The sequence below is a fragment of the Zingiber officinale genome, chromosome 4B (genome assembly GCF_018446385.1).
Source record: "Zingiber officinale cultivar Zhangliang chromosome 4B, Zo_v1.1, whole genome shotgun sequence".
Lineage (NCBI taxonomy): Eukaryota > Viridiplantae > Streptophyta > Magnoliopsida > Zingiberales > Zingiberaceae > Zingiber > Zingiber officinale.
Window position 1 is genome coordinate 139793224 of NC_055993.1, and position 142217 is coordinate 139935440.

The 142217-nt window shown below is 37.0% G+C and overlaps 12 protein-coding genes and 3 pseudogenes across 29 annotated transcripts; 7 read left to right on the plus strand and 8 right to left on the minus strand.

Moving 5' to 3' along the window:
- Nucleotides 1–6543: 6543 nt before the first annotated feature.
- LOC121978042 (F-box/LRR-repeat protein 25-like) lies at nucleotides 6544–8194 on the plus strand. The gene is made up of 3 exons (XM_042530436.1): nucleotides 6544–7519; nucleotides 7610–7771; nucleotides 7868–8194. Exons 1-3 carry the CDS (start codon nucleotides 6614–6616, stop codon nucleotides 8057–8059), a joined length of 1260 nt encoding a protein of 419 aa, XP_042386370.1. The 5' UTR covers nucleotides 6544–6613; the 3' UTR covers nucleotides 8060–8194.
- Nucleotides 8195–9262: 1068 nt separating this feature from the next.
- LOC121978043 (F-box/LRR-repeat protein 25-like) lies at nucleotides 9263–10793 on the plus strand. The gene is made up of 3 exons (XM_042530437.1): nucleotides 9263–10261; nucleotides 10334–10489; nucleotides 10588–10793. Exons 1-3 carry the CDS (start codon nucleotides 9365–9367, stop codon nucleotides 10765–10767), a joined length of 1233 nt encoding a protein of 410 aa, XP_042386371.1. The 5' UTR covers nucleotides 9263–9364; the 3' UTR covers nucleotides 10768–10793.
- A 5990-nt stretch (nucleotides 10794–16783) lies between these two features.
- On the plus strand, nucleotides 16784–17719 carry LOC121978771 (F-box/LRR-repeat protein At5g02910-like). The gene has a single exon (XM_042531066.1). The coding sequence runs from the start codon at nucleotides 16784–16786 to the stop codon at nucleotides 17717–17719; it is 936 nt and encodes a 311-aa protein (XP_042387000.1).
- Nucleotides 17720–18935: 1216 nt separating this feature from the next.
- On the minus strand, nucleotides 18936–22014 carry LOC121977136 (probable serine/threonine-protein kinase At1g01540). The gene is made up of 7 exons (XM_042529679.1): nucleotides 21018–22014; nucleotides 20470–20574; nucleotides 20247–20369; nucleotides 19992–20162; nucleotides 19789–19918; nucleotides 19510–19719; nucleotides 18936–19276 (listed from the first exon to the last, which is right to left on the minus strand). The coding sequence occupies exons 1-7, from the start codon at nucleotides 21671–21673 to the stop codon at nucleotides 19112–19114; spliced, it is 1560 nt and encodes a 519-aa protein (XP_042385613.1). The 5' UTR covers nucleotides 21674–22014; the 3' UTR covers nucleotides 18936–19111.
- Nucleotides 22015–22827: 813 nt separating this feature from the next.
- Nucleotides 22828–29931, plus strand: LOC121977137 (soluble inorganic pyrophosphatase-like). Of its 10 annotated transcripts, none has more exons than XR_006110748.1 (9): nucleotides 22828–23538; nucleotides 23648–23719; nucleotides 23855–23884; nucleotides 25102–25233; nucleotides 27019–27131; nucleotides 27210–27238; nucleotides 28110–28160; nucleotides 28284–28349; nucleotides 28496–28571. XR_006110748.1 is itself a non-coding variant. In XM_042529682.1 (9 exons), the coding sequence occupies exons 2-9, from the start codon at nucleotides 27023–27025 to the stop codon at nucleotides 29751–29753; spliced, it is 624 nt and encodes a 207-aa protein (XP_042385616.1). In that variant the 5' UTR covers nucleotides 25098–25233; nucleotides 27019–27022; the 3' UTR covers nucleotides 29754–29931. The 10 variants fall into 10 exon arrangements, 6 of the variants coding, with proteins under 6 accessions (XP_042385616.1, XP_042385615.1, XP_042385617.1 ...); XM_042529682.1 differs by lacking the exons at nucleotides 22828–23538; nucleotides 23648–23719; nucleotides 23855–23884; nucleotides 28110–28160 and adding exons at nucleotides 28771–28836; nucleotides 28913–29033; nucleotides 29138–29219; nucleotides 29711–29931 and having other exon boundaries at nucleotides 25098–25233; nucleotides 28496–28603; XM_042529681.1 differs by lacking the exons at nucleotides 22828–23538; nucleotides 23648–23719; nucleotides 23855–23884; nucleotides 25102–25233; nucleotides 28110–28160 and adding exons at nucleotides 25908–26056; nucleotides 28771–28836; nucleotides 28913–29033; nucleotides 29138–29219; nucleotides 29711–29931 and having other exon boundaries at nucleotides 28496–28603.
- Nucleotides 29932–31031: 1100 nt separating this feature from the next.
- On the minus strand, nucleotides 31032–46475 carry LOC121977138 (annotated as a pseudogene).
- Nucleotides 46476–47172: 697 nt separating this feature from the next.
- LOC121977139 (OVARIAN TUMOR DOMAIN-containing deubiquitinating enzyme 5-like) lies at nucleotides 47173–49994 on the minus strand. Its single transcript, XM_042529687.1, has 2 exons — nucleotides 49718–49994; nucleotides 47173–48243 (listed from the first exon to the last, which is right to left on the minus strand). The coding sequence occupies exons 1-2, from the start codon at nucleotides 49801–49803 to the stop codon at nucleotides 47367–47369; spliced, it is 963 nt and encodes a 320-aa protein (XP_042385621.1). The 5' UTR covers nucleotides 49804–49994; the 3' UTR covers nucleotides 47173–47366.
- Nucleotides 49995–61300: 11306 nt separating this feature from the next.
- On the plus strand, nucleotides 61301–69548 carry LOC121977142 (AP-5 complex subunit zeta-1-like). 5 transcript variants are annotated; one of them, XM_042529689.1, is made up of 16 exons: nucleotides 61305–61517; nucleotides 61594–61734; nucleotides 62302–62393; nucleotides 63641–63737; nucleotides 64108–64151; nucleotides 64390–64478; nucleotides 65183–65274; nucleotides 65391–65537; nucleotides 66022–66169; nucleotides 66274–66350; nucleotides 66584–66655; nucleotides 67082–67129; nucleotides 67267–67394; nucleotides 67475–67634; nucleotides 68036–68237; nucleotides 69211–69548. In XM_042529689.1, exons 1-16 carry the CDS (start codon nucleotides 61377–61379, stop codon nucleotides 69258–69260), a joined length of 1728 nt encoding a protein of 575 aa, XP_042385623.1. In that variant the 5' UTR covers nucleotides 61305–61376; the 3' UTR covers nucleotides 69261–69548. The 5 variants fall into 5 exon arrangements, 4 of the variants coding, with proteins under 4 accessions (XP_042385623.1, XP_042385624.1, XP_042385625.1 ...); XM_042529690.1 differs by having other exon boundaries at nucleotides 61376–61517; nucleotides 62298–62393; XM_042529691.1 differs by lacking the exon at nucleotides 61305–61517 and having other exon boundaries at nucleotides 61673–61734; nucleotides 62302–62389.
- LOC121977143 (phosphatidate cytidylyltransferase 1-like) lies at nucleotides 65530–80342 on the minus strand. Of its 2 annotated transcripts, XR_006110751.1 has the most exons (15): nucleotides 79773–80342; nucleotides 78324–78871; nucleotides 77118–78248; nucleotides 75571–75672; nucleotides 74298–74551; nucleotides 74001–74152; nucleotides 73693–73834; nucleotides 72251–72407; nucleotides 72061–72108; nucleotides 71889–71963; nucleotides 71423–71551; nucleotides 71297–71353; nucleotides 71023–71106; nucleotides 70683–70846; nucleotides 65530–65679 (listed from the first exon to the last, which is right to left on the minus strand). XR_006110751.1 is itself a non-coding variant. In XM_042529694.1 (14 exons), the coding sequence occupies exons 4-14, from the start codon at nucleotides 75628–75630 to the stop codon at nucleotides 70751–70753; spliced, it is 1254 nt and encodes a 417-aa protein (XP_042385628.1). In that variant the 5' UTR covers nucleotides 75631–75672; nucleotides 77118–78248; nucleotides 78324–78871; nucleotides 79773–80342; the 3' UTR covers nucleotides 70465–70750. The 2 variants fall into 2 exon arrangements, 1 of the variants encoding a protein (XP_042385628.1); XM_042529694.1 differs by lacking the exon at nucleotides 65530–65679 and having other exon boundaries at nucleotides 70465–70846.
- On the minus strand, nucleotides 77137–80113 carry LOC121978772. The gene is made up of 5 exons (XM_042531068.1): nucleotides 79773–80113; nucleotides 78727–78871; nucleotides 78324–78417; nucleotides 77977–78248; nucleotides 77137–77265 (listed from the first exon to the last, which is right to left on the minus strand). The coding sequence occupies exons 1-5, from the start codon at nucleotides 80111–80113 to the stop codon at nucleotides 77137–77139; spliced, it is 981 nt and encodes a 326-aa protein (XP_042387002.1).
- Nucleotides 80343–80479: 137 nt separating the features above from the next.
- On the plus strand, nucleotides 80480–81056 carry LOC121977145 (calcium-binding protein KRP1-like). Its single transcript, XM_042529699.1, has one exon. The coding sequence runs from the start codon at nucleotides 80551–80553 to the stop codon at nucleotides 80917–80919; it is 369 nt and encodes a 122-aa protein (XP_042385633.1). The 5' UTR covers nucleotides 80480–80550; the 3' UTR covers nucleotides 80920–81056.
- A 131-nt stretch (nucleotides 81057–81187) lies between these two features.
- On the minus strand, nucleotides 81188–84157 carry LOC121978773 (annotated as a pseudogene).
- Nucleotides 84158–89753: 5596 nt separating this feature from the next.
- On the minus strand, nucleotides 89754–93119 carry LOC121977141 (G-type lectin S-receptor-like serine/threonine-protein kinase At4g27290). Its single transcript, XM_042529688.1, has 6 exons — nucleotides 91796–93119; nucleotides 91366–91706; nucleotides 90923–91133; nucleotides 90606–90843; nucleotides 90370–90520; nucleotides 89754–90295 (listed from the first exon to the last, which is right to left on the minus strand). Exons 1-6 carry the CDS (start codon nucleotides 93057–93059, stop codon nucleotides 89996–89998), a joined length of 2505 nt encoding a protein of 834 aa, XP_042385622.1. The 5' UTR covers nucleotides 93060–93119; the 3' UTR covers nucleotides 89754–89995.
- Nucleotides 93120–99153: 6034 nt separating this feature from the next.
- LOC121977144 (homeobox-leucine zipper protein HOX16-like) lies at nucleotides 99154–103559 on the plus strand. Of its 4 annotated transcripts, XM_042529697.1 has the most exons (7): nucleotides 99154–99718; nucleotides 99808–100120; nucleotides 100207–100334; nucleotides 100779–101018; nucleotides 101522–101578; nucleotides 101676–101959; nucleotides 103283–103559. In XM_042529697.1, the coding sequence occupies exons 2-6, from the start codon at nucleotides 100081–100083 to the stop codon at nucleotides 101841–101843; spliced, it is 633 nt and encodes a 210-aa protein (XP_042385631.1). In that variant the 5' UTR covers nucleotides 99154–99718; nucleotides 99808–100080; the 3' UTR covers nucleotides 101844–101959; nucleotides 103283–103559. The 4 variants fall into 4 exon arrangements, with proteins under 4 accessions (XP_042385631.1, XP_042385629.1, XP_042385630.1 ...); XM_042529695.1 differs by having other exon boundaries at nucleotides 99154–100120; XM_042529696.1 differs by having other exon boundaries at nucleotides 99154–100120; nucleotides 103330–103559.
- Nucleotides 103560–114207: 10648 nt separating this feature from the next.
- LOC121977146 lies at nucleotides 114208–118141 on the minus strand (annotated as a pseudogene).
- Nucleotides 118142–142217: the final 24076 nt, after the last annotated feature.

A 142217-nucleotide genomic window follows, 5' to 3' on the forward strand; every position in this document is an offset into this window, starting at 1 on the left:
GAATGCTAAGGAAACTAGCAACTAGTGTGTTGCGCAGGAGTATCTTTACCGATTTGCAATAGAAGTTGTTGGAAGACCAATAGTTCTGGTAACCACTGAGCTGATACAAACTTTCCTACATGTGTCCGAGTGGAAGAAACGCTATGCGGCCCTCATCACCTTCGCCCAGACTGCTGAGCTTTATTCAAAGGTTGTTCCTAGGAGCGGGCATAATTCGGTTAAAATCGGAAAAACCGATCGAACCGATAAATTTTGATTTTTTTGGTTTGGTTTTTTTGATGTTTTGGCCGGTTTAGGTTTAAGTTTTTTAAAATTCGGTTATTCGGTTCGGTTTACGGTTTTGATTCCAAAAAAATCGAAAAAAAACGAACCGACCGTATTATACTTAAAATATAATTTTTATGGATATTGGGTCTTACAAATGGATTAGTTTCTAATCATTTATAATATAATAGCACAATCAAATTATATATTTATATATTTACATATTGTTACCGGATAACAAAATTTAAGTATAACTTTAAATTCATAATTATTTTAATAAAATGATACTTTTTCTTTGTCTCTAAACTAATATTTGTAATAGCACAAAATCAATTTAATTCATTATATAAACCGTATATAACCGACCGTATAAACCAGACCGTATTACAATAAAAACCAAATCGAACCGTAAATTTGGTTTTGGATCAAAAATCATTAAAATCAAAACTGAAATAATCAAACCGTAGTAGAGGAAAACCGAACCAAACCGGTCGATGCCCACCCCTAGTTGTTCCATGATTTTATTTACTTTTGTTGAGATATATTATTTTATTTCAATAGTCTATTCCTACACTGATGATGTCACAAAGTCTGGAGTAAATGGTGAACATGCTCCTACCGTCCTTTCAAGATTCCCATGCCCGTGTTCGTTGTGCAGCACTTGAGGCTATGAGCCAGTTCTCCACTTATTTGCAGCTAGATATGCAAGCCAAGTATTATCAAATGGTGCTTTCAGCATTGGAATTAGTAATGAATGATTTTCAAAATCCTCGTGTGCAGGTAAGTATTTTGGAAAATATTAAACTTTGACTTCCATAGTTCTGAGTAGAATTGTAAATATGATCAGGCATGCATGTGACTGACTTTTGAATTTCTTGTTACTTTTGTTTACATTTTTTTGAAAGATAAATTTAATCTATATCTTGTGTTGGAGTCATTTATTACTACCATAGTTGAGAAGTTTAATATTGGGATTCAAGTTAGTTAATGTGGAATGCTAGGGGTTTAGCTATCAAAATTGCAATCAAAGTTGATTGAGAAAATAAAAATTTTATGTAAATTAAACCAAATAAATAAATGCAATTTAAGAAACATACAATATTGAAATACTCTGTTTACTTTCATTTTTAAATCTTAAAGAGCCCTTACACGAGAGAAAGTGATGGAGATTATTGAAATGTGTGGACATGTTATTGAATGACTATAATAACAATTAAGCTTAAGCATTATTCTACTACGTGGGGTCGACTATATAATCTTTTTATGTCATTGAGTTTTATACCCCTACTATATCATCATTTATACTTAAATAATTTTTTTTCTTATTTTATTATTGCTAATCAAGTCTTTTTTTGTCTTCCTCGTTTGATATGCATATTTGTCATAATTTTACATCGCCTAAGTAACTGGAGCATTTATTGGTCGTCTAAGTACATGCCCGTACCATCTCAAGCGTGTCTCTTGGAGTTTTCCATCAATAGATGCTGATACAAACTTTCCTACATGTGTCCGAGTGGAAGAAACGCTATGCGGCCCTCATCACCTTTGCCCACACATCTGAGCTTTATTCAAAGGTTGTTCCTAGGAGCGGGCATAATTCGGTTAAAATCGGAAAAACCGATCGAACCGAAAAATTTCGATTTTTTTGGTTTGGTTTTTTCGATGTTTTGGCCAGTTTAGGTTTAAGCTTTTTAAAATTCGGTTATTCGGTTCGGTTTACGGTTTTGATTCTCAAAAAATCGAAAAAAACCGAACCGACCGTATTATACTTAAAATATAATTTTTATGGATATGGGGTCATACAAATAGATTAGTTTCTAATCATTTATAATATAATAGCACAATCAAATTATATATTTATATATTTACATATTGTTACCGGATAACAAAATTTTAGTATTACTTTAAATTCATAACTATTTTAATAAAGTGATACTTTTTCTTTGTCTCTAAACTAATATTTGTAATAGCACAAAATCAATTTAATTCATTATATAAACCGTATATAACCGACCGTATAAACTAGACCGTATTACAATAAAAACCAAATCGAACCGTAAATTTGGTTTTGGATCAAAAATCTTTAAAATCGAAACTGAAATAATCAAACCGTAGTAGAGTAAAATTGGACCAAACCGGTCGATGTCCACCCCTAGTTGTTCCATGACTTTATTTACTTTTGTTGAGACATATTATTTTATTTCAATAGTCTATTCCTACACAGTGCAGATGATGTCACAAAGCCTCGAGTAAGTGGTGAACATGCTCCTACCGTCCTTTCAAGATTCCCATGCCCGTGTTCGTTGGGCAGCACTTGAGGCTATGAGCCAGTTCTCCACTTATTTGTAGCTAGATATGCAAGCCAAGTATCATCAAATGGTGCTTTCGACATTGGAATTAGTAATGAATGATTTTCAAAATCCTCGTGTGCAGGTAAGTATTTTGGAAAATATTAAACTTTGACTTCCATAGTTCTGAGTAGAATTGTAAATATGATCAGGCATGCATGTGACTGACTTTTGAATTTCTTGTTACTTTTGTTTGCATTTTTTGAAAGATAAATTTAATCTAAATCTTGTGTTGGAGTCATTTATTACTACCATAGTTGAGAAGTTTAATATTGGGATTCAAGTTAGTTAATGTGGAATACTAGGGGTTTAGCTATCAAAATTGCAATCAAAGTTGATTGAGAAAATAAAAATTTTATGTAAATTAAACCAAATAAATAAATGCAATATAAGAAACATACAATATTGAAATACTCTCTTTACTTTCATTTTTAAATCTTAAAGAGTCCTTACACGAGAGAAAGTGATGGAGATTATTGAAATGTGTGGACATGTTATTGAATGACTAGAATAACAATTAAGCTTAAGCATTATTCTAATACGTGGGGTCGACTATATAATCTTTTTATGTCATTGAGTTTTATCCCCCTACTATATCATCATTTATACTTAAATAATTTTTTTTCTTATTTTATTATTGCTAATCAAGTCTTTTTTTATCTTCCTCGTTTGATATGCATATTTGTCATAGTTTTACATCGCCTAAGTAACTGGAGCATTTATTGGTCATCTAAGTACATGCTCGTACCATCTCAAGCGTGTCTCTTGGAGTTTTCCATCAATAGATGCTGATACAAACTTTCCTACATGTGTCCGAGTGGAAGAAACGCTATGCGGCCCTCATCACCTTTGCCAGACAGCTGAGCTTTATTCAAAGGTTGTTCCTAGGAGCGGGCATAATTCGGTTAAAACCGGAAAAACCGATCGAGCCGAAAATTTTTGATTTTTTTGGTTTGGTTTTTTCGATGTTTTGGCCGGTTTAGGTTTAAGTTTTTTAAAATTCAGTTATTCGGTTAGATTTATGGTTTTGATTCTCAAAAAACTGAAAAAAATCGAACCGATCGTATTATACTTAAAATATAATTTTTATGGATATTGGGTCATACAAATGGGTTAGTTTCTAATTATTTACAATATAATAGCACAATCAAATTATATATTTATATATTTATATATTGTTACCGGATAACAAAATTTTAGTATTACTTTAAATTCATAACTATTTTAATAAAGTGATACTTTTTCTTTGTCTCTAAACTAATATTTGTAATAGCACAAAATCAATTTAATTCATTATATAAATTGTACTTGGACTTTCCAACAACAGGTGTCCGGTCATCCTTGACCCACTTGGATTTCTACGTGCCTAGCTTCACTCACCAGGTCTCTCAATCTACCTAACTTCATTCACTAGGGCTTTTCGCTTAGATTCACTCACCAGGATTTTAATTATGCCTGATTTCACTTACCAGGACTTTTCACCTGGCTTCACTATCAGGATTTTCCTTCTGCCTGACTTTACTCACCAAAACTTCCTTCTACCTAGCTTCACTCACTAGGCCTTTCGCCTTGTTTCACTCACCGGGATTTTTCATTTGCTTGGATTCACTCACCAGGTCTTTCCATAACCTAGCTTCACTCACTAAGAATTTCTATCACCTAGCTTCATTCACTAGGATTTTCAGCTGTCTTACTTCACTCACCAGAACTTTTCTCAGTAAGTGTTTGATCAACATTGACCCACTTAGATTTTCTTCTTCTACCAACTTTCCCGTTGAACTTACCCTTGCTTAACCTTCAGTTAAGACTTTCCCAGTCAAGTATCCGGTCAACTTTGACCTACTTAACTCTTTTCCATATCGATCTGGTCAAACCCTGACCAATCTCCCCAAATGAACAATTGCACCTGCAATCTCCATATTTTGTCAAATATCGAAACTCAAACATTAAGACTCAAGCTTGAGCTAACTCAAGCTTAGTCAACCTGATCAACCTGGTCAACCTTGACCCAAGGGATATTGCAACAATAAATCCTAGAGGTGGAGGCCTCTTTATCTTCATCCCCATACACATGAAACAAAGAGTATGCTCCCTCTTTGTCTTTATCGTTGCACTCCATTGAAGATGAATCTTTTTGAATTTCTTCTTCTTCCGATGTTGAGTACCTTTCAACATTGGAGTCCTCTTCATCTTGGTCTGATGAATCATTGAATTCTTCTTGATTTGGTGTAGTGAAGGGTTCTTCATGGAGCTTGGCCAATTTACTCCAAAGCTCTTTGACATCTTTATAATCTCCAATTTTGCATATAATTGTTGTCTCTATCCTCTCAAAGGCGATCGGTCATAGATGAGTAGTAGCAAAGTAGTAGACAACGATTGTGACGACGTAGCAACTTTAGAAGAGTTGGAAAAAGTTGATCTTTGTTGCTAGACGAGTATTGTATATATACAACACTTGAGGCGCCTCAGTTCAAAGACTATCCTATTCCAGCGACCCGCGGCCTCTGTCCTCTCGGAGGCGCCTCCAGTTTTTCTGAGGTGCCCTTAATCAACTAAGGCGCCTCAATCCTCTTGAGGTGCCTCCAGTCAATCTGATCCCCCCAAGTTCGACGCACTTAGCCTCTATCTAATCAGAGGTGCCTCAGTCTGCTTGAGACGCCTCCCATCACTTGAGGCACCCTCACTCACTTGAGGCACCTAAAGCCACGTTGAACAGAGTTGACTTTGATTGAGATTGACTTTTTGCTTTTCTTGTAAAACATGTTGTCAAATACGGATAATGCAAATAAGGTTAGACTAACATAACTTAGTATGACTTAAACCAAGCCTGGTCTACTCTCTGATCTCAGTTTAGACTCCTCAGTCGGATCTAAACTAGACCAATGCCTAAGTCCCAAATGGGACGCATCCTCATTGGATTTGCTCCTCTAGTTCTTACCTTACTTATCAAGTGTCGAGTTACCTCCTCAACCGATCTATGACCCACTAGGATTTCCTGTCAGAATATCACATCTGGACTTTAGCCAATTGAAATTCCACATCTGATTGAACTTTCACCAACTATATAGTCCTCTGTGATCTAGCTGGACTTTTTGTCGAAATCTTACATCCGGACTTCGGTCAGTCAGATCCCACATTTGACTCGACTTTTGTCTGATGTCTGGTCCACTAGACCTGCCAAGTTAGCAACCTGCACACTTGGTTCAACTTGGTTAGAAATCACAAATTTAATTTTAACATGTTTGTCATACATTAAAATATGAGTTAGATCGTTAGTACTAACTACTAACAATCTTCCTCTTTTTTATATAATGACCACACTGGTTAGTGGTTAGGAAAAATTTACCCTTGCTAAGTAAATCTTTTTTTAGTAAAACAACAAATTTTCTTAGTTGTGTCTATGTTTGAAAATATTTTAAGGGGTTAGATTTTTCTTTTAACTTAACCCTTTATCCTCTTCCTTTAGCCTACATCAAAAACCTTAAACCCTATATATATATATATATATTTTGCCTGAGTACACCAAAATAAAATTGGCTCATGAAAAAATAATCACTAAGTATTTTTCATAAATGCATTTGGGAATAATAATTTTTAAGTACACATGTATTTATAGGCATAAATACATGAATAAATGTATTTTGACATATTTTTCACGTTTAGATGCATAAGTACATGTATTATGAAAATAAATATATGTAGAGTTTAGGTATGATTTAGGTTAAATAAAGTGAAAATTAAAAAAAAAAACTATAGGTGCTCATGCATGTAACAAAAATCATATAATGATTTGTTATCGAATAGTATATTATTTAATTTATTTTTTAGTGTTTAAAATGTAAAATTTAGGGTTTAGATATTCACGGCGACGTTGTACAGGATTATAAAACTCTATACATATATACATATTTATTTTTTAGGGTTTATAAGGTGCTGTTACACATCATATAAAGATCTAGAGAAAGCCACACCCCTAACGCCGCCGCCGCCTTCCTACCTTCATGGACAATTTGATTATCAGCCGCCGCCGCCGCTTTCGCCGGCACTTGCAGTCGGAATTAGGGGAAGAAGACTACCTGAGTAATCTCCCGGACGAGCTTCTCCACCACATCCTCTCCTTCCTCCCCACCCTCGACTCCATCCGCACCTCTGTTCTGGCCCGCAGGTGGCGGCACGTCTGGACTTCCGTCCCGGTCATCGACTTCTCCTACCTCCCGCTAAAATCCAGCATCATCGACCGCTTCTTGGCTTCCCGCGGCGGCGACTCTTTCTCTCGTCTTCACTTCACCGGACTCCGCCGCGTTGATCGCGAAAATGTCGTCTATAAGTTGGTCGAATATGCCAAATCCCACGATGCCCAGCACGTGACTCTCCTCGATTTCTTCTTCGAGCAATGCCGCCTTTCTCTTTTCGACCTCCTGTTCGATTGGCCATCGCTCGTGTCGTTGGATCTCCGAGTCGTCGGCTGTAAGAGTCGCACATTATCCAAATGCATCTTCAGATTGAACAATCTCAAGACTCTTTCCCTCGCACTCCCCGAAAACACAATTCGTAACGAGAGCTTGGCGAAGCTGCTCTCCGGCTGCCCTGTTTTGGAAGAACTAAAATTGAATGCAGACTATCTCTGGGACGACGAACTCATTCAAATCGAAGCCCCAAATCTTCTCCGATTAACTCTGATTCCTACTCCAACGAACCTTCAAATCAATTGTCAAAAACTCGAATATCTAAGGCTAAATCCCGACTTCAGTTTCATGTACTTGCATGTCGAAGCGCCCTCTTTGACCTCTGTTCGATTATACAATATTTGGCGCTTTAGGACATTTGCTCATACGGTATGCGACGTGACTGCAGTAGCTATAATTTTGTCAGATGAATGTCTTTCGGGCTTTTCTCCTAAATTCTTGGTATGTTTTTGGCCTTTCAAATCGAATTATGCAGATGTTAATTATAATAGTACTGATCATATATATTTTTGTTTGTTCAATTTGTTGCAGAGAAAATATAAGGCCGTCATCCAAGGGTTTCCCATCTTTCACAACCTGCTCGAGTTGAAAATCAAAATATATGTTGCAGAGAAGTTGAGCTTGGACATCGTGTTAGATCTTCTTCGATGCGCACCGAATCTGCAGTCGCTCGTTGTAACTGCGTACAAAAAGGTTTTTGAGCTTGGATACTGATTTTGAAGAAGCTTTACATTACATTATTGGCGATGCAATTTCTTTGGCTACTTGAGTGCTGATCATCAATTTCAGGCACGGTGGTATGATGAGGATTTCGACGAGTGGGAGAAGAGTTCATCATCGAGGATTAATGAGCCATTGGAGCCATTGGAGCATCTGGAAAGAGTTTCGGTGAATATGAAGAGCAAAAGAATCAGATCGGCGTTTCTGAAGACTCTCTCAGATAGAGTTCCAACGTGGGATCGAGCAGTAGTCTCCTATTAAATTTTGATATGTTAATACTGATTTTGTTGACTTTGTGACTCGAGTAGCAGTCTCCTATTAAATTTTGATATGTTAATACTGATTTTGTTGACTTTGTGTCATTCATCCAATGCAATGTTTTAACAAATTAATTAATCTGGTGGATTCTTGTTAGAAAAATTGGATGTTTAATAAAAAAATTACAACTAATTTTCGTATAGACCAAAAAAAGTTATTATCAATTTTCCCATGGGACAATGGAAGAATGAAGGCTATTTATTATCATTTTTCCCATGGGAAGAATGAAGGTTATGATAGTTGATTCCTTGATTTTGTTGTTGTCTGGTGGTTTCTGTGCTAATCGTGTTCAGTTATAAATAGTTCAAGGTGACCGTTCGGGTGTGACTCCTAACTCTAGTCTTGGTGAGGGAAATAAGTTATGATGAGGGTCTCATCTCTCACTCTTGGTTCATTGAAGGATTGATCGAGAGTTGTCTTACTGAAAATATCAGACCTGGCTATGTGGACCGAGTTGAGGACATCCTATGTTTTAGATCCGAGAACCTGATTTATTTGTACCCAATCAAGAATTATGCAGTTAATGATGTCAGACGGTCTAACTCTCATTTTCCCTCCTAACTGTTGATTGTTACGTCCCTTTGACTTCTGACTGTCACATCCTCTTGACTTTGGACTGTCATATCCTCTTGACTTTTGACCGTCTCACTTTATCGTGTCCCATCTTTATATACCGTATCAATAGTAAAATGTCAAATTATCATCTTAGCCGTCTAATCATCTTGATTAATAATTTATAAATTTAAATTTTATTAAAATTTAATTACATATAATGGTAAAATAGAAAGATGAAAGAAATATATATATTAAAAGTATGGGTTTATGAAAGAATTATTGAAAGATTTTTTATAGTAAAAAAATGTAAGATTTTTAACTTTGACATTATGCATATATGACAATGAAGTAATTTATGGAGAGGTTCTACACCGTGGATGTCCTTACTTTGATTCCTTTTATACCAAAAAAAAAAAATTTGCTTTATAGTAATTATTTTGGGAAAATATTACTTTATTTTTTTATAGAAAAAATTATTTTAATTTCTTGTTTTAGATACTTTTTACAAGTTTTTTTACAGATATATTTGAAGATAGAGAAGATTTTATTTTATTTTATAAAACAATTTAGCTCCGTTAATTTATCGTGACTTTCCGTTAATTTTCTGGATTAAATAATCGCGCTATCAACGGAGACCTAGAGGTCGCCGCCGCTGCCTCCCACGCCGCCGCGGTCTTCTTCCTCTCTCCTTCCATGGACGAGTTCGCCAGCAGCCCCCGCCGCGTTCGTCGGTGCGTGCTGCCGGATGAGGAAGACTACCTCAGCGGTCTCTCCGACGAGCTTCTCCACCACATCCTCTCCTTCCTCCCAACCCGAGACTCGATCCGCACCTCCCTCCTCGCCCGCCGGTGGCGCCGCGTCTGGACCTCCGTCCCCGCCATCGACTTCTCCTACACTAACGAGATAATTAATCCCGACACCGTCGGCCGCTTCCTCTCCGCCCGCAGCGACTCTCACTCCGTCTCTCGCCTTCGCCTCCCCGGACTCGGCCTCCAGCGCATCCAATCTCCCATCCGCAACTTGCTCGACTACGCCAAATCCCACGGCACTCAAGACGCGACCCTCCACTGCTTCTCCTTAGACCCTTCCCTACTCGACGATCTGCTCCATTGGCCATCACTCGCGTCGCTGAATCTGAAAGCTCTAGGATGCCAGAACTGCACATTAGCGTTCAATTCCATCGCCCTCAGCAACCTCAGGACCCTTTTCCTCAGACTCGGTGAAGCTGCAATTCCCAACGAGACCTTGGCTAAGCTGCTCTCAGGCTGCCCTCTTTTAGAAGAACTAAAACTAAATGCAGAATATCCCCAACACGAAACCATTCAAATAGAAGCTCCAAATCTTCTCCGATTGACTGTGATTCCTACTCCAAAGAAGCTTCAAATCAATTGTCAGAAACTCGTATATCTAAAGCTACTGCCCAACCTCAATTTGATGCACTTGCACGTCGAAGCTCCCTCCTTGACCTCTGTTCGATTATACCAAATTTGGCTTTTTGGAAAATTTACTCAGACTCTATTCAATGTGATTATGACTGCTGTAGTTGTAATTGTCTTAGATACATGTCGTTCAGGCTTTCCTAAATTCCTGGTATGTTTTTTATCTTTAATTTTCCTGATTATTTTAGAACGCACTCAATGTTACTGATCATTATTGTTTCAGAAACAACGGAAAGGGTTTCCCATCTTTCACAAACTGCTCCAGTTGGAGATCAAAATGTATGTCACAAAGAAGTTCAGCCTGGACGTTGTGTTTGATCTTCTTCAATGCACACCGAAACTGCAGTCGCTCGTTTTAATTTTAATTGAGTACAAAAAGGTTTGAGTTTGGGTTACTAATTTTGAAGAAACATTAATGGCGATGCAATTTCTTTGGCTTCATTGATCATTTCTTTTCGTACCATTTGTCAACTTCAGCGACTGCGTGATGAGGATTTCAGCGAGGGGGAGAGTTCATCTTCCTTGGAGAATCTGGAAAGAATCCGGTCGGCGTTGATAAAGAAGCTATCAAAGACCGTTCAAGTAGCTGTAAATATTATGTTTGAAGGGGAATCTGAAGGGGAAGTTAGATGCAATGGTGAACTTTTTGTCATATGATCTTATAGTCACAAGTTCAAATATAGGATGGTTAATAAAAAGTTATCACTAATTAATCTAAATTCTCTAATCTTATAGAGTTAGTAATTAAGGAAAAGATTGATTATAGGGATGTTTATTGAAAAAGTATATTGGATTCAATAATTAATTAATTAATTAATGAAGGGATATTTATTCAAATGTATTATTCTAATTTCTTTTACAGAGTAGTATGGTGTTTCGAATCTATCTATCTGTGTTGGATCTAAGATTTTATAAAATAATTTGTTTTACTTTTTTATTTTCTTTTATAAATATTACTTTTATCGGTAAATTAGAGAAAAATTTTCAATCACAATTTTAACTTTGCATGTAGTCCGTAATTATAAAAAACTTTATTTCACTTCCTACATATAAAGTTTTATTTGTTTCAACATTTTCATGCAAATATTATTACCTAATTGTCCCTCAAATTTTTTAGGTACAAAAGATCTAAAAATGAGTATAAATGTTCTTAAAGTTAGCACTTTACACTAGAATTGAGTATATTTTTTATTAAATTGATTCAACACTATTTAAAAAAATCTAGTATATTTTCCTTCCAATTGAGTATCATTTAAAAAAAATCTAGTATATTTTCTATCCAATTAAGGTGAAAAAAGAATCGTGCTCAATTTGATAGAAAATGTACTAAAAGGAGTATAATTTCTCTTACAATCAACACTTTATATAATAATCGAGTATATTTTTCTATCAAAATTGTCCCTCGTATTTTTTAGGTACAAATAGTTTTAAAACGAATATAATTCCTGTTAAATTTAGTATTTTAAACTAGAATTAAGTATATTTTCTATTAAACTGAGCATGATTTTTTTCCTACTTAATATAATTTCTCTTAAATTCAACATCATTTAAAGAAAGTCTAGTATATTTTCCATCTAATTGAGTATCATTTAAAGAAAATATAGTATATTTTCTATCTAATTTCCATCTAATTGAGTACCATTTAAAGAAAATGTAGTATATTTTCTATCTAATTGAGGTGGAAAAAGAATCGTACTCAATTTGTTTGATAGAAAATATACTAAATTTTAGTTTAATGTACTAAATTTAAGAGGAATTATACTCATTTTTAGATTTTTTTTTTATACTTAAAAATATCAGGAGCAATTAGGTAAATATTTTTTTATTAGGGAGTGAAAACAAAGATTTTTACCACTGGAGACTACATGCAAAGTTTTGTTTGTCAATGGAGATTGCATGTAAATTTTCCCTTCTTTTATTGTGTAGCCAATATCTTATTATCGCTATGAAATTATATAAGCAATAACATACGAGAAAGAAATATTATTAACCTTTTTTTTCTCATCTTCGAAAAGAATATATACATAGGTATTTATAGATACATAATCATCCTGAAACTCTCATGCTCATGTAATTACATAAATTAGGAGGTTATGAAAGATGATGAGTTATGGAGCAATGAGGGAGTTTATAGATGTCCATAATTAAGGAATATGTTTTTTTTTGGGGGTTTAAAAACTCGTCGAGAAAACATCAATATGCAACAGAAAAATAAAGTGAGAATAGTAGAAAAGAAACATCACAGTGGTTTACTTGGTTCGTTGCTTTAGCGGACTACTAATTCAAGGCTAACGTTCTCTTGGATCGTATCTATTGGTTAATCTATTAAAATCTCTCTCGAAAAACCTTCGGACAAAGAGGTTGAATACAAATATAAAGGAAGTGTAACGCTCTATACTTCCTTAAGCAAGTATTCAAAAGAAAACAACAATGTTATACCAACACTAATTGAATTCGAAGGTTGGAGCTCGATGTTGGAGTAGCATTGTAGCGTTATAGTCGAATTTCAGAGCATCGCAAAGGTTGTTTAAGCTTAGAATGAACAATATTTGAGTTTCTAGCCGTAGACTACTTTTATAAGGCATCTGGGGCGCCTCTAATGGCCTAGGGCGCCTAGAGGAGGTCTTATTTGATGCACTATGTTATCTCTTCTTCAAGATAAAATTTCTTATCTGAGGTGCTTCCAACTGTCTTGAGGCCCCTCCAACTGTTTTGGGGTGCCCCCAGGCACTCTAGGATGCGCTCAGTCATCCCAGATGCGCGACAATCTTTCGAAAGTCATAACTTTTAACTCGAGATTCGGAATTATGCTCTATCACTGGTTATGCATGTAGAATTCAAATATTTACATATATCCCTGCAACACAGAGTTAGAAAGATATTTGAATGAACAGTTTTATATTTATGACTTAGATCATATCTCAACTTAGATTTTCTAGATTTGATCTAAGTGTGACCAATGCCTATAGTTCCATTGGGATTCGACCTCACTAAATCTCTCTCCTCGAGTTGCTTACCTCCACTTACCATTCATAGACTTGTCTCCCTGATATCTGATCTGTAATATCCCGGTTCTAAGATTCTGCTTAAGTATGATTTAAAAGGTTAGATGGTACTATCCATATCACCAAGGTGCACTTTCTTTTTTGGAAGTCCAAACTTAAGAACTCTAAAGTTAAGCGTGCTTGGCTTGGAGAATATGAGGATGGGTGACCTCCTGGGAAGTTTTCCAGGGTGCGTGCAAGTGAGGACAAAACATGCTGAAAGGATCTCCGGTGGTCTGTAGAGCTAGTCGTCAACCCGATGGGCAATTCTAATGGCATTCCTGGCTCGATCTGGGTGGGGCCCGCCCGGGCCGGGGCGTTACAGATGGTATCAGAGCAACCTTGCGACCGTGAGTGCGCTTGTGGTAGGAGCACCCAGGGCACCACCTAGCGAGGGGAATTCTAGGATTTGGTTTGTCTATGGTGTGATTCGTGGTTACACACCGAGGATGTTGTATCTTTAAGTGGGGGTGATTGTAATACCCCGGTTATGGGATTCTAGTTAAGTATGGCTTAAAAGGTTAGATGGTACTATCCATATCACAAAGGTGCACCTTCCTTTTCGGAAGCCCAAACTTAAGAATTTTAAAGTTGAGCGTGCTTGGCTTGGAGAAATCTAAGGATGGATGACCTCCTGGGAAGTTTTCCAGGGTGCGTGCGAGTGAGGACAAAGCACGCTGAAATAACCTTCGGTGGTCTTTGGAGCTAGTCGTCAATCTGATTGGCAATTCTAGTGGCATTCCCGGCTCAGTCTGGGTGGGGCCTGCCTGGACCGGGGCGTTACATGATCTCTTGGCCCACTAGGACTTCCTGCTAGCTGTTTGGTTCCCCTGACTCAACTGGACTTTCTACCAGTTGTCTGATCCTTCCTGACCCAACTAGTTTTCTTGCTAGATGTCTGGTGTTCTCTTATTCATCTGGACTTCCTGCTAACTATTTGGTTCCCCTGACTCAGCTGGACTTTCTGCCAGTTGTCTGATCCTCTCTGACCCAACTGGTCTTCCTGCTAGATGTCTGGTGTTATTTGATTCATCTGGACTTCCTGCTAGCTGTCTGGTTCTCTTTAACCTAATTGAACTTCAGCCTAGTGTCTAGTCCTCAAATCCGTCAGGTCGATTTGTCTACACACTTGTTTAACCACGTTAGATAACATATAATCTAATTTTAATCTTTGTCATATATATCAAAATCAAAATCTGAGTTTGATTATTAGTACAAATTATACCAATAAGATGGACCATGATTTGTGTTATTATCTCAAAAGATAACATTTGTCTCTATATCTTTTGCTTTGCCCTGTAAAGAGGCTTGGTAGAGATCAATAATATATTTTGGCGTACGACAAATACATGACCAATGTCCTTTCATGCCACATCTATAACATGATTTTTTTTTGTCATCATTATCTTGTCCATTTTGAACCATTTTACCATTGCCATTTGTCCACTTCTGATGAGCATCATTGTTAACCCACTTTTGGTAAGTTATTGTGTTTCTTTTATTATAACCAACATGATTTTCTTGAATCAATTATTTTTGTGTCTATGGCCACAACCATGATAAAATTTTTGTCTATGTTGTTATTTATCATTTTTACAACTTATCTAATTCACTTTAGGGAATATACTAGTAGTAGTTGGGTGAGTCTCATGATTTTATATTAAAAGTTCATTGTTTTGCTCAGCTATAAGAAGACATGTAATTAACTCAGAATATTTCTTGAAACTTTTCTCTCTATATTGTTGTAGGAGTATATTAGACGCATGAAAGGTAAAATGTATTTTTTTTTCTAACATATCTTTATTAGTAATTTTTCACAACATGATTTTAATTTTGAGCTAATTATAAATACAACTAAGTTATATTCACTTATAGATTTAAATTTTGTAAATATAAATGAATTCATTCATAACGAGCATTTAGAAGAATCATAATTTTATAATACTTATACCTTTCCTTTAAATTATTTTGATAGTCAAATATTTATTTTTCCATCCTTCGTGAAGATGGTGATGCATGAATATCATTGATTTTGTATGATTTTATAAAGATTCCTTATTTTCATATTTTATGGCATCTTCAAGACCATAACATCCAAATGAATCTTCTCGTCTAAAATCAACTTTGAAAGATTGGATATAGTAAAAATCTAATAAAAAAAATTGAATCATTAATAATATATATATATATATATATATATATTTTAAATTTACCTTTTTGACATGTGTATACTTTTAATAGAGAAAAAAAATATAAACATATGCATATCTTGTTTTTGATATTACCTATAGCTGAAAAAAAATAGAACTCTCATGCCAATTATATATGCATAATCATCTTGAAATTACATGTTCATGTATTTACATAAATTAGGAGGTTACAAGAAGAGACGATGAATTATGGAGTCTTATGTATTTACAGAAATTAAAAGGTTATAAGAAGAGACGATGAATTATGGAGTAATGAGAGAGTTTATGAAGTATTGGAGTTTGCACGGACATATGTTATTTTACAACAATTGTGAACTTTTTTTTTTTTTAAATGTTTAAATTTTCAAGTAATTGCAATAAAAATTAAAATAGCATCTAACTGGAAAAAAAAATTAACATTAAATATTGCATTTAATAAGTGTAACTATTTTTAAAGATTATTTTAATATTTAAAATTTATAAATTTGAAAAGTAAAAAATAAGGACTTTTAAGCATTCCCCTTCATTGCTATCCATGACCACTCCACCCACCGCCTTCCCGACGGAAGGCGAAGACTATCCCAACAATCGGAAGGGGAAAGACTTATATCGGGAGACTAAATCTTCTGGTCCATTAAAAAAAAGTAGATTAGGAGATGAATTACTGATAATTATAGTCGGATCGTAGTCGTGATCCAATTATAATTGATTGCAATCTTTTTCTGGGTTCATCATCCCTCTTAATTTATAGTTTGGATCTAAACGAACGATCGGAAATCGTTAGAGGTGAGCAAATGACCAGGCTACTGGGCGCCAAACGACTACGACCTCCGAGCTATCTCAAACTATCCGTCCAGATCTAAACTATAACCTAAAGGACAGTAAATTTAAAATTATAATCAATTAAGACCGGATCACAACTACTAATCAATTATAATTATGAATCGTTCATCTTCTTATCCACCTATGATTTTGTTTTTTTTTTCCCGATCTGCTCCCATACCGGAAGCATAATTTTTAATTATAAATAAATAAAAAAAATTTAAAAAAAACTTGAAGTTTTAAGTTTTTCAGCCTTCCTCCAATATAATATATGTTAATCTATTGTCATCCTAAAATAAAAGTAAGGAATGACATTTTAATTTACATTTAAATTTTATTTTTAAAAAGGAAAATTAACTATATATTAAATAGTCAAATAAGGATAAATTGGACAATATATTAAATTAGAACAATGATATATTCAAACAAAAAATTCATAAGAAAAAGTCCAAACATAACCTTGAACTTTTCATTGAAATATATAAACTTTTCATTGAAATATATATATATATATATATATATATATATTTTTGGCATATCATTTTTCTTCAAATTATTTGGCTATAAATATGAATCGCTAGGCTTTCGTATCACGCCGCGCAGCCTTCGTCTCTCTCCATGGACGACTCCGGCCTCCGCCTTCCGGCCAGAAGGCGAAGACTAGCTCAGCAATCAGAAGGGGAAGACTACCTGAGCGGTCTCCCCGATTCTCTACTCCACCACATCCTTTCCTTCCTCCCCACCCGCGACTCCGTCCGCTCCTCCCTCCTCGCCCGCCGATGGCGTCGTCTCTGGGCATCTGTCCCCGCCATTGTCTTCTCCTCCGTCGACAAGTCAAGTGCCAACTCCGTCGACCGCTTCGTCGCATCCCGCAGCTGCTCTTGCTCTATTTCTCATCTTCGCCTCTTCAAAATAAAACTCGAAGACGGAGGAGCCCTCGTCCGCGACTTGCTCATCTACGCCAAATCTCACGGCGCCCAAGATGTGACTCTCCGCCAGTTCTTCTTTCCATCAGATCACCTTCCCCTATTCGACATTCTGTTCGATTGGCCATCGCTCGTGGCGCTGAATATGCAACTGATCTACACTGATATTTGGGAATTTACTCTTCCAAACCGCATCATCTTCAGCAATCTCAAGACGCTTTCCCTAATGCTTGGAGTTGCAGAAATTTCGGCCACGAGCCTGGCAAGGCTGCTCTCGTGTTGTCCTGTTTTGGAAGAACTAACATTAAAGTCATTCTATCCGTGGAATTGTTCCATTGAAATCGCGGCACCAAATCTTCGCAGGTTGACTCTTCATCGCAGCACCGATCTTCGAATTATTTGTCCAAAACTTGGATTTTTAGAGATAACAACCCGCAATCGTTTGAAACGCTTGCATCTCGAAGCCCCCTCTTTGACCTCCATTCAAATGCACTGTTTTTTTGGTTGGATAAAGCTTTCCCGGAGGTTCTGCGATGTGAACGAGGAAGCAGCTGCAAGTGTAGGAGATATACATCTTGAAGAATTTCCTCTTGCACACCTGGTATGTTATGAACTTTTTCTTGTTTAGCAATAGATTGTTAATTCCAAAAGATTAGACCAAATATAGATTGTTATCAATCATTGCTTTACCAAATATGTTCAATCTATGCTATCTCATGTAGTGCTTTAGAACATGTGTGTGTAGAACATCAACTCAAGTATAACTTTCATGGAAGGAAGAAGTTAGAATGAATTGCAGGGTTGCTTTGTGTTTTCATTGAAGAAGAATCTACAAAACCACTATGTTTAAAGACATGATGTTATAGTCACGGGGTCTGTATTGGATACATGGTAGAAAAAGGAGAAAGAGCATGAACGAAAGGAGGAGGTAGGGAAACATGGAAGTAGCAATAGAAACTTGGATTGTTCTTTGCTTGTCTTCTACTGAATGATGTCTATCAACTTAAGTATAACTTTCATTGAAGGAAGAAGTTAGAATGAGTTGCAGGGTTGCTTTGTGTTTTTATTAAAGAAGAATCTACAAACACAATGTTATAGTTGCCGAGGAGGCAGTATTGGATAGCCTATGGCGCGCATTAGTAGAAAAAGGAGAATGATCATAAAAGAGAAGAGGAGATAGGGGAACATGGCACTAGTCTTCTACTACATGATGTCCATGTATAAAACATAAACATATCTTAGTCACTGTTAGAACATAACTGCTTGGTTCGCTCTGTTGTTGATTTCTCGACTACCTCTTCTTTGCGCCGGTGAAGTTGAAGCCTCCCTAGATTATAATGCATCTGCACACATAGTAGAACTACTAATTTGGTAAACCATATTCTTCTTTTAGAATTTTTTTAAGGTTCTTGGATTTTTCATTTACATACTACACTATCTAAAACCAACATGCCAAGTAGGATCTTTTATTGTCTCTCTTCTTGCTAATAAATGACTTCAATACTATAGTTGCCTTTCATTTCATTCATCTTCTAGTCAATTGATTGCTATTTTCCACCATTTTTGTTTCAGAGAAACCGTCAGCTCACTGGACCGGAATTTCCCATTCAGGAACTGCTGATGTTAAGGCTCTATGGATATACCCAAAACTTTTGCCTACAAATAGACTTTGATCATAGACGCAAACTGAGAATGTCTAGGCTCTTATTTACCAATTGCGAACAGTTTATAGATTGTACATTGTTTGGATATTGATCTTGAAGCAATAACAATGATTTGGCTTGTTTAATCTCTTTGTATGACTTAGATGTTACGATTGAGCTCTTCAAAAGTTTAGACCATCGTAATATGGATAACCTGACTTTTCTAGAATTATATACATGACGAATTGCAGGGCGAAAAAATATGACGAAAAGATTCACTACAAAATTTAATACGGGGAACACAGCATAACTAGCAATCCATCGAAAAGATATTATACATGACTTTGATACAAGCTCTGAATGAAGATCTCCATCTACTATAGATTTGGAGTAGATGCTAGATTTCTTGCCTTTTCTCGATATCTATTACTCCTCGTGATACTTGCATTGCTCTCATAGCCGCTGCTATCACCGGATTCAGCCATTGCCCTGTCTAACAATCGAGCTTTATCTTGCGGGTAAGTTCTCCCGGCTTGGCGATCCTGAAAGAAAATGTAAGTTAGATTATTACTTTCCTGCCTGTATGCTAATGCAACTCATGTCTACTATAGTTTGCACGCCTTCGAGAGTATAACACATCATGTATGGTGTTGAACTACACAAATGCGTTAACTATCACACAATAACAAAAACAGCCCTTCGTCTAAACTAAACTCTGACTAGGTATTAGTCCATAACGGCCGATGCTGATTTCAAATATTTGTATTAAACTTACATCTCTATAGGGGAAATCATCGACTTCGAGCATGTGTATCACATGCCCAATCTTCGGCCTCTTTTGCGCATCAGGATCCACACATCGGAGTGCTACTAAAAGAGTTTTCTTTAAGGCCCTTGATGAAGGTTTCTCCGGTAACTTGGGGTCCAATACCTCTTCAGTCTTTCGATTGGTGACCATCGTCTTAATCCATTCAACCAGGTTAACCTGAAACAGTTTGAGTTTAGAGTATGCGCAATTGGATGGTATCGGTTATGCTGAAAACTCACTACTAACCTCTCCCGGTGCTCGGTTGTAGTCAACCGGATTTCGCCCAGAAATAATCTCCATGATAAGAATTCCAAAACTATAAACATCACTTCTTTCATTCAGCATACCAGTGCTAGCGTATTCGGGAGCCACGTATCTGCAAAACAAAGATAGGTTATCAACACTGCATTCAAAATATCGAACACTCTCATTATGAACACAAAACCAACCCAAATGTTCCCATGACTCGTGTCGTCACGTAACTCCGCTCTGACCCCAAGAGCTTGGCGAGTCCAAAATCTGAAACTTTAGGATTCCACTGCTTATCGAGCAAAATGTTGCTTGATTTGATGTCCCTGTGGACTACCTTCGGTTCGAGTCCCTCGTGCAAGTACATTATCCTACAAGAACATCAATTCTCAACATAGTTTCTTAATAGGATCAAACAACACTTTGACTAATAACACATCGGTCTTTCAAATTACCCTTTCGCGGTTCTGAGTACAATGTTCATTCGTATTGCCCAAGTGAGGGGGCTAGAAGGTTCAATGTTCCCGTGAAGCCACCGCTCCAAGTTCCCATTGTCGACATACTCATAGACAAGCATTCTAAGTATCCATAACAAAACATACATAACAAAACTAAATTCTCGCGATGGCTAGTAATGAACCAAGGACTCAAGAGTATGAAAAGGGAAAACCGTGATACCTATGAGCACCTTCGGCGCAATAACCTAAAAGTCTCACCAAATTCTTGTGGCGAACACGCCCAATTGCATCTACTTCCACCTCGAACTCCCTCTCGGCTTGACCCCTGAGAAAACATGTTTAAAATATCGACCAAATAGATCAATTCTTCTTAGCATAGCACACAAAGCAAATACAAATAAGCAATGTTGTGTATGGACAAACCGTATAAAATCGAGAATTGTTAACACTTAAACGATTCGTGTTGTCGATCCCAAATATTTGGAATTTGTAAATAGTTGTAATAAACCAAACAAAATGGAGAATTGTTAATGCATAAAAGCCTTGGCGCAAGTGTGACCTAGAGATTATGAGTTCGATTCACGACAACAGCATCTTACAAAATAAGATAAGATTGCGTACAATAAACTCTTCCCTAAGACCCCGCGCATTGGCGGGAGCACGGGGCTGCTTTTTATAAACAATTTGTGCATAGACAAACCATATAAAATGGAGAATTGTTAAATGATTCATCTAGTCGATGAGTTAATAGGAAGAAGAGATTAGTACCTGTTGTTAAGCAAGTTCTTGACGGCAACCTGAGTTTGATCTTCCAAGATGCCGTGGTAGACGATGCCGTAACCGCCTTCTCCGATCACATTCTCGTCGGCGAACATGTCGGTGGCCGCCTGGAGCTCCTTGAGAGTGTACCAGTGCCCCCAGCCCAAGTGCGATACCTCGGGGGCCGGCATGGCTGCCTGCTCCGCCGACCGGCTCTCGCCGCTGCAGTGGGAGGATCCGCCGCCGCCGCCGCCGCCGAGGTGGCGCTCCGGGTAGGCGATTCGGTGGTCCTTCCCGAGCTCAATGTGGATCTTCTGTTGCGCGGCTGCCTCCGGCGGGAGCAGGGACTGCCGCTCGAGCGGCGCTGCCGGGTTGTCGGAGTCCTGGGGCGGAGGCGGTTTGGGGTCGACGCGAATTTCTTGGATTTCCTTGGAGACGCTGGAGGAGGAGGCAGAGGCGGAGCGGTGCGCCGCCTTGAGGCGGCGGTGGCCGGGCGCCGCCGCGGCGCTGCTGCGCCGAGAGGCGAGCCAGAGGGAGAGGAAGAAGAGGAGGAAGACGAAGGCGGCACCAATGCCAATGCCGATAATGACCCACATGTGGAGCCCGAAGATGACGGTGCGCTTCGACAGCTCGTCGGTGAGGAAAGGCGGCCTCTCGTCCGCCATTGCTCCTCCTCCACCGAACACAACGTCTACAAAAAAAACCACTCCTTTTTGACTTTTTGACCTTCTCGAGCTTCAAATCAACCAACAATGGCGAAAGATCATTCACGCCCAGTACCCAAAAAAACTTAAAATGCAAAAGATCGCTCTTTTATGATTAAAAAACCGATCTTGGAGAGAAAATAAGGAAGAGAAACACCATGGCAGTGCCGCAGTGAAGAAGAAACAGAAAGCCAGAAAGAAACGGAGAGAGAGAGAGACAGTGAAAGCACAGTGCTACTTAATTATTGAACAGAGGACAGATCGTGAGCTGGATCTGAAAAATCTTGACGACAATTCCTTTTTATTAGATTTAGACGAATTTGCGCATGAGATCAGGCAGACAGTGCGAATCGCAAAGAAGAGAGTTGTTTATTAAGGCGGAAAAGGAGGAGAGAAAGCTCTCGATTGTAAGCTTGAAAGGTCGACGAGGGAGAATGATGAAGTGCCCTGTGCATGATTGGATTCCTTCACGATTGTAGTAGCTTTTTGGTCTCATTCTTCCTCTCGCATTATTAGCACTTTAAGATTGGCTTAATTGTCATTACGATGTAATAAGTTAAGATAATGAAGTGCCACTTTGATAATTATAAAATAATCCATCCATTGAATTATCACCGAAACCTTTCAATTATTAATTACACGTCCCCACGAAACGGGCAAAACCAAGGGCTGCCCACTGATACAACCACATGGGGCCCGCGCGAGTATGAATCGGGTTCGGTAACTTTAACTGCCATGCACGATCAAGCTGGAACTACATTTTTAGAAGTTTCAGACACGGAAACAATACCTTCTTCTGGTTTGTTGTTTCATGCGGGGCCCGGCGTGACGGAGGGCGATGGGCTGTCGGTGTGTTTGCCGTGCAAGCCTGTGACGGAATGCTTTAATTGTTGATGAGAAATTTCATTTTGCTCTCAGGATGTCTATAATTCAAGCATCTCTCCTTAAGGTTAACGACATATATTATTAAGATAACATTTGGGGTTAAAATGAAATTTTCTCTGTATTAATTTTTTTTGTTTTACAGAAAAAGCCTTCGAAAGTCATTAAATTGGAGTTTGGTCCATCCCTTCCGCGAACTGGAGACTACGAACCGCCACCCCACCCACCCCCCCCCCCCCCCTCTCTCTCTCTCTCTCTCTCACCCCTAATCGCCGGCGGCCCCTGGAGATCCAATCCGCTCGGGGATGGCATCGAGGGTGATGGCGTCGTCTTCCGCTGCCAACTCCAGTCTCACGCGCCAGACCTCCGTCTGCTCTCTTCCGGTCGTCGATCTCCAGGGATCCGTAATCGGAGCCGGGGAAATCACCAAGGGCCTCGGCTCCGTGGGCATGGAGGAGCTCTTCCGCAGCTTATGCGTCGAGAACGCCGCCGCCCTGGAGGCGGATGTGGGAGCCTCGGTGTCGCGACAGGGTAGCTTGGCGGCGCTCAAGAGCGTCGGCGGAAAGACGGTGGAGGAGGTATGGAGGAATATCACCGCCAGCGGAATGGTCGATGGCCCCGGGGTATCCAGGGCGGAGATGACGTTGGAGGACTTCTTGGCGCGGGCCGGGGCCGTGGCGGAGGAGGACGTCGGGGTCCCGTTCGGTTCCATCCAAGCGGGCTGTGGGACGAATCCGGTGATGGGGGAAACTATTTTTCCGCCGCCGCAATTGCCTGCGGATGATTTGGTTGTTGGATTTGTCAACGGAGCAGAGGGTGCTGCAAGTAGAAACCGAAGGAGGAAGAGGCCATTGTTGGATCCAGTGGACAGGGTTGCTATGCAGCGGCAGAAGAGAATGATAAAGAATAGGGAGTCTGCTGCAAGATCAAGGGAGAGAAAACAGGTTTTTGGTTTGCCCCCTCACTTTCCAAAGTTAATGATCACTGAATCACTCATTATAAATTCTAAAGCTTGAATTCCCCCCCCCCCCCCTTCAACTTGATGTTTTGTAGGCATATATTGTCGAGCTTGAATCTTTAGCAGCTAAACTGGAGGAGGAAAACGCACAGCTTTTAAGATCTCAGGTAATACATTTCCAGAAATTTTTGTCAAGGATAAACAAGAAACTCATTTCATAGATCTTTCTTTCTCAATTGTGTTTCGATTAAGTGATTGTGATCTATCAAGATATTGAATACTGAGTCAGCTATCAATTGCAGGAGCTGCAGCAAAGAATGAGAATTAAGCAGGTATGGTTATGTTTTTGGGATCATTGTTGCAAAATGTTGAAATTTCTTCATAAGTTGATTCTGATGGATGGTAGATTTGATATCTATAAGCCCACAACCTTACAATTTTTTAGATTTTTTTTCTATTTGCAGCCTATTTTGATATGAACAATACTGTTGATATAAATATTCAACATTCAAGTTAAAGATTTAATTTGTTTAAGATACTTCTAGGCAGATCTGCATTTAATTTCCATTGCTTACCCTGAGAGATTGTGGGGAAAAAATTTGTTTTCAAAAACACATTCACAGCATATAAAATGGCACGATAATTGTTGTCTGTCATTGCCAATAGCTTTAGTTGCTAACTTCTATGTATCCAAAATCAACACTCATACGAAAAAGAGTATTGAATATAACCTGTATGAAGAAAGATCGCTGAAACAAAACATTTGTTAGCAGATAAATCGCTTTAGCTGCTGATCTTGATATATCCAAAATCCACACTCACTTGAAGAAGGTATAACATCCTGGAAAAATGAAAGATCACTGGAACTAATTAATTGTTAGCGGGTCTGAGGAAACATTTTGTGTATCGGACAAAATGGTTAGTCAAGTATGAATATGCACCATGCTTCATACTTAAATTCCTGGTCACATTTAAGGATCTTTTTAAGAGATTTGAGTATTTATTTATGCCTAAATTGATCTATCTATTTTATTTCTAGTGCTAGAACCATTCGGTTGCTTATGCAGTATCTTCTTGAATCACATTCTCTGCCGGTGAAGATATCTGCATATGTGTGTTGATGTCCATGTAAGAGATTAAGTTTCTATTCAGACTACAGTTTCGTTGGTCTAATTGAACTCCCCTACCCTTTGGTATAAAACTTTGTATTTCTGGTTTACATCAAACTACCATATATGTGCTTGAAATAATAGTATCGGTGATCTACTTGTACAATTGATAGTTCAACTACAAGGTGCGCATTTGATCAAACCCATTTTTGAAAGTATGTCTTGACTCTGCACTCTTCATTTATAAATTTGAAAGAAAAGTTCATCCTCAGTCCCTTAACGGGCATCTTTGCTCAAAAAAAAAAGATCATGCGTTTCATGTCTCATATTGAAATTTCATGTTAAGCTGTTTACTTAGGGAACTCATTGAATCAGTAGAACACGTTCAAAGATAAAGTTTACGCTAGAAAGTAGCTTATGATATGTAAACTCCATTGCAGCTTCTGGAAAATCCAGTACCAGTAACTCAGAAGAAAAGAGCACATCTACCTCTGAGAAGAACACACTCCTTGGAGTGGTAGCGAGGAGCGACCATTTGTTCCCTGAGATCTTTCTCGGTGCCTTGACTATAGGTAGGAAAGCAAAATCTGGGCATTTTGAAGCATCATCACTGTGATCTTCTTGCGTTATTTATCTGTAGTTTCTTCCTTTGTCCAAAGTTATATTGTAAAAAAGGCAACTGAAATAATCATGTCCAAACAGATAACCCATTTGTCTATTGCTTAAGTGCTAACCCCACACACAGAGTAGTTGATATGCCAAATTTGTTTGCAATGGTTTCGACTTTCGGTTCCTCTCCTTTGCATTTTCTTCGACTAAATCGATCAGAATTTCGGTTCTACCGGCTGAATCTACATGAATAGATTTTATGTTGATTTGATATAGTTGGAACTATAATTTGGAATGAGATTCCCTACTGCCTTTGCAACAGATGGATGGACAGTTTGTAAAGGAAGGTGAATGAAAATGACTCATTCCTTTTTGTGATATGGATGAATATTTATTTGAAGGTCAAAATATATTACTCATTTTTTTTCGATCAAATAGAATATTATCCATTATCATTTTAAATTTTGTTTATATTTAATTTTTCTCCTAATACATTTATATTTATTCTTTTTAGACAAAAGTAGTTTGAAACGGTTAGGGACATTTGGTTCTTTTTTTAAAAAATAGAAATTATGATGTGTAAAGTGGAATATATGTATGTTCAAATGGTTTCGTCACCTCTGGTAGCATTACCTTCCCCCCTTCTTCGCTCGAACGACTATAAATACTCACACTAACCCTCCTACTCTCCCGCACTCAAATCCGTCATCCGATCAACCGGCGACGATCTCTCTCGATCCGCGAACCACAGTTCTTTCGTCGGCTGCATATGCCCGTCGGTTCGAGGTAAAAGCATCGGCCGAAGTCTTCCTCCCGATTCTGTCTTTTCTTACTTGATCCTGGGAGGAAAGGTACCGGATTGCTTGCACTGATCTTTGGAATGGTTGTGTTTTCTTTCGCTTTGAGTTTTGGTTGTTTCTGGTTCCCACTTTTTTTTCTTGTTTGATCTGATCTGAGTTTTGGCAGTTATACTTTATAGCAGAGCTAGTGGTAGTATTGGAAGATTTAGTAAAGGTGATGACTTGGGAGTTGAGATGATGCTGAGTTCTTGATTCTTGTTTCTTATCATTTCTTTTTTTGAATTATCTCTTGGTCTCGAACATCAAATGGATTTGTTAGTTATTAGATTAGTAACATGTAATTTTTACAAGGTTTATTAGTGCTGAAAAGCTTTGCTAACTGCATCGACTCTGCTCATGTTTTAAAACATTCCAGGCACAGCACCACATATGCTAACTTTCTGTCCATTAATGCATCAATTTCGCGCCCCACTTAAGGAAAATAAGGCAAAGTGACTAGAATTAAAGTTACCATGTAAAATTATTCTGCTGTGAGATAGTTTCAATTCACATGTGGATTCCATAACATTGAGACTCTAAAGCAGTATCCTAATGGCAAGCAAACTACAGCTAGCAATGTGAATATTGTGGCTCTATGATTTCAGAAGTAAATGAAATCACTTTGCTACTTGCAAGTCAGCTAAATTTAATCATCTTTGGATTTTGATATAAACTCAATCGTTAGTGAGATTCTTTGATAGAAATGGCTATTTCTACTTGATTTGAAGCATTTTTTACTTCATGCATCATATTGTTTCAACTTGGTTAATTTTCATTTCGAGAATACTAAAATCACAAAGAGCCTGAATTGCTAGATTCCCTTTCATATGTATGTTCATGAGCTTCTCAGCACTTTTGGTATGGATATGCTTTTATAATGTTCTAACATGTTAATTGCTATTTGTGTAGAAATATGAGTGAGGGACAGGAGAATCTTGCAGCTCCAAAGTTGAACAAAAGGATTTTATCATCATTGTCCAAGAGATCAGTGGCTGCACATCCTTGGCATGATCTTGAAATAGGTTGGAACCTAATAGAAAAGTAGTGCTGCATTCTTTTAGTTTGACTTGTTTCTTTTACTAAACATAAATTTGTCTCAGGTTCTGAGGCCCCTGTTGTCTTCAATGTTGTAAGTATTCTTTATTATGTTGATCGATGAACTAAACAAAGAAGTACATGGTTTTATTTGACAAATGAAAATTGATATGATGCCACTCTTTAGAGTAACTTCAAGTTTTTGACACTTAACTAGGCTTTCAAAGCAAATGATCAATCAGCAAAAGGGACCATGTTTCACTAGAAATTTTTGTCACACACCAACATAACTTAGTTGAGTGGATAAGTTAGAAAACCCAAGGCCAGATAGAATAAGTTAACTGATGTACCCTTGAAGAAAGTACTCACACATATAATCTTTTGAAAGTTAGGCAAGTAGGAGATATTAGGAGAACAACAGGGGGATTCTGTTCCAATCTAGTAGCCAACTTTGTTACTTTCGTGACTTTTCATTCCCACAATTCATTAAATAAATGTTTGCTTTTTGGGAAATTCATTAAATAAGCTAGCCTAAATACTCGGTTTCCATATGCTTATATACCTTTGCGAATATTTGTAGTCTTTCTCATTTTTTAATTCTTCTTTGATAAAAAAGAATTGGATATGAAAAACTATCTTTGAAAAATGCATAATGGAAAAAGTATCCAACAATTTGCTATATACATGCCTGATTCTCATGTTCCCAGAGATGGATATGGATTAAAGAATTTTTGCTTATGCATTCATTGAAAATGTGTTCATTCGGTGTATGTTTACTTCCACACTGGTTCCAATGATTGCTTTGTTGCAGACAGGATAGGAAGTCTTTATTTTTTTTTCAGCGTCACCTGTGTTCTTCCCTCTAACTTGCATTAGTTTAGGAAAATGATGTCTTCAGGTGTTATAACTAGTGCATGCATTTCATTTACTAACTTTTTAACAAATTTTCTTGTACCCAATATTAGGCCATGACATGGAACATTCAGGCTAAGTTCCACAAGAGGCTGCAGTAGAATGTATGACTATTTTGATTAGCTCGGTGCTAGACATTTTGAGTCACTCAACCTTTGCTTTCTAGCTCATTGTTGTAACTGCTCTAGTTATGGTTGATATCATGTAATTTCACTTTCTGGCATCAGGTTGTGGAGATAACAAAAGGAAGTAAAGTGAAATATGAACTCGATAAGAAGACGGGGTTAATTAAGGTTTGTTTATATTCTTCTACAATCCTCAATACAAGTAGTCTAACAAGATACTGGCCAAGAGTTATAGATATATCATTGCATATTCTCATCTGAACTGTTTTATTGAGAATTGTTTCATTCTGCTTTCCTGTTGACATTTCTTTCAGGTTGATCGTGTCTTGTACTCATCAGTGGTCTACCCTCATAACTATGGTTTCATTCCTCGTACACTTTGTGAAGACAGTGACCCAATGGATGTTTTGGTCCTCATGCAGGTTGAACCTCCCGACTTTTATATTTTATTTTTCTGCCGATTTGTTGCATTAGTTAGTTGGTACTGTTTCCTAAGGCTGTGTTTCTTTACCGTCCATGCTTAATTTATTGTTTCTGTTTCATCATTATGAATGTTGTTTGTTTAATGGAAAACTACATGTTTGATTAGGAACCAGTTCTTCCTGGAAGTTTTTTACGAGCCAAAGCCATTGGTCTTATGCCCATGATTGATCAGGTAAGAAATTGATTCAAGAACAAATTCAAAAAGCTTATTATATTATAACTGCCATCCTGGTTTGCTTGGAATTCAGGGGGAGAAAGATGATAAAATCATTGCAGTTTGTGCTGACGATCCCGACTTCCGTCACTTGAATGACCTTAGTGAGTTATCTAATCATCGCCTTGCAGAGATTAGGCGCTTCTTTGAAGACTGTATCCTTTCAGGACCCATCTTCTACTATTTGTATTAAGCTTTTAGTACACATTTGCCAGCTTCCTTTCTTCAGTTTGTTTAGGATCCTTGACATGCTCTTAAGACAAGAAGAATGAGAACAAAGAGGTAGCAGTCAATGATTTCTTGCCTGCAAACACTGCTCGAGAAGCCATCCAATACTCAATGTAAGCTTACTGAAATCACGCATCAAGTGTTATTGTTACTCTATTTAACTCTCCAAAGTGGGTTGGTCAAATCAGTCAATTAGAGCAGGAGGGAGCGGGTTGTAGGAGCTAGACAAATTATTTTACACAAGGATGTTTATTATTCCTTATCTATTACTTGAAAAGCCTATTTCATTTCCTGAATCTAAGTGAAGAATAGACTATATCAATTTTATTCTCTAGGAATAACTATTTCATTCCTTATCAATCTCATTTTACGAACTAAATGGAAACTAACTTCCGATTGATCCAATCATAGAATCTTCAAACCTCAAGCCTTGATGTTATAACACATTTACACCACAGGTTGATTTTATACTCAAACTAGTTTGTTTATCATTCAGTTACAAATTTCTTGTTCAACTATAATTTTCTTAACGCGGGCTTCTTCATGACCATATGGCCTGCCATGATGATAAAAAATTGAAACTCATGGTTTGTTATTGGTGTAGGGATCTTTATGCTCAATATTTACTTCAGATCTTGAGGCAGTAGACTCTCGCCACTGAAAGAAATAATTGCCATACAGATGAATCAAAGGCAGAGATTATGTTACAGATAATAAGCAGTTAAGTTCTTGTTGTTCAAGCAAACTTCAACCGAGGATTGCTCTTAATTTTTACTTGTATTTCGTTGATCCTTAATAATGTGTTATTATTGTCGTCTAAGTTTCCAGCTCTGGAAACCATTTTACATGCTTCTTTTATTTTCAGTCAATCTTCATGCCCTTTTCATTTCAGCTTTTAATTAGCATTTTTCATTGGAATAGTTTTGTATAAAGATATAAGATCATGTAATCTATAACAATGTAAATATAGCTGGATGATGATTCAACCTTCCTTGAGATAAAGATTAATCCTACATATATAATAATAATAATAATAATAATAATAAAATGTGAACAAGATAGATTCTTAAAATTACGTTATTATTCGTCTTGGACATGTAAAACTAATGTTGTTTTATGGTGACGTTAATGTTTTCTTGCTGGACATTATGATTTATTTTTTTTAAAAAAAATGTTTTTTGTTGCTTTAATTCTGCAATTTACAGTGTGGTTTGATGTCAAACTTTGAATTTCAACTTTCTGACAACATAGATCAAGAAAATCAAGAAAAAAAACCATGAACAATATTAATTAAAAATCAAATTAAAGAAAAACAATTAACTTTGTTCACAAACAAATGCAGCCAATTAAGTACAACCAAGTACTTTATCATTGTTAATCTACCAAGCACATTCAAAAATCGAACTTCCAAAATATTTATTTTTAATGAGATTTAAATTTTATTTTTTAAAAAAAAATATTTCTTTGAATACTTTTCCACCGTACCACACCTCTAGAGACTGTCAATCTAAGAAACTATCATTCTAAAATTATTTTTTCCTATCTTCGTAGCTTAATACATGCTTAGGTTTCTGAAATCATAATACAAAGATATTTTAATACTTTTAGTGACACATAGAATTTTGTCTTAGCATTATGAATAAATTATAAAATAATGTGTTGTATTGTATATTTATTATTAAATATATACAGTATTTTACTACTACCTTAGGATAGAATTTTAATATAATATCAGAGATTAAGAATAAATATTCATAAATTAATAACCTTTTTTGTTTAATGTACAAATGAAACCTAGGACACAAAAGGTTGCACTGTGTAATTAATTGGAATGGGGAAAAACACAATTTGCACAGAATCAGAAACTGCTCTGACTGAAATCAGTGCATGCATGTCGCATTTTTTTGACAAAAAAAAAAAAGAAAGAAAGATGAATTTAACCATGCCAAAAATATTTGGAAAAAAAATAATTTAGAAAAATTGAATGGGGAAAAAAAAAACAAGAGTGCAGAGGAGCAGATTGCCAGTGTTGTGAGTAGGAGCTCTCCTGAAATTCTTGGTCTGTGAATGGCAAAATAAGCTATCAGCCCTAGTAGGATAAGGTCTCTTCCAAGATGAGCCTCCGAGATGCAGGAGAGTGAACCCTGGTTGCCACCTCCAAGAGGCCCATGAATCGACTGATGAATGAAGTGTAAATGTCATCTAACATGATTTCACTTCCCTGAGTTGTCAATTGTTTTCTTGTGTTCTGGGTCTTCGGCTGCAGCTTCACTTGCGGGTAGCACTGAGAGGACTTCAGATCTGGATAAACCTCCATTTGCAGGTTCAGGAGTTTTAGTTGATTTGGCATCTTCAACTTGCTCATCTGTTTCTGCATGTTCAGATGAAGTTTGGTGACCATCTGTATCTAGTGCAATTTCTTCCATGGCACATGCATCCTCCATTTTGAGCTCCCCGTTCGGAATATATGCAGTAGATTTTATACCAAGCACTTCAGACTCCGATGTTTCTATCCATTCAACGCACCCTTGTGGCTTCTCACCCTCGCTCGGGCTTGAGTTACTAGCCTCCACTGTGGATTTGCTTACAGGAGAGTTTCCTAGAATGGTAGCTTCTGTTTCTCCTGTATTAGTCACTACTTTTATTTGTGAACAAGTAGCTGCTTCATCCAGGTCTTTCTTTTCATCCAGCACGACCACATCAGACTCATCCGAATTCAGTGATGTTGAAGCAAGTGAGTCAGTTATACGATCACTGACCTCTTTATCATTATCGAAAGCAAACCAGTTGGCATTTGTAAAGAGGGAACTGCCCGTGACAGATTTTTATCGGCGTATTAGAATCATTCTAAAAGAGCAGAAATAAGCAGGCATACCAAAATGCACATCGTTGTGCCATTACCTGTCCTGATCATCCCCCAAGCGCAAAGATGAAATAACTACTTCTGCAGATTCATCATCAAAATAAGCATCCTACAAGTCATTTCTCATTATCAACAAAAACAGAATAAAAAAACTCAGATAGATGAATTAAGGGCACTGACAAATTGCGTTGTACTATGCAGATTTCGTTACAACAACAACAACCAAGCTTTATCTCACTAGATTTAGTTAATTGAACAATAATTGAAATAGTAACAAATCAAGTTGAAAATTCATGCAATTAACGAGTGAGAAGACAAATTAAGGAGAAGAATGTATATTGTTCTAGGTAAATCTCCATATCCACACAATGGCAACAGTATCTAGAGGACCTCCATGCAAATGATGGATCATCATCATCCTGAGTTAGTTGTGATTACATGGAGTTGACCACAAGAAACCTATTCCTTGGAAGTTTATGCAAGGCTATATCAAACATCCGTATATCTTAAATCACTTTTAATTAGGTTTTATTTTTTGTTTATGTTTTTCTTTTTTTTTTTTCTCCATCACTCTCACACATTCAAGTCTAACGGATTCAACTAGTCCAACTATAGAATCTATCAACTTTGAATATGACCCTGCCATCCTACAACCTATTTACTCTCGTTTTTAATCTATTTGGAGCTTAAACCTGTTCACTATCAGATAGTATGTATTTTTTATTTTGCATAGGCTAAATACATTTATTTCAATATTCCCATTTATGTCACACATTTTACATGGGCTTTCTAACTACCTAGCACTCGTATCCATAAAATACAATTGGTTGTACCATAATCCTATAATTTATAATTGTTTATCCTAAGAGGCAAATGACAATCATACAAGACTCTCGAAGCCCTCTTCGTTTCAATTAGCCACTCTTTGTCCAGATAGATATTCATTAACATCTCCTCTCAAGCCGGTATGCGGCGTCCTCCCTTATTGTGGACATTTCACATATTTAGTTTAGCTTTACTTAAAACTTGATTTTCTAAAGTCTCTCTATAATTCTTCCAGTTTATTCAAATTCCATTCTTGTCAATTGACACAATATTGATTGCATATTACAAGGATAAACTAGTAGATAGCCCATTACAAATCCATAAAAAAGACCAAAATGCTAGGAGACTGTGTGGCCATGGGACCATACCTCATCGTCTTGTTCAAAAGATCCTTCTGTCTGTATACAGCAACCAGAGATATTAGTAAATATAACATGAGAAAGCAAAACAAAGTAAACACATTATATGGCTTAGTCCCATAGCTTATATTCCAAGACAACAACACAAGAATAAAATAGAAAGAGAACGTTTTCAAATAAAATAATCCAGAAATTGTATTTGGAATATCAACACACTTGATCTCTTTATAGGCTACTATGAATACAACAGTAAGACACATTAACCCCACTAACACAATCCATAAACAAATTGTTACATCATTGTATTGTGCAACTACTGGAAAATTTTCAGGCACATGCAATTAATCCACACACATGCAGTAAACAGGCCTGCTACAGGACCATATGCTGGCAATTATCATATATGCGGCAGAAGAAAAACCTAGCCGCATATATGGATTGCATTAGAACAATAAAATCTGATGCATTCACATTCCATAGCAAGCATGAGTATCAGTGCTCACGTGGCCGGCCAACTTGCATGAAAGACCAAGTGATATGCTGCCTTGACATGAGAGAATTTCATAGGAAAGAAACTGCTATTTGATCCTCACCTAATAGCAATAGTGTCAATGAGATGCGGAATGAGATGCACAGGAGAGAAATGGAGTCTAGTAACTTGATGGTGCCTGATTACGAAACTACATTCCTTGGAAACATGTGCATGAAGGGTAACACATCAAATCCTTGCAGGAGCCTTCAAAGCTCTATCCTCCAATTAAGGGATGGCCAGAAGTCAGCATAGGAAATGGAACTACAACAGATTTCGAGAAGGACCCTTGGAAGTAGCATATTTTTGTCAAAGTGGCCAACCTATGGCCAACCTATTTCAAAGCATCAAAAACTCACTTCATATTTCAGAAGTTTGTGAGCGACTAGAAGGCTAACCATAAGACTGCTAAAAGCTAGTATACATCTTTGGAGATGGGCTAATCGACACAATAATTTTAAATATCTCAGAAAGATCCAATGAGGACAAGTATGAAATGACTCTCCAACTTGTACACTAACTTCGAAGGCAGCCTACCATAATATCAAGGAGAATGGGGATCTCTGCCATTTGAGGAAACAACTGGAAGGGTACAAGGGCATTAAATGTACTAGAGTAGTAATTTTTTGTGGAAATTAGTTTGGAACAGAATTCGCACAAATGAGTTACTAAGATATGCAAAATCCTAACAAGATTGTCTAGGCAGTAGTGTGTAGAAGAGGAAAGAAGTTGAGCACTTCTTAGTAATAATTTTACTTTAGAGGTATGAACTGGAATCAAGGGGAAGGATTAAATAAGGAAAACTGTTGGAAAGAGAAAATTCTTTAGCAGTTTGATAGCGCTATAATTCTGGTCATGACACAAAACAAGGTTATGGTGTCAATCTATAGTATACAGAGTAGTGGTAGAGAATAATTCATGACCACAGTGCTCATGCAGAATTTTTTCAGGAAGTGTGCCATGAAAAAAGCTGAAATGAGAGATTGCATCACCCGATAAGTGTGATGCATTGGTTAGTATAAGGCAGCATGGGGAAACATGTAAAGCCTTCCCATTCCAACTGATTTCATGTTTGATCTATAACCAGAATGATACATTTAGCTTGGCACCACACTTTTGCTAGCGGTAACCATATAAAAAATGGTATGATGAAAATTCCTATTTTATTTGAGATCTCATTGCATAGGGATGTCTTACTAAAGAGGTCATGAAAAAACTTTAAAAAGTCATGCCCGCATGACCACTCTCCTTCACTGTCAGGTCCTAGATCTATCTCCTGTCCATGGCTAAACAAATGACGCTTCATTGAGAAATGCCTAATCAGATTGGTTGAATGGTTTCTCCAAATAGTGGCATCTTCCTGTATCACACTGCCATGTACTCTTATAATGAGCTGAAGTGTCTGGTGCTCCCAGTGCACACATCTATTAGCCTCTGTGATGCAAGATATGCATATGGATTATCCTGTAACACCAAGTACGCACCAGGGTTTATCTATGAATGTCTGGTACTAGCCACCTCTCTTCAAAAATGATTTGGCAACATATGGGCGGTAAGATCTATAACATGTATTAACAGCTATGGACCACTGATGTCATTGAGAAGACCCTTTCCTAGGTGTACAATGTTTGTCAAACAAACAGTATAAATGCATCCGATGAGATTGGCATTGGGATGGACTGTGATAAAACCATCTTTTATTTGAGCAACCCCTGTAACATAGTAACATCTGCAATGGATTCATTTCTCATTTACCTATAGTTCCTGTGTGAAATTTCTCTCCTCTTGCACATGTTATTTCTCTCAACAGGCCCATCCAGAAAAAGAATCTGGAACTTGAACACACCATTTTTTTTAGAAACCAATCAGACCATACTGCAACAGTTAATAGTTCCATAGATAAATCTTAAAGCCAGGATTGAAAAAAATTAATGAATTACAAAGCATTCTGATGTTACCTCTTCAATATGATCATAACGATAAATCCTAGGCTGAAAATGCTGATTATCCAGTGTTGTCACGTCAATATCCCTATCTCGGAAATCATCATCATCACTGTCTCTAACTCGATCCTGTAGTGTTGCAGGACGCCTGAAAATGATGTGAAAATACAAATTTACTTGTCAAGAAAAAATCAGAAAGATCTAAGTGTAGGATGTATTCAATTGAAATTGGATATGAAAAAAAGAACTAAAAAGGGTGATAAAGATTAAGAATCACAGGGCAATAAATTTTTTCCAAAGAAACCTACCCACAAACCCATTGGTAAACATTTTCGATGCAATTCCTCTTGCACAAGACAAATTTGTGCCACTCATCCCAATCATTGTTCTCCTGCAAGTAAAGTAAAATAAAAGAAATAAATTACACAAAGCAGAATCGCAGCTCAAGTTAAATTATAATTTTTCCTTTATAACTGAAGCACAGTTAACAGAATAAAATAGACAATTGCTGTAAATCTAAGTAACAAACACAGTTACCAAGGATAGAGCACAGCCTGCAGTAGGAAAACTAAGTGCAGGATAACCAAATCATCAAGGATGAAATGATTTTGAGTGCATAGACAAAAAAAAATATATCATTTTTGTTTAAAAAAAAAACAAAGTATTTGAATCAAAGAATACTGACTTCACGTCTAATTCAACTAAAACACTGCAATCGACAGAATTTACCGGAAAAAGTTCATTTCCAAATTTAGGATTTGAAATCCAAATTCGACAATAATAGGGTCACTAATTACATCCAAAATAAAAAAAGTAATATTCCTTTTGAAGAAAAAGAAAAGCCTTAGGAACCTGCAAGTATGCCTTGATTGTGCCGTTGTTGTTTGCTAACTGATTAAGTTTGTTCCCAATGCGAGTAATATGACCCAAATTCCCTATTTTTGGAGGCAACCGTTTTCCTGTAAATACTGTAGCCTGCAAAAAACTCTTTAATATCATAAGAATATTGATAATCCTCATGGATATCTATAAGAAAGGAACATAGCACATAAACCCATGTTGTCAAAAGCAGAAGTGTTTCTAAGGTTTCAAAGTGCCCAATCACTAAGGTCATTACAAGCTGTCACCTCAATCAACCTGAGAAAAGGGCTTTATATTTAAGTTTGTACATTATACATTTGAGGTTCCTACATTCATTATCTATGTAGCAGACTCAAATAGTTGGACTCATGGCTTAAATTTAATATTGGTGTGGTTTGCATAAACACTAAATTAGTAAAAGGTAAAAGACTTAGATAGACAGTCACCTAGGTGACCTTTTTTAAAGACGTGAATAGAGCTTTTAAATTAGTTGTCTTGTGAGAATAGATTCAAGGAACTTGAGTAACACCTTGGCTATGCTGAGTATTTTTGCGCTTGCATTAGTATCTTTTAACAATAATGCATAAAGCAAGCACAGTTTGGTGTAATGGGGCATAGAATACATAAGAAAATTCATAAGCTAAGTTCCTTTAAAACATACCTTCCCAGAATCAGTTGACAAGGAAGACTGCTTTTCAGCGGCAAGAATTTTGCCAACAATGTCACAGTCATGCAACATATGTTCAATTAATGGAATCCTCCTACTTTCTAGACATGATCCAATAATATTCTCGGCGTGAAATATCTACATCACCAGCAAAAAATGAAAGTAAAACCAATTTCAGAAACATAACTAGAAAAATTGTGGTAATGTGATACCTTCGAATGATCTATATCCTTTCATTTGTTCATATGTTTTTGCAATAACAGATGGCAATGACTAGTAGGCAATATCCTAATATCCAAAACTAGATAAATAGGCACTAGTACATGGCAATCAAATACAAAGAGATATACTCAAAGTCTTTTCTGCTGCTCCTGGGCTCATCCAATACATTTATTATAAAACAAAAACATAGAATTCATAATAAGGTCTTTACGATACCTTCAGTCTTTGTTTCCCAAGAGGAGGTTGTAGTTTCCCATATGTGGTAAGCAAGATAACATCAGATGAAGAAATTTCCAGTAATCTCAGTAAATCACCTGTTCATGTTCCAATATGTTAAAAAAAGGAAAACACAGATGAATTTGAGAAACCAAAAGTCACAGATGCTTATGGTTGCCCTTAGAAACTTGAGAAGAGCAAAAAATTTATAAATGGATTTTTTGAGGCTTGCACTAAGTAAATAGGTAAGTCTCAACCTTAGAGTTTATGAATGAGTTTAAATGGTTCGCTACTTAAAAACTTGCAAGGTCCTCAAAAATGAGATAGCATCAATAATCACTAAACTGCAGTGGAAGATTAACTTCAAATTTTCACATTAATTTACAGAAGATAATTTTTGTACAAAATCATTTTCTGCCAATCAACAAACCACTTCATGCCATCACTGATCCACAATCAGCATGGTGATCTTGAATCTAGAATGGGACATGCATAGAAAACTGGCTGACAAAAACTAATCTGCACAAAGGTCCCACCACTGCCTCCAAAGGTAAGGACAAACGTTGGGACCAAGAGAAATTTTAATAGAACATGAATTGCAAACAAATCAGTCCAGCTGAGTTGAACCTAAACAAATCCAGATTCAGTAACCATATAATCACTTTGCTCTTGATTTAGACACTTAAAATAAACTAAAAGAGCAAACAGAAGAAAATCTAGTAAAACCATAGCACATTAAGCCAGCTATAAGTTATTGAGAAAAAGAAAATTGTAGACCTTATTTTATTGAAAGAATATTTTAGTACAGACTCATAAATTACCAACAGTAGTAACAAATACCTAGTCTCCCCAACATTCCTTCCACTGTATCTTGACTTACAGTAACAACTGTTCCATGACTTGATTGGCTTCTAAATGCCTGATAGGAAGATGCTACCATCCGTTTAGGATCTAACAAACATATGCAGAAAGACAGGGCATAAAATAACACGGATTTAGGTCTGGAAGCTTCCAATGCATGAGAAAACAATCTCCCCACATAACTGCATTTTGACAGCAAAATTATATCACAAAAATAACTCCAAATATAACGTCATTGCCATAATGCCATGAGAAGCTCATGTGCATAGAAATCATAGGTCATGATTACCTTGGGCTGCAGATTTTGGCTGCAAGAACAGGAGGGGCACATCGAATAATGGCACAAAGAATTTCTGCTGCATTGGCATGGACTTCAGGAGAGTCCTATATAAACATATTGCAATATCAGAGATATAATCAACTCAATCTCAGATACAATGAAAATGAAGACGCCATCACCCATGTCTAATAAGTATGAAAAAAAGTCCTCCTTTATGTCTATACTACAACAACAACAAAGTCTTATCCCACTAGGTGGGGTCGGCTATATGGATCCTTCTACGTCATTGAGCTCTATACCCTACTATATCATCATATAAATTTAAATAAATTTTATCTTGTTTTATTATTGCTAATCAAGTCTTTTTTGGTTTTCCTCTTTGATATGTGTATTTATCATAATTTCACATCATGAGCATTTTTTAGTCGTCTAAGTACAAATCCGTACCATCTTAAACGTGTCTCTCGGAGTTTTCCCTCAATAGATGTAACTTTGTCTTTCTGTCTAATGCTCTCATTTATTATTTTTTCCATCCTCGTATGTCTACGCATCCACCTTAACATCCTTATCTCTGCAACTCTCATCTTTTGCTTATGTGCTCGAGTCATAATCCAACATTCAGCACCATATAACATAGCAGGTCAAACGGCCATTTTATAGAACTTCTCTTTAAGTTTTAAAGGTACTTTACAATCACATAAAATATCCGATACTTTCCTCCATTTCAAATGTGCTGCTTATATTCTATATAAGACATCTCTCTCAATTCCTCCATCATTTTAAAAAATGATCCTAAATACTGAAAGCTCTCATTTCTGGCCAATTCGTAATCTCCTATTTTAACAATTGTCTCATTACGTTTAATATTACTAAACTTTAATTTCATATATTCAGTCTTTACTCTACTAAGCCTAAAGTCTTTCACTTCTAGTGTTTCCCACCGAGATTCTAGTTTAGCATTTACTTCTTCACACGTCTCTTCTATCAAAACAATATCATCTGCAAACAACATGTACCACGATACTATATTTTGAATGTATCTAGTAAGTTCGTCAATGATTAGTGTAAAAAGATAGAGACTTAAAGTTGATCATTGATATAACCCTATCTTTATTGAAAATGCTTCAGTTAAACTTACTGAAGTTTTCACTCTGGTCGTTACATCCTCATACATATCCTACACTAACACCTCTCTTTTCTAGAATTCTCTATATAATTTCTCTTGGAACTCTATCATAAGCTTTTTCTAAGTCAATGAATACTATGTGTAGATCTTATTTTTGTTTCCTATATTTTTTAATTAGTTGTCTGAAAAGATGTATAACTTCAGTTGTCGACCTTCCAAGCATTAATCCAAATTGATTTTCAGTCACTATGGTTTCCTTAATATTTTTTCTATTACTCTTTCCCAAATTTTTATGATATAACTCATTAATTTAATACCCCTATAGTTTGTACAATTTTGTACGTCTCCCTTGTTTTTATATAAAGGAACTAGAGTACTTACCCTCCATTGATCAAATATTTTTTTATTTTCAATATCATATTAAATAATTTTATAAGTTATTCAATACCTTATTTCCCTATACACTTCCATACCTCCATCAGAATATCATCTAGTCCAACGGCTTTTCCATTTTGCATCCCCTTTAAAGCTTGTTCTACTTCTGAAATTTGAATTCTACGATAAAAATTTAAATTTCTATACTCTTTTGACTTAGTTAAATTACCTAAGTTAAATTGGTCACCTAAACCTTCATTAAAAAATTGATGAAAATACCTCTTCCACCGCTCTTTTATTTCTCCATCATTTACTAGTACTCTCTATTGCATTCATCTTTAATACATCTTATTTGACTAAGATCTTTTATCTTCCTTTCTCTCACTTTAGCTATTTTATAAATGTCTCTTTCCTCTTCTTTTGTATCCAATTTTTTATGTAATCATCCAAAAGTTTCATTTATTGCTTCATTCACTACTTTCTTAGCTTCTTTTTTAGCTATCGTATATTTTTTTAAGTTTCCTCATTTTTACAAATATATAATTCCTTATAAGCTATTTGTTTTTCCTTCACTTTCTCTTGTACTTTCTCATTCCACTACCAAGATTCCTTACTTAGTGGTGCATGTCCCTTTGACTCACCGAGTACACTCTTAGCTTCTATTTTCAACTTTGATATCATCTTATCCTATGTCGTATTAGAGTATATTTCACCTAATGCTTGTACTCCTACTTTCTCCTTAAATATATTTTACTTCCCATCTTTTAACTTTCACAACTTAATTCTAGAAGTCGTATATATTTTCTTTCTATTGATACTATGTTTGAGGTGTATATCCAATATTACTACATTAGTGAAATATTTAAGAAATAATAATACCATCCTTTTATGAACTTGAAATTTCAAATGTATATAGGCATTTTAAGGAGAGACTGCCCACTAAAGTATAATCATTCAAACATAATCCAAACTTGTCATCAAGTTAATTATTTTTTGTTTTGTAGTGTAATGCCCTACAACAAATGGCCATTTGCAGGCCTTAACTCTGATTATTTTCAGAGCCTTCAAAGGCATGATCAAAACCCTTTAGTTACTTCTACTAAGTAGGCACAATAGAGACATACCGATGAGCTAAATTTATCCAAAATCATGTCAAGAACATCGACATGTTCCAACCATTGCATTGAATCCATATAGTTGGAATGCATATTTTCATCAGCTCCAGTTAATCGAACTAGTACCTGCTTCACATGGCCACATCAGAACTAGCTAAAAGAATATAGAAAAGCAAAGAGTTTTCTGTAGAGTTAATAAAACCAAGAACCACTGACCTCCATTATTGATGTGATACCAATGAGGTCAACAAGTTGACCAATTATCTCTATATGGTTCTATACAATAGAAAAAAATTCATTAATATGCAGCCACATATGCAAGTGTTGACAGAAAGAATGCACTCATAAGTAATGGGGTGAAAGTTTTGGGAAAAAGAATAAACTACAACATGTCAATCAACATTCACTTCATGGTTCTCAATAGTTACTAAACAACTGTATATGTTGATCCCAAGCCAATATAGAAAAGGTTGAAGGTTGCAATAGGCATAGGCAAATAAGGTTTGTCTAAACATATAACTCTAGATAGTTGTGATTGATGATGATGAATTACCAAGAGTGTAAAAATGATTTTTCTACGTTGTCAACTTACATCGTACTCAACTCTAAGGCATCTTTTACACTGGCACGAGACAGACGTATCAAATGTCCTTGATATATATTATTCACAAATGATATTGTACTAATCAATAAGATCAAAAAGGTAAAATTTGAATTATTAGAGAAATCAAAGGTACTTGCAACAAAAATGAAATAAAAGAGACATAGTTTGAATACTAACAAAAGAAATGAGAAAATAGTTAAAATGAATGGATATGAAATTCCAATAGGAGCTTTAGAAATTGACAAACAGTTATTAATGGAATAGGTTGTTGAAATTAAGAGGGATTTTTGCAATCTTGTATGATCATAGTGTGGCCTTTAAGCTAATAGAAAATTAATATAAAACTGTGGTGGTACAAGCCATCAAACTTTGTGGATCAGAACATGGGAGTGTTTGCACAGTTAGAGAAATTGAATTCATAAGATTAATGATGTAAGAGACACAGGGAAACAAGTTAATATAATAAAAAGTTATTTAAGAGTTGAATGTGCAAGCGATATAACATTTAGAGTTGAAAGGAAGGCAAGATCTACATAACAGAACCAAGAATAATCAGAACTAATGCAACTTGATGATGATGACTATTTTTCCATATAATTTCAATATAACCATAAAACAGAGTAATAAATTAACAATAGTGTAACAGAATTTTTATAATTGATGATGATTCACAGACCTGAATATATTTGATGAATGGAGCTGTCTTCCTAATCATCAAGCATATTACGACCTTGCCAAACAACAGAGATATTAGCATTTAACAGATGGTAGACAGAGGAAAAAAAAGAGAGAGAAAACAAAATAATGCAAAGAGTTATGTCATAATATGCCAACTGACTCAATCAAAAAGAAAGCTGAATTTTACCTTACTGAAATAACCAGCAAGTAACGTATTGTGCACATGATCTGGCTTGATGAAGGAGAACAACAAATCCATCAGCTGCAAAAGAGAACAGAAAAGGCCAATATATGCGATGATAAAGATAAATAATGATAGTAATGTTATCAAAAAAAAGAGAGAGAAGAAGAAAAGCAATCAATGGAAGTACTTCACCTCTACATCCTCAACTAAAGATCTCAAAATTATATCAACCTCACAAGTGAATATCTCACTTGCAATAAAAGGAAGCCTGCAATAAAGACAAAACTCAACAAAATATGTAAGAGGTAGAAACATTTAACAGTCACTAAAGACAAACAAATGTCTCACTTGAGAATGTGTTTCTTATCAGCATCCATAGAAGGCTCCTCTACAATATAAAGGAGCAACTTCTCCACTTGGGCCTTCTCTCTCAAACTGAAAATATAAATATATTAGAAAAAAAAACTAGCATGAGGAAACCAAAAAAATAAAAGAGATCACACATTAACTTGCAGATTTAGTAACAAAGAAATATGAATAAAACAGAGTAATTTGGTGCTCGATGTATGGGACTAATTGACTAAGTGTCGGGACAAAGTGATTGCTACACAGAGAATAGAGTCATAGGAAGAATAATTATGTGCTCAACATCATAGGAAGAATAATTAAGTATATGCCTTTTAAATCTACTCCACGGATATTTTTTCAGTTAAAAGGTATACAAAAAAAAATTTCAACTAGGTTCTTCTAAAATAACCCGTGTGATTTGATCACTCATCTACTTAAGGGGCATGAACATTTAAAATATTTAGTATCTCATGTCTTAAAATCAACTTTAGCACAACAAACCAATCTCCATATCTTTTTACTTTGAAAGGCATATCCTTATAATCCTTATATAAGAAAATACCTAGGCCATTTTTTTTTTAACTTTTCCTACATGCAAAATTTTAATTTTTAACTTTTCTTATTAGGTTTATTTTTAACATTCAAATTATTATCCATGTGCCAATTTTCAGTGTAATAATATACAGCTAGTCAACTCTACTATGAAACTATCTAATGGATAAAGACGGCTGAATACACAAGCATAATGAAAGTTCTGTTAATTTTTGTGAACATTTACTTCCTCAGAAGATATCACATAGAGTTCACTTTGGTGATATAAGATAATAAAAACTTTGAAGTTCCTCTGCATCTAATTATTACAAATTATGAACAAAGGAGACAGGAGTAAATCTTCCAAGTTGATCATACATCAAGAAATCAACTAAAGAGTGTAACTATTACAAATTTATAAGGCGGGTATTCAGTGCTTTGCACTCTTGGATTATCTCATCCTCATCAAGAAGTTCATCTAGAGTAAAATTTTCCTTCTCCAAAATGGAATCCACCTGAAATAATTTAAGAAATTACTGAAGGAAGGCATGTAATGTTTGCAAGTAGATGTGTGATATTCTTGGAAAGAATAAAAAACAAATTGTCATCAAACTAGAATCAACAACAATTTGAACCTGTACATTAGTTGATTAATGAATACACATGACAAAAAAAAACATTAGAAAAAGAGGGAAAATAAGTATATACAATGAAACAAAAAGTTATGCATATGGTGCAAAAAGCTGAACTTAAACATTTAAAAGCGTGTTCATTATCAAGTAAATAAGAAGTTACTGATAGGGTTATAAAAAAGTCAAACTGATATTTTCAGATTGCTTATTCTCAAACTTGAGGAAGTCAAGCTATATCTAATTGGAGATTAAACATTATGTCCAAGCTTTGTTGACAAATAGTGCCATGATTGCTCAGATACTCATGGATTCTAAGAAATTAAGCAAATTATGTTTATGTATGTCAAATTTAGTAAGTGGAAAAGATTTAAGGTGGTTCATCATTTGAGACAAACATAAATGACCATTTAGCAAACCAACTACCAAGCTTGTTCAAGAAATTCTAGTTCATTTGGAATGAATATGGCTTGCAACTAAAGACACAAAACCACCAGTGTTGGTAAAAAAAATATCAAGGGAAAGTTATGAGCAAGCAAGTCAATGAACAAGAATTTCCCAAGGTAATCTCATATATATGTAAATAGAATAAATCCAGTTGACTAGATCAGAGACAAACAAATACATCAAAGCCAAAAATTTAAAGACCAGTTGGTCTACGTCAGATATATGTGGATAAACTATATAAAGTTTCAAACTTGCATATGTTGGAGGAAAATCCCTATTAACCACTAAGAAACAAGATCATTTTTTATGCCTTCATCATCTTTTCATCCTGTGATATGATGTTTTTTGTTATATTGACAGGAACAATTTCCGCCAAAACAAAAACCAAAGTCTTGTGCTCCATAACTCGATCAGGTGAATGAATGTTTACATTGAAAGAAACAGTTTCCAGCAAAACAAAAACCAATGTCTTGTACTCCCTAATTCGAGCAGGTGAATGAATGTTTACATTGAAAGAAACAGTTTCCGCCAAAACAAAACAAGAAAAGTGATGTCTTGTACTCCCTAATTCGAACAGGTGAATGGTTGTTTAAATTGACATAAGCAGTTTCCACCAAAACAAAACAAGGAAAGTGATGTTTTGTACTTCCTAATTCGAATAGGTGAATGGTTGTTCAAATTGACAGAAACAATTTCTAACAAAACAAAAACCAATGTCTTGTAATTCCTATTTCAAGCAGGTGAATGGATATTACCAGCTTAAATCAATTAGATTAGAAATCTAGACTCTCTAGCACTGCAAAGGGGAAATTTAAATTTGCATGAAACGTGGAAATACAATCATCCTCCCCACTTTCACCAGTTCACCCTCTCTAGCATTCTTGTATGTCTCTAGTGTTTGAATAAGTACACTATTACAGGATCGAACTCAGCAATCCAGTCATTCACTTCAGGAAACATATTAACAAATAGGCACATAATTACAGAGCCAACAGGGCAATCCAGTTATTCACTTCAAAAAATGAATAAGTAAATTTCTACTCTCTAGTGTGATCAATTTTTTTATTTCTTTCAAACAACCTTCAAAACTAACTTGTGGATAACGAACTATATCAGTTGTTGGCTTCATTTCATCGAATTCTCAGATTCGTAATTTATAAGAAACAAAATGCAAATCCCTTATTTCAAATAGCTGGCCCAATGGGCAGAACAAAATGGTAATAACACGCACCCAAAAAAAAAAACCTTATATGAGAAGACCAAAACCTACCGGCGATGAATGGCTAAATGTGCTCATGCGCCAGAACATCTTGACGACTCCCAACGGAAAGATCCCGATAGCAATCCGACGCCCAGACTTCCAGATCTAGGGTTCCCAATACCCAGCCCCGTTTCTACCAATTCGCTCCCGGATCACGGAGAAACCACAAGCAATCCTTTTTTTATAAAGAAAAAAAAAAACACAACCCGAATTCCTCGATCTCAACGCCGCCAAACTGCTCTGCCAGAGGACCTAAAGTGAACGGATAAATCAATACGAAGGAGGAAGAGAATGGGATCGGATTGGAGAGGAGCTTGGAGAAGGAAGCGAAGGTGGCAGAGAAGGGAGACGATACGAAGCGTCGTTCCCGTCGCGGAGTGCTTCGGCGTAGAAGGCGATAAAAAATGGAAATCAAAAAACAAAATTATTCGTGGGGAGGAATTTGTAACAGCAGATCGGTTGTTCTCGTTAATTTTCTTTTTTTTATTTGAAAAAAGGAAGAAAAAAAATATTATATGTGCATATTTGTTTAATCGTTTAATTCGATTATTCACAAGTCAAACTCTAATGGAATTTTATTTATATTTATACAATTTTAATTTAAAAATACTCAAATTAAAATTAAAATTAAAATTATTTTAAATTATAATTTGATTTTGTTTGAATCAAGATTCAAAACCACTCGTACCAAAATTTGAACTCGAATTTCATTTCAAACTGAGTTGAGCAAAATTATTTATATTTTCAAATTTTAAATCGAATTTCACATATATTTATTAAATCCCAAACTCAAATATGAATATTTTCAATATATTCAACTAAATTTTATTCTTTTGCACCACTAATTGGTAAATTTAATTTTGTTTCCTAATTATCTCTTTAAAAGTATTAAAAAGGCCCAACTCTGAATCCGTGCCCTCAAAATCACACTAAAATAATTTTACCATTCAGAAGAGAATAATATTATGCTCTCAATTTACTTATTTGAGTTTATAGTCCATAAAAAATCATATTACAATAAAATATGAGTTTAATAAAATTACAATACATAATAGTGCTTGTATAACACATAGCTTGAGGGTGCTTTAACAATTTTTATACCAAACCAAGATCAAAGTAAGAACATGCACTTAAACTGGACATAGATAAACATTATATGATATGACCATGTTTCTTCAAAATTACCATGTTATTTAAAGGAAACAACTCTCACAAAAGATCACCCTCTCAAGTTTAACAACCACAAAAGAGGGGCGAGTGATTCTCTGGTTTTATAGGTCTTTGTACATCAGGGACAGATCGCTAATTATAGGTACATTGCACAAAGGAGCCCAAGTTACATTGTTGTGTTGGGAACTACCGAATTGTAATGCTCGCCGAGGCCATAAGCGTGTCGATGATATGATAACATTATGCTAGGGTTGCCTACTTCACTTCCAATCTCAGACTTGTATTCTTTCCCCATTTCCACATCTGGAAAAGAACCTGAGTAGATGACGATATGTTTCTTGAGGCAATGTACAAGAGCACCGAGCTCAAGTTGTCCTCCCCAGGCTGCTGTTGACTCTACTTCTACGCAGTACTTGTCGAATCTTTCCAAGGGTGAGCTGTCTGATTCTACCTCGATCTTACTCTCTGATAGGAAAAACGGTAGAAAATCTGGCGTGTGGTTTCTCATGTACTTAGCAGTCATTTTGCGAAGCTCCTGGAAACTGTAGGGTGATATACCATTAGAGTAAAGTGAGAGCTGGTTTTCGACAGCTCTATAGAGACAGTGGCCGTCTGGTTTTATCTCATTGATTGTCAGACCCAGTGGCTCCAACTTCCTCTCCAGCTTCTCGTTTTCAATCATGCGATCGCTAATCATGTTGCTCTGCTCTTCCTGTATCCTCCGCTCTCTTGCAGCTTCTTCTTGCGCTCTTTTTTCTCTTCTCCTTGATCCTTTGTTGGGTTTTGCCGGGTCACCATGGGGAACAACATTAAATCCAGCAATGGCCTTGACCAAATTATCTACATTAGCTTTCTCAGCGCTTTCACTTGTTGTATATCCCAGCAACGTAAGTTCTCGCACATGTTTAGCTTTTAATTGAGTTTGAAGTTGAGATATCTCTTCTTCCACTTGCTTCCTTTTAGCTTTCTGCTCGGCTTTACTTCCTTTAGCAGCAGCCTTTTTAAGATTCATTTCCTTGTTATGGAGCTTGGCAATCTCTTGCCTGTAAATACAGACACAAAATGTTGATATGATTGAAGAAATGGAAAAAGTGGAGCCGAGGAAAAGAATTGAACAAAACCAAGTGTTGGATTACTAAATCTCCCTTGTCAATTTCTGTGCAAAAGACATGCATCGCCATAGAAACTGATACATTTAACAAATGTAACAAAAAAACAGCAAGCTGAAGAAGATGCATTAATAAGATCAGTGAAACAATGGAACTCAAGAAACAATCATGGATTCGAATTTGCACTCAAATGGTGCGAGTATCATCAAGTTTGATAGATACCATAAAAAATAATCCATGGAAACTGCAAATATTGTCTGGAAACCTAAACACCCTAACCTGATCATGATATTATAAAGCCACGGCATTATTTTTCATATTCATCTAGATTTTCCACTCTAGATCAACCAGTTTCCCAGTTTGTAACCACTCAGAAGAACTAGTTTTGAGATCTAAATGCTTAAATCATATCCAGGTAGGCAAGTTATGAGATGTTAATCATCTTTTTCCATGTAAAGGTATTCACAATTCACCTCTAGTTATGGAAGAAATTAAATTAGTTTCCTTTTCCACTCACATCCTATGTAAACTATGATATAGAATGAGTTTTGATATATCCTTGCATAGAACTTAGTCCCCAAATGGTTGGAACAAACACGAGTTGATAATGATGATGATCCTTATATAGAAAGGGAGGTTAATCATCTGCCCTCAAGTTAGATGGGATATAGTTTGTACCTATTTATTGACTTACATCCAGTTCCTTCCAGTTTTTACCGTTCCAAATAAACAGATGTAAGGATGTATGTTTAGTTGCACACCCATTGCATGCATCTTTTCCAAGATAATATATCATCTGTTATGATTGTAACTACATAACAAGATGCCTATTATCAGATGTTAAGTTCCACTAATCTTTCAAAAAATGACCAAGTGACAATCAAATGCCTCCTAAATAAAATCCAAGAAGTTGGCGATGCAAATTTTGTCCTTGCAAATTGATTTTAAAAATTGGAAATGGATGGTTAGCAACTATTTCTAAGTGAATCGCATGGTATCATCAAGGACCACTGTTCAATCGCCAAGACAGAGAATGTAATGGACTGAGACCAATGTCCAGTCTGTACAAGATTAAGACAGTAGAGATCAATCCAAGACCTTTTGGATTGGCGAGGAACTTCAATGGATTCGATTGAATAATTAATATTGCACGGTAAACAACACACAAGCCTTCATAAAAGGATAAAATATAGATTTGGGGGTTTCGTCCAATCAATAGCCAAACTCAACCAAGTGACAATCAGTATAAAGGAAGCTCGTCTCCCTTCAATATTCTATATCTGATCTCGCGATGCAGGAAATCCGAAGACAACTAAAAGGTGGGAAAAGTTAAACAAACAGCGAATAAAAAACGCATTTTGTAGATGACAAAGAAAGAAAAAAAAAACTGAGCTTTGAGTGCCACTACCGGTGCCTCGAGAGCATCTCTTCGCGTGTCTCCTGTGGTTCTTCCCTGGAAGCGCTTCCCTCCGCTTCTTCAGCCATCTCCATCATCGATGCAGAAATCGGAGAGGAAGAGAGGCGGTGTGGCGCGATTCCTCAGAGAGCAATGCACGAGTGAAGAAGGCTCGAGGCGACGTCGCCGGAGCAAAACATCGACTTCGACGGCGGAGATACAAACGGCCGGGAGTAGCCTTGTGTTTAGGGTTTGCCTATGCTTCTTGTATCGACTTAAAAAAAAAAATCATATCATTGTTTAATGTCAAATTTATTTATCGGCTTTTTATCGAACCAGTAAGATGGTAATTATCAAATCACTTAGGATACTGAACCAAATTAGGGGTCAGCAGTCAATCCATCAAACCGACAAATCCATTTATACCAATCTGAACCGAATCGAAAAAAAATAATTGACCGGATATAGGGCCGGATGTAGGGTCCTAATATTACATTATCTGATCTAATAGGGTCGGATAGTTTTTTATCCCAATAACCGAACTAACCTGATCCGATCACCCCTACTTGTAGCAACTAATGTTGATAAGCTGTTACACATTGTAGTAACTACTGCCGATAAGCTGCTACACGTTGTAATAGTTATTTCCGATTAGCTGCTATAACGTGTAATGAGTAATGTCTATTATCATTTTAAAAAATTTTATTTTTTTTTGTTATATTTATATTTATATTTTATATTTCATTGGATATATGGTCGGATATCCAAATAACTGACAACCCATCGGATATCTGAAATATAAGAATAGCCGGATATAAGGCTGGATGTAGGTCCCGATTTTACATTATCTGATCTAATAGGGCCGGATAATTTTTTACCCCAATAATCGAACCAACCCGATCCATGATCACCCCTAAACCAAATGACATATCTGAACCAAAATCATCTCTCGCATGAGGTGTTGTGATTATGACGTCAAGGATTCAAATCTCGGTAAAATTAAGATAAATATTTTTTTTATGTATTAGTCATTATTCTAAAAGTTAGTAGTCATTCATGATTTATCTCTTCCTTATTGACTCTGAAATAGATTGACAGAGACGCTAAGGATGAACATATTTATTTTTTTACCACCGTGAACCAAAATCATCTCCCGATAACCTTTTTCCGAGCGGAAATGAAATCTAAATCTAAACCTTTTTCCGACTGTCTATGGTGTGTTTCCTACAGTTTTCAACAGCAACTCAATGAAGATAAACGGTCATCCCCTCCTGACCATTGAAGTCTTAACCGGGGAAACACAGCTATGTCTATGTTTCTACCGGTCTGTGTTAGTTTCAAGTCTACTAGTGGGCTGAAACTCAACTATGTTCTTTTGTCGATAAGTGCTCAAATCTTTCGGCAGAGTGAAACATTTTTAAATCCGAAGTGTCCGCACTTTGATTTGATGTAAATTACTGTCCAACCAACTCTAAAATTTTCGATATAGACTCACTATTCCAAAATTCAAAGCAAAACAGGAAAACTCCAGAGCACCAATAATATTTAAAATGAAGTTTTTCACTCTGATCAGAGACCTATATATTTTCTTCTACTAAATTTTAGATATCTTTTTCGCTATTTAGTCTATAAAGTTATACAAAGATTAACATTGTAAATTTTATAGATGTTTTTTCTATCCGTGTTAGCATTTTATCTTATGTAACTAATATATTATATAGTGTTTTTTTTATCTAAAATTTAATTATTTCTAAAAGGTAAAATCTGAAAAAGGTAGTATAATAAAACTTATATTATGATATTTCCATTTCCTCCCCGTAATTGTGTTTTTTTAAAATTTACAATCTTAATATATTTTTTTCGCAATATGATCAATTTTTTATTATATTAATACAGATACATCTAATTTTTGACGAAGCACTCTCAATATTGATGCAGACTATGGAATCACAATCAAAGAACTGTAAGCGTTACTATTCCAAATATAAATATGAGTACTGATAATATGACACATTAAACTTCCTCTAGCATTTATGATTAATATTGGAAAGATTATTAAATACAATTTTAATTTGAATCAACAAGCTCCTAGTGTTGAGGATGATTCAATACATACGAATATAGTATTGGAAGAACTTTTTGAAAATACATGGACTGAACAAGAATATAATGATAATAAAATATAAGAGGAAATTAAAAAAGATGTCTCCGAGGATAAATTCTTAGCAAATGATATGTAATATTTATTAGATGAGTCAATCAATTTTAACGAATATAACAACCTTAAAAAATAGTTTCCATTAGCTGAAGATGTATATGTAATGAACATAGACTTCTTCCTATTCAAATTGAAGAACTAGATGACTATATTGAAGAATTTTGCGTTGGTCAAATAACGACCAACTCAATTTCAATAGTACTGCCATAAATTTATATCAATTATTGTTACAGGTGTACACAACGCAAAAGTTTTTTTAAAAATGTACTTACTAAGTGTGCTATGAAGGAGCGTTCACATAGATTATAAAAGACACTAGGAAGAACAAAGTTCAAGCAATATGCGATGGAGAAAATTACACATGAACAGTAATTACAAGGGGATATTGAGTTCACGGTTATAAAATATTTAGAGCGTCACCAGTGCGGTGTTAGCATGGTAACAGTTGATCATTCTGTATTCACATATTCATTTATAGCATCTTAGATTGAAAATTATTTTACGGCATTAGAAGATTATAGACCGATAAACATTCAAAATGAGATGAAATCACGATTTAGAGTGAAAATTATTGGTGCAGTTAAGTACCAATGATCAAACTCAGGTTTTGAAAAATGACAATTTAGGTGATATGTTTATCTAACCTTTTTACTAAGTGTATAGGATTAAAAGGCTTAGGACCTGACACTAGACTGAAGCGTAGGTAGATTGATACCCGGCAGGAAGCCCAGTTGGGTCCACGGGACTTGACAACTGGCTGAAACCCAGGTAAATTGATATCTGGCAGGAAGCCCAGCTGGGTCCTCGAGACCTGACAGCTGACTGAAGTTTAAATGCGACATCTGGTAGAAAGACCTGGTGGGTCAAAGAAGTCAAGTAAAGTTTGCAAATGGTAAGTAAAGGTAAGTCACTGAAGGAGAGAAATCCGGTGAGGACGAATCCCGGTGGGACTATAGGTACAATCTAGCTCAAAGCTATTTTGGATGTTTAAACTGAGACTATGATTAAATCCTGGTATTGGAAAAACATAATCTAATTAATAATTATTTTATTTTGATTGTGCTAACTCTGTTTTGCAGGTTTTATTTTATGGATTAATGATTTTTTGCAGGGTTAAAATGCAAAATTGAAGCTTAAATGAACAATGTCTGAGGGGTCTCAGTTCACACTGGAGGCACCCTAGATGGCTGAGGGTGACTCCGCACTGATAAGCGAAGATCATAATTCAACGTTGGAGGCGGCTCAGCTAGGAACCAAGGTGCCTCAGTTCGGACTCGAGGCATCTTAGATGGGATTGAGGGTGCCTTTGAGAGGATAACCTGCGCAGTTTGCGCATCAGATTAGAGCTGCAAAGTGAGGGACCTTAGTTTGGAACTAAGGCACCCTTAATGGCCTTTATAAGGGTTATTCATCTATGCTATCAAACACAACTACTAGAAGAACTATTCTGATCATTCTGCTGCTTTGTTCTCCAACTATTGCAACTCTACTATGCCTGACCACAGCCAATAGACCGACACCAACACACAAACTCAATCAAATTCCATTCTTCTAAGTGTTGGTAATGATTTCATTTATTGTATATCTTTTATACTTGCAAGAGGAAAGTGTAGGATGTTATATTTTTCTTATTTTTGTACTCGACTACTCTAACGAGAGTTTACCGGTAAAGAGATTTAGTGATTACCCATAAGAAAGGTCCAAGAGAGCATGAGTCTTGGAGTAGGAGTCGCCGAAGGATCCAAACCAAGTAAAAACTCTTGTGTTCTTTGCTTATATTTTTGTTTATTTATTCCACTACACACTCGTATTTCTAAAAATCGAAAAGGAAAGATTTTAAAATGCACGTGATTCACCCGCCCCCCCCCCCCCCCCAATAAGTGGTATCAGAGCAGGATCGTTCTAAATTAGTGAAACTACCATAAGAGTAGTTCATTTCTTTTTTGAAGAAAATATATATATATTGTTTTTAGTAAAAAAATAACATTTATTCTCCCGTGGACACTACTAATTCCAAGATAAAGTCTTAGAAATTATTTCTTATTTATATCTCTTATAATTATATCAATATTTCATCAAGAATGACGAAACATCCATGAACTATCACCATACAATTAAGAAGATTTCAACTACTAGATACGATCAATGAAATAATTCTTAGATGACAGTAGGGACGTTTTTTGGGTTGGCTAACTAAATGATATTTCCTATCATTTGCCATGAAATGTTTTAATGAACAGTGTGATATGTTTGTCTCTTTTTTGTTATTTCTAGAAGTGTTCAGCTTATTCGACAAATTGAGGTGATTAGAGCATCCAAATCAACTATCTTATCTAAAGATTTTATTTTAAATTTTAGATAGATAGTTAAAAAAATTTCGCATCAATTACTCTATCCATTTATTAAATTTAGATTTGATAAATAATGATCCTCTAAATTTAGAGAATGAAATATCTACCCTAAAAATAAAATAATATTTTTTTTAATCTCTCTTCTTTCACTCATCCTTTCAATTTCTCTCCTTCTACTCATTCCATAAATATAATAATAAAGAATAGAAGAAAGAGAAGAAAATAATAAAAAAATTTAAGGATAATAGAAATTATAGGATAGTTGATATAGTGTGTAGTGAAAAGTGATTATGAGTTATTTATTTTAAATTTTAAATATAGTGATAGGAAAATTGATATGAATATTATTAATTTTATATTCTCTCTAGTAAGCTTTTATCCAGATTACTATTGCTTTTGCATGTTTCCCTTTTCATGGTTTGATGCTTTTAGGGGAAGCCTGATTTCTTATATTTGTGCTCATCTAGTACTGAAAGCCAGAATACATCTTTTATACAGGCTGGTTTAGGAGGAAGTAATGTGAAACTTCGAATCCCTGTCCCTAGACAAGCACAAGACAGGAAGTAAGAATGCTCAGGGCCTAGTTTAATTATATATATATATATATATATATATATATAGAGGATTGATATGCTGCACGTCGGTATAATGCACGACTGTACACGCAAAGCATATCAATCGACGTTTTTTTATTTTTTTTATTAGTTTTTAAATAAAAAAATAATTAAAAAATTTCACATTTCATTATATAAATTTCTAATACCTTAATATATCACCTTAACATATTACAATACTCAATAAATACTTAAATTAATTTTATTTTAATTTTTTTTTAAAACCAAACACTATAACCTAATTGGGAAGCCTAAACCCCAGAGGTAAAATCTAAAAAAAAAATAACTTTAACACTATAACCAAAGCCTGAACCCTAGAAATAAACTTTTAAAAAAATATTTTTTTTTATTTTTTTTTAATTCATAAATTAAAAAAAAAATTTAAAAATGAAAACAGTTGTTATCCTGCGCGGCACGTACAGTAACATCGCGGATAACAAATCCTTTTATTTATATATATATATATATATATATATATATATATATATAAAAGGGGAGGAGTAAGGAGATAAGAAAAGTTTATGCTTATTCTCTTAGATTTAAATACCAAGCATAAACTTTTCTTATCTCCTTACTCCTCCCCTTTTATATATATATATATATATATATATATAGCACAAGACAGGAAGTAAGAATGCTCAGGGCCTAATTTAATTTTATATATATATATATATATATACCTCCCCTTTTATATATATAGCACAAGACATGAAGTAAGAATGCTCAGGGCCTAGTTTAATTTTATATATATATATATATATATATAAAATGGTATTTAAATCTAAGAGAATAAGCATAAATTTTTCTTATCTCCTTACTTCTCCCCTTAAGGATAGATTTGGTTGAAGATTATTCTTGATAATCTTGATTATCGATCTAAAGTTATCAATGAAAATTCTGTTTGATTTAGGTAATCGATGATTCCTGAGTAATGTTCGATGTCCGACACGTCAGCAAAAGGGACATGCAATTAGGAATTGGAAAACCTCAAAAAATTGAGATTTTTCTTGATTCCGAGGTTAACACATTTTTTTACCCAAAATATTCTCGGATAAGAGAAAAATGTGACAAAAAAAACTTAAGGGCAGTTCGGTGCACGAAGCTCCCGTCATGCGGGGCCCGAGGGAAGGATCCATTGTACGCAGTCTTACCCTGCTTTTTGTAAGAGGCTGTTTCTAGGATTCGAAACCGTGATCTTTTGATCACATGGCAATAATTTTACCGTTGCACCAAGACTCCCCTTAAAAAAAATAAAAAAAACTTAAGGAAAAAATAAAAAATGTAAAAAAATAAAAAATCGTAAAAATTAATAAAATAATAAAAAAATGTAAAAACATTAAAAATAGAAAAAAAGCATAAAAAATGGGAAAAAATAAAAAAAACATAAAAACTAAAAAAAGTTTAAAAAATAAAAAACAATAAAAAAAAAGTTTTAAAAAAATAGGAAAAAATTGTAAAAAGCATAAAAAAGTTTTAAAACAAAAAAACCGTAAAAAATAAAAAAAAACATAAAAAGTAAAAAAGTAAAAAAATAAAAATGGAAAAAAATAAAAATGAAAAAAAATACATAAAAATAAAGAAAAACATGAAAAAGAAAAAGTAAAAAAAATATAGAGTTTAAATAATAATAATAATAATAATAATAATATTATTATTATTATTATTATTATTATTATTATTATTATTATGTATAGTCGATTTTATAACTGAGGGTAATATAGTAAAATATTAAAATAGGTTATTCATTAAAACCTTCAAACAAACAAATTTTTATTACATTACCTAGATTAAATCAAATAACATTTGGTTATATTTTATTTCTCATAATCTTAATTATATGATTAACGGGTAATCACATAATCAAAATTATACATAATAACTTCAACCAAATATATCCTAAGATTTATATAGTGCTTCAGTCTTTTGGCATACCATTTTTCTTATTCTTTCCTAAATCTTAAATTATTAATACAGGTAGTTCCCTACAACAATTCAAATCAAGTTTTTAAATTTCTCATATGAATGTGTTATCATCTACAACAATAAGTTTGACATTTTTTTCATATTGGTATTTAGAAATATATAATCATGTTCGGCAACACGTGTGTGTACGGTCACTTGCCATTGAGAATGTTTTTTTTAACCTACAATTGAAATTGTGTAACTTATTACAAATCCTTCTTCTAGGTGAGTTAAAGATAAAATAATGCATGGTGAAAATGATTGATGATATTATAAAAGTTTAAGGTTACTCAGATTTTTAAAAGGATAAACCCTTAACTGTGAATTTGAGATTATATAACCCTAAATAATTACAATAGTGTACATTTCAAAATTCTAAATAATCTTAAATATATTGGTTTTATACCTTCTTAAAAACTAAATTATAAATGAATACTGAATTTTGGACACTCGTAAAATATAAAATCCTCAGTTTCAAGTAGGGGTGAATATTCGGTTAATTCGATTAATTTGATATTAATTTTGTATAAATTCTTTTTATTGTTATTTTAAACAAATTTAATTAATTTAGTATTAACTAAAATAACTAATTCGGTTAATTCAGTTTTAATAAAATTTTGATTTGATTCGATTAGTCAATATTAAATCGGTTTTCGATTAATTCGATTAATTTATGGACCGAATTAACCAAATGCTCATCCTTAGTTCCACGAACTTAAAGCTCCAAGCTATATGCCAATACTCACACTTCTTTACTTACATGCTTTATAGCATCCACCACCACAAATGGAGAGGGGATTAATTTCAAGTTCCCTCTAGCAGAACTTGTAACCAACTACGCTTCAGCTCTAGCTCTAGCAGAATTTGTTGGTAATTTCCAACGAATTCGAGATTCGTTGGAAAGTTTTTAATTTCCTAAAAACATGGTTGAGCGACCTAGAGATCTCGGAATTGGATAAAATCAATTACTATGTGCTCCTCTATTTATCTTGGTTTTATATATGTCATCAAATATTTTTTTACCTAATATATTTTTCTCAGTAATTTTTCAAATACCAATGTATTCGAAAAATTTAATTCGGTTTTAAAAATTCACAAATAAAATTACATTGGCTCTAAAATTATTTTTAATTCATGGATATAATCATGAAAACTTTGCGAACACATACAATCTGATTTTGTCTTGTTCTGAGCGCTCGAACATTATTTTATAAATCTTACAAATTCAACTAGATCAATTTGATTTAAAACTCTAACACTTTCAACGAACATTAACATTCATCTAATTAACCTAGATGTGGAAAAAATCATCCTATATCAAAAAAATATATTTGAGCTCATTTATAGAATCAGGAGAGCAAGAGGAGCATATAGTAATTGGTTTCATCTAATTCTGAGATCTCTAGGCCGATCAAATTTATAATTTTCATTTAATATTTAATTAACTTATAAATTTTAATTTAATTATAATCAATTATATATTTTTTTAACTTATCCCGAATATATATATATATATATATATATATATATATATATATATATATATATATATATATATATATATATATATACCACTTTAATTATTACGGTTGATCTTGTTCGAAAACGGAGACGGTGGTAAGTTAGGGATGTGACTGGAAGGTTGACGAAGCGAAGACTCCACGCGATCCTACACTGTACAGAGTCGTTAGTGTCGGGCCAGGAAGGGGTTTCCAGTGTTGGTCCTTCGACGTTCAAGTCAGTTTTCGACGAGAAACAAATAAGAGAGGATCGTAGCAAAAGTTTGTAGAAAACGAAGTTGCGCATACCTTCTGTAGATGAGAACCCCTTTTATAGTGCACTGTAGAACTGGTGCACGCATCTCAAAGTGTGTACTCATTTTCCCAAGTGTCCTATGAAAAGACAGGTCAAAAAGTGTTTCTGACACTTTTCCTTAATAGAGCACGCAAATCCTTGATGTGACAGATTGAAAGTTTCTAAAGTACGATTTCACTACGGAACATGCTCTGTTGTCAGTACAAACTCCCAAAAAGATATGATGAGATAGTATACGGGTCCCATAATCAGGCGACTGGTAGTGGCTCGTCCGAGTGGTCCTCATTCGGACGCAGAGATGTCGTCCTACTTCTCCCTTAGATTTATTATTATCGGAGGGTTGCCTTTTGTCCAACCAAATATGACATCTGATCGGCAAGGATGGCGGTTCAATTTGATTGTCTTCCCGCCTAAGACCGGCTGGCAGGACATCGTTTGGGCTGTCCAACCTACTTTGTATGCTTCATGGGCCCAACCTTTTGATTGTTTTGACTTTAACTTCCACGTCAGTCGTTCTCTCCTACTTTGACCCTTTATTGGGCCACCCCTTCATCACCACATCAACGATCAATTTATGAAATAAAATATTTAATTAAATGTTTCATAAAATATTTAATTTTTAATTATTTTAAAAGATTACATATGTAATGTTATCTTATTATTAATTATTAGCTCCACTTCCAATAAAAAAAATAAGTTTGAAAAACCAAATGTGTTTTTAACTAAAAATCCCAAATCTCACCTACACAAGTTTTTTTTTTTTTTTTTTTTTTTTTTAAGATTTTTCAATTTTACAAACCTTTTCACAAAGCTTACGTTGAAGATTTCCTTAGTTCGGGGTTCACAGTTAGTTTGAGGTAAATCGTGGACCCAAACTTCTAGAAGTTATATATATATATATAGCGGAGGATGGGCGGGGAGAGATTAAAAAAATGATGTCCTCCTCGATTGCTCGTGTGTGATCGTGAACGATGTGTTGACATGACGTTGCCAACTTAATTTTTTTTAATCTCTCCGCTCAAAACTTTCAAAACACTTTTCCAAATCTAATTTCCCTCTCTCAATCGCTTCCTCGCTCAGAAGCTCTCGCTCTTACCGGCAACGCTCCTTCTTCTCGTCCGCCGCAAGCAAAGCAAAGCTGTTGTGAGCTTCTTCTCGAACAGGTCGAAAGCTCCCCAAACTGTCGTTGCAAACAAAGCCGACGCTGCTGCTCCCACCCCTCCATTCTCGATCGTAAACCTTTTAAGTACCTCATGTGAGTTTTGATATGATCAATCGAGTTAAGTTAGACTCTGCGATTTTGATATCTTTTGTCTAAGTGTGCAGAGACTTTGGAACACAAGAAGTTGAGTGGAAGACACAGCGAGCGAAAATGATGACACGTGAAGTGAGTCGACGAGCTCGACGAGGAGCTATGGAAGAGTACACCAGCGGACAAGAAGGGCATGTGCAACGCTTCCAAGGGGCGAGAAGTTGGTGAGGAAGACTGCTCGAGGAGAAGACCGAAGTTGGGTTTGGGTGAGCTTAACTCTGGAAGGTCGGAAGATCACCCAAGCGACTGGACAAGTCAACATGAGTTGACTGTGTCCAGGCACCTGGACCAGGTCCAGGCGCTTGGACTCCAGGTGCCCGGACTCTAGGCACACAGACAAGGTCTAGACATTCGGGATGTACTGGCCACATCAACGACCCATTGTGAAAAGAATCAGTGATGGAATCCACATTAGCCGTCTCCAAGTGTCTGGACCAGGTCCAAGCGTCCGGAAAGTGATAACTTTGTTGAAGAAGAGCTGTTGCAGAGTGGATCGAAACAACCACGTCCAAGTGTTCGGATCGGGTCCAGGCCCTCAAAATACGGCACATCAATAAGCGACTAGTTTCGACCGGTAGACTATAAATAAAACCTTGATTCTCGAAGTTATATATAACACTCATTTTAACGTATGTAATATTCCATTTAGTCGCTTGTGCTTTCAGCACTGTGAGGACCTTCTTTGCCTTCAAAAAAAAAAAAAAAACTTTAGTCAGTTTAATTCTGCCTTGAATTAACAACCATTCAAATTGTAAATCAAGTAAAACTTCTGCCTTTAACTATTCTTTTATCCTAATTACTTTTATTATTTAATTAGTGTGTCCTTGCTAAGACAATAACAAGAAAAGAGTTATAATTTCAATTGTAGGTTATTCACCTCTTTCCTCTAATCGATCTACACGAAACCTACAAATGGTATCAAAGGAAGATAACTTTAAAAGAATTAACTTTTAACTGAAGTAACAAAGAGATGGCCAGAGTCATCATTTATTTCGTTCGTCCACTGAAATTTGAGAGAAATTTCATCATATGAAAAGATGAAAGTAATTTTTAAATCAGATTTTGATATCTTACTACATAATAAATATTTTAATCATAAAATTTTATAAAAATTATAATTAAATTTTATTTAAATTAATAAAAAGTTTATTCCTAACCTATCTTGGAAATCTATTTATAAATATTAATAGACTAAATTTATTAATTTTAAGTTTATTTAATTTTGTATTTTTTATTAATGAATTAATGTATCTCGGGGTTTTTTTAAAAAAAAAATCAGGAGGATTTTACGGGTTTCCCCTTTAATTTTATGCTAATTTTGAAAACTTGATGTTTTCTAGGTAAATTCGCCTCGACGCCGGAAGCGTGCGACCAGTGTGACGGAGGAAGTGCGTAAATCATGGCGACGACGACGATCTCCGCTGCCTCAAGGGCGGACAGAGAAAAAGAATGGGACTTCCACCTCCGATCGCTCTCCTCCAACGCCAGGGATTCATCCGCCGCCAGCGACCCTGCTTCCGATCCCTACATCCTTCAAACCGTCCGCCTCCGCCTCCTTTCTCTTGTAACGTCTCCCGGAATCCACTCAATCAATTTAACTGGATTATTTATCGCAGATCAGGAAGATCCACGAGATATCCAAAGAAGGAGGATCTGAGGAGCTGGTGGCGCGGGCGTACCCGCTGATCAACAAACTATTCCAGCGATGCATCTCGGCGCTGCCACAGTCGCAGACATCCCATGGAGTTCTCTTGCTGGTGCGCGCGCTAATTTGTCTTTTTTTTTTTTTTTTTAATTGCAATGTACATTTATAGGGTCCTAGGTCTTAGGTCATGTTGTTTTCTGGAGCTGAATTATTTACCTGAAGAAAAGAGACTTGTTGTCACACTTGTTCAGAACGGACAGAGTGCTGTAGTAGTGTAATAATGAAAATTTTATCTCAGGTTTGGGAGCGTGATTAAATGAATTTGCATTTACGATTACACGGGGTAATATACAACGATTAAAACTTAAGACATAAGCGAATTCATTGACAGGAGAAGCAAACTTGATGTGTTCACGAGCATTTTTGAGTGAACAAGTTGTTTGCTGTTATCGTTTTTTCAGGAAAGAAAAAAATATGTTTGCATGAGAATAAAACATTACGTCGGTCAATTGGAACATCCACCGTCTTCATAATTCAAGGAGCTATATATGTCTCAAACTAAAAATTGATCACTTTGTCATCACTTGGTAGTAGTGGTCACACTGTATTTTTTTTTTTCCTTTAATCATTTTGTTTGGGAAGATGATATATCATATTTATTCTGTTTTGAAAAAGGCAGACTATTCTTCAATTTTTTCTTGATTTTGGAGAAGTGGTTCTACACGATGCTGATCCTAGTTTAAAGACCTTCTTCCGTTCATGCTTAAGTAGGTAATTCTTTTTTCTTTATGCCTGGGTACCTTCAACATTCCTGATTTCTTCTGTGTTGCATTTGTATTTCGTTTGTGGTCATAAGCAAGTAGTCAACAAGTAAATGCCAATTTATATGCTGTCTCAAGTGGACAATAGTATAAGAGTTTTATTTATGATTGTTGATTCTCATTTTACTTTGTAATTGGCTCTTGGCTTCAATTTACTGCTAAAACGTCATCAGACCCTTCCCATCAGACATTTTTGTCATTTAGGTGCATGAGCTGAATTCCTGATTAATGAAATATATCATGATCTGGGTTTTTGTTATAGCTTTCCCATGTTTTAAGAAGCTTCACGCTCTTTTTATTGGTGCATGGTTGTACAACATCTTGAGTAAACTAGCCTCTTGTTGGAATGATTCTGAATAGTGAACCCTTCTTAAACCTCAAACTTGTATTGGGCTTACAATTTTCTTTAGGCTTGGCATTGTGTGTAAAACCGAAGAGAATCTTGGTGGATTTTTGAGGTCATGGACTGTGCGACTTTATCTACCAATTTTTCATATGCATGTAAATACATGGTTCCAACAGTAATGAATCAGCCCATTGGTCCTCTTCCTCCTCCTCTTACTTCTAATCTGAAATCATTAACAATTCACTTTCCTAAACTTGATTTCCCACAACCCTGTGTTAGGTTGCATATTGGGCTTCTGATGCATCATAAATATGAGAAACACCACCTTTCCTACTTGTACAGTTGCCTACTTTCCTTTCCCTCATAAATTTCCTAACTAAAGTGTACATTATTATCGACTCAGAGGTTTCCTAGAGCTACGCTATTGAATTAATCTGTGTCATGCATATTTCTAGTCATCCACCATGCTACAAAAAAAAAAGGATTTCTATTAATTAAAAATAGGTAATGTGATGCTATCATGTTAATCAGGCGATTTTGTAACTACGCCAATGTAGATGAAGACATTTAAAATTTTGGGATTGACAATTACGGTTGGAATTTCAGTCCTCTTGTAGATAAAAATGGTGTTATTCATCTGCTGAAGTAGCACATAAAAGTTGAAGCATTTTATATATGAGAATAAATTTGTCATGTGGTACCAACTTAAGCTGTCTAGAGACATGAATGATAATGATAAGATGATTTTCCAACAGGCTTTTGCTAATTTTTCCCTTCTCAGCTTTTAGTCTACCACTGAAGACTAGCTAAAGATATAATACAAGATTTTTTTTTGGTGATTTTGTTTGTAGGGAGTTTGCAGATCCAGTTGTTGCAAAAACTACATTGGATTTTCTCAATTTGAACAAACCAAAGATTTTGAGTGATTTTCCAACCCTACTTCCACAGGTATTATCATGAAAGGAAACTAATAATTTAATAAGTTCCAGACAGTTATTGGCATAGCTAATTTTTTGGTATCATAATACTGTTTTTGAGATACTGAACTTAGAAAAATGCCCAGAGTTTAAATTGAAGCAAATTTTACACTAGGTATTTTAATTACTCCTAAGTCCTAACACATACTCTTAATAGTATTCTGGTAAATTATAATATGCAGAGATTATGTTTACAGCCACTTTAACCATGCTACTGATTACATGCCTCCTTTATTATTCAAGAGAAAATAGCTCTTTGGCATGAAGTTTAAGGTTTATTTCCTTGCAAATAACTGCTGCATCTAGATACTTATTTGTTACTTTCTAATTTGTGTTTGCAGTTCTTTCCTTTACTTCTAAAGCTGATTGTGTGGAATGGGAAGAGGTCAGCATTGTCACTCATTTGATGTTATGATATGTAATGCTTTCTCTTTGTTATGTGATGTTTTTTGAACTTTTTTTTATATGATGTTAAAGTTTCTGTAATGCTAACAAGTGAAAAGAACTCAACAGTTTTTGTTTTTCCCACTTATTACCTTGTTTTCTAGTTGTAGCATGCCAAGTTCTTACAAAATTCACTACTTGTAATAAGTAGCTAATGCTTTTTGTAATTAACTTTCCAGATTGGCGAATGCATTTATGATGCTTTTGCCAGCAATGATGTCAACTGGATCGTTCCTTCCACTTTTCCATACACTTATGGATTTACCAAGTGAGCTTGCATTTATAGTTTTCTTGTAGGGCTAGCACAATTTAAAATTTTCTTAATATCTTAGAATCTTTTAAAACAATGTATTGCAGTCAACCTAGCAGCTAGAAGTGTATATTTTAATGTGCTCGTAAAAGTGGGTATATGCATTAGTCGTTATTAATTTTGGAGTATATTCTTAGAAGGATAACTCATCTTTTTTCTCTAACTTTTAATATTTGATGGCAATTCCTGCTGGGAGTTGTGCTTTGTTTATCCTTTAAGGCAGTTCCTTGAGTTATCTATCCAAGGTCGAAGAACAACATTCCAAAACAATTTTTTTAACCTGGACAGATTGTTCTTGTGTGATTGGTTCACTGGTTCAGGTAATCCAATCATCCAACTGGCTAAAGTATAATGTATTTGGAAAAACAAAAAGGTGAAATAGAACCAGGTCACCCTACATTTCTCATTGCTGTTTTTTTTGGTTCTTGAAATGCTTGGTCTTGGGCTTAATCGGTTTGTATCCATCATTCTGATTGAATCAGTCTACCAGTCAGTCCTAACAATTTTTGTTTGAAAAAGAGGTGAACTTTCTTTGAGACCTACAAATTTGAAAATTAATGTCTCAATTTTCCTTCATTTGGCTTGTAAAGTTGCTAAGTACATAGCAGCATATGTGAAAGGAGTTTGGAACTCTGAATGTACTTTTACTCTCCCTTAATCAGTACTAGTTGTGGCTTTGGAAAAAGTGGAAAAAAGTTCTGGGTCTCTGGTTGGCAGCAGCATTGCTTCGATCCAGAAGAGCGCAGCACCTGAGGTTACATATTTTTAACTTTTCAATTTACATCTTTGCTGCTAAGAGAATAAAATACTTGTTCGTTTCATGAAGAATTAAGGATACTCACCATTCATGTTTATCTACTTGTATGGCAGATGCTACTTGCTCTGATGGATGAAGCTTATACAGGGTCAGCAATAGAAGATCGAGGAGGTGACTCTGGATCTGATGATAATAATGGCATAGATGTTTCAGACCCTGTATTTCTTGACTTTCTTAAAGATGAAAATGATGGGATTACTGTAAGTTATTATCCATCTACCAGTAGCATATGTGGACAGTGGCAGTCAAAATTGGCATATCATCATCATCCCATATTGAAATCAGCTATATAAATCTCATCCTTTTTTGTCCCAGCTACATGCCCCATCTTGTCATATTAACCTATCACATTTCAAATTATATTTTAATTTATCAAAAAAAAAAAGGGCGCATATTTTTTGTTGTCAAATTGCCAAGATTCTCAATCATTGTTTTTAGTCCATCCTAGCGGGCACATGGAACTTTCATTTTGTTAAATTCTAACCAACAGAGTAACAACAGAAAATCTGTGATATCAAATGCAGAAGCATAATTGTCTTATTAGATTTTATACATTCTGACATTTTAGCTTCATAGGCCCCAACTAGCCTTGTATATTGCTAGTGGTTTACACTCATTACAAGGTGGTCTAGCATTTACACTTGCTGCTGCTAGAATTAAACCTATTCACACATCTCATTTCAGGAACGCCACTGGACATCTCCTGCTATGGCTGCAATATTACAGGCAGCTATAAATAATACACAGTCCGAAAGGCTAAAAGAAGCGCTTGATATGACACCTCAGTTCCTTTCTTTGTATTTTTCAATTGCATTGCAAGATGTTAGCGACTGTATGTTTTTTATTTTTCTCAAATCATATGTGCGCACAATGCTACAATTGTATTGTTGTTGGTTACCTTTGGTTTACCTTTTATTTTTTACATCATTTATGCAGCATTACTTTGCGCATTAATTCCTTTGGTTATGTCAAAGTATGCTACGATGTTCCCTGACAAGGTCTTCTCTTATGAGGTATGCAAATTGAATTTATCCAATATGCAATATTGTATTTCATATAAGGTAGTATTGACCATATAGTGGTGGAAATGTGATTCATTAAGCTACCTATTTTGTTTATCGATGATATTAGAGAGCACTAAACTAAATGATTGTGAGTGAAAGGTTTCTTTAGTTGTTTGAGTTAATGTAAATGGAAAGGAAAAACAAACTACTGCATCTATATTAGCAACGTTTTCATGTTGCAGGCTCAAAAGAGACTATCAGATTTTTTGTTATCAGCATTTCAGCGAAGTCCTAGTTTTATTCCACTTCTAAAGGTATATTCAAAGCTTGTCTTGATATGAAATTGAACATTGCTTATATAGATTTGCTTGCCCATTTAATTTTGACATAATTCACATGTTAATCAATTGCCTGGAATTTCTCAAAAAATTGTTCCTTCTGAGGGCCCTCAAAACTGTTATGCTTGAACACATCAGTTGTTACACTTATTTCTGTAGACTTATAAGAAGAATCTGATGAATACCTGTTATATCAAAGCAACATATTCTTGTGTAAATTATATTAACATGGGCATGACACGATACACACATTTTATGTGTATTCACCTTAAGACATAAATGTTTTTTGTTATTATCATGATTGAAGTAATTGGACTCTATTTGTTTGTTACTTGGCATATTCCTTGAGTGATGATGGCTAATTGTGCAATTATTGATTTCTCTCTTGGAATGTACCTGCAGAAGCCCATCACAGATAGACTAGGAGAAGCCTACTACAACCCTGCAAAGGCAAGCATTTATTCTGTGCAACTCAGACATTTTTTTTCTGCAATTACGAACACTAGAAAATTCTGTCAGATGATTACTCTGGTGCTTTCTTTTTTTCTCCCATTGCATTTAGTAAATTAGACAATTGGTTCAATCAGACAGAGTTGGCATTAAATTTATGTTGGGCAATTGGTGAGCATGGAGCTGGAGGTTCATCCTGCAAAGATGTAGCTCGGGAACTTTTTGAGAGCTTAGAATTGCTTCTGTATGAGAATCTTTTATCAAGGTCTGTCTTCACAGCTAAAATATCTTTTTAGAGATTGTTATGTAAAGACAAATTTTCATGCTCTCTCTTCTCAAGGGTAGTCATCTGGGCTCGAGCCAGGAATTAGATGTCGAGCCGAATAACGTGGCTTCCAGAAAATCTTCTCAAGCTAGACTTCTTTCTTTTGTGGTGACATCTATTGCAAAGTTAGCAACATGCCACAAGGAGCTACTTCCAAGGGCTCGGGTGTCTCTAGCTAAGGTTTGTATCTTTAACTTGTGTTGAACTTGCATGTTGCATTTGAAAATTACATATATGGTTGTCTAAGTAGGTTTTAAAAGGGACTAGTGTCAAGTGATTTACATCTGTAGTTAAAAAAATCATATTTGATTCACTTAAACCAATTTAAATTCAACCAAATTTACTTAAAATCTTAAGTTGTCATATTTAATAGCTTGAAACTTGTGAGTGTTTACTTTTATAAATTACAAATACTTTAGATATTAGTATAATTAAAAAATATATTTTAATACTCACTGTATATGCTTGTGCATTTGCTTTGATGGATTGCATATGTTATATGCAATAACTCTATCATATATTGTCTATATATGCTTTTTGAAATTTGAAATTTGAAATTTTTGTTTTTGCCTCCTTGTTAGGTAGCACGTTCAAAAAATATAGACAGGAGGGTCTGGCGGCGTGCTTGTGACTACTTAGGTTTAATGAGTGAACCAGCAATATGTCTATCTATCTTGGGCCCTTCAACTGAGCAGGTCAATGGTCCTGGAATCATCAATTGGAGTGAGGGAGGATCAAAGATGGTCGCTCATATTCCATTTTACATACTCAGCGAACAAGAAGGTGAGAGTGTTGAGCCATCCTAGTTTTGTATTTTGAGATAAACAGTCGTACTAGCTTATACAGAAATGTGTCTGCATCTTTTGTGTTTCTAATTGGATACATGTGAAATTTTTGTTTGACTTGTCTAGTTTGCATAATCTTCACGACCTAGTTTGATCACTCTACCTAGCCCATTAGCTTGCCCTTATCTAATCGACCCATTTGGTCTAATCACTTCATCCAACCTGGCCTATTTGTTAAACTCGCCCAGCTTGCCCGTCTGATTGGCTTGATTGATCTGCACACTGTCTGACAGGTTCTACTGTTTATCCCATCCAAACCTGTGCGCCCGATCAGTCTGATTGGCTCGCTCAAGTTGCCTAATCATCCTCGATTTGGTTGACTTGCTCGGCAGGGCTTAGCCCATCTAGTGCGTTCTGCCCAACTAGTCAGCTCTTCTCACTTTGTCTGACTTGTTCACTTCACCACCTGATTGGCTTGGCTCGTGCAGTCCCACCCCTTCAGGTTTGGCTGACCCAATTGGCTTGATAGCCGCATAATTCAATTGACTCACTTAGCCCTCTTTGATCATTCATAGTATATACTTTTGATAGTCGAATATAGTAGCATATGTTTTTTTAATAATGGAATAGAATAAAAAAAAACTAGATCTCCTTTAGAATAGAGAATCCAATTGCTTGAGAATTGTTGTTTTTGAGTTCTTTTTTGCAACCAAATGTAGGAATATTGGTTGTATACGAATTTATAGGGAATCAAATCTATTGATGTGTTATCATATGCATTTTGTTCTATACTTGTTTCTCAATGGTTGACGTCTAAAGACATCGCCTACTATGGACATTTCCAGTATCAATGAGAAAATTACCTCGTCTTTATCTCTAAGTTATCCATATGTTGTTAGACGAGATCAGAAGTGATCCGTATTTATTATATAAGTGTGGTTCTATAATTTCTTATGTCCTATCTTTTGCAGGTCCACCGTTTCATGATTTTTCATTCGCTGATATCATCCCACAAAAATGAGGCTCTGCTGTTTAAACTAGAGATCAATTCCTGCTCGTCTAAACTAGCAAGGAAAATCAGTGCTGCTGCTTATCGATTCGAATCAGATCCCCATGAATGCTAATTTGGAAGAAACTCCCAACTATATGACTTGTTCAATGAGGTGATGTTAAACATGTCAGCTGAAGACTAATGAAACACTTGATTCATGTACCAGAGAAAGGGTTTTCACTAAGCTAAGTACAAATAAGTGGCCATAAAAAAATATGGAATCAGTGAGTAGTGAAAATACCTTTTTGTTTCAGATTTTGGGACTTGGTTTTATGGAACAATAAAACGCTTGTAGAAAGGAAAAAAAAAAAAAGAACTATCAAGATTGACACCATTTTCTTAGTTCATCTGGTTAAAATGGTAATGGAAGATCAGTCTAGTCCGTTGGAATGGTAGGAAAACATCGTAATCAGTGAAGAAAACAAAAGAAAAATAAATTAGAAGGATTTCGTCAAAATAAATTAGAAGGATTTCGTCCAGTACACTCATCCTTTATATTATATGAGATCAGGTGATTTACATGGAGTCAGATGATCTGCAATGCATTTAGCACACGAGATCAGGTGATTTGCATGGAGTCAGATGATCGCATATTTAGCACACGTTAAAAATCAATCATATGATATATTGCAGTAACATTATGCGCAAACAACACCATATACAAATACTAATTGTATTCATCCATGTCCTCACTAATCCATCTCTAGATTAACACGAAAGAGATAAATCATGATGACTATTAAATATTAATACAAACGCACCGAATTTCGACTTCAAAATCTCATATGATAACATCCCATATCTTAACTACAGTATAGCCCCAAAAGGACAAAACAAATTGATTATGAACTAAGATCTAGTGAATCGCAGCGGGCTAAATCTATACTATTTCTATCAATTTCGTTTTCCCACTCAACTCTATTTAACAGTTTTGAAAATGTCCTCAAGATTTGTAAATCACCTAATTTCATCCTCATCGATTAGCACCAACTTTACTCTAATTATAATTATAACTATCATCTCATCATTTACTTACTGGAATGATTTTTATTTCTAATAAACTAATATTTACGAATTTGCGATGTCATCATTTTTAGACGTCTAAATTTCATCCGACTAATTATGTAAATGAACAATCTTTCATCTGATTCACTAATAAGTAGTTTATGGACACTTAAAAACAGATGTCCAAATCTATTATTCCAAAAACAAAAACAAAAACAAAACAAAACAAAACAAAGGAAAGACAGTGTGATGATAAGGGAGGCTTGTCAGGAAGGGCAGCAGAGAGCGTTCAGGAAACTACTAACTCAATTACGTCTTCCAAACTCAAAAACGAAAAAAACACACACACACACACTTCATCTCTATTCCAAGAGTTTAGAAAGATACCGATATGTACAGTGCTGTCGGCCAATGCTTACACACTGATAACGAATGCTTGCCCTAGAAATCACGATTCATTGTAGTAGTAGTTCTTCTAGCCTTCCCCTGAGAATCTTCCCTAGTTGAAAGTGCAGATCATGCTGCTCTTGATCGGTCAAATGGTTTATTATCTGATTCAAAAACATCAAAGTTTATTTATTATCCATGAAACATTCATTGAGACGACTGGCCGTTTACAACCATCCAATCTTAGACAGATCAAATCTCATCCATTTGATCCACTCAGATCAGTCAGTTGCGAAGGCCGCCGGTAGGATTCACATTCATGAGGGCCGACTAGTAATACCTGATCGAGGATCAACTCCACTGAAAATCCCTGGGATGTGACGAAGGATTGATGGTAGATGTATGCAAAGACAGCCATCATCATCTGGTGCAATGAAACAGGCACTTGGGTTTAGGAGATTGTCTCTGACTAAGATGGATGTTTTAAATGCATGTCATTGGGAGATCTAGCTGGTGACCTTAACCTTAGATTTTGATGTTTAGTTCTTGCGCAACTCGGCTCAACTAGCACATTAAATATTAAACATGAACTAGATGATTGGCGAGTATAGTACCTGGCAATCCATTCTATCTGTAAACCCACCATGTCCAGGAATGCTATCACCAAAATCCTGCAAAATGCATAATGAAATGTAATTACGATGCAAATACACAATCAATAACTAAATAGGAGGAAGAACCTTGATCTTGAAAGCCCGCTTCAGACCACTTGCAAAGAAACCTCCAAAAGGTGCTATGATTGATGCAAAGAGTCCAAGTGCTAAAGCATGCCACTGAATGGGCATAACTGACCATTCCTTCCATGGAAACTGAAATAAGGAAACAAAGAAACATATAATAAGAAGCATAATCACCTGTCTGCAAAAATTATCTCCTCCAGAAATTTGGTGTTATTTGATCACCTCCAATACAAGCTTCAAGACAGATGGATCTAGGGGGCCGTTAATGTAAAGGATCTACATTTTTTTTTCAAGACAGATGGATGTTTTGGCATGTGTGAATCAAATCGATCAAATAATTACTTATCGACTAATGAGCAATTAATATATGAGGCAGAAATATGGTCTGGTGTACCCTTTTTTTAATTTCTTTACCATTTATAATAGAAGAATAATATTTCTTAAATTAGTGCATATCAGATCATACCCAACCCGGTAAGGGATAACTTTCTGGCTTGAATGGTAGACCGGGATCACAGTGAAGCCAGCCAGTGGACAAATCCTGGGAACGAAATAAAGATAATATTGAGATTCTCCAAAGAATTTTTAAATTTTGGAACAGTATTATTCTTCTTATATCACAGAACAAGTTTCAATACCTTCCTTGGACATGTTAGCCACCGGAAACGCCCCAATATATCTGCTAGCTAAATAAAAAATAGTAAATTCATCAAATATCCGAGCTGATTTTTATATACAAAAATGTAAAGAACATAAAACAAACGAGAGAAACAACAATAAACACAAGAAGGTTGTACAAAGAAACAAGAAGAGTTCAGAAGAGCTTACTACAAATGCAGAAATAATAGTTGCAAAAGATGCACCAATAAAACCCTCCCATGTTTTCTTTGGAGATAATTTGATCAATGGTGTTCTCCCAAAGAAGAAGCCAAAGAAGTATGCAGCAACATCATTGATTGCAATAAGAGAAGCAGGCAACAGGAACCTGTATTCTTTCTCAATTGGTAAGACAAATGCATTGATTTACTTCATTTACATGGGATGAAAATTTGTCTGATAATAAACTGGCTAATATTATTCATGCTCATGAATTTTCCATATTTAATTATTTGAAATTATAGAGTAAGTTCCATGGTGATGGAAACTTGTTCTTCAGAATAAAACTTAATCAACCAAAAACTATTTCGCTAACTTCTTTTCCAGTTCAAGCAAAGACTCAAGCATAGAGTCTCCGTTAGTTTTTCTAAAGATGAATAGACTCAATTGCAATGCTAACGAAACACTTAAAAGTTACCACTTTGACAGATTTGACACAAATGATCTCATTTTAGGTTATATTTACTCTACCAAGGTCACTGACATGTTGAGGTTGAGCAACTGGAAATCTCAAAATATTTCAGGACTGTGATAGCTGATAAAAAATTACGAAATCTAAGAATAGGAATTGAAACATACATTTTGCTTAAGTTTAAATTTGAAAATAATTAATTTGCTGTTTTTATGGAGTAGTTGTTAGTTTGGACAAACACGTGTTAATGATGACGGTGATATAGAGTAGTTGGACGCATCTGGGCAGCACAAACTCTAATTTCATAATTTATGTGAATTAATCTTTCTTACAGTTGGAAAAAAAAATCAAAGTTTCATTTTTCAAAATCATGTAAACTTTAGATCAAAAGCAAGTAACACTGTGCTAACTCTGTTGCATAATAAACAGGAAGGGGACAGTCATAAGAAAAGTAAATAGCATTGATGTATGATCAGGTAACATAGAAAAGATGAAAAGCACCAAACACTATTGGGCATTGATTCCCAATGAAAAAAATATTAATTCAGAATAAATAGCTAGAATTGAAGGTGACCAACTTCGGATGTAGTTCAGTTTGAAACTTTGAATGGATTCAAAATTTTAAAAAGTGTATACATGATGTATATATTGTGTGCAAGGGCATTTATGCAGTCACTATTGATTTTTTTTTTTTTAACGCATCTTTATTGGTTAAAATGTCAAACATATGTACAATGAAAGTATATTTATTACCCATCGAACACAATATATGTCAATTTTACTACTTAAGACACGTGAAATATAAAAATCAAAGTGAGCATCAATAGTGTTCTTAACATCATATTTATCCTTAATCTCAATTAGAATCAATGCATTGAAATATTGAAAGAATTCGGATAAAGAAATAAACAAGGAGCCAAAGCTTGATAATATATTCAAAAACAAACAAAACGATGAAACTGAGATTTGAATGAGAAATTACCAAAAAATTCCTTCAAAAATATTTGCAACAGTAAAGGAAGATTGTGCAAACACTAGAAGAAGTATCATGTGAGTCCATGCATATTGTCCAAACTGGTACTTGTATGTCCTCTTCTTTAGTGTAAGAATAAACCACATGAAACCTAAAACAACAAAATACTCTAGACATTCAAACTTCAAGTCAATATAGTTATTGTGGAAGAGGAAAGTTGATTTTTTGCTCATAAGGTCAAAATGTCAATTCAACTGTATTTTGCATCATAAGTCACCCGAAACCTGATTAGAACCTTTAAGGAAGACATAACCAACCTGCTATGTATAAGAAATAGCATATCACCATCTGATATTTGACAAGCCCACTGACAACCTTATAATATAGTTTATCTGAAGTAACCGTGTTCACTAGTTGTCGACTGATGAAACGCCCATAAGCGAATAACATTGCAGTGAAAAAAAAGTACCTGCCAATAGATCCATGGATTGTGCTAGGTAGGTTTATTCATAAGCCAATAAATTTTTAGGAGAAAAAAGAATCTATGAGAGTAGCTAGAAAACATCCTCTCACAAGCTTCAAAATTATGTAATTTTAGGCAACTATCCACATACCAAATTAAAATTCTGAACCCTGGCAGTTTCTTATCTTCATAGGCTTGTTTCCGTAATGCGAATAATTCCCGTGCCATAATAATTTGAATGCCCACAACGAAAGCACAAATATATAGATGTCCCATGTAGATAACCAATGCAAACCCAAGTAGCATCCACAATGATGAATGTGCCCGAACAAGCATAGTTTTGTACTTGTTTTGATCATTAACAAGTAAACTAGGCTTAACAGAACCGTTAACATCAGGAGCAGCCTGAGAATGAAAAATAGAAAAAAAATTGAAATGATACTTCATAGTAAATCTATTCAGAGTACTATGAGTTAATCAGTAAAGGTGCAAATTAGATATAGTCCTCAAAACTAAAATGGTCATAAAGATCTATTTTTAAGAGAAAATCAATCTAAATCTAATTGTCATGCAAGAAAATATTAGCGGGTAATGAATGATTCTCTTCCACCTTATCAGATTTGAGTATCAAAGTATTAGTAATATAATAATAATAATAATTAATATCAAATATTATCAGATCATATTAACGATCTCATATGTCATTGATAAAACAAATATCATATAATTAATATGCATTGCCAATAAAAATATTAGGTTATCATCAATTACTGATTAGCAATAGATATACCAAGTTATGATATTATTATTAATAACACTGTAATATAATAAATTAGTAACTAATAGTATTAGCTAATGATTAATAGTAAGAAATACTAAGTTACACATATATTATTTTGTATTAAGCACGTCCAGTTTGTTTATTGTACAAAACACGACGCCACAAACCCATGCATGAGCACCAACACTGAGCAACTACCTCTCCATAAACCCTTAGACTTCAATATTTCCCACAAGTCAATTGCAAATAGATTTCATATACTTTTGGTTTTTTCATATAATTTTTGGTTGATTTAGCCATGGTAACAACCATCCTCTTGGCTGAATTCATCTGAGGAAACAAACATCCCACTAAAATGTAGACTCAAAATTCATACCCTTACAAGTATCATGACATTTGTAGGGGGATTGTTCAGTCTGAATATAATAACTCTTTCTTAGAGCTTATATAGCGGAAGAATGACTTTAGAATGCATTTTCCAGAGAATACTAAGTAGTAGAGTAACACAGTTGAAGAACAAATCATATAATATTAAGAAGACTCTTACATTTTGACTCTGAAACTTTGCAAACAAAATTCACTTGAAAACAAACAACTATGGCTACAATAGAGTAGTATAAAATTATCTTTGCTAGTCACCAACCTCAGTTGAATGTCTGCGATGCCGAATCTTGCCTGAATGATTTCTTTGAAGTGAACTCATGGTTCTATTTTTCCACGTGATTGCTAATATGATCTCTCAAAACTGCAGAAACCACATAGATGAAACACCATGAGGAAAAAAAGTATTCCACATAATCATAGAGAGGAAACCAAACCACAAACAAAATAATGACAGCTTATGATATGAAATAAACACTGTTCATCAAATGTTTAGTTCAAGTCATATCTGCAAGAGTAAATGCAAATAATACAGACAAATATTATTGTTGTTATAGCAACACATTAAGATTCAACCAATTATTCACCAAGTACAAAGGAAATGAAACTAACAGTTGTGCTTCATTATGAAACAATCAGACGAAAATTAACAATATAGGTGGGTGAGACTTATTCTTTCCATGAGACAGAATAAAGTTAGGATTCGAATTGAGGTATGGAGTCAAAGAAATAGTATTCCTCTACCAAACTATTAGGGAGACCAAGTCATTTATGATGGAATAAAAATATGACAAGAAGAACCCACTATCGTCCACAGACCATTCAAACTTGCAAGTTAATCCACTGAAGAATTTGAAATCATTTGCAACTTGTCATACTCATAACAATTTTCAGAGGAAGCAACATCTATCAGACAATAATAGCAATGATGTTAAAAATATAGAGTACACCTCATAGAATCATTTGGTATTCACAAATTGAAATGGCAATGAACAGATTATAAATAAATTCTTTCTTCTTTTCTAATCACTTTCGGAATACTATTCTTCTACCACTATTTATTCAACTGTCTTAAGTGACTCAATCATTATTTAGAATTTAAGCCACTTTTCACTTTCCATGGCATTGACAATAATAACTCTAGGATGTTTCAGGCAAGGTTGCGATTCTTAATTTTAAGTAAATAATCAAGATTACCTATAGTTGGTTGTGAATGAAAGTCTAACATAATTCACGACGATTGTTATTGAGTACTACTTTAGAACCACACGATAATTCTTATGCAAATTAGCAGTTATCCAGATTTACTCCATAAATAGCATCTTCATCAAAAGAAACTCTTACTGAATGATAGATTCAATATCTATCACTTTTAAATTTTGAAACTTGATGTGCTTGTAACTTCTATCTTTGAATTGCTACTGAATATACTTTTCTTTACAAAACCCAACATATTCCGACTCTGTCAACCTACATTCATCACTAGCAGAATCGAATTAAACAATCAGATAAGATTTCTGGGAGGAAGTGAAAAATGCGATTTATAATAGGATTTAATAAGGAAGAAAAGACTGTATCCTCTTATGCCAACTCCAGCCGACAAGACACCCCAAATGACCAAAAATCCCACTCATTGCTGCTCAAAATATTGCAAATGATAGCATTCAAATGAGCAGGAATAATCAAGATTCAAATGCGATTCTTAAAATACGCAAACTGAAACGAAGACGTGCGGGATTCGAGGCGGATCTGTCGCATCGAAAAGGCGATTGCCGATCCAAAGATGAGTTAGCTAACGATATGGCTAACCTCGACGGCCTCGAGAGCTCTACAATGCGCCAGAGACACCGGAGGAGGAGGAGGAGGAGGCGGAGGAAGAGGAGCAGCAGCAGCAGATCAGCGGCGCGAGCGAGGTGGAGACGATGACGACGAGGCCGAGGCGAGCTTGTTTATATTCCTCGTGCAATGAAAGCGGTGCCCCCAGATCAATGCAGACGGAGTGAGATTTCGAGCCGAAGTGGAATTATCTCTCAATCCGACGGCTGTAATCGCATCAATCACATCACGATATGGGAAGAAGAGCAACGGCTGGAATTGCAATGTTCCACCCTCCAAACTATTTGATAATTTAAGTTAATCGACGGTTTAAAATTGCAACTGTAATGTGATTTAAGTTAAAAGTAAAATTATAAGATATTGCATAAATTAAAACAATATTTTGAGCCAATGGAATAGATTAGATCAATTTGAGTCGATCATCGAGCTGAATGGAACTGATCACATTAATTGAGTCAAATAGATGGGTCCAAGTAATCTGCAAGTGAACACTTACCAAGGGACCATTTTTCGTCAAAATAATCTGCATTGAGTTATCGTCATTACCTTCTAAACAGTTAAAGAATTGGTCTAGATAGATTGTAAGTTATGTAATACCTGCAATGGCAACTAAACACTTAATGCATGACATTTATATAAATTCTTACATATTCACCCCAGCAACAGTAGTCTGAAACTTTTCAGAATAGCATATTGATTCGAGAGATTCAAACACAGAGACAAGGTGCGTTTTACGTGTAGCGTGTCAATTTACCGTTTTATTTAATGGAGATATATTGATGATGATGACCTTGAAGATGATGCCAGCCTATGCTCTCTTAAACAAGATCACCAGAATTGTTGCAATTGCTAGAGCCATAAGAGATGATCCAAAACTGGAGTTGAAGAATGACTTATCCTGCTCGTTGCCAGCTTTTTTAGGATCAAGAAAATCCTGCATGAAGGTGGATATGTTGATCACTACTTCTACCATTTTTTCTTTCGCCCTATGAATCAAGTTCATGAACTGTGAAATTTTAGTTGGTTTGGTAGTAGACGATTTGTGATCTTCGTCAGCCATGGGCACCTCAGTGACAAAGCATGATGATTCAGGAGGGTAGATGACTGCAAGGAGAAATTGGATTAGACAGTGTTGATTTCGATGAGATATCTTTTAAGAAAGGGAGAGTAGATGTGTACTTGACTTGTGAGTCTCGTAGAATTCTGTAACTTCTGGGTTGTTCATTACGGCAGCCCAAACATTCTTGTCAGCGGCAATTGAAGCTACCACACTCTGATGGAAGAGCCATCAAAGAAGTGTAATTATTATGAGGTAAATAATTATACACAGAAGATTACATGGAAAAATAAAACGAATCAGATCGTTGGATGACATCTCTACACTCGGCATAAACTGATGAGAACAGATACAAAAGTGAGGAAAAATACAACCTTATGTTGATAAATTAAGTATAAGTACTGAACAAACATTACTTGCACCTTTGATCCTTGTAATAACTATACAGTCCAAACTTGAATGCACTTGGTATATGCACACCATAAATGCTGCTTGAAATTTTAAACTGTAAAAAAAATTAGGAACCTGGACTTGAGGGTTTCCTTGCAACAATTCAAATGCTTGAGCAACATGTCTGGGAATAGATGGAACAGCTACTGGAGCTTCAAACATGAACGACGCATGAGGAACTTCAGTGGAAGAATGACTCAGAATCAGAGAAGGATACATTCTGCAATTAGTATCACTAATAAGTGGAATAAATGAAGCCTCAATTATAGTAGCTTGGCTTATGAACATACAAACAGGATAGCAGGATGGAAAGTATCCTATCTAGTCCATGTGTATACTATATAAACATGATGGTGAATCATCATCAAGTAATATTTTATCCCAAATATACAGTGTCAACTACATAAATTGTATGCATCCACTGAGCTGTCTCCATGTAAAAGTATACCAATAGTAATATTCAAATTAATTAAATCATATTTTATTTACTAATGTATTTGTTATCTCTCTACTCCTTGTCTCTAATAATTCTACTATTTCAACTGTAGAATCTAATGCTTGTCTTTGATCATGTTTACACTGACTCAACCTATTTTCTCTCTGAATATGATAATATCAACTCAACCTATTTTCTATCATTTCATCAACAATTGGAGCTACAACTAATTGCTCTCGAATAAACATGATGGTGGTGTGTTGGCTAAAACTTTATGAAGGCTACCTTCATAGAGATTTCTAAGATGAGAACACAACATTGAGATCTACGAAAGGGACCTTCAAAGAATTTGCATCTGTGTATACGATATACTAATATGAAATTGGTTCTTTGGTGAAACAATATAAAGTCATTTGCATGAAAATATGATAATCTCCACTAACAATGTCACTCCATTTAGTTCATAAACATGACCAAAATATCTAACGGCATCTAAAGTCCTAGTTGGTTAACGATACCAAGTACTGAAATCAACCTTGGAAGTAGGAACTAGGAAGTAATCATCAGAAGTCACAATCTCAACTGGAAGCTTAAGGATTCAGCTAAGCAGATAGCAAAAAGGTAAACGGTACACAAAAAATCTTGTAGAAAATCATGAATATAGAGGGAATGACAGAAATCTTACTCCTTGAGGGTAACTGCCAGATCGGAAGTCGCCTCCTTGGCCTCCTCCAGCGTCGGAACGGGCCCGAAGACGAGCCTTGGGGCTGGATCCAGCGATTCGAGGGGGACGACCTCCTGCTCCTCCTCCCACCAAGGCTTCTGAACGGCCGACACAGGAGACGCCTCCTGAGATCCCTTATCGAGAGAGCAAATGGACATGGACGGTCCTCCCTCGACGGATACGGTCGCGATGGCCGGATAGCTCGCCCTCAGGCCGGCCGCCACAGCCGCACGGCCTGCGAACAAGCCGATCGAGCGGTAGCCACCAAGGGCCGCGGACTTCACGGCTTTCATTCCGTTCATCTCCTCGACGTCCCTCTTCTCGGTCGATCTCTGTCACTCTCACTCTCGTTAAATGCCCTAGATCGGTGCGACTGCGTCGAGGCAACGCTGGGTCACCACTCAAGTCCCGAGGCTTCTCACGACGGGATAGTCGTGTCTTACGTTTAAAGTATGCAATGCACGTGCGACAAATCACCGTCGCCTTCTGCGAAACCTCTCCTGGCTCCTCTTCCTTCGGTCACTTTCCTTCTCTCTTTCCTCTCGCCTCTCGAGCTCCAGCCCATTCACTGCATCATCTCAGCTGTCATCATCTCTCTCTCTTTCTCTCTCATGGAGTCAATTTCCTCGAAGGAATCCTTTCCATGCCATCTCGGCTATTTAACTACCCCTGATCTCTTTCCCTTACCGTCTCCATCGTTAAGCTTCCAGAATTCCGTATCTCACTACAATTCCTTCCCATGGCGGCGCGCCGGCAGGTAGTGGAGTTCGAGGACCACCTCCCTCTGATGGCGGAGAAGCTGGGCGAGGAGGGGCTCATGGAGGAGCTCTGCAACGGCTTCCGCCTCCTCATGGACCCCGCCCGAGGCCTCATCACCTTCGACAGTCTCAAGCGCAACGCCGCGCTGCTCGGACTCTCCGCCCTTGCGGACGACGACCTCCGCGCCATGCTCCGCGAGGGCGACGGCGACGGCGACGGCGCCCTTAACCAGTTGGAGTTCTGCGTCCTCATGCTCCGCCTCAGCCCCCAAATAATGGACGCCCCCCGACGCTGGCTGGACGACGCCTTCCGGCGAACCTTCGGCTCCCCCGCCGGATTCATGAGCTAGTAATCGAGCTCCTCTGAAGAAAAAAACTCTTTTTTTTCTCCTTTCCCCAACGATTCCATCTTTTCCAGGAACTTTCATGTTCATAATGTAATTGAAATTGAGCTCTCTGCAGTAAAGAAGATCTGTTTTTTCTCCTCCGTCAAAGTTTTCAACTACAACAAAATCTAGCGTACCGGAAAAAAAATCCCCCCTTTTTCTCTCCCTCGACAGAGATTCAATCTTTCCCTGTAATAGAAATTGAGGTCTCGGCATCGAAAGATCTTTTGCTGGAAATTCAATCTCTCTGCCGTTAAAATTTCGATCTTCTGCACAAATTTGAACGTACTTTGTCAATAATCTATAGATTTGATACACCGGCAAAAGAATTGATCTCTACAACTCGCACTTTAAATCAGAAAAACACATGTAGTCGAACAAAAAAAATATATCATCAAACTCTACTCTTCCAATATGAAATAAGATACATGTTGCCAACCTCAAACAGTTGTGACTAATATGGCTTCATCTAATATAACTGACCTCGACCTCGACCTCGAACAGTTGCAACAAATATGGCTTGATGATGATGACGATGATGAAGAAGAATTTGCATTCTAACGACCTTCAGTAGTTGTGATGGTCAGATTGTTTAGTGAATAAATCTCCAAGTTTTCTGCTGATGGATCATTTCTTTGGATGGTAAATATTGGTTTTTTAGGTGCATGAAAACAACTGACAACATTGCTGGTCTGCCACTCGGGCTGTCCTGAATACACAAGAGACCCACATGGATGCTCCTTAATGTTTCATCTAGGTAGCAAGACGGTTCTAAGAAGGATCTATGAAGTCCTTTACATTCCCTTCATTCCATAGTTGCCTTGCCTGAAAAAACACTTCAACTTTGTGAGTTTGAAAAGATCAAGCATTTTACTTTTCTAAAATTTCAGTGTTTACTTACATCAGCCAAGAGATGGGTGAAGTCGACCGCGAGGTAAAAGCTACTATTTCGTGGGCCGCTCACAATCTCCAAGAGCAATACTCCGAAACTATAAACATCATATTTCATAGAAAAGAGTCCTTACATTGCATATTCAAGAGACATATATCCACTACAAATACATTGCACATCCATTCGATATTAAACTTCTCTTTTCCTTGAGTGTTTTTCTTAATTTCGAATCACATAATACTTAATAAGTTGCAACAACTCTTTTGGTATTTGCTTCATTCTGGTTCCGTCCAAAGATCTTTTCCATTCCAAAATCAGTTATCTTAGGGTTCATATCCTTGTCTAACAAAATATTGCTCACCTTAAGATCTTAAGATCGTGGTGAACAATCCGTAACTTCGAATCTTGATGAAGATAAAGAAGTGCTCGAGCAATTCCTTTGATTATGTTGAACCTCTTCCCCCAATCGAGCTTCGTCTTTAGCACCGGATCTATTCAAATTACTTCATAAAGCCTAAATCCACAATTGTAAAGTTGAAGTTCACTATCAAAAAGTGTAAGGAAACCAACCCAATAGGAAGAACTCCAAGCTCTTGTTGGGCATGTATTCATAAGCTAGTAGTTTCTCTTCCCCATGAATGCAATAGCCAAGGAGCCCGACTAGGTTCCTATGCTGCAACCTAGCAATCAATTAATCTCATTCTTAAACTCTACAAATCCTTGTCCAGATTCTCTAATTAGTCTTTTAATTGCAATTTCTTGTCCTCCTTGAAGAATGCCCTGAAACAAGAAAAAGTCAACTTCTTCAACCACAAAAACTTCAATCTAATTCTCACTCTAATCCACTACACAAATCTCCCGCCGATGTAAAGTCCTGGATAAGGGTCTATTATACGCATCTTTACGGTGCATTAAGGCTCCCCTTCAGTCTAATTCTCAATCTATCAACAGACTTAAAAAGATTGTTTGTACCTTGTAAACTATGCCAAAGCCTCCTTCTCCCAGTTTATTTGAAACAGAGAAGTTGTCAGTGGGCTCTCAAAGCTGATCAGTGGAAGCTCTGGAGCAGCTTGATCTGCTGCACTCCTTCCACAACTTCTTTAGAACCAGAGAAATTGTTCAAAAAATCTCGACTCCAGTGCAAATCTCGCCTGAACACAGTTTTGATTTGCTCATCAAACTTCCACACAGCAAAGACGCAGGCAAAAGCAGAGGCTGCTCCTAAAATGGACAGCACATGCAGCAGTATCTTCCTCCTGCTCTTGCTGCTTGATCCACCTGATTGAAGATGACAATTCAGTTGCATCAGATGTTACTCGTTGTTCGGTCAGTGGCAGCGAAAAGAGGCATAAAGTTTACCTGAATTGAAGCTCATGAGCCTCAGATACAAGTCACTCCTCCAATACTTAGCATCTCAGCGTCAACAAAACACCTTGTCCAAACCAAACACCTTGGAGTTGTAGCATTCCCCGCGTTCAGATCAGCATAAGCAAAGGCTTGACAGGAGCAATTGGTCGAGCACTCAGACCTGCATTCGCTCACGTTCATCTTTTTCCTCACGCGCACGAACTGGTCCGGCAACTTCATCCCTGCCACTAGGAGGAAGCCGTCCCCCTCACCGCACCGGAGAGCTCTCGCCCTCGAGCAACCGCCTGAATGGTCGCCGCCGCTCCAAGCGGTCTGGCCGGAGGATCCGTAAACTTGGCAGCCGATCGTTACGGATGTGAAGGTTCGCCATAGTTTCGATGTGGAGTCCCAGCTCAGGAGCTGCAGCTGGCCGGAGTGCTTCAGGGTGTACCTGGTGTGGCGTAACGAGTAGCACAAAGGTGTCCGTTGGGTGATCGAAGCTCTGCCAGAGGACGCTGCAGTTGTCATATCGGAGAACTAGATTCTCGGTGTTGAGTAGCACCGCCTCCGTGGCGGTTCCTGGTGGATTCGGCGACCAGAAGGTGAAGTTGCTCCGGCGCGAACCGACGATGCGGAGGCTGCTGTCGTCGGAGAAGAGGAGAGCTGCGTATGGGCCGGTGACGGGGCTCTCCCTGTTGGCGACCCAGATGACGGTCCTCTGGGGGATGTTGTACCAGACGCCGAGGTAGAGGTCCCCGCCGGTGCTCCCTGGGGAGAAGAAGCCGAGGACGAAGGCGCAGCGGTCGGAGGTCAAGGTCTCATTGGAAGGTATGAGTTGACCGGGGGTTAACCTGTTATCTGAAACGCAGGGGAGCAAATGCAGAGAGAAAAGGAAGAGGATTTTGACGACGGGCAAAGACTTCGCCATTGCCTTTCTCGAGCTTCTTCGATTGCGTTGTTAAAATAAAGACATAATTAAGTTTTAGTAGATAATTAAATAAGTTAAATACGTATAGAGATGGATTGACAATAAAATTTATTTTTTTTAGCTAAATTAGCAATCATAATTTATCTCAGTTACTAATTAGCAACGTAAATTAGATTCTATTGTTAATTGTGGATTTTTTAGTATTAATTATATGATGAGTTACAATAAATAATATAATTTAATTAATCAAATTTTTAAATGATTGTCAATAAAATTGATGATCTTCGTATAATAAATTAAATATCAAATGTATTTAAGATCTCATTATCGGTAAATATTTAACATATTTAACTAGTAAATAAAAATAAAAATATATGAAAAATTAACACTATAATTTTTTCAACACTTAAATTCGTAATTGAAAGAGATGAAGTAAGAAAACTTTACCTCAATTAAAAAGTGTTTACTGTGAAGTGTCGGCGAAGTGATGACGACAGCACTGGCAGCAGATGATAGCGGTGCTGGTGATAGCGGTGTATATCCTTCGATAAAAACCCTCACAAAATTCATACATACACCTATATAAACAACAGAAAAGCAGTAACTCTAAAAGAGATAACCATCCAAAAAATCATTCCACCATCCTCACCAAACCAAAAAAGAGTCAAAATTCCAAATTGATGAACCAAAATAACTCTTACTTCATTGTATATCACATTTGATGATGGGGAGGAGATTTTTAATGATGAACTTTTTTCCATCTTCATTTATTTCATCAATTTAAAATTCAAGCTCTTTTTTACTTTGATGAGAGTGGTAGAATGAGTTTTTGGTTAGTTATCCCTTTCAGAGTTGCTGCTTTTGAATAGATCGAGTTTATCTAGATCGCGGTCAAACGCGATCTATGCGAGAAGGGTAAAGTTTTATCCCCTCCTAGGCACCTGGAACCCTTCCAAGCGCCCCGACCAAGACTATAAATATAGCCTTGGTCCAAGAAGCTCAACAAGACAAGAAATTTTGATTACAATACTTGTATGCTTTCATTGTTAGTTTAGCTTCTTATTTTTCTGTGCTTGAATGATGTAAGAGGCTTCTCCACCCGAAAGAAGATATTCTATTGTGCTTCATCCTCCTTGGATTAACAACCTCCCTGGTTGTAACCAAGTAAATACTTGTGCCTCTTCTTTTTATTTTCTATCTATTTATTTTATGCAAGTGTTACTTTGAAAGTCCGAGAAAGGATCGTGTTTTTTTTAGGGCAATTCACCCCTCCTCTCTTGTCGGCATCCAACGGTCACCAACAAGTAGTATCAGAACAAGGACGCCTCAGGAGGACTAACCGTCGACTAAAGTAACGAGATGACCGGAACGAACATCTACCCACTAACGTTCGAGGGGGAGTTCGCATTTTGGAAGTGACGAATGGAGGTTTATTTTAAAACTGATTTTAATATATTATTAATAATGACGTATGATTATGAAGCTCCAAAGGATACAAAAGGAGAAGAATTTAAGGAGCATCAATGGACTGATAAGCAGCGCGATGAATTCATGACAAACAGTAGGGCTGAACCCCGCCTTCTGAGTGTACTACCTACCCAGGATCTCGAAAGAGTCGAAAAATACAGAAGCGCAAAAGAACTTTGGGAAAAGTTCTTGAAGCTCTACTAAGAACTATTTGAAGCCGACTCCTCTATGGACACCGAGCCGTCGTCAAAAAAATCCGAAATGGAGGAAATTACCGGGACAACCCTAACAGCCGAGTTCCATCTCGAGGACACAGGAAACTTATCCTAGATGAGCATCGATGAAGGGGGAGAGTCTTTGGAAGAAAACAACTCAACAGGGGAAGCATCAAAAGTCGACAAGGTAAGTCAAGTACGGTCTCCACCTCCTGACCAATTGCTTAATTCGGTTAAAATACTGTCGAAAGATTTTTGCGAGTTAAAAATATTATCGAAACATTTTTGCGAATTAGAAATTAAAAATAAAACAAAGAGTAGTGAGTTTAAAGAAACTCTAGCAACAGATTGTTGATTAAAGAATCTCGACAAACTAATAAGAAAAAATGACATGTTAAAGGTGCAAACACAATTTTCTACATGTTCAAAATTCCCTGCTTTAAATTTGAGAAATTATAATAGATTAAAATGAAAATTTAAATATCACAATGAAAGAATTGACAATAACTTGCAATTTTTTCCCATTTGAGTTTATTTAATTGCTTTAAAGGCTTATTTCTATACAATTTGTTTAAATCTTGAAAATGTATTTTCTTCTGTCAAAATGCATGTTCTATTTTTCAGAAAATATTTCAAGATTTCAAAAATTGACTTAAGACTTATACTACTATTTTTTTTAAAAAAAAACTTGTGTTTAAGATTAACAATTTTTTCAAGTCATTTTAACTTGATAAATTCAGAGTTTAAATTCGCTTATTTGTCTTGAAAATGTGCCCTTAGACATTTTAAGGAACCCCATTTTTTATGTGATCAAAGGGGAAGAAGGAAAAGTATAAGTCTAGGGGAGGTAGACTACAATTTTTCTATCTTTTTATCACTTTATTGCAATATTAGTTATTTTACTCTTATATCTATTTACCCTACCTTAACTTGGATTGCTCACATAAAAAAGGGGGAGATTGTTAGAACCCAAAAGGTTGTTTTGATGTGATCAACAAGTTAAGTTAGGTCCTATCGTATTTTAACCTTGTGTCTAAGTGTGCAAGAGCTTAGGAGCACAGGGAGTCGAGTAGAAGACGCAGCTAGCGAGAAGGACAGCACGGGAGAGTGCGTCTGAGAGATGAGGCACTGCGGAAGAGTACACCGGCGGACGAGAAGGAAACGTGCGGTGTTTTCGAAGAACGAGAAGCCGGAGCGGAAGATTATTCGGGGAGTAAGAGACGCAGCTAGCGAGAAGGTCGGCACGGGAGAGTGCGTCCGAGGGACGAAGAGCTGCGGATGAGTACGCTGGTGGACGAGAAGGAAGTACGCGACGATTCCGAGGGACAAGAAGCCGGAGCAGAAGCAAGCTCGAGAAGGCCGGAAGTTGGGTTCAGGTGAGACCTATTCTGGATGGCCGAGATCACCCAAGCAAGCGGAGCCGGAGCGGAAGACTCGGACCGAGATGAGCTGAACTAGAGCAGAGGGCCTGGACTGAAAAAATCAACTCTGTTGACTTTCTTGGTCCGGGAGCCCAGAACCATTCTGGGCACCCGGACTTGTCGGGGGCACCTGGAACCCTTTCGGGCGCCCGGACCTGGAGTTTATTCAGATCGCGATCAAACGCGATCTATGCGAGAAGGGATAAAGTTTTATCCCCTCCCAGATGTCTGGAACCCTTCCAAGTGTCCCGAGCAAGGCTATAAATATAACCTTGATCCAAGAAGCTCAACAAGACAAGCAATTGTGATTACAACACTTGTATGCTTTCATTGTTAGTTTAGCTTCTTATTTTTCTGTGTTTGAATGCTGTAAGAGGTTTCTCCGGCCCAAAGGAGATATTTTATTGCACTTCATTCTCCTTGGATTAACAACCTCTCCGGTTGTAACCAAGTAAATACTTGTACCTCTTCTTTTTATTTTCTGTCTATTTATTTTTTTTTGCAAGTGTTACTTTGAAAGTTCGAAAAAGATAGTTTTTCTTTTGATATTTGTGCAAACTATTCAAACCCCCTTCTAGCCGGCCAACACGATCCAACAATATTGTCCTGTTCTTCCTTTCAGCAACTTTATTTTGCTAGGGTGATCTTAGAACTATCAAAAGATGATGAATTCCATGCAACTCACAAAAGCTGTTAAATTCATTAGATATAAATTCACCATCCCTATTGATTCTTAATGCTTGAATTTGATATCTATTTTTTTTTTCAACAAGAGTTTTGAACTTTGTGAATGTACCAAATACCTCAGATTTTTCCTTCAAAAAATAAATCCATGTCTTTCTACTAAAATCATCAATAAAGAGTACAAAGTAATTGCTTTTACTGAGAGATTTGGGCTTGATAGAACCACAAACATCAGCATGGACAAGTTGAAGTGACTTGGTTGCTCTTGAAATGGATTGCTTTGGAAGGCTCTTTCTTGAATGCTTGCCTAGTAAGCATGCTTCACATAATTGATCAGGATAATCAATTTTTGGAATCCCTTTCACCATCTTATAATCTCCCAAAGCTTTAAGTACATCAAAATCCAAATGGCCAAACCTCATATGCAAAATCCATGATGGATCTGGATAAAGTTTTCAAGCACATAAGTCCACAATTCTTCAAGTCCAATAAGAACATCCTATTCTTAGCCATAGCACCATTGCAACAAGGTTAGAATCTTAATCTCGTAGCCAAAGCATATAATCATTCATATGAATCTTGTAATGTCTTTCTAAAAGTTAGCCTATACTTAAGATATTACTAGTCAATTTTGGAACATAATAAACATCATAAAGTACTTTATGGCCACCATTCTTTATTTCAAGAAGAATTTTATCTTTGTTTTCAGTCTTCACCTTTGTGTTGTCTCCAAAGTTTACAAAACCTTTCTTGTTTGTATCAAGCTCCACAAATTTACTTTTATTACCTGTCATATGATTGCTAGCTCTATTATCAAGATACCATGTGTTCACTTTTTCAATAGAGTCCTTAAGTGCAAGAACAAGGATTGCTCTACATCATCTTCCTTATTCTCCATTAGATTTGCCTCTTCATCTTACATGTTTGATTGATACTCCCAAGCATAATGTCCAAATTTGTGACAAGAATAACATTCAATTTGATATTTATTTCTTCTATCATCATACCTCACATAATTACCTCTTCCTCTTCCATGACCTCTTGCAAATGTTTGATTTCTTTTGTCAAACTGAGAAGGTTGCTCGATCATCTCTCCCTTGACCACGACCATATACATGTTATGATTGTTCTTGCTTTCTATGCTTCATCTTTTCTTCATGAGCCTATAATGATCCGTTTAATTCATCAATGGTCATGATCTCCAAACCTTTGGACTCTTCAATTGCAACAACAACATGATTAAACTTTGTGCTAAGAGAGCGTAGCACCTTCTCAATTACCCGAACGTCAAGCACAGTTTCTCCAAATCTCTTCATTTGATTGATAACAACAAAAACTCTTGTAAAATAGTTATAGATATATTCACTCTCCTTCATAAAGAGTGATTTAAACTCAGCCCTTAGAGTTTGAAGTTGCACCTTCTTCACCTTATCTACTCCCATAATAGAGTTGTGAAGTGTCTCCTACGCTCTCTTTGATGTTGTTTCATTGGCTATTTTCTCAAACATGTCTTCGTCCAAACCTTGATGGATGATGGTAAGCGCACCTTGATCTCACTTTCTTTTTTTCTCCAAAGCATCCTTTTGATTTTGAGGTAGAGTTAGCACATTTAAGGGTTCTTCAAAACTAGTTTCAACGATATCCCCATAGGATCCAAAATAGCCTTCATTCTAACTAGCCAATTATCATAGTTGAGTTTCGTAAGTTGGGAGTATTGAAAAGAAATGATTTGGATGCAATTGGCTCAAACACCACTTTGTTGAAAAGTGATGCTTTCTAAGAAGAGAAGATGAGTTGTAGTATAATGACTTTGTATTGAAAAAAAAATACTATCTTGCAACTTCACATTACATGAGTATTTATACTACTAAATAGAAACTTCTAAACCATACATTATTAATTAGATATATGAACTTATTTATCTAGATACATGAATTACATAATTCATGTTTCATTTGCTTTATGTACATAAAATATTTATGGTTCATGTATTCAATTTTAATTCAACTTCTAACAAAACCAACCTTGACCTTGAATAATTGCGAGTAATATGGCTTGATGATGATGAGGATGAAGAATTTGCATTCTAACGACCTTCAACCGTTGTGATGGTCATATTGTTTGGCGAATAAGTCTCCAAGTTTTCAACTGATGGATCATTTCTTTGGATGGTAAATATTGGCTTTTTAGGAGTACGAGAGATTGCGATTTCATTGTCAAGCATGAAAACAATCGACGACATTGTCGGTCGGTCACTTGGGTTGTCCTGAACACACAAGAGACCCACATGTATGCTCCTTAATGCTTCATCTAGGTAGCAAGACTGTGTGTTGGAAGAAGGATCTATGAAGTCCTTTGCATTCCCTTCATTCCATAGTTGCCATGCCTGAAAAATACTTTAACTTTGTGAGTATGAAAAGATCAAGCATTCTACTTTTCTAAAATTAAGTGTTTACTTACATAAGGCAAGAGATGGGTGAAGTCGAGCGAGAGGTGAAAGCTACTATTTTGTAGGCCGCTCACAATCTCCAAGAGCAATACTCCGAAGCTATATACATCAGATTTCATAGAAAAGAGTCCTTGCATTGCATATTCAGGAGACATATATCCACTACAAACACATTGCACATCCCTTCAATATTAAACTTCTCTTTTCATTAAGTATTTTTCTTGATTTCGAATCACATAATACTTACTAAGTTCCAACCACTCTTTTCGTATTTGCTTCATTTTGGTTCCCTCTGAAGATCCTTGCCATTCCAAAATCAGATATCTTCGGGTTCATATCCTTGTCCAACAAAATATTGCTCACCTTAAGATCACGGTGAACAATCCGTAACCTCGAATCCTGATGAAGATAAACAAGTGCCCGAGCAATTCCTTTGATCACGTTGAACCTCTTCCCCCAATCGAGCTTCACCTTTTGCACCGGATCTATTCAAATTATTTCATGAACCTTAGATCCATAATCTTAAAGTTGAATTTCACTACCAAAAAGTGCGACGAAACTAACCGAATAGGAAGAAGTCCAAACTCTTGTTAGCCATGTATTCATAAGCCAGTAGTTTCTCTTCTCCATGAATGCAATAGCCAAGGAGCCTGACTAGGTTCCTATGCTGCAACCGAGCAATCAAGTTAATCTCATTCTTAAACTCTACTAATCCTTGTCCAGACCCTCTAATTAGTCTTTTAAGTGCAATTTCTTGCCCTCCGTGGAGAACGCCCTGAAACAAGCAAAAAATCAACTTCTTCAACCATAAAAACTTCAATCTAATCCTCACACTATCAAAGGACAGCCTGATACACAAAATTATCACCAATGTAAAGTCTCATATAAAGATCAATTATCCTACTTTCCAAAATACCACGTCACATGGAAACAACTTTACAATTGTACTAAACCCCCCTTCAGTCTAGTTCTCACTCTATCAAAAGACTTAAAAAGATTGTTTGTACCTTGTAAACTATGCCAAAGCCTCCTTGTCCCAGTTTATTTGAAACAGAGAAGTTGTCAGTGGCAAGAACCAGGCTCTCAAAGTTGATCAATGGAAGCTGTGGAGCTTGATCTGCTGCCTCTCCTATTGCAACTTCATTAGCACCAGAGAAATTGTTCAGGAACTCTTGAATCAAGCTCGAATCGCGTACTAGTTCTTCGCTCTTTGTTTGCCTGAACACACCTTTTATTTGCTCATCAAACTTCCACGCTGCAAGGGCGCAGGCCAAAGCAGAGGCTGCTGCTGAAATGGACAGCACGAGCAGAAGTATCTTCCTTCTCCTGCTCTTGCCGCTTGATGCACCTGATTGAAGATGACAATTCAGTTGCATCAGATACTGCTCGTCAGTCGGTCAGTCGGTTGGCGGTGGCGAAAAGAGGCACAAAGTTTACCTGAATTGAAGTTCATGATCTTCAGATACAAGTCCTCTCCTCCAGTTATCATCTCTGCATCAACAAAGCTCCCCGTCCAAACCAAACACCTTGGAGCTATAGCATTCGCCATGTTCAGATCAGCATAAGCAAAGGCTTGACAGGAGCAATTGGTCAAGCACTCAGACCTACACTCGCTCATGTTCTTGTTCCTCACGCGCACGAATTGGTCGGGCAATTTCATCCCTGCCACTCTGAGGAAGCCGTCCGCCTCGCCGCACCGGAGAGCACTCGTCCTCGAGCATCCGCCTGAATGGTCGCCACCGCTCCAAGCAGTCTGCGACCTCGGCTCGAACCCTTCCAAGCACTTGCACGCCGGCACTGTTCCGTTGACGTTGCAGGACGCGAACTGGCCGCAGGATCCGTAAACTTGGCAGCCGTACGGTACAGATACGAAGGTTTGCCATAGTTTCCATGTGGAATCCCAGCCCAGGAGCTGCAGCTGGCCGGAGGGGTTTAGGGTGTACCTGATATAGGGCGACGAGTCTGATACGTTAATGGTGAAGTTGAATCCGTCTTCGTCTTCTAAGACCGTGAAGTAGATCACGAAGTTGGCGTTGGAGCTCGGGGTGTGCCAGCTGCCGAACGCGTCGCCGGACCACACTGAGGTCCGGTAGTAGATCTCTGAGCCTCTCCATGTCATGAACTGAAGGGTAGCGGTCGAGTCGAAGCCGAAGGTGAAGCTCCCCGGCGAGGGGTCGTCGGCAGCCTTCCACGAGGTGAGCCGGTTGGGCGAGCGGTCGTGGTAGGCGTATCGGAAAATCATGCCGGGCAGAAAGGTGTCCGTTGGGTGATCGAAGCTCTGCCAGAGGACGCTGCCGTTGCCGTCTCGGACAACTAGGTTCCCGTTTTTGAGTAGCACCGCCTCCGTGGCGGCTCCAAGTGGGTTCGCCGACCAGAAGGTGAAGTTGCTCCCGCGCGAGCCGACGACGCGGAGGCTGCGGTCGTCGACAGAGAAGAGGAGAGTTGCGGGCTGGCCGGTGACAGGGCTCTCCCTGTTGGCGACCCAGATTACGGTCCTCTGGGAGATGTTGTACCAGATGCCGAGGTAGAGGTCGCCGCCGGAACTCCTTGGGGAGAAGAAGCCGAGGACGAAGACATCGCTAGTCAAGGTCTCATTGGAAGGCATGCGTTGGCCGGGGGTCAGCCTGTTATCTGAAACGCAGAGAAGAAAATGCAGAGAGAAGAGGAGGAGGATTTTAGCGATGGGCGGAGACGTCGCCATTGCCTCTCTCTAGCTCGTTTCTCCGAACAATGAACTGTCTCGCTCGCAGTGGAAGACTGAAGCAAGCGAACGGTGCTTACTTGGAGTCGACGTTGAACTAGAGCCGCTTTAGTGGGACCGCGCGTTACATCATCAATTAAATATCTCAAATATAATAATCAAATATTTCATCAATTATCACATGTTCATAGATTTCGTTATTATCTTATCAATTAATATTACTTTTATATTTAAATAAAATTAATTATATTTTTAAATTCTTCAATTCAATATATTTCATCGTTAATTTATCTATAAAAAAAATTGTCAGCACGTGCAATGACGGGGGCAGACAATTTATAATCCTATGATTGATCGGATAAAAAAGAGTCTCCACTATTTGTTTATCTCCTCTCTTTGCTATCCGGACTACTTCCGCTTTTTTCGCATGTTTTCTTTTTCCATAAAAAATTCAGTCGCCCTTCGTTGTCGCAGACCCCCGGATTATAGCCGGCTGTACGAGTTCGGACCTTCTAAATTTCTTTATTTTCATATTTTTTTATCGATTAGATGAATTAAATTATATTTTAAGGATATTTTAATTTACATATCACGAGAATATTATACACATCTTAAAGATATCATAATACCTTAAAATGTAATTTAATTCATCCGATCGACAGGGAACACGAGGATAAAGATTTTTATCCAATGATTTCTAATATTTCCAACTCCACCCTTTTCAAGGATGATGATCTGAAGTTCGAAAATATTTAAAGTCTCTAAATATCTTTCACTATGGATGCACTAAGAGGTAAAGGGGAAATGGATTGGAGCTCACATGTGTCATCCAGTGGAAGCTTAGATTGCCAATATTGATAATGGGATCCACTCGATTAAGATGGCACATTCGTAAATTAATTCAGTTTCGATAAATTAATAGGTAGTTTTTTTTAATGGATAGTTGAATACTGATTGATGAGATTTTTACTATGATCATTTTTAAATTTATCCTAATAATCAGTATATAAAATTTCTGTAAGGCTGAACCAATTACTCGTAAAATTAATCGACATAAGTTGAATACCTAAATACCTAATACCAACTAAACAAAAAGATTCATTATTAAATTGATGTAGATCTTATAAGCACCTTAGTTAGTTTTGATATGATTAACTAAGTTAAGTTAGACTCTGTGTCTAAGTGTGCAGGGAATTAGGAACATAAAAAGTCGAGCGAAAGACACAACTAGCGAGAATGATGATATGAGAAGCCAGTCGACGAATATCTTCGGGTTCATAAGAGTACATCAACGGACGAGAATGACGCGTGCGACGCTTCTAAAGGACGAGAAGCGGGGGAGGAAGACTGCTTGAGGGGAAGGCCGGAGTTGGGTACAGGTGAACAACCGGCGCATCACTGGACTATTGAGTTGACTATGTCCAATCGCCCAGACCTGGTCCAAGCGCCCGGACCAGGATTCCTTCAGGCCACATCAGACAGTCGTTGCGGTGAAGAGGATTAGTGCGGAGCCACGTCAGCCGAATCTAGGTGTCCGGACTGGGTCCAGGTGCCTGAGAATCGATAACTCATCGACGAAGAGTTGCTGCAAAAGGGATTGAGGCGACCACGTCCAGGTGCCCCAGACCGGGTCTAGGTGCCCAAGAGCTGTCATGCCGACAAATGTTATTTCGATCAGTGGGCTATAAATAGTGTCCTAGTCCTCATAATTCAATACAACACACTATGTAATTTTTCTAATTTTGAACTTCTATTCTCAATAATATAAGAGGCTTCTCCACCTTCAATAAAGGAGATCTTTCTATTGAAGTTTTAATTATCTTGGATTAGCAACCTCCCCATTTGTAAACCAAGTAAACTTGTAGTCTTCTCTTACTTTTATTTATGTTTATTTTGATTAACTAATGTATGTTTGTCTTTGCTAAGAATGATAGCAAAAGAAAGTTTTAATTCTAACTTGCAGGGTTATTCACCTCCCTCTAGTCGGCCTAACGTGGACCTACAATTAGTATCAAAGTCCAACCGCCTCAGAAGGACTAACTGTTAATTGAAGAAAAAAAAAGATGGTTGGATATATCATCTACCCACCAACGTTAGAGGGAGAATTCGTGTTTTAGAAATGAAAAATAAAGGTATTTTTTCGAAATGACTTTGATATAATGCTTTCAATTAAATTTAGCTTTGAAGTGCCCAAAAGCAAAGATGGGAAAGAACTCGAGGAGTATCTTTGGACTAAGAAGTAGCACAACGAATTCATGGCTAATGGTAAAGCCGAGTTCTACCTTCTAAGCATTTTGCCTGCTCAGGAACTCGACAAAATCGGCAACTATAGCCGTGTAAAAGGACTTTGGAAAATTTCTTGAGTTTTACGAACAATCAAAATAAGAAAAATCCGATTTTGTAATGGATACCAATTCATCTTCAAAAGAGTTCGAGACTGAGAAAATTGTCGGAATAACACTAATTGCCGAGTACCTACCTGAAGATGACGAAAATGCTTCGGAAGAGAGCATCGATGAAAGGGGAGTATCAACCGATGAATCTTACACAATAAGTCAAGTACACCAACTTCCTCCATATCAACTATATAAATACATTAAATGCCAAGTAAATCTTTGTGTAAAACTTGGTCAAAATATTAGAATATTACACTGGTTTACTAGAAATTTTTTAAAAATTAAAAGTTAAAAATGCAAATCAATAAAATAAAATATAATTATTAGAAAAGAATTCTACGAATTTATATTCCAATTCTTTACCAATTTTAAATTTTAGAAATTATAAAGGGTTTAATTGATATATTAACAATCATAGGGATCAAATTGTAAAAATTTCTAAGGATTATATCCCCTGAAAATTTTTGATAAATCCAGTAAATATGAACTATTAGGTTCATAAATCAAGATTAGTTTGATTAAAACTAATTTTTATTCGAGCTTTAATTTTAATTTACTTTAATTTTTAATATTACTTACAAAATTAATTAATTTTTAATATGACATTGTTGATCTCATGTATGTTTTTAACAATTTTAATTTTGAGAAACTCCTTTCAGCTAATCCTACGGTAACAGACATAGTTAACAATATTCTATAAGCAATTGCAACATTTGGATAACAATCTATATTTTTCACAAAATTAAGAATATCAATTGCTGACATTATCTCATTTGGTAAAGTCACTTGTAATATTTTTAATTCCGTAAACAAATCATCTAACTCAACATCTAATGAATTTTCATGCGTAAAAGTGGATGTTAAATTAATACAACATTTTCTCAACTCATCATTATATAATGATTTTAATGTTTTCGAATCAAACAAAAAACCAAATATATTTTCAAATGCTTTCATTTCATCAAATCTACTTTTCAAAGAAGAAATTTCCATGTCTACAACAATCACAAAATAATCAATTCTAAAAGATTCTTCCGGTGATAGTGGAATTTCATCATCTTCTTTCTCATCAAATTGTTTTTTCTAAAAATACAACGTTTTATTGAAGATATTGGTTCTATATTCATATCAGATGCAAGACTTTTAGCAATAGTCAAACTTATTGCAAAACCATCGTTCCTATATTTTTCAAAATATGATATTACACCATCTAATTGTTTCATAGCAGAATCAATGCACATAGATTTTGATTGTAACTTCTTACTTATTGATCCTGTCCGAACCAGGAGTCAACGGACGCTGGGGATGTGGCGCTTCTTGCTGGATCCTCAAGTGCTCCGGCGAACCTGCAACAAAACCGAGCCGGGAGGGGTGTCCCGGCGACGGCCCTCCGACGCTCAAGTTAGGCGAAGGAATAAGAAAGTGGCTTAGAAAATGTAGACCTGTGTCCCTCCGGTTGAAGAAGTGGAGGCCTTATATAGACCTCTCGAAGGAGCCTGGGCACACCAATCGAAGCAATCACCTGCTTTCGACCATGCCTAGGTGTGGGCCTGTCAGAAGGGCATTCATAAGACCATACTGCTACTGTATCAACCTTTCCGTGACGTGATGGTGGGGCCTTTAATAGTGTCATCTTGCGTACAGTCTAATCATCATGCCTTTGCTGACATACCATATCCCGAGCCGAGCGAATAGGCCGCTCGGCTAACCACTGTTCCCTCGCCACGATACCGGCCGAGCGGACACCTCCGCTCGGCCATTCTGTCCTCGGCCGAGCGGACACCTCCTCTCGGCCACTCGGCTCCGGTCCTCCTGTCTTGGCGTCGGAAACCCAAGCCCATGGCTGGGTTATCTATGGCTCCGCTCGGACCTGCTCAACTGCTTGACGCGGCCATTACCCGCTTAGTCAGCCCTCCATCCGTCTTCAGGCTGGGACCCTTCAGGGAGTGGGTCCCCCATTCTTACCGCCGGATCACTTATCATATTTATAGCAAATAAAATGTCATACCAAATAACCATACCAAGTAAAAATTCAAAACTTTCAATTGAGTTAATTATACTTTCAGCTTCACTCTTAGACTTTGCATCATCACAAATGTTATATAATTCTAATAAATCACTTCGCACTTCAAGAGCCTGAAATCTAATAGCTTGAACACTTTTAATATGACTTTCCCAACGTGTGTTTGAAAAAGATTTGACAGTTAATCCTTTCACATTATCAAGTAAAACTTTCCATCTTTTAGGAGAACTTGAAAACAATGTGTATATGCGTTGCACTACTCCAAAAAAAGAAACAGCTTTAACACAAGAATGCGTCATATCACTAAGAGTTAAATTAAGACTATGACAAGCGCATGGCTTGTATAACGCTCTTGGATTTATTTCAAGCAACTCCTTGGTGTTTTCCTTTCATATTAGAACCATTATCATAATCTTGCCCTCTAATATTTTCAATACTAAGATCAAGTGATTTTAACACATTTTTTAATTGATTAAAAAGTCCAAAACCAGATGTATCATTAACTTTTAAAAACTCTAAAAAATACTCTTCTATCTTCGCATTGCTAGATGACATATTAACACATCGTACTATGAAAGTCATTTGTTCTTGATGACTTATATCTGGAGTACAATCAAGAATTACTGAAAAATATTTTGCCTCCTTAATTTTCTTAATGATAATACTTCTAACATTATCAGCTAAAAGAGAAATCAACTCATTTTGAATTTTATGACCAAGATAATGATGATGAATTTCATGATTTTGAATGCGTCTAATATGATCTTGCATCACAACGTCAAATTCAGCAATCATTTCAATCAATCCTAAAAAGTTTCCATTACTTTCTTGATATAGTTTCTCATTAGATCCTCGAAAAGCCAAACAACATTTAGAAAGACATTTTACAATTGCTAATATTCTTATAAGAACTTGTCTCCAACGCTCTTTTTCTTTAGAGATTTCTCGTTGTAGATCTTTATCAATTGTTTCATTTTTATCTAATCTCATTTTTAATTTTTTCCAAGAGTTCATATTAGTTATATGTTCAATAAAATTTTCATGTTCTTAAGTCGTTCACTGATATGTTTCCAATCTCTAAACCCATCATTTGCTAAAGAACTTCTATTATTTTCAGATTTAAATAACTTACAACAAAAGCAATAAACTTTATCTACATGTTTACTGTATACCAACCACTTTCGGTCTCTGACCTCTCCATTACTTAATTTTTTAAAATAATGAGTACTTGAAAAATGTCTAGAGTAGTGATCAAAAGGAAATATGAGATTCATTTCTCTTATAGGCCCCTTTTCAACTAAAATATTATGTGCATTATTATCAAGATTATCCCAATTCCTTGGATCATATATATATCAAGTGGAGGAATAAATTGTTTATCACACTACAACAAAATTGTTAAAAGACAACATCATAAAGACAACGGTTTTAGAAGGAACTGTTGTTAATTTGGTAAAAGACAACGGTTTTTTACAAAACCGTTGTCTTTGAGCGCCTGAAAAAAATAAAAGATAACAGTTTTGTAAAAACCGTTGTTGTTGAGCGACTTATGGTAAAATCAACAACACATTTTACAACAGTTTTCTAAAATTGTTGTCTTTAAGCGCTTTTTTAGAGTCAAAGACAACAGCTTTAATAAACCGTTGTCTTTGACTTTATTCTTTTGCCGGTTTTCCCTTCGTCGTTTTTGTTGTAGCAGTGATTTGCTTTCCTCTCTCCGAAAATTTTTTTGCGCCCTATTTCCCCCCTTAACCTACCCGAACCCTATTTTCCCCTTCATCGTGTGTCAAATGCCTCTCCTTGTTCTTGCGGTATTTGAATCACCGCTTTGTTTTTGAAGCCCTAAACTAAAGGCTTCTCTCACTCACTGTCTTCGTCGTCTCCTTCTCCAATCCTCCCGTGGCAGTGGCGGCTCTCCATTCCATCGCCTCTTGATCCAGCTGAGTTCTTCCTTCATGGCGCTCGTCGCCCCTGCAGCAGACTGTATTCAAGGGTTCTTGGAAGGGTTTATGCGGGGGTTCCTCGATTGATCGTGAATGATCGTTTTTGGTTCCATTTCCTTTCTCTTTTCGTGTTTCTTTCTTAGCCGGTCATCTCAGCTGAAGTCCAAAGATACTACAGACAAGCTGTTGACTATTTGATCCTAGGTCTTGCAGGAGTTTGTTTAGGGATACTTGCTAAATCATCAAACGACTCGAATCTAGGAGCTTCTGGTTACACATACACAATTATAGCTGTTTGTAAGTTGGAGATGGGTCACCTTTCGTTACGCATACTCGATTGTTTGTAAAAACTCTCTCTTCTAACCTTTGTTTACCACGCCATGGAGACATCAACGCGCCTTCTGTGGAGCACCAGCTTCTTCCGCCACAAGTTCTTCTCCCTCTTCATTTTCTCCTGCTAAGCCGATCGACAGATCCCCTTCGATCTATCCAACTAGGTTGGGATCCAAGGGAGGGAGAAATCAGACGCGTAGTATTTTTTTTTTCTAGTCGTATTTGTTCAATTCAGATCCGATCTGTTGATCGTTTAGGATCTGAGAAGAGAGGATGGATTCTAGTCCCCATCTGATATTTGATTCCTCTTTGTCGTCCACTCGCGCATGGCTACTCGTGTTGGGCGACGGAACTCCATCTTCCGAGGTACTATTCCTTCTACTATTTCATTGACTTTGACTTGGATTTGGTTTTAGTTATAATAAACTGTTCGATTTGGGGCGGAATTAAAGGGTTGAGGTCGGCGGAGGAGCATGGCACCACCAAGAGGCTGTTCTTCACATCACCGGATGAGATTTACGAGGAGGAATACTACGAGGAGCAGCTGCCGGAGAAGAAGCGCCGCCTAACGCCAGATCAGGTTACTCCTTTACTCAAATTTCAGAATCAAGCTACCAGATTTTTACAGTTTAAAGAAAAGATAACTTCCATATTCCTTTTTTGGCTCCCCTTATCGTTTACCAGCAACTTTGGAGAGAGCTATGCTCTTCTTTTAAGAAATAATGATTTCGATTCTCATGTGATCATGCCACCAACTTTGGGAGGAAAGAGTCTGTTGGTTTGTCTTGTTTTGGTAGAGTAAAAAGTTTGTTTTGTTCGTATCCAAATCTGGGTGTTAGATCATTGAATGCATAATTGGCGACAGATCAACGTAGTTGTAGTAAATTTTTCGTTAGGTTTACTAGTGGTAAGATGTAATAAGAAGATACTTATCGACCAACTTCTCATTGTTTTACTCCATTTGCTCTGTCGCTGAATATTTGATTTGGATGCGGGACTGATCGGCTTCCTTTCTCCAACAAAGGTAAATTTATCGGAACGTAGCTTTGAGGAGGAGAACAAGTTGGAGCCGGAGCGAAAGAGCGAACTGGCTCAAAAGCTAGGCATGCAATCGAGGCAAGTTGCAGTGTGGTTCCAGAACCAGCGTGCAAGGTGGAAGAACAAGCAACTTGAGCAGGATTTTGATCGGCTCAAGTCCTCATATGAGTCACTCCTTGCTGATCATGCTGCCCTCTTCAAGGACAACGAGGGATTGCGGTTGGAGGTAATTCCCCTCTTTCTCCTCAGATCCATAGAGTCTCTCCCAATTTTGCAAGTTGGACTATGAGTGCCTTATTTGTTAATTTGATACAGCTTTATTTCTAAGTTATTGTTTATAGCGTTTGCTATTTTTCATCAACACTATCTAGGTGAAATATTCTGGGGTGATGAAGACTCTTCGAATCTTCATTTCCTTCTGAAACTCATAGTTTTAAGCATCTTACATTTCCATTAACTTCCATAAATGGTTAACGCTAAAAGGTATGTTTGCTCTTCTTATTTTGTTGAGAATGATCAGAATGCTGTTATTTTTTGTTTACGTGTTCAACTAATGGTTTACAGCACTTACCTAAAATCATAGAGAAACTTATATCAGGTTAGTTTATGCATTTCAGTTTCGCACTTGCTCGGTCATCTCAACTTTTAGCTTTTCTTGCCAAAAAGATCCCTTTGTTTGGTTGGTATTATCCTTAACGCTACACTGCAAAAGCTTCAAATTTATTGCAGAAGCTATCTTTGGATCCTCAGCTGAAGTCCAAAGATGCTGTTGAAGCCACCAAGCAGGTAATAGTTTTTATTCAGTGTAGTTTTTTTCTTGCATAAGCTATCTCTGGACCTTGAACATAATTGTTGCAAGTAAATGGTTGCTTCTGAAATTTAGGTTTCTGTTGCCCATACTGGATTGAGTAATGCTAAATCGTCAAGCATGTGGACTCCTTCAGAGGGTTGGTTGGCACCTATTCTGTCTGAATTTACCGATGGTGGCAATTATTATGTGCCCGCTTGTTATGCATCCCCAGCCTATTTCTTTGGAGGTGGTGAATTGTAATGAAGATTGCTTGGTCACTGCACTTATCTGCAATCTTTTGTTCCTAGCTATATAAATGTCATTTCTGTTTCCTTCTAATTTGAGGACTTCACAAGGAGGCATTTCTTTGAGTATTGGTAAGAACTTACAATGTCTTTACACTTCTGCTATTTGCTTTTGCTTGCATTGTCATTCAATCACTTTATTATTTTAAAAATATTATTATCTTTTTTATTTGTTGAACATAGATGTCTCTACTACTATGACTGTGTGTCCTGGACTAGTAGTTGGTTTTCTACTTGCAAATCAAAATGTCAAGGATGCATACCAACTGGACTGGAACAAGATGATTAAGAATTTGTTCTTATACTGGAATGCATGAAATGTTTTTCAACATCTTAAGATTTTGAGATGTTCAAACATATATATCATTTGCTGGTAAACACATTTCTGTAGGACTAACACACTTGTCAGATTATGATGAACTGATTAACTTTGAGCATCATGAATTGTTTCCTTTCTTAATGGACAGTTTTCTGCAGATTAGGATTTACACGTAAAGGAGGTGAGCTAGATAAATATTTTGAGCAGTTACTTGATTTATGAACATGATAATACATGGGGAAAATGCAGGAGCAAGACCAATTTAATAGTATTGAGATTCTTGTTTTCTTTGGGAATGAAAATGGTTTCTCAATCAAACAAAATTGAAAATATTTGGAATTTGTAATTTGTTGGACATGATGAATGGTCGGAATGGGTTAAAGTTGGATGGAAATAACTTACACTTTGTTGAGAATCACAATGACCAAGTTCATTCACATAGTTGTTTCGACTTACTTATGGCAAACCAAACCAAACAAATTTAGCAATCACTATATGCAAGATACACAAACTATCTAGACTTACCTAGAGTTGCTCTGATCTGATTGCTTTTTTCTTCCCAATGTATTCTGCCCTCCTTTACTAGCTACAGGGATAAATAAATATTTATTTGCTGTTACTAGCTACAGGGATTGTTGGTTTATTCCGTGTAAGGCTTCAGCTTGACTTAAGCAGGGTGGTGTTATCATATTAGATTATGTATAGCTCATGTGTACTTGGTATGTGTTGGATTCAACTTCATCTGCTTTCTAAGACGTTTTTGCCAATCCTAGTTTCAGTCCTTGTCCACTGCACACTTTTGCTCTATTTCATGCACAAGACGATTTAATTCAATTACCTTATTTCTTTAACTTATCTACTGTACTATTTGTCCAACTTTGTACAATTAGCCTTGAACTAACAAAAGAAATGAATTTGAAGGGTTGGAACAGCCATACCATATAAACCAGTTTCATAAACTTTTTTCGTGCTCACTTGCTTCACTACTCATGAAATTGTGAAGCGACAATGTTTCTCGTGCTTATTTGGCCATTCTTTTTTTCTATGGCCTTAACTATATTTTATTTTCATAATAGGGAGAAATTGCTGGGTTTGCAAGCTGGGTATGCAGAAAAAGAACCAGGGAGAAATTGCTGGGTTTGCAAGCTGGGTTTGCATGGTTGTGGTCTTATAAACTTAATTTTGTGGTTTCATCTTTTGTGGTTGTCATGATTGGATACTACTTGTGGTCATGTTTGGATAGCTTGTAGTAATTGTATAGAATTGTTTATAAACTTAAGTGAATGTACACATGTACCGATTTTTGTTTGAGACAAGATGTATATATAAATTAAAGACAACTAATCGAATGTATATATGTTGAAAACTATTTTTGTGAATGTATAAATGTTACGTTGTACCAGTTTGTGTGCAATGGCCATGGTTTTAACCGTTGTGAAAAGTACATATATAGACATGCAACTGAATGCACAAAGACAACGATTTTTAACCGTTGTGAAAAGTATTCTAAGACAATGGTTTTAAACTAAATTTTAAAGAAAGACAACAGTGTATATGTTGTTAAAAGTATATCTGCGATCAAATTTTTGCAAAACTGGCAATTACAACGGTTTTATATTGTTGTAGAACTGTTGTCTTTGGTATTAAAAGACAACACTTTAAATCCGTTGCATGACTGTTGTCTAATGTGGTCAAAGACAACGGATTTAAACCGTTGTCTTTTACCGCACATTTAACAACAGTGTCAGTTACAACGGGTTTAAAGGGCCTATGACAACGGTTTTTAACCGTTGTCTTTTAATGTTTTTGTTGTAGTGTCAATATTAGTATTCTCATTATCTACTACATTAGTAGCATTTTCATGCTCTCTTAAATTATCTTTATCCTCATTAACATCATGAATTTCATTAGATTCATCATTAACGTCATAAATTTCATTAGACTCATCATTAACGTCATGAATTTCATTAGACTCTTCGTTAACATCATATATTTCCTTAAGCTCATCTATATTATTCCTATTTAAATTTTCTATATTTTCATTAGAACTTATCTTTTAATAAAGAATTTATTAAGAGCACCTCTTTATGATTCATTTAATTGTTCTATTCTTTTTTTTTTTTTTTTCTTTTTTCACATCCAGAAATATGTTTTCTAGGCAGCATATTATAATGCACAAAATTACAATAATTGCAAAAGTATAATTTAAATAAACTGAATAAAATTATAATTTAAATTAACTGGAATAAATGCACCTGGAAGAAAAAGAGGAGTAGATGACAATCCGCAACTGCCACAATTCGCAAACCTCCGCAACGCAGACCGTAGAGGTTCAAAATCTTTAGGTGCAGTGTGCAGGAGGTGCTGGACTGCTGGTCAGCTGATGTAGCCGTGTAGAGAAGAGGCAAAGGTCGTTGTGACACCGTCGCGGAGTCGCCTGTAGAAAGGAGAGCAAACAAAAATGAAAAGAGGACTAAAAGAAAAGTGAAGTAATTGTAAAAAAAATCTAAGAGAAAAGAGAGAATACGAGAGCGTCGGCACTCGGCAGAAATATTTGCAAAAGCTTGAGAGGCTTGAGCAGTTGAGCTTGACAGCTTGCTGCTTGTCTATGTTAGTTAGAGCCCTAGAGCCAATCATTTGATGATTGTATGGACTCATTGTATCATATTCTTGTATATTAATAAAGACATTTGTTTGGTTATTATACTTATTTGTATTAGTGCCAAATAAACTAAGTATAATAATGTCCTTGAGTAGATAGTTCTCACCTATATCAATCGGTTAGTTGAACCGATAGTGAGATGATATAGGGAACACTACTCTAAATCATTCCTAGTCGAGTATTAACATTCAGGGACAATGTTAATGCAATAAGACTAGCATGTAGGTCAACTCGATGACTTGATCTCACAAGTCATGGATATGGAGATATCAAGTTGACACATGGGTATGCATTGGAGAATGTATACTGAATGACCCGCCATGAGAAAGTATCATGGATCGTTATATGAGTGTCACATACTTTCTCATGTGGCTATTAGTATGACTATTAGTCCTTAGACCTGAAGTCACCATGGATCCCTACATAAGGAGTTATGTACTTTAGTTTCGTCAAACGTCACCCGTAACTGGGTGGACTATAAAGGCGATTACTGGGTATATAACGAATTATGCAGAGGGATGTGAGTGATGTAGATGAGATCTATCTCTCACATATGACGGGAGCGACATCGGTATTCTTGATAGAGTGAGACCACTAAGTGCATGACCATGCCCAAATGAGTCAATATTAGATGTTGAGCTCATTTGATTGAGTGAGTCTACTTGGAGTTCAAGATTTAGATTGATTAGAGGATGACATGGTCTATGTCTCATATTGATCAATCTAGATGTCTAGGATAGAAGGACACTATTGTGAGGAGTCACAATTAGTAGTCACAAGGTGATGTCGGATCTCGACATTCTTGTAACTTGGGTAGTAATGATGTGTTGCTAGATACCGCTCATTACTTATGCTTCTAAAAGGGTTAGGGCATTGCCAATGTTACAAGAACCTATAGGGTCACACACTTAGGATAATTAGATGGAGATTAGATTCATATGATGAACCAAGAGGATTAGATTCATTTGATGAATCAAATTGGATTAAGAGTAATCCTAATTGGGCTAACTTGAGTTCGACTCAAGTTGATTCATGTGTTCAATGAGTCTAATTTAGATTTTGACTCATTGAATCAATTTAATTAAATGAATTAGATTCATTATATTAAGTTGGCTTGAATCAAATAGTTGGATTCGATCAACCATGGAAGAGATTTGGTCAAGTTTGACTTGACTTGAGAGGAAGATTAAAAGTCAAGTTTGACTTGACTTTATGCCACCTCATTGGTGAGTTGGCATTGAAGTGGACCAATGATGTTACTCCACATCATCATGGGTGTCACCTCATGGAAGTTACAAAGCCATTTTCTTAATAACTTCACATTAATTGCATTTAATGGGGAGTTACACATGAAGATTGTGGCCGGCCACATTTTGAATGGGGTGAATTGATTTTCATTCATTCATGTGTGTGTATTATTCTTCCTTCTTCCTCTTGAAGCTCTTCCTCTCCCTCTCCTCCTTGCTTGACCGAATCTTACCAAGGTGCTAGCACACCTTTGTGTGAGGTTTTCTCCACCTACGTGTCCGTGTGGATACTTCTAGAGGACCGACGCTTGACAGTCTAGAGATCCGGCAACTCCTTGGACGAGCGGGAACGCGAAAGGGCACGCTTCAAGGTATACTTCTTAACACATAGATCTAGGAGTAGATCTAAAGTTTTGAAACTCGTACTCGTAATTTTTCGTTCGGTTTTCCTTGCATGGATCTACGGCTTTGGGTGATTCGGGGTTTCCGCGACGCGAAAAGCGGTTTTCGCGGCCCGAAAAACCCAACAGTCTGCTTGTGTTGTGTAGACTGCAGTTGTGTGGCGACGGCGGAAGAAAAGGTGCAACAGTAGGTGAGCGTCGGCACTCGGTAGAAATTGCAAAAGCTTGAGGTTTGAGCTTGTCTGCTTGTGCAGTTGTGCGGCGGCGGCGGAAGAAAAGTGAGCTTGTCTGCTTGTGCAATTGTGCGGCGGCGAAGAAAAGTGCAACAGTATTAGGACCGTTAGGTTTACTTTACAAAGTCTAATTCTTAAAACAATATATATATATATACACATTAAAAGTTATGGTTTGTAGGCCCCTCCCAAACTTGGGCCCTGGGCAATCGCCCAGGACGGCCCGGCCTCTGGGCCGGGGCTGACCATCGGATCCAAAGAGTTCAGATTATAGATTTGCAGAATTTTGAGCTTGGCAGCTCCAATCTTCACTAGCTTCGCTCGTAGAGGTTTACTTGGGTGCTAGTAAAGGTTAAGCTGAGTTTAGTGCGTGTGAGCTTCTTCTTCAACACCGAAGTGAGGTTTTCATAGAGGTTCCTTGTGTGACGACAAGGAGAGACTTGTTAGAAGAGTAGTTTTGTTCAGAGATGGTTTAGATTTAAATTCTACAATTTATTTGTTTCTGCATCTTTGTTTCTGTATATCTCATTCTTGAATTCCTTCTTGCTTTAATTCTGAACTCTGTAGTTTTGAATCTGTAGATTCGTTTCTCAAGATCTAATTTCTGCAAACCAATTCTGTTTTTCTTGTTTCTGTAGCTAGAGTTTTGCAGTTTTGTTCAACAGCTTTCATTCCTGCAATTTCAATTTGTTTTCAGTTTCTGCATTACTGATTTCTGCAACTTTAACTGTAACTTTTGTTTTTAAAATTCTTATTCCTGCAAATCAGTTATTCAACTAGTTTTAGAAAATTCTATTTCTGCACCAAAAACCCAACAAATCTGCAACTTTAATCTGTAACTTTTAGTAAATTCAATTATTTGTTTCTAAATTTAGAATCCAACAAAAACCCAACAACCACCAATTCTATGGAGAAAACACCAAAAATAGTCCTTAATCTAAAACCAACACTCTATTGTTAGTTTTCCTCGTGAGATTCGACTTGGTCCCTTTGCTATATCATTTCTTTGGGTAGTGAGGGTTTTCAAACACTTAATTAATTTGGAGTTCATTTGTGACACATAATTGTAGACTTATCAGACAACCAAGTAAATCTGATCGTATTCCACTATGGAACGTTCAAAGCCACAAGATACCTCTCCTAATACGATAGTCTTCTGATGAAACTCTTGTTTAAGACTTGAAACTTATCTATAATTTTCATTTATATGAGGGGTTGTTGGAAGATTGGTTTTGGTAACTAATAAATTAAATAGGGATAAGATGGTTATTTCATGAGTAAATCATCGTAAACCAATTTCTCGAGTGAATGAGAAATTAATATCTAAGGAAAGGTTGGTCTGGTATGATAGAACTGAAGTTTTAGCTCTCACACAAGCTGAATTCATGGATGAAATTATATGAACGCTAACTTGAGTATATGTGAATGTCAATTCATGTCGAACTGTTAAGGGTGTGAAATTAGAATTAATTTCATTGATTAATTAAAAGATTAATCCATGATGGTAAAATTAATTAATTAATATTTATATTAATTAAGTAAATAATTAATAAAATTAATTATAGCTATAACATTAATTTAATTAACTAATATTATTGATTAATTGAATCAATTAATGATAATTGATCATATTAAGTGAAAAGACACCCCATGTCTTCTCACCTTTTGATAGAAACTCTTTACCCTTTGAAAGTAATCATTCATCCCTATAAAGGAATTGTACTCTTTTGATTCAAATCACTCAATTCTCAATTTGTGAATTCTCCTTTTGAGTTCTCTTCTCTCTGTCCTCTATCTTCTCTCTTAAGAGTTACAAGACTTCAAAAGTTCGACCGTATTTGAAATTTGGAGTGCTCCTATTTCAAGACATAAGTTGTTATATCCAGTGGCGGATCCAGGAATTCATGGATGGAGGGGCGATATTTACGTGGAAAAGGGATAGTATTTTCTATCTCCACCGGTGGAACCCCATGCTACTAGGGGTTCCATTACCAGCAAGGGGGGGGGGGGGGGGCCCGCCGATGCCGCCCCCCCTCTGGATCCGCCCCTGGTTATATCTTGGGAGACGATTACCGATAAACCATAAGTATCTGGACGAGACAATATCGTCTTAAGGAAATAAGGTCTAGCTTTCACCCGGACCTTAATATTCTTATATGTAGGGATAAGCTTACCCGAAGGGGTGTGTCGATATCCAAAGAGATAACTCAGTGACTGACGAGATTAAGTAGGTAAGGACAATACTAAAAAAGGTATGTCTATTATATGAAGGAATACCTCGATAATTGAAAGGGTGTTTCAAGAGTATAAATGAGACAAGTTCACATCGCCATACCGAGCTCTATCTGTTTGAGTTGACAACTCATTGTCGAGCTATTTAATCAAACTTAGCTGTTAGATCAACACCAGCAATACCTTTCATATAAATTCCAACAATAAGTTATTAAGGGCATCGTCAATCGTGGAACTTTTTCATGAGCTCCTTCGTTGTCATATCTGTACTACATCAAAAACAAAAAATCTCACATATCTCTCCACTATATATAAAAAAAAAAACTCCCAACAACATCTTCATAGTTCTCACATTTTCTCATAAATTATTATTTTTAACTTAAAACAAAAATTTAAAAAAATGGGGAAGAAGCGGCTCCCTGTTTAAGGTGCCACTTCTTATCAGAAATGAGAGAGCTCCCTCGGAGGGAGGGAGTTCACTAGAGCCACGCTCCCATTGTGGAGCAGTGGTAGGGAGCTCGCTTACTAGTCACTCTCCCATTATGGATGCTCTAAGTTTATTTATTTAATTGACTATATTAAATAAATAATTTATGAAATTGAATATCAAACTTACTAATGGACGTCGTTCCTTTACCACCCCTAATTAATGAATATATGAATTTGAAATTTTTTTTTTCCCCAACAAGGAGAATAAAATCATGCATTTGATCGATCCTAATGCCTCCAGCCCATTTCTAGTGGCCCCAAATAAATGCACCACAGCTTTCCATCGTCAATTAATTAATTAAAATATTTCCACTATCACTTTTTTTTTTAAAAAAAACAAGATATTCTATTTTATTTAATAATTAAATGACATCACAACATGGTGTTTAAACGAGTTCGCGCTGATTCAAATAGCGCTAAATCCGGAGTATTGATCAGCTGTGGCATCTACATCTGCAATTCCATCTCCTTCCTCCGATCCAACACGTCAGAATCCGACGGCTACAATTCCATCTCCTTCCTCCGATCCGACGCGTCTAGTAATTCGTCTCCTATTCTAACGGTTGAGATGCCCCTTCTTTCTTTTATATAAATGGTTTCTTACTAAACTCTCGAAGATGAAGAGGAAGAAAAGGATGAGCTTTCTCCAGCTTTAAAACCTCCAAATTTTAATGAAAAGTATATTGGAAGAGTAGAGTTGGATAAAAAAAAAATAAAAAAAAATTGGTATGATCAAGCTCTACATTTGCATTTAAAATATGATAGTATTTTCTATCTAGTAATATTTTACCTCCTATATTTGAAAAATAATATTTAACCCTCCTTTTATAAAGTCAGATGTGAAAATTTATAAAACACAATTATACCCTAAAATTTGTTCTCATTTATTGCTAATAACCTCAAAAGGAGAAAAACATATTGAATTGACCATTATATTCTTCAATAAAAACTATCACAAAATTTATACATGCACCTGCATAAACAATAGAAAAGCAATAACTCTAAAAGGATAACCAGCCAAAAACTTATTTCACCGCCCTCGTAAAACTAAAAATGAGTCAGAATTATAAATTAATGAATCAAAACTAAATTGAAGATGGAAAAAAGTTCTTCATTAAATATTTCCTCCTCATCATCAAATGTGACAGACAATGTATGAATTTTGTGAGGGGTTTTATTGAAGATATAATATTTGGATACAATCAAAGTCTCATATTGGAAAGATTTAGAAAAGATCATAAGTTTAAAAGAATATAAGATATCTCCATTGGAATAAGACCTTTTGATAGAGGCCAAGAACAAAGTTATGAGGACTTAGACCCAAAGTGGACAATATTATGTCATTATGAAGGTATATGAACATTCTTCAGTGTAATAAATAGTATCAAAGTCATGGTCCAGATCAGATGTCATGTGGGTTGGCCTTGAACGAAGTCGTGGAGAGGTTCGGAGCAGGTTAGGAGTGACAGGATGCTCACAAAGAGGCCCAAAGCAGGTCAGACTGCGTGCAATATATAAGATATGGCAAGAAGAATCTTGGCAATATATATCTTGTCCCCTCAAGGCAATGTGGTAGTTAAGACATGGGGTATTGCCACATGAGGTCTTGGGGCTAAAACTCGGTGCATCTGAATATGCCTTCCCCATGTCTTGTCCACGTGCACTAACGGCTAGTAGTCATCTATGATTTACCTCCTCCGTGTTGGCCTAGAAACGGGTTGGCGGGATTCTGGGGGTGAGCGAATCACTTTTTACCACACAAGAAGAATTATATCTTTGCCATCAATCTTTACCTTTGTGTTGTCTCCAAAGTTTACAAAACCTTTCTTGTTTGTATCAAGCTCCACAAATTTACTTTTATCACCCGTCATATGATTGCTAATTCCATTATCAAAGTACCATGTGTTCGCTTTTTCAATAGAGTCCTCCTTGAGTGAAAGAACAAGGATTGCATATTTGCCTCTTCATCTACCATGTTTGATTGACACTCCCAAGTATAATGCCCAAATTGTTAGGATGTATACTAAAAGTCTAGCTTTTGGTATAAACATTTATCTAGAAATAAGAATCACATTGGTCAAATGTCTACATTTATGATAAATGTAGTTGTTCAATTAATTTATATTGTAGATAACATGGTGTGTGGTGTCACACACAGAGGATCATGCTATCAGTACCTTATAAATTATAAACAGTAGCTTACGACCAAGATGGAAAGGAACAAACCATTGGAAGGTCGCAGTGTAATTAGGTATTAGTTTATCTTAACTATATAATTATACTAGTACACTTAGAGTGTATTGAGTAGGACCATTAGAGGTCGTTTCTTTTATACTGACTTTATAAAGAAACAAATACCTCAGTTATTATGGAAGTGTGTGCTCTTAATCCTAATATAATAACAAGCACATATATTTGATATTTATTTCTTTAATTTATCAATGTGTGAGATTTAGTTCGATAAATCAATAAGCTCGATAAGTTGGGAAATGATATCACTTACAGTGTGTGTTGTTGATTATAGAAGGAAACTGTGTCCTAGTGATCTAGGTTGATAATGTCCCCAAGAAGAGCTCATAAGGATTGTCATGTTAAACCCTGCAGGTGGACTCAGTCCGACATGACGATAAAGTTGAGTGGTACTATTCTTGGGCTAAGATACTAATTAAATGAGTTGTCAGTAACTCACTTAATTAGTGGACATTTGACATCTTAAACACAGGGAGACTAACACACTCATAATAAGAAGGAGCCCAAAAATGTAATTTGGGATTGGTGCGGTAGTTCAATAATAGTTCTATAGTGGAATGAATTATTATTGATAAAATTAAGTTGTGTGTTCGGGGCGAACACGGGATGCTTAATTTTATCGGGAGACCAAAACCAATTGCTCCTCTCGGTCCCTATCGTAGCCTCTTATTTATAGAGTACTATACCCACCTATACCCACCTTCATACCCATGATGTAAGGGCCGGCCAAGCTAGCTTGTGAATCAAGCTAGGGTCGGCCAAGCCTTGGTTCATGGGTGGCCGACCCTAGCTTGAACCCAAGCTTAGGTGGCCGGCCCCCATTAAATTAAAAAGAATTTTAATTTTTAAATTTTCTTATGTGAAAGATATAATTTATTGGAGAGATTAAAAATTAAAATATCTCTTTTAAAAGGATCTACAAAAGATTAAAAAAAGATATTAGATCTCTTTCCTTATTTGTAGATTGGAAAGATATTTTATTTTTCTTCCTTATAAATTATTCACATGTTGAAAAATTAAAATTATAAAAATTTCTTTTTATCAACCATGAAGGGATTTTAAAAGGAAATTTTATTTTTTAAAATTTCTGAAGACAAATAAGGAATTTTAATTGTTGATTGAAATTGCCTTGTTTGCTCTTAATGATGTGGCTGGCCATGACATGAAGGTTTAGGAAATTTTGTTAAAATTTTCTTAATTAATTCATGTCAAGGAAAGTTAAGGAAATTTTATTATAATTAAATTTCCTTATTTGCTAAAGCTAAGGATTATAAAAGAGGGGGTTTTGGGAGCCTTTAAGGTGAACAACATCTATTATTTTCTCCCTCTTTTCTTCCTTGGTGTGGCCGGCCTCCTTCCTTTCTCTTCTCTCCATCTTGTGGCCGAACCTCTCTTCCTCCTTGGAGATCAAGTGGTGGCCGGATTTTAGCTTGGAGAAGAAGGAGAGAAAGCTTACATCCCTTGGAGCTTGGTTGGTGGAAAAAGATCTTCATCTTTTGGAAGCATAGTGCTTGGCCGAAACCTGAAGAAAGGAGAAGAAGGTGTTTTGGTGGTTTCTCATCTCGGAAGATCGTTGCCCACATAACGTCCGAGGTTAGAAGAGGAATACGGTAGAAGACCTAGAGGTTTTTGCTTGCAAAAGAAAAGGTATACTAGTATTTAATTTCCGCATCATACTAGTTTTATCTTCATGTAAAAATACCAAATACAAGAGGCATGCGATTCTAGTATTTCGAATTTATTTTCGAAGTTGTGTTCTTTTGTTTTTCTTTTCCTTATAATTTGATTATTCTTTTCGGTTGACCTAAAGTTATTTAAGGAAATTAAATATTAGCTTTCCTTAAAAGGCTTTGTCTAGGCGGTGGTGGTTGTTCCCATATCCAAGAAGGCCATGTGCCTCGCCATGCAGTCCTGGAAGCCAATTCTGGAAATTAATATTTAATGGAATTAATAACCTAGGTGATTTGGATCGAACGTGTTAAGTTCCGCAGGAGATCCAAGTCTAAACCTAAAAGAACAAATAAATTAAACTTTAGATCAAACGTGTTAAGTTCCGCAGGCGATCCAAGTTTAATTTAAAAGAACACATGGTAGCTAGGAAAAGGTTCAGACCTTTGTACAAAATTTACAGTGGAACCATTAGGTTTTTCGAGTAGCAACCAACACAAATTTGTGACAAGAATAGCATTCAATTTAAGATTTATTTCATCTATCATCATACCTCGTATAATTACCTCTTGCTCTTCCATGACCTCTTGCAAATGTTTGATTTCTTTTATCAAATTGAGAAGGTTGCTCATCTCTCCCTTGACCATGACCATGTATTGAACCTTAGCCTTTGCCTCATCCTTGGCCTCAACCTCTACTAGAACCACTTCCTTTGGTCTTCAAATTGGTCTTTACTTGTTATGCATGTTCTGATTGTTCTTGTTTTTCATGCTTCATCCTTTCTTCAAGAGCCCGTAATGATCCGTTTAATTCATCAACAGTCATGATCTCCAAATATTTGGACTTTTCAATTGCAACAACATGATTAAACTTTGTAGTAAGATAGCATAGTACCTTTTCAATTACCTGAACGTCATACATGGTTTCTCCAAGTCTCTTTATTTGATTGACAACAACAAAAACTCTTATAAAATAGTCAGAGATATGTTCACTCTCCTTCATAAAGAGTGATTCAAACTTAGCACGTAGAGTTTGAGGTTGTACCTTCTTCACCTTGTCTACTCCCATAATAGAGTTTTGAAGTGTCTCCTACGCTTTCTTTGATGTTGTATCATTGGCTATTTTCTCAAACATGTCTTCATCCAAACCTTGATAGATAATGGTAAAAGCACCTTGATCTCTCTTTCTTTCTGTCTCCAAAGCATCTGACCAATTCTCTTTAAAACCATTTTCAATGATGTCCCACACTCCTTGGGATCCAAAAATAGCCTTCATTCTAAATGACCAATTCTCATCGTTGAGTTTGGTAAGTTGGGGGTATCAGAAAGAAAGGATTTTGGTGTCAATGGCTCTGATACCACTTTGTTGAAAGATGATGAGCTCTGAAAAACTTTCTAGAAAGAGAAGAGGAGTTGTAATAAAATAACTTTGTATTGAAAAAAATACTTATCTTGTAACTTCACATTACATGAGTATTTATACTACTCAATAGAAACTCCTATACCATACACTATTAATTAGATACATAAACTTATTTACCTAGATATAGGAATTACAGGATTCATGTTTCATTTGGTTCATGTACATAAAATATTTATGATTCATATATTCAAGTTTAATTCAAGTTCTAACATAATTGACCTCATGGCTTGATGATGACAACGATGAAGAATTTGCATTCTAACGACCTTCAATCGTTGTGATGGTCATATTGTTTAGTGAATAAGTCTCCAAATTTTCAACTGATGGATCATTTCTTTGGATGGTAAATATTGGCTTTTTAGGAGTACGAGAGATTGCGGTTTCATTTTCAAGCATGAAAACAACTGACGACATTGCCGGTCGGTCACTCGGGCTGTCCTGAACACACAAGAGACCCACATGGATGCTCCTTAATGCTTCATCTAGGTAGCAAGACTGTGTGTTGGAAGAAGGATCTATGAAGTCATTTGCGTTCCTTTCATTCCATAGTTGCCATGCCTGAAAAACACTTAAACAGTATGAGTATGGAAAGATCAAGCATTCTACTTTTCTAAAATTTAAGTATTTGCTTACATAAGCCAAGAGATGGGTGAAGTCGGGCGCGAGGTGAAAGCTACTATTTTGTAGGCCGCTCACAATCTCCAAGAGCAATACTCCGAAGCTATAGACATCAGATTTCATAGAAAAGAGTCCTTGCATTGCATATTCAGGAGACATATATCCACTACAAACACATTGGACATCCATTCGATATTACACTTCTCTTTTCGTTAAGTATTTTTCTTGATTTTGAATCATATAATACTTACTAAGTTCCAACCACTCTTTTCGTATTTGCTTCATTTTGGTTCCCTCCAAAGATCCTTGCCATTCCAAAATCAGATATCTTAGGGTTCATATCCTTGTCCAACAAAATATTGCTTACCTTAAGATCACGGTGAACAATCCGTAACCTCGAATCCTGATGAAGATAAACAAGTGCCCGAGCAATTCCTTTGATCACGTTGAACCTCTTCCCCCAATCGAGCTTTGCCTTTTGCACCGGATCTATTCAAATTATTTCATAAACCTTAGATCTATAATCTTAAAGTTGAATTTCACTACCAAAAAGTGCAACGAAACTAACCGAATAGGAAGAAGTCCAAACTCTTGTTAGGCATGTATTCATAAGCCAGTAGTTTCTCTTCTCCGTGAATGCAATAGCCAAGGAGCTTGACTAGGTTCCTATGCTGCAACCGAGCAATCAAGTTAATCTCATTCTTAAACTCTACTAATCCTTGTCCAGACCCTCTAATTAGTCTTTTAATTGCAATTTCTTGCCCTCCCTGAAGAATGCCCTGAAACAAGCAAAAAATCAACTTCTTCAATCATAAAAACTTCAATCTAATTCTCACACTATCAAAGGACAGCCTGATACACAAAATTATCACCAATGTAAAGTCTCATATAAAGATCTAGTATCCTACTTTCCAAAAGACCACGTCTTCAGTCTAGTTCTCACTCTATCAAAAGACTTAAAAAGATTGTTTGTACCTTGTAAACTATGCCAAAGCCTCCTTCTCCCAGTTTATTTGAAACAGAGAAGTTGTCAGTGGCAAGAACCAGGCTCTCAAAGTTGATCAATGGAAGCTGTGGAGCTTGATCTGCTGCCTCTCCTTTTGCAACTTCATTAGCACCAGAGAAATTGTTCAGGAACTCTTGAATCGAGTTCGAATCGCGTACTAGTTCTTCGCTCTTTGTTCGCCTGAACACACCTTTTATTTGCTCATCAAACTTCCACGCTGCAAGGGCGCAGGCCAAAGCAGAGGCTGCTGCTGAAATGGACAGCACGAGCAACAGTATCTTCCTCCTGCCGCTCTTGCCGCTTGATGCACCTGATTGAAGATGACAATTCAGTCAGTTGCATCAGATACTGCTCGTCGGTCGGTCAGTCGGTTGGCTGTGGCGAAAAGAGGCACAAAATTTACCTGAATTGAAGTTCACGATCTTCAGATACAAGTCCTCTCCTCCAATTATCATCTCTGCATCAACAAAGCTCCCCGTCCAAACCAAACACCTTGGGACTGTAGCATTCCCCACGTTCAGATCAGCATAAGCAAATGCTTGACAGGAGCAATTGGTCGAGCACTCAGACCTACACTCGCTCATGTTCTTCTTGTTCCTCACGCGCACGAATTGGTCGGGCAATTTCATCCCTGCCACTCAGAGGAAGTCGTCCGCCTCGCCGCACCGGAGAGAACTCGCTCTCGAGCAACCGCCTGAATGGTCGCCACCGCTCCAAGCGGTCTTCGACCTCGGCTCGAACCCTTCCAAGCACCTGCACGCCGGCACTGTTCCGTTGACGTTGCAGTACGCGAACTGGCCGCAGGATCCGTAGACTTGGCAACCGATCGGCATAGATGCGAAGGTTTGCCATAGTTTCCATGTGGAATCCCAGCCCAGGAGCTGCAGCTGGCCGGAGGGGTTTAGGGTGTACCTGATATAGGGCGACGAGTTTGATACGGTAATGGTGAAGTTGAATCCGTCTTCGTCTTCTAAGACCGTATAGTAGATCATGAAGTTGGTGTTGGAGCTCGGGGTGTGCCAGCTGCTGACCGCGTCGCCGGCCCACACTGAGGTCCGGTAGTAGATCTCTGAGCCTCTCCATGTCTTGAACTGAAGGGTATCGGTCGAGTCGAAGCCGAAGGTGAAGCTCCCTGGCGAGGGGTCGTCGGCGGCCTTCCACGAGGTGAGCCGGTTGGGCGAGCGGTTGTGGTGGGCGTATCGGAAAATCATGCCGGGCAGAAAGGTGTCCGTTCGGTGATCGAAACTCTGCCAGAGGACGCTGCCGTTGCCGTCTTGGAGAACTAGGTTCCCGTTGTTGAGTAGCACCGCCTCCGTGGCGGCTCTAAGTGGGTTCGCCGACCATAAGGTGAAGTTGCTCCCGCGCGAACCGACGACGCGGAGGCTGCGGTCGTCGGAGAAGAGGAGAGTTGCGGGCTGGCCGGTGACAGGGCTCTCCCTGTTGGCGACCCAGATTACGGTCCTCTGGGAGATGTTGTACCAGATGCCGAGGTAGAGGTCGCCGCCGGAACTCCTTGGGGAGAAGAAGCCGAGGACGAAGGCACCGCTAGTCAAGGTCTCATTGGAAGGCATGAGTTGGCCGGGGGTCAGCCTGTTATCTGAAACGCAGAGAAGAAAATTCAGAGAGAAGAGGAGGAGGATTTTAGCGATGGGCGGAGACGTCGCCATTGCCTCTCTCTAGCTCGTTTCTCCGAACAATGAACGGTCTCGATCGCAGTGGAAGCCTGAAGCAAGCAAACGGTCCTTCGCGTCGACGTTGACCTTGACCAGCATTAGTGGGACCGTGCGTCGATATTTAATTGTTATCTCAAATATAGCAATTAAATATATTACCAATTAAATATTTATGAACCATATATTTTTCAAATTTATAAATTATCTCATTAATCGCATATTTATAAATATCAGTATTATTTTATTAATTTACACTAATTTTATATTTAAATGAAATTAATTTATCTGTAAAAAAAATATTATAACGGACAACAAAGGTGTTAGAAAATGTGGAGTCCTTGTTGAATTTTTATTATAACGGATTTATGGATAATGGTAAGGTCGAGTTCTACCTTTTAAGCATTTTATCTTCTAAGAATTCTGTTTGCTTAGTAGGTCGGGTGGACCGAGGGACAAGAGGACTTGGTCGATGATGTTGCTCTTTTTGCATGTCACTAGGCACTTCAAAATGATTCAATAATCAAATTGGTATGAAGATGAAAACTTGACAATACTGTACCAATCTGATTGGGCAATTTCAGGAATCACAGTCACTGAAATTTCATGGTTTAAATCATAATAGTCTTGAAGAGAAGTAAACACCAATTGACACCAAGAAATTAAGTGTTGTGCTTAAACTTCCTGCTAATAAGGAACTTGTATCCATAAATTGGCACACAACATTTTTAAATTGATGCACAAATCAAACCTTCTCAGTATTAACATATGTTAGATTGCTGGTATTTAGTTTCAGAAATCATATTTCTTGTTTTGACAGGTTTTGAATCACAGGCACTAATCCGACATGTAATTACATTCCCATTTCTAAAAGAACACTCCTTAAAATGCTTGATAGACTTCTTGCTCAGATTTTTCTTTACTTCAGAATTTCTGTAGTCCTATTAGGTTTTGAAAATTACATGTTTCATACTAGTTTTGATCATGACATCTACACTTCATTACCTTCTTTACTTGATACTTACTCCAATTGTAGAATTATTCCCATTGGTTGCACACCTCAACTAGATTGTCTATTGTTGCAAATCATGTAACTGTACATATTCAAATTAGAATGTACAGTCTGTTGGACCCCATGGTTATTTTGATGTGATCAACTAAGTTAGGTTAGATCATGTTTGGTTTTGATCCCTGTGTTTAAGTGTACAGGAGCTTAGAAGTGCAGGAAGTCGAGCGGAAAACGCAGCTAGAGAGAAGGACAGCACGGGAAGAGAGCCGACAGACTCGGTGCGTTCGAAGGACGAAAGAGCTGCGGAAGAGTACTCCGGTGGACGAGAAGAACGTGTACGACGTTCGAGGGACGAGAAGCCAGGACGGAAGCCTGCTCGAGAAGAAAACCAGAAATTGGGTTCGGGTGAGCCCTATTTCGGTTGACCGCAATCATCCAAGTAATCGAAACTTCGAAAGTTGAATAGAAGAAGAAAGAAGCTGGAAAAATAACTGGAGGCACCCTCAATAGTTGTTGGAGGCGCCTCCAACATCAAGCTGATGAAGGCACCCTCAATAGCATTGAGGGCGCCCTCAACAACCTTGGAGGCGCCCTCAATGCCCTTGGAGGCGCCTTCAACTTGGTCAATCTGGCTGTTTGTAATCGGATAAAGTTTTATCCACATATCCTCTTGGAGGCGCCCTCAACCTCATTGGAGGGACCTTCAAGACTCGAGATAGAATTTCCAGGAGCTATATAAAGGCCCCTGGAGCTAGGAATTATTGATTCAACTCTGTATTCAATTCCTAGCAACATCTGAGATTCCTTAGTGTGTAAAAATGTTTCTCCACCTACAGTGAAGGAGACATTTCTAGTAGAGCTGTTCAACCGCCTTGGATTAATAATCACCTAGGTTGTAACCAAGTTAATTTCCTGAGTCTCTTATTTTCTGTTTCTTTTATTTTATTATTATTTTTTTTTTAAAGTTGAAAGCACGAGGAGGGTAGTTTTCTTTTGCAGGCAATTCACCTCTCCCCTTTTGCCGGCTCCGTTGCACCAACAAGTGGTATCAGAGCCAGACTGCCTCAGAAGGACTGACCGCTAACTGAAGCATCAAGATCAAGACGATGGCCGGTGCAAGTATTCATCCCTCGAAATTTGACGGAGACTTCGCGACATGGAAACGCCGAATGGATGTATTATTCAAAACATAATTTGATATTATTTTAATTATGAAATACGGTTTTTCAACCCCTAAAGACAAGGAAGAATACAACTGGATGAAAAATGAGCAAGCTGATTTCGTGGCCAATGGAAAAGTAAAATTCTATCTGCTCAGCGTCCTGCCACCCCAGGAGGTAAGTCGGATTGGAAGCTACCACTCCGCCAAAGACCTCTGAGAAAAATTCTTAGAGCTCCACAAAGCACCTCAGAAGCGAAGTTAGCAAAGCGCGACATCCTTCGAACTCAGCTGACTAAACTCTGGATGAACAACAGCGAAAAGGTAGCGCAACTACAAGCGAGAACTAAGGAGCTGATAACTTAACTAAGTAATCTCGGAGAAACGGTAACAAATCGAGACTCAATATGGTATGCACTCAATGCCTTCCCAAGAACTCCAGAATGGGCGTCCTTAGTAGATGCATACTACATCTCTAAGGACTTTGAGGTAAGTACGCTAGAAAATTTATTTTCTACATTTGAACTTCACGAAACTCGAATTGCATAACCTAAAGAGAAGTCAAATCACAATGTCGCCTTACAAGCCGAGATGGACGATCCCGACCCTGAAGCGTCGATCGATGAAACTGAAGCGGCGTTATTGGTAAGGAAATTAAATAAGTTTATCAAGACTAATAAATTTAGATCGCAGTCGAGAAAGCATCAACGCAACAGAAGGATGGTCCGATGCTACAACTGCAACAAGGAAGGGAACATCAAGGATGACTGCCCAAAATTGAAGAAAAGGGACAAGGAAAAGTCCCAAAGACCGACGTCCTCTAAATGCAAGAATATGAAGGCTACATGGGATGAATCATCATCCTCTGAATTTGAAGTCGAAGCCTTCTCGGGATTAGCACTGATGGCCAACCATCAAGTAGAAGAAGATGAGACCAGCTCAGAAATGAACATAGATGAAGGGGGAGGATCATCAGAAGAAGAAAGCTACGATGAAGGGGGAGCATCAGAAAATGAGGTAAGTAAGGTACGTACGCTAACTCTCAAGCAGTCCTTTCAGTTCATTAAAGTGCTTACTAAAGACTTAGTTAAATTAGAAAGAGAAAATGATGAATTAAAATTAAACTTAGCAAAAGCATGTCCTCTAGAAATGTACGATAATTTAAAATTAGAGAATGAAAAATTGAAAATTGAAATTGAAAAATTGAAAATGATCATGCATGCTTAAATAATTTCAAAAATCAAAACTTAGAATTTATGGTAAATTAAAATGGTATATCAAACATCACCAAGGTCAACTTAGAAAAATACCTAAAGGATATATACCCACTAAGTTTTTAACTAACCCAGTAGGAAGGAACCTCTATTGGGTTTTAAAATCTTTTCTAGATTAAATTTTTTAAGTTAGCACTTTCAGCAAAAAAAAAAATTAAATAGATAATTTCTTTATGAGGTTTTGTCTAAGAAAGTGGTTGTTGCTCCAATAACCAAGAAGGTCTAGTGTCTCGCCACTATCTGGAAGCCAAAATACTGAAATAAAATGTTTAATTAACTTACTGATAAAGCATGAAAATAGAAATTAAATAATTCTTTAACAAGTTTTTTTAAACATTTTTGGAAATTTCTCAAAAATATTTTCAAAATTCCTACCCCGTTTAAATATTAGAGTTCTTTGTTAACTTAGAATTTATTTTGAAAAATTTCTACCCCATTTTTACTGTGATCAAAGCGGGAGAGATAGGGAACATAACTTTAGGGGGAGTTAATATTATTTTTCAAATTAGTACTTAAATTTTTTTTTTGGATAGGAACAAGTTAATATTTCTTTTGCAAATTCTATACTTAAAATATTAGTTTAGTAATTTATTTAAATTACTATTTGTCTGTTTTTTCCCTAACTTGAACTTGAGTTGATGCACATCAAAAAGGGGGAGATTGTTGGACCCCGTGATTGTTTTGATGTGATCAACCAAGTTAGGTTATGATAGATCGGATGTGAGCGATAGAGGGAGGGGGGTGAATATCGCACTTTAAAACTTTTCTATATCTTTTAAAAACAGAGTCGTGCTCAGGGAAAAAGAATAGACAAGTCTGTTTACTTCGTTCGGAGCCTAGCTCGACTCCTACTCGAAGGCTCGCGGTCCTTGACCGCACCAATGGACAAATTACTAACTCTTCTTTCCGAAATCCTTCGGAAAGAAGCAGAACTCTATTATCTTATATGAAATTAAGTGCAATAAGAAATGTACCGACAGTAATAAATAAAGGTTGAGGCGCGGTCGGTGCTTTTGAACGAAGTAGCTTGCTTAGCTTGATGAAGGCTTGGAACACGAGCATCAGGCAGAAAAGAACCTTTTTGATGATCAGAATTGTATTCAAGAGCTTCTGACTTTGAGCACTTTTTATAGGTGTACTGGAGGTTCGGTCAACCGAACCTGCTCCCTTCCTTCCTGGCTGGAATCTGAAGTTGGCTCATCTTTTGCAGTAAATGCTCATGAATGGTTCGGTCGACCGAACCCATTTTTCGGTCGACCGAACAAGCTATTTCCCTATTCGTCTAAATCAGCCGAGATCTTCATTTAATATGGTGTTAATGCTGATTGGATTGGTCGACCGATCCTCCGGTTCAGTCGACCGATCAGCCTTTTTCCTTTTCCTGCTGATCGGTGCTAATGAGCTGGTCAGTGCTGAGTCACCATGGATCGGTCGACCGGTCCTCTGGTTCGATCGACCGATCAAGCTTTGATCAGACTCTGATCTGTTCTGATCTAATCTGAATGTTGTTCTGATTTTGCCTGGTTCGGTCGACCGATACTACTGTTTGGTCGACCGATCCAGCCGGACCTGTAAAACAGTATTAAGACAAAAATCTCCTGCAAAACAGATGCTAGAACAATAATATTATAAAGCAAGAGTAATAAGAAAGACAGTAGAACTGTCTTGATCTCAACTTGGAAACCTTTCCGGTTTCTTCAGTTGGATCAGCGACCTAAGGTTGTTCCCTTCGGGAACCCGACCTCACTATCGCTCCTCCAGTTTATTTACCTCAACCTACCTGCCAAACTTTGATCCTCCAGATATAGTTTGGACTTTTCACTCAACCTTGATAAGCTCCCCAGGACTTTTCTCTTGATCTTCGGTCCTCCAGACCTCTCGATCACACTGCCAAGCTTCAGGTCCCCTCGACCTACTTGGACTTGCACCTGGGTTCCATGATCTGCTAAGATTTCTCCTGCCTTGCCTCCAACTAGGTCTTTCCCAGTTGAGTAAACATCCTGCACACTCAATCAACTTGTTAGATCATAACAAGACTTAACTTGAACCTTTAACAACATCAAAACTTAGGTTTGATTCTGGAGCAACTTGCACCAACAGGTTAGGTCTTATTTGATTTTGATCCCTATGTCTAAGTGTGCAGGAGCTTAGGAGCGTAGGAAGTTGAGCGGAAGACGCAGCTAGTGAGAAGGACGGCACGGGAAGGGAGACGAAGGGCTCGGTGTGTCCGAAGGACGATAGAGCTACGGAAGAGTACTCCGGTGGATGAGAAGAATGTGCGCGACGTTCGAGGGATGAGAAGTCAGGACGAAAGCCTGCTCAAGGAGAAGGCCGGAAATTGGGTTCGAGTGAGCCCTATTTCGGTTGGCCGCAATCACCCAAGTAATCGAAACTTCGAAAGCTGAATAGAAGAAGAAAGAAGCTGGAAAGATAGCTGGAGGCGCCCTCAACAGTCGTTGGAAGCGCCTCCAGCATCAAGCTGATGAAGGTGCCCTCAACGACCTTGGAGGTTCCCTAAATGCCCTTGGAGGCACCTTCAACTTGGTCAATCTGGCCGTTTATAATTGGATAAAGTTTTATCCACATATCCTCTTGCAGGCGCCCTCAACCTTATTGGAGGCGCCTTTAAGACTCAATATAGAATTAACAGGAGCTATATAAAAGCTCCTAAAGCTAGGAATTATTGATTCAACTCTGTATTCAATTCCTAGCAACATCTGAGCTTCCTTAGTGTGTAAAAAGGCTTCTCCACCTACAGTGAAGGAGACATTTCTAGTAGAGTTGTTTAACCGCCTTTAATTAACAACCAGTCTCTTATTTTTCTATTTCTTTTATTTTTATTATTGTTGTTTTTTTAAAGTTGAAAGCACGAGGAGGGTAGTTTTCTTTTGCGAGCAATTCACCCCTCCCCTCTTGCCGACCCTGCTACACCAGCACAGTCTAGTAGGAGAGTATCAGATTCAGTTTCGATTTCCTGTTCTTGTTCTGATTCCAATTCACAATCTCTCTTACAATTTGCTATAACCTAGAACTCACTTCTTACATAAGAATGAGGAGTTAAACATGGCTATTTCATAACTCAGATCTCCTTAATAGCAACATCAACTCAGTAATTCCACTTTTAGCAATCAAGAACTTTAATCAGCAACTTCCTACAAATCAGATTCTTTTTACATATAACACTTGTTGTCTGAACATCCTGAAAATTGTAATCATACCACCTTGGTAAGGAATCGAAACAAGGTCTATGAAACATCAATCACAGTCAATGAATTCTAGAAATATAGCTAAATTCTGATGATTTTTTTTCTTAGTTCAGACATTGGAATTTGGCTTGAATCATGAAAAGCTCAGCTCAACAAGGACTCTCATTTGGCGCTGGGATAATAGAAAGTTGAATTCCAATTGATGCTTGTTCAGAAACAGTATCTAAAGTTGGCACAAAAATAAGTTCACTTAAAGATCAAACACATCCAGCAGAATCTACCTTCAAGATATCAATTATGCATCCACAGATTTGTAGAATTCAAATTCTGCATTGCTAGCAAACTCCTTCTAACTTATCTCTTGCAAAAATCATGAAATGTCGTAGGTGGATTGTGTTCACCAGAAGATTGATTCAAAACTGAAATCTCCAACAATTGACTACTTATCAAGTCCACCTTCCACAAATTGAGCTAAACTTCCTACTTCCACATGTATCTCTAGAATCTGAGACTTCTATGTTTTTTTTCCCATCATTCTAATTTGTTGGATGATAAAAATTGCTCTTGAATTGATGTATTCAAACACATTTACCAAACAGAATTTTCAAACAAATCAATTGATGGCAAACACTTCCAATTGGTGTATCATTCTAACCAAAACTAACTACTCTCAAAATTCCTAATCAAACCTCCATGAACTGTTGGACTCCGTGGTTGTTTTGATGTGATCAACCGAGTTAGGTTAGGTCATGCTTGTTATTTGATCCCTGTGTCTAAGTGTACAGGAGCTTAGGAGCGCAGGAAGTCGAGCGGAAGACGCAGCTAGAGAGAAGAACGACACGGGAAGGGAACCGGCGGGCTCGGTGTGCCCGAAGGACGAGAGAGCTGTGGAAGAGTACATCGGTGGACAAGAAGAACGTATGCGGCGTTCGAGGGACGAAAAGCCGAGTTGGAAGCCTGCTCGAGGAGAAGACCGAAAATTGGGTTCGGGTGAGCCCTATTTCGGTTGGCCGTAATCATCCAAGCAATCGGAGCCTCGGAAGAAGAAAACAAGTCAAAAGGAGCTGGAAAAATCTAGTTAGAGGCACCTTCAACGAAGTACTGAAGGCGCCTGCGCTGCCTGCAGTCTTGGAGGTGCCCTCAACCTTATCCAGGGCGCCTTCAAGGCCATTGGAGGCGCCTTTGACCTGGCCAAAGTGGTCATTTGTAATCGGATAGATTTTATCCGGTCAAACCCCTTGGAGGCGCCCTCAACCCCTTTGGAGGCGCCCTCAAGACTCGAGATAGAGTTTCCAGGAGCTATATAAAGGCCCCTGGAGCTAGGAAATTAATCAATCAACTAAGTATTCAATTCCTAGCAACTTGTAAGAGCTTTTAGTGTGTAAAAGGCTTCTCCACCTTCAGGGAAGGAGACTTTCTTAGTGCGCTTATTCAACCGCCTTGGATTAACAACCTTCTTAGTTGTAACCAAGTTAAAAGTTTGGGTCTTTTCTTTTACTGTTTATTTCTGTTAATTGTTTTATTATTGTTGCTATTATTTTAGAGTTGAAAGTTCGAGGAGGATTTTTTTTTGCAGGTAATTCACTCCTCCCCTCTTGTCGTCCCCGCTGCACTAACATGAACTTCAAGAATATTTACTCCCCCACACTTGGAACTTTCCATTTCAGAAAATCTAACTCATCAAGGATTCTACCAAAACTCTCAATAAGGATGAAAACAAAGCAAACAAAGATGATCAAAGGTTAAAATGCTAGATGAAAATGTTTTAAGAAAATTGTGGAGAAATAAATTTGAAATTATGAGGGAACAAGAATGAGAACTATCCTTCATTTCCATGCATACATATGCTATTATGAGTTTGAAAAGAAGCAAAGCAAGTTCTAGAATTTCAATTACTATGAGTACATATCACACAAAAATATAATAGAAAAAAAATGATTAACCAAACTGGGTAACGTCGAGCCTGGGGTGACCGGCCCGGCCCCACGACATAAAAATATAATAGAGATTAGGCTTATGGTATCCTCACTAGGTAATTTTCATGCAATCAAACTCAATTAATCAAAGTAGAATCCACCACCACACTAACCAATATCATGCAAGGAAAGAATCCAATCATGTCAAATGACCTAAAGTTGATGGTCAAATTAAGAAACTTTTCCCATCTTAAAAGTATTACTAGAACAATTTCATGGAGAATTTTATTCAAAATGGCATGCTATGTATACTAAACAAAATGCAAAGTATGGAAGCAAAATGTAAATGTAAAGTATGAAACTAAAGAAACGTATAAAGCAACAAGAAAAACAAAGAACGAACTCCCCTTTATTCCGAGCGGTTACAAACGAATTAATAGTAGCATCCACACCTGGTCCAAGCGCTCGAATCTCGTCGAGCCACATCAGACAATCGTTGTGGCGAAGAGGATTAGTGTGGAGCCACGTCAGTCAAATCCAAGCACCCGAATCGGGTCCAAGCGCCTAGGAACCGATAACTCGTCGACGAAGAGCAATTACAAATGGGATTGAGGCAACCACGTCCAAGCGCTCGGATCGAGTCTAGGTGTCCGGGAGATGGCACATCAGCAAACAACTATTTCAATTAATGAGCTATAAATAGTGCCCTGGTTGTCATAGTTTGATACAACACACTCTAAAATTTTATAGTTTCGAACTTCTGTACTCTCAATGTTGTAAGAGGTTTCTTTGCTTTCAACAAAGGAGATATTTCTACTAAAACTTTAACTGTCTTGTATTAGCAACCTCCCCAGTTGCAAATCAAGTAAACTCAGAGTTTTTTTTCACTTTTATTTATATTTATTTCTATTAACTAATGTGTATTTGTCTTTGCTAAGAACGATAGCAAAATAAAGTTTTAATTCTAACTTGCAGGACTATTCACTCCCTCTAGCCAGCCCAATGCGAACCTACAGATCTATTATCCTTCCGACCAACCTCTCCTACACTTATCGAGAACCTAATTGTTGGAGTGTATACTAAAAGCCTAGCTTTTGTATAAATATTTATAAGAATCACATGTAGGTGCAGCGGAGGCCGGCAAGAGGGGGTGAATTGCTTCTGAAATCAAAAATAAACTATACCCTCCTCAGATTTCAACTCAGAAATAAAATCAGCAGTAAAAATAACTAGCAATTATATAAAATTAAAGACAGAAATAAAACGGGAGACCGAGGTTTAACCTGGTTACAACCAAGGAGGTTGTTAATCCAGGACAATCGAAAATCGCACTAGCAGAGTCTCCTTCACTGTAGGCGGAGAAGCCTTTTTACACACTTAATGAACTCACAAGTTGCTAGGAATTGAAAGCTTGAATGAATGATGAATTCCTAGGTCCAGGGGTCATTTTATAGCCCCTGGAAAGTCTATCCCGAAGCTCCAAGGCACCTCCAACAACGGTCTAAGGCGCCTCCAAGCAAGTGTTCGGATAGAACTCTATCTGAAGCCAAACGGTCGATTTGACCAGACTCAAGGCGCCTTAAACAAGCCTTGAAGGCGCCTTCAAGCATGATGAAGGCGCCTTGAGCTGCCTTTTCAGCTCCTTTGCTTCCTCTTTCGACGTCTTCCGTAGTTCCGGTCTTTTGGGTGATTCCGGCCAACCGAAATAGGGCTCACCCGAACCCAATTTTCGGCCTTCCTCGAGCAGGCTTCCGTCCAGCTTCTCATCCCTCGAACGCCGCGCACGTTCTTCTCGCTCCACCGGAGTACTCTTCCGCAGCTCTCTCGTCCTTCGGACGCACCGAGCCCGTCGGCTCCCTTCCCGTGTCGTCCTTCTCGCTAGCTGCGTCTTCCGCTCGACTTCCCGTGCTCCTAAGCTCCTGCACACTCAGACACAGGGATCAGACAAAACGCAGGACATAACCAACTTTGTTGATCACATCAAAACACCCACGGGGTCCAACAATCTCCCCCTTTTTGATGTGCATCAACCCAAGTTCAAGTTAGGGTAAATAGACATAAACAGTAATTTTAAAGGAAATTACTAAACTAACATATTTAAGCATAAATTTGCAATAATTAAAATTACAACACAGTTTAAAAAAAATATTAAAAAAAAATTAATTTTCGTACTCCCCCTAAACTTGTACCTTTCTCTCCCACTTTGATCACAGCAAAAATGGGGTACCAATAAGAGAATATTAAGCAAATTATTAAGGTAGAACAAATTCTGAGCAAAAGTGAATTTGTAGAAAAAATTTCTAAGTTTAAACTGAATTTTCAAAAAAAAATTCTAAGCTAAAATGAATTTTTAGAATTTTATAAAAAAATTTCTAAGTAAAAAAAAATCCTAAGTAAATTTTTTGAATGTTCTCAAAAAAAAAAAAATTCTAAGTCAAATGAAGTTATTTAGAACTTCTCCAGGAAAAAAAAATCTTAACAACAAAAAAATTTCTAAGTTAGAATTTTCAAAAATAGTTTCTAAATAAAAAAATATTTGATAAACTTTCAAAGCATTATTTAATTCTTGTTTTTAATGCTTTTTCAGAAAGTTAATTAAACATTTTCTTTCAATATTTTAGCTTCCAAGTCGTGGCAAGGCACTAGGCCTTCTTGGTTATTGGAGCAACAACCACTTCCTTAGACAAAGCTTCCATAAAGAATTTCAATGTTTAATTTTCTCTCTTAAAGCTTTTAATAAAAAAATATTAATTTAGCACAGATTTTGGAACACAATAGAGGTTCCTTCCTACAAGGTTATTCAAAAATTTAGGGGGTACATAGTTTCTTGATACTTTTCTAAGTTGACCCTGATGGTTTCTAATGTACCAATTTAATTTACCATAAATTCTAATTTTTGAATTTGGAAACTTCTTTAAGCATGCATCATTTTTCAATTTTTCAATATCATTTTTTAATTTTGTATTTTCTAATTTCAAAATTTCATTTTCCTTTTCAAATTTATCTAACTCTTTAGAAAGTGCTTTTATAAATTTAAAGGACTGAGTCGGGGTTAGATTGCGTACCTTACTTACCTGACTCGGTGATGCTCCCCCTTCACTGCCGCTTTCCTCTTCTGACGTTCCTCCCCCTTCGTCGATGCTCATCTCTGAGCTGGACGTTTTTTCTAGCTGATGGTTGGCCATCAGTGCTAGTCCCGAGAATTCTTCGACTTCCGATTCGGAGGATGACGAATCATCCCACGTGGCCTTTAGGTTGTGTTTGGTTCGAGCTGGCTTCTTGCTCCTTTCCTTATCCTTCTGTTTGCTCTTCAATTTTGGGCAGTCCTCCTTGATGTGTCCTTTTTCGTTACAGTTGTAGCAACGAACTGTCCTTCTCTTTTGACGATGTTTACTTGACTGCGATCTAAATTTGTTAGATTTAAAAAACTTATTAAAATGTCTTACCATTAATGCAGCTTCATTTTCGTCGATTGTCGCTTCAGAGTCAGGATCGTCCTTTTCGGCTCGTAGGGCAATGTTGAGGTTCGACTTCTCTACTAGATTTTCTGCAAGTCGAGGTTCGTGAAGTTCGAAGGTTGAAAACAATTGCTCCAATGTACTTACCTCGAGATCCTTAGAGATGTAGTAAGCATATACTAAGGAGGCCCACTCGGAAGTTCTCGGGAAGGCGTTGAGCGCGTATCAAATTGAGTCCCGGTTTGTTACTTCTTCTCCAAGGTTGGTGAGTTGAGTGATCAGCTCTTTGATCCTCGCTTGGAGTTGCGCTACCTTCTCGCCTTGGTTCATCCGGAGGTTCGTCAACTGGGTCCGAAGGATGTCGCGTCGCGTCAGCTTTGCTTCGGAGGTACCTTCGTGAAGCTCCAGGAATTTCTCCCAGAGATCTTTCGCGGAGTCGTAGCTTCCAATTCGACTTACCTCTTGTGGTGGCAGCACACTGAGCAGGTGGAACTCTACTTTTCCGTTGGCGACGAAATCGGCTTGCTCCTTCTTGCTCCATGTGTTTTCTTCTTTGTCTTTCGGCGCTGCAAAACCATATTTCATTGTAATAAGAATATCAAAATCCGTTTTAAAAAATACCTCCATTTTGTGCTTCCATGTGGCGAAGTCTCCGTCGAACTTCAGGGGATGGATGTTCGCTCCGGCCAATGTCTTGATCATAGTGCTTCAGTTGGCGGTTAGTCCTTCTGAGGCTATCAGGCTCTGATACCAATTGTAGGTGCAGCGGAGGCCGGCAAGAGGGGGGTAAATTGCTTCTGAAATCAAAAATAAACTCACCCGAACCCAATTTCCAGCCTTCCTCGAGCAGGCTTCCGTCCGGCTTCTCGTCCCTCAAACGCCGTGCATGTTCTTCTCGCTCCACCGGAGTACTCTTCCACAGCTCTCTCGTCCTTCGGACGCACCGAGCCCGTCGGCTCCCTTCCCGTGCCGTCCTTCTCGTTAGCTGCATCTTCCACTCAACTTCCTGTGCTCCTAAGCTCCTGCACACTCAGACACAGGGATTAGACCAAACGCAGGACCTAACCAACTTGGTTGATCACATCAAAACATTCACAGGGTCCAACATCACATTGGTCAAGTGTCTACATTTATATATACCAAATGTAGATGTTCAATTAATTTATATTGTAGATAACATAGTGTGTGGTGTCACACACAGAAGATTGTGTTATCGGTTCTTTATAAATTATAAACAGTAGCTCACGACTAAGATGGAAAGGAACAAATCATTGGAATAGTCGTAGTGTAATTAGACATTAGTTTATCTTGACTAATAAATTACACTAGTACACTTTAAGTGTATTGAGCAGGATCATTTAAGGTAAGTTCTTTTTATACTGATTTAATAAAAGAACTAGACCTTAGTTATTATGGAAGTGTGTGCTCTTAATCCTAATATAATAACAAGCACATATATTTAATATTTATTTCTTTGACTTATCAAAGGGTGAGATTTAGTTCGACAAATCAAAATGCCCGATGAGTTGGGAAATGATGTTACTTATAGTGTGACTTGTTGATTATAGAAGGAAACTGTGTCCTAGTAATCTAGGTTGATAATGTCCCCAAGAGGAGCTCATAAAGATTGTCATGTTAAACCCTGTAGGTGGACTTAGTCCGACATGACGATAAGGTTGAGTGGTACTACTCTTGGACTAAGATATTAATTAAATGAGTTGTTAGTAACTCACTTAATTAGTGGGCATTCGACATCTTAAACACAGGGAGACTAACACACTCATAATAAGAAGGAGCCCAAAATGTAATTTAGGATTGGTGCGGTAGTTCAATAATAATTCTTTAGTGGTATGAATTATTATTGATGAAGTTAAGTTGTATGTTCGGGGCGAACACGGGAAACTTAATTTCATCGGGAGACCAAAACTAATTCTTCCTCTCGGTCCCTATCGTAGCCTCTTGTATATAGAGATTTATACCCACCACATACCCACCTTCTTACCCATCCTAATGGGGCCGACCAAGCTAGCTTGGAACCCAAGCTAAGGTCGGCCAAGACCAAGTGGATGAGCCAAGTTGGTGGCCGGCCAAAGCTTGGGTCCCAAGCTTAGGTGGCCGGCCACTAGAAAATTAAAAGGAATTTTTATTAAAATTATTTCTTATATGGATATCATGGTTTTAAAAGAGAGTTTAAAATTTAAATCTTTCCTTTTATAGCTTTCTACAAAAGATTAAGAAAAGATTTGAAATCTTTTCTTATTTGTAGATTGAAAGGAGATTTTAATTTTGAGAAAACTTTTCTTTTTTAACCATGTTCATGATTTAAAAGAGAGTTTAAAAATTAAATATTCTCTTTTATTAGTTTTTACAAAAGATTAAGAAAAGATTTGATATCTTTCCTTATTTGTAAATTGAAAAGAGATTTTAATTTTTTAAAAAATAACTTTCCTTTTTGAAATTATCCACATGTTTAAAAGAAAGATTTTAATTTATAAAATTTCCTTTTTATAACCCACGGGAAAAATTATTGGAGAAATTTTTTATAAATTTTTGGAAACAAATTAGGAAGTTTTAATTTTTATTTTAATTAAAACTCTCCTTGTTTTGGGGAAATAAGTGGCCGACCATGTAATAATGAAAAGGAAAATTGTTTTTAATTAAATAAAATTTTCTTTTTAATGGAAAAAAAATTAAGGAAGTTTTTAATTAAATTTCTTTATTTGCCAAGACCAAGAAATATAAAAGAGGAGGTAGAGGTGCCTTCATGGCTAACGACTCTATTATTTTTCTTCCTCTCTTTTCTTCCTTGATGGTGGCCGGCCCTATTATTTTTTCCTTCTTCCTTTTCTTTCTTCTTCATTGGCCGGACCTTGTAATCTCATGGAGCTTGAAGATGGCTGGATTTTAGCATGGAGAAGAAGGAGAGAAATGAAGCATCCCTTGGAGCTTGGTGGTGGTGGCCAAACCACATCTATTCATGGAATATTTGTGGTGGCCGAATAATGCTTGGAGAAGAAGATGGCTTAGGTGGATTCTCATCTCGGTAGATCGTTGCCCACACAACGTTCGGGATAAGAAGAGGAATACGGTAAAAGATCAAGAGGTCGTTGCATACAAAGGAAGGTATAATTAGTAATTAATTTCCGCATCATACTAGTTGTATTTCTTTTGTATGAATTCCAAACATAAGAGGCATTAGATTCTAGATTTTCGGATTTATTTCGAAGATGTGTTTCTTTTGTTTTGTTTTTCGAATTTGTGATTCGATTGTTCTTTTTGGTTAACCTAGAGTTATTTAAGGAAATTAAATATTAGCTTTTCTTAAAAGGCTTTGTCTAGGCGGTGGTGGTTGCTCTCATATCCAAGAAGGTCATGTGCCTCGCCATGCAGTCCTAGAAGCCAATTTTGGAAATTAATATTTAATGAAATTAATAACATGGGTGGATTTGAATCAATAGTGTTAAGTTCCGCTTGCGATTCAAATCTAAACCATTAAGAGCAGATAAGTTAAATTTGGAATCAATGATGTTAAGTTCCGTCTGTGATTCCTAATTTAACTTCTAAAGAACACAATAGGTTATTTAAGGAAAGGTTCGACTCTTGTATAAAATTTTTTGTACAGTGGAACCGGTACGTTTTCCTAGGACTAACCAACACTAATAACACATCATGAGCTTAAAGTTGTTGGTCACTTGATCGTGTGCTTACGGTTTGATCGTGAATTCGTTAATCACTTAGTCACAAGCTCAATGCTAAGCAAGCTTTAACAACGGCTTTAGGAAGTGTTTGGGACAGCTTTTGCTTATTTAAAAGTGATTCTTATAGAGATTATTTTGAAATTAGTGAGAAGCTAAAGTATGGAATGTTTGGAAATGGAAATTAAAGCTAATACAAGGTAAAATTTGAATGTTTGATGAATAATTAATTCCAAACTTAATTTTTAGTTAAATGACAACAATATTCTTCAACTATATAAATTAATCTTTTTAAATTATCTAAATATTATTTTGATATACCATTACTAATGTGTTTGTATAATTATTATTATATTTTGAATATTTAAATTTATTTAAATACACAAAAATATGTATAAAAAATTTTAAAAATACAAATTATATAAAAAATATATAAAATATCATTTAAAAATAAATACTTATAATAAAATATGATTGGACTTAGTACCGTAAGTCCATGAGGTCAGATCCCTTGGTCCACAAAAAAGCCAAGCCACTTGCTTGCCACCAGCGGCCTCCGAGTGATCTCCGGCCACCCGTTCCGACCCAAACTACAACATGGGGGACGATGAACTCATGAAGGGATAGTAACCAATTGCGGTCGGATTACGACCACGATTCGATCGTAATTACAAGTAGTCTATCCCATAGTCCACTTTTTTGTGGACTAGAGGATTTGGTCTCGTAAGTCCATAATCTTTACACAAATAAACTAAATAATCTCTTTTATTTTTATTTTTATATATATATTCTATTAAATTTAGCACAAGATATTTATGAGATCTAGCCAATTAAGTGATATGTCACGTAGACAAAGGCTTAAGGACATCCACAACCCACTCCCATTAGAGCTCCCATTATGAGCTGACATGTTGGAAAAACCTCCCTCCCATAGTGGAGGGAGGTTTTTCAATTTAATGGAAGAAGCGGCTCCATGGTTACGGAGCCACTTCTTCCACTTATTTTTTTTTTATTTTATATTAAAATATTTCTTTAATACTTGTTAAAAAAAAACGCAACAACGACTAATTTATATTAGTCATTGTATGTTGTATGTCATTGAACAATGGATAAAAAGATGTTGTTCAACGGTAACTTTAATTTTTAAAATAATTTATAAATATAGGATCAATTTTATTTTTTTTATTCATTCCATTGTTATCTTTGCTCTCTACTTATTTCTTCCTTTCATTACCTATTTGTATTCAAGATGGATGAAAATCTCAATACTTCATTTACAAATCTTTTGAATTCTTCAAATACGGAAGAAAATACATCTTTTCAAAATATTCGCATTCCTCCAGATATCCAATATCCTCATATTTTATCTCACACATAATATCCTCTAAATTTTTAAAATATTTCATATATTCCACAATATTCTCCAAATTTCCCAAATTCCCAAAGTTCTCAAACTTTTTTGACAAATCCAAGTAACGTCGCTCCAGTTCCATTTGGTATGTATCCACCTCAAGATTGGTCAGCCATAGGTAGTCAACTTGGGATGCCTTATCCTTACGTATTTTCTCCTACTCAACCACCAGTCATACTTTCGAATGAATCAAGAAGGGCTACTATTGGTTCATCAATCAGCGACAAAGAATCTCTAACACAATCATCTATTCAAGCAACTCAGTTGCCACCACACTCATCACAAGAAGAGCGTGAAGTTGAGCAGGAGAAAAATGAATCGAAATGAAGATTTTGGTTTCTCGATAAAGATGTGGTCCTTGCAAAGTCATGGGCAACTATCAGCACCAATGCAATTATTGGTAATGACCAGAAGGATCAAGTTTTTTGGAAACGTATAGCTGATTATCACAAAAGCATCACACCACTGGATCTATGAGGAGAAGCTATCAGCTGCTGAAATCACATTATTATAGGTTTGCACTAATGGTAAATGAATTTTCTGTAACTTATAATAATTTTTATACAAATCGTCAAAGCGATTGGAGTGACGAGAATGTGTTGGAGAATACACTGAATACGTGAAAAGCCAACAAAAATAACAAGGATTTTAAGTATATGCTGTTGGTGCAACATCTCTCAGGTCAAGGTTGACCTGGTTGACCAAGCTTGAGTCTTGGTTTGGGTTTCGATGTTTGACAATACAAGGTTGATTGAAGAAGAGTCAAGTAGGTCAAGGATTGACCGGATACTTGACTGGGAAGTCCTAACTCGGATGTTAGGCGAAATGAAAGTCATGGTGAGTGAAGTCAGGCAGCAGAGAAATCCTAGTGAGTGAAGCTAGGTGAAAGTCCTGGTGAGTGAAGCCAAGCATGATGAAGAAAAGTCCAAGTAGGTCAAAGGGATTGACCGGATACTTGGCACAAAGAAAAGTCCAAGTGGGTCAAAGGGATTGACCGGAAACTTGGTGAGGGAGTCCTAGCAGGTCAAGGAAGTGACTAGATGCTAGGCATGACGTACCAACAGGGTAAGGTTAACCGAATGTTGGTTTGGGAGGCTTGGGACTTGGTTTTGGGTAAAAACCAAGAGCTGGATCAATCAGTGGATCAATCAGTGGATCGATAAGTGGATTGATCAGTGGATCGATCAGTCGATTGATCAGTGGATCAATCAGTGGATCGATCCAGGCAGTTTCCCAGCGCACAGAAAGCCTCTGGATCGATCAGTGGATCGATCCAGAGGTCCCAATCGATCAGTGGATCGATTGGGACGCTGCTGCTTCGCGCGATAAGCACTGGATCGATCCGTGGATCGATCCAGGCGTTTTTCCAGAGCACAGAGGCGCTCTGGATCGATCCGTGGATCGATCCAAAGCCTCCCCGATCGATTGGGAGCATTCCAATCGGTCGGGATTCGACCGTTAGCGTTGATTTAAGCCGCAGGTGTTCATTTCCTTCGGCATTGCTTCCACGACAGACCTCAGATCTTCACCAGCGACTCCACAGAGCTCTCCACGCCAGTTCTTGAAGTTCTTGGAGGTTCTTCCAAGTCAAGAGGCGGATCTATTGCAAGAGGAAGAAAGCTAGGGTTAGGGTTTCTTGTACTCATCGTAAACTTTGTGCTTGTATTTTGTATCCTTTCCTCTTCTTCTTGTAGTGTGAACTTGTAGGGCTTCTCCGCCTTCGGTAGTTACCGAAAAGGAGGGTTTTATTAGTGGAGGGTGCGTGAGTAGGTGTGGATCCTTGGACTAGTCACCTCTTGTGAGGTGGATACCAAGTAAACCAACCTTGTTAGCGTTGTGTGGTTTGTTTCTTGTATTTCCGCTGCGCATCTTTGAAGAAACAAGCAACGACGAGTACCTAGCACGCGACGAGCTATTCCCCCCCCCCCCCCCCTCTAGCTACTTTTCGGTCCCAACAAGTGGTATCAGAGCGAGGCCGCTCTTCACCGGAATCATCGCCGGAAGGGGCAAACAAAACAAGCAAAGCTAGAGGGTGAAGAAGTTGGAGCAAATTCATCAAAGTCAAAGAATTTAAGAAGCTCAACTTCAAGATGCAATTCTAAGATGGATTTGGATTTGACACAAGGGTGGCTCCACCGTACATATCTACAAGCTTCAATCTTTGGAGATCAAGGATCGAGAATTTCTTAATGGTGGAGATAAAGCAATGGTTTGCTCTTATGGAAGGTTTTGAAGCTCCAAAGAACTCCAAAGGCAAAGCTCTCAATAAAAGCAAATGGAGTAAGGAGCAACTCCAGAGATGTGAGGCCAATGACAAAGTGACCAAGCTTTTGGTCAATTTATTACCAAGCAACATCTTGGAACAAATTGGAGAGTTTAAAGATGCCAAGAAGCTTTGGAGCAAATTGGCAAGGATTCATGAGATCCCCTCCACTGGACCAAATCAAGGAGAATCCAAAGAGGGCGACTCAATGGATCAAAACCAAGAAGAGGAGGACTCCGAGGTTAAGAGATGCTCAACCTCCGAAGAGGAGGTCCAAGAAGCTTCATCCTCAAAGGAGAGCAATCAAAAGAGCAAGGAAGGAGTATATTCCTTGTTTCATGTACAAGAGGATGAAGATGAAGAAGAAGGTGAAGCCTCCACCTCTAGGATTGAGGGGGAGCAATCTTCATTGACACCGGAACAAGAGCAAGAAGAATCCTCCACATCCGGGTCAAGAGAAGAAGAGGATGAAGAAGCTTCCACCTCCACAAGTCAAGCAAAATCAAATGGAGGAATATCATCTTCGGATCAAGAGGAGGCTTCTACCTCCGGATCCAAAGGAGAAAGTGTCATCCCTACACAAAAAGGTATAAACATTTCAATTAATAATAAAAAATCATATTATATGCTTTGAATGTAGGGAACATGGGCATTACAAGAGCAAATGCCCTAAATTGGCCAAGAAGAAGGGCCAAGTGGCATTAAAGGGCAAGGAGAAGCCCAAGGAGACCATCCCCGGAACAAAGAAGAGCAAGGAGCACATTGTGTGCTTCTCTTGCAATCAAAAGGGGCATTACCGAAGTCAATGCCCTAAGGGGAAGAAGGTGGTCAAGGCTCAAGGAGGAAGCTCAACTCAAGGGGGAGCCTCCAAGGTAAAAAGAAAGGTAACCTTTATTGAGCCTATCCCTTTGAATAATGGTAAAAAGCATGATAGTTCAAGTTTATATCATTTAAATGCTATTTACCATGAAAATAGGAGGCATGATAAAATTAAAGAAAATCATGTAGCTTATCATGCTAAAACCTCTCAACTTAGGTTTAGAAAGGTAGATAGGAACTTAGGCAAGAATCCTAAGGATTCTAGGTATGTGCCTAAGAAGAAGAAAAATCAAGGTTTTAGTGAAAAACCTAAGGTTGAAGAATTATGGAAGGAAAAAATCAAGTCTTGAGGTCAAGACTTGATAAATTAGAGAAGACCCTTAGAAAAATCACAAATATGACACAAGGTCATCCAAGGGCCATAGAGGTTTGGGATACAAACCTAAAATCAAAAAGGATACACCTACTTACCATAGGGTTCCATATAGCTATGGAACCAACCCTAAGCCTAGTGGGCAAGTAAAAAATACTAGGGAGGTCATCCCTAAGAGTATATTTGCAATAAATGTGAGTAAGACTTCTAAGAAGTCTAAGAAAGTCACAAACAAAGTCACAAGGGAAGCAATCCCTAGAGTTGATCTAGAAAAAGTGATCAAGGCTTCTAAGAAGCCAAACAAGGTCACTAGGAAGGTATCTAGGGAAGTTATCCCTAGTGAATACCTAGAGCATTCAAGGAGCACCAATAGGTTTTGGGTTCCTAGGAGCATCTTCTCTACCCCATAGATGGGTTAGAGAGTGTCAATTCTAAGAAGAATGGTAGTTAACCCAACTTTGAAGAAATTGACACTCAAGGAGCATTTTCAAGGTTATTATTAACCTTTGAAAATGAAATGGATTTATGTTTACTCTTGAGAAGAGTAAAATGTGTCACAATTTGATAAATTGGATGATATTTTAAGTGACACAAATTGGAAAATTCATAAGAACTATCAAGTTGGGATTTTGGTATGTTCTTAGGAAATTTAAGGCCAATTTAAGCCTTAATTTCAAAGTGCTACTCTTGTGGAAGAACGAAATATGCCAACATTTGAAGAATAAGCTTAATTTCAATTGGCATAAGTTAATCAAGAGAATTAGAAATGCCAAGTTAGGTTTTGGCATTTTCTTGGAGCATTTAGTCTAGGTTTAAGTTTTAACTTAGCTAAGGTTTAAGGACACCTAGATAGGTAATCTAGGTATTTTATTTATGCTAAACCTTGCCATGATTGTTTGCTCACTATATGCCATGACATCATATTTAGTTTTGTATTTTGTATTCATGACTTACTATGAAAAATACAAAAATATCATGTCATGTCATACATACATCATGTAGTTATAGGAATCTTTCTTTTGAAAGCTAATCCATTTTGATGTATGCCATAACATTATCATGCATTATGTTTATTTCCTTAAAATTAAGGACAAAAGGCATTTATAAACAAGTGAAATCAACAAGTAACATCCTTGGTGGATGTTTACCACTCAAAATGCCTAGAAAGATATGCATGATCCCTAGATTAGGGCAAAACCAAAATTTACATCTCACAAAGACCTATAAGATGACTTGTATGTGATTTAGTGCACATTAGATACAAGTGAGGTGTTAGGATGATGAACATAACTCAAGATGTTGATTTAGTACATTCGTTTGAGTTTTAAGTTCATCAAAACACATAGTTATGTGTTTTTCCCATCATTGGAAAAGCTAATGTACAAATCATGTGCATTATGCCCAAGGAACATGGTGGGATATTGGTTTTGAAAATGTTTTTAAAATGATTTTGGAAAACTTTGGTGAAGGCTATCTTTTGATAGTAATCACCATTGAATAGTTAGACACAAACTTGAAGAAAACACTAAAGTCTTTGTAAGTTTTTAAGTTTGTGTCAATCGTTGAAAAATATGATGTATTTTCATAGAAAACTATTTTTCCTTAATAATATATACCCTAAATAATGTCTACACAAATTTTCACGATTTTTGGAATTTTGTAGAATTTTCTAGGGGTTTTTGAAGTTGACTGAAATGAAATTTCAGCAACTATCAGATCTCAATCGATTACCCGATCGATTGAAGGGTCTCAATCGATCGGGCGATCGATTGAGAGAAGGCTTCTCGCGAACAGAAGCTGTCTGGATCGATCCACCGATCGATCCAGCCCTCCTGAATCGATCAGTGGATCGATTCAGAAAGGTTCAATCGATTGGAACTCAACTCCAATCGATCCAAGTTGCTGATCTTGGCTGGGAATGCCTGATTTCAGCATTTTGAACCTATGTTAGTCTAGGTAACCATTCCAAACCCCTCAAAATATATTTGTATACATAAAAAGGGAATTTTTCATGTTGAAAACAAGGATGGATTGGTTAAGGAAGACTATATTGAAGTTTAGGTTGAGGTTTGTTTCAAATTTTAAAGATTTGAACCTCACAACTTCAAAATTTGGGTTTCCTAAAGGTTTAGGGATTCCAACTCATTGTTGGTGCAATGACAAAATTTATCACCATGTCTTTAGGGAGAGGGACTCTTTAAAGACATGAAAATTATTTTTCATGAACCTTGGAAGGTGGTTAACCTTCTGTGTGAGAAAATGCTCAAGGTTGAGCATTTAAACTTTACTGGGGAGTGGATATCCTCATTGTTCAACTGGTTTCATGTGGATAATGCTCAAGGATGGGCATTTGCCTACATTGAGGAAGAATGTAGGGTTAAGGATAAATGAAGGGTATGAGACCTTCATTTGGGTCATTGGACTTTGTTATTGCTCCAGGGCGAGCATTGTTGATAATGAAGGGAATGGGCCCTTCATTGTCGTGTTGATCACAACGAGTGAAGTTGTGAACCGTGATGAGCAATTCTTCAGGGGGAGAGTTTTCAATAAGTGGATTTGTTGATGTGTGCCCGAAATTGGGGCATGGGTTGATCAGTGTTCAAAGATGGGTTGATGTGTGACAATAGGGGGAGAATGAAAGGACTTGTGAATGGGAGTAAATTAGGCATTCATTACCTAGAGGGAGTTTGTCCTCTTAGGGGGAGAATGGAGAGCTTAACTTATGTGTTCATTACCTAGTGGCATGAAGAAGAATGAGGCTATGAGATTAGCCTAACTTACATGTGATATTGTAAGTGTTATTGTGGTATTGTCAAACATCAAAAAGGGGGAGATTGTTGGTGTAACATCTCTCAGGTCAAGGTTGACCTGGTTGACCAAGCTTGAGTCTTGGTTTGGGTTTCGATGTTTGACAATACAAGGTTGATTGAAGAAGAGTCAAGTAGGTCAAGGATTGACCGGATACTTGACTGGGAAGTCCTAACTGGGATGTTAGGCGAAATGAAAGTCCTGGTGAGTGAAGTCAGGCAGCAGAGAAATCCTAGTGAGTGAAGCTAGGTGAAAGTCCTGGTGAGTGAAGCCAGGCATGATGAAGAAAAGTCCAAGTAGGTCAAAGGGATTGACCGGACACTTGGTGAGGGAGTCCTAGCAGGTCAAGGAAGTGACTAGATGCTAGGCATGACGTACCAACAGGGTAAGGTTGACCGAATGTTGGTTTGGGAGGCTTGAGACTTGGTTTTGGGTAAAAACCAAGAGCTGGATCAATCAGTGGATCAATCAGTGGATTGATCAGTGGATCGATCAGTCGATTGATCAGTGGATCAATCAGTGGATCGATCAGTAGATCGATCCAGGCAGTTTCCCAGCGCACAGAAAGCCTCTGGATCGATCAGTTGATCGATCCAGAGGTCCCAATCGATCAATGGATCGATTGGGACGCTGCTGCTTCGCACGATAAGCACTGGATTGATCCGTGGATCGATCCAGGCGTTTTTCCAGAGCACAGAGGCGCTCTGGATCGATCCGTGGAT

Coding starts and splice junctions, on each gene's coding strand:
- LOC121977142 (XM_042529689.1), top strand. CDS start 61,377: ATGGCGACGACGACGATCTCCGCTGCCTCAAGGGCGGACAGAGAAAAA. Junction 61,735..62,301: donor CCCATGGAGTTCTCTTGCTG/GTGCGCGCGCTA, acceptor TGAAAAAGGCAG/ACTATTCTTCAATTTTTTCT. Junction 67,635..68,035: donor CTCGGGTGTCTCTAGCTAAG/GTTTGTATCTTT, acceptor CCTCCTTGTTAG/GTAGCACGTTCAAAAAATAT.
- LOC121978042 (XM_042530436.1), top strand. CDS start 6,614: ATGGACAATTTGATTATCAGCCGCCGCCGCCGCTTTCGCCGGCACTTG. Junction 7,520..7,609: donor GCTTTTCTCCTAAATTCTTG/GTATGTTTTTGG, acceptor AATTTGTTGCAG/AGAAAATATAAGGCCGTCAT. Junction 7,772..7,867: donor TTGTAACTGCGTACAAAAAG/GTTTTTGAGCTT, acceptor CATCAATTTCAG/GCACGGTGGTATGATGAGGA.
- LOC121977139 (XM_042529687.1), bottom strand. CDS start 49,803: ATGATGGAGATGGCTGAAGAAGCGGAGGGAAGCGCTTCCAGGGAAGAA. Junction 48,244..49,717: donor GAGATGCTCTCGAGGCACCG/GTAGTGGCACTC, acceptor CTGTATTTACAG/GCAAGAGATTGCCAAGCTCC.
- LOC121977143 (XM_042529694.1), bottom strand. CDS start 75,630: ATGAGTTCACTTCAAAGAAATCATTCAGGCAAGATTCGGCATCGCAGA. Junction 72,109..72,250: donor CTATTATTTCTGCATTTGTA/GTAAGCTCTTCT, acceptor TTTTTTATTTAG/CTAGCAGATATATTGGGGCG. Junction 71,354..71,422: donor AGCGGGCTTTCAAGATCAAG/GTTCTTCCTCCT, acceptor TGCATTTTGCAG/GATTTTGGTGATAGCATTCC.
- LOC121978772 (XM_042531068.1), bottom strand. CDS start 80,113: ATGAACGGAATGAAAGCCGTGAAGTCCGCGGCCCTTGGTGGCTACCGC. Junction 78,872..79,772: donor CTGGCAGTTACCCTCAAGGA/GTAAGATTTCTG, acceptor TACTAATTGCAG/AATGTATCCTTCTCTGATTC. Junction 78,418..78,726: donor AAGGAAACCCTCAAGTCCAG/GTTCCTAATTTT, acceptor CTCTTCCATCAG/AGTGTGGTAGCTTCAATTGC.
- LOC121977144 (XM_042529695.1), top strand. CDS start 100,081: ATGGCTACTCGTGTTGGGCGACGGAACTCCATCTTCCGAG. Junction 101,019..101,521: donor ACGAGGGATTGCGGTTGGAG/GTAATTCCCCTC, acceptor AATTTATTGCAG/AAGCTATCTTTGGATCCTCA. Junction 101,579..101,675: donor CTGTTGAAGCCACCAAGCAG/GTAATAGTTTTT, acceptor TCTGAAATTTAG/GTTTCTGTTGCCCATACTGG.
- LOC121977137 (XM_042529681.1), top strand. Junction 28,350..28,495: donor AGAAGACGGGGTTAATTAAG/GTTTGTTTATAT, acceptor CATTTCTTTCAG/GTTGATCGTGTCTTGTACTC. Junction 28,837..28,912: donor TTATGCCCATGATTGATCAG/GTAAGAAATTGA, acceptor CTTGGAATTCAG/GGGGAGAAAGATGATAAAAT.
- LOC121977136 (XM_042529679.1), bottom strand. CDS start 21,673: ATGGCGGACGAGAGGCCGCCTTTCCTCACCGACGAGCTGTCGAAGCGC. Junction 20,163..20,246: donor GTACTCAGAACCGCGAAAGG/GTAATTTGAAAG, acceptor ATGTTCTTGTAG/GATAATGTACTTGCACGAGG. Junction 19,720..19,788: donor ACAACCGAGCACCGGGAGAG/GTTAGTAGTGAG, acceptor AAACTGTTTCAG/GTTAACCTGGTTGAATGGAT.
- LOC121977141 (XM_042529688.1), bottom strand. CDS start 93,059: ATGGCGACGTCTCCGCCCATCGCTAAAATCCTCCTCCTCTTCTCTCTG. Junction 91,707..91,795: donor GATCATGAACTTCAATTCAG/GTAAACTTTGTG, acceptor ATCTTCAATCAG/GTGCATCAAGCGGCAAGAGC. Junction 90,844..90,922: donor TTTGGACTTCTTCCTATTCG/GTTAGTTTCGTC, acceptor TAATTTGAATAG/ATCCGGTGCAAAAGGTGAAG.
- LOC121977145 (XM_042529699.1), top strand. CDS start 80,551: ATGGCGGCGCGCCGGCAGGTAGTGGAGTTCGAGGACCACCTCCCTCTG.
- LOC121978771 (XM_042531066.1), top strand. CDS start 16,784: ATGGACGACTCCGGCCTCCGCCTTCCGGCCAGAAGGCGAAGACTAGCT.
- LOC121978043 (XM_042530437.1), top strand. CDS start 9,365: ATGGACGAGTTCGCCAGCAGCCCCCGCCGCGTTCGTCGGTGCGTGCTG. Junction 10,262..10,333: donor CAGGCTTTCCTAAATTCCTG/GTATGTTTTTTA, acceptor TTATTGTTTCAG/AAACAACGGAAAGGGTTTCC. Junction 10,490..10,587: donor TTTTAATTGAGTACAAAAAG/GTTTGAGTTTGG, acceptor TGTCAACTTCAG/CGACTGCGTGATGAGGATTT.